This window comes from Staurois parvus, unplaced genomic scaffold (assembly GCF_062004578.1).
Source record: "Staurois parvus isolate SC_StPar_1 unplaced genomic scaffold, SC_StPar_1.0 ptg000877l, whole genome shotgun sequence".
NCBI classification, from domain to species: domain Eukaryota; kingdom Metazoa; phylum Chordata; class Amphibia; order Anura; family Ranidae; genus Staurois; species Staurois parvus.
In genome coordinates this window covers 384,889-512,698 of record NW_028318673.1, presented here as the reverse complement: position 1 = coordinate 512,698, position 127,810 = coordinate 384,889, and the positions used below count along the sequence as shown (strand labels likewise).

The window sequence follows — 127,810 nt, the reverse complement described above, 5'->3', positions numbered from 1 at the left end:
TTTACAGACCCCATGGTGCCGGGAAGCATCTATGTGCTCTTCCTAATTGGAAGACTCTCCCCACTGCTATGCTTTGGTGGAGACTCTTCCAGTCCTTGACCTTGTGTCTGGGTTATTTGGTGTTTTACTGTTTTATGCTGCATATTGTTGTTTTACCACTTGAACTGACGCTAGACATTTTCTGGGCTCGGTGTCTTTTGTCTCTCCCCTATTTCTTCCTTATTTCCCTCACTTTTTTAAATTGTTTTTCTTTGTGGGTCATTTCGGGAATTTTTATTTGGTCCTGGATTCTCGATCTCCCCTACAAGGGATGTGTGGGTCTCCCCATCACTGTCTTGCATTTTTCTATGTCCACCTTAAGACCTAATAGTGGCATTGTTCCCTTACTCTCCCATAATGTGCAGGTTTGGGATCCCCTCTAAGCGTCTCAAGTTTTTTTCTCGTTATAAGTCCCTGGGAGCTGATATAGTTGCTCTGCAGGAAACCCATTTTGTCTCCTCTTTCACACCACGGTATATTCATAGAGATTTCCCTGTGTGCTTTTTGCTAATGCATCTGAGAAAGAATGAGGGGTAGCGCTCTGTTTGGCCCGGCGGTTATCCTTTACTGAATCTAAAGTGATACGGGACAAGGAAGGGCGATATCTATTGGTTAAAGGCCACTTGGGGGGAAACTTAGTGACTTTCCTGATTTACTACGCCCCTAATGTGAATCAATTAGCCTTTTTTCGATCCCCGTTTAAATCTTTAGCTCTCGAACTTGAAGGTAATGTCATTTTAGTGGGGGATTCGAATTTGGCTTTAGATCAAAGGCTTGATAAATCACATGCAACCAAACTTGTGCCCCCTGAAACAAAGTCGCAAATTTGCTCAACCTTTATATGGCTATAATTTGGTGGATGCATGGAGAGAGGCCAATCCTACTTCTAGAGACTACTCTCATTTCTCTAGAGCTCACAACCATAAAGCTTCTATCAGAGGTTTTTGTATCCAACGAGCCTATAGACTATAGCAATCTCGTGAAGAGTTGATCTCTGCCAAAACTAAGGAAGACGAGGCTTTACTGGCCCAACGTAAAATGACTCCAACCCCCGACTTGTTACTTAAGGTACAACAGGCTCGTTTGGAGCTTAATCTTTGTCTCGCCACAAAAATGGAAAAACAGCTACGATGGAGGAATCATAAATTCTTCACATGGCGAGACAAACCAGAGTGTTGAGAGAGACTTGGAGTGCTGCCCAGGGGCGGACTGACCATTTGGAAACTTGGGCACTTCCCGAGGGCCCGGGGTCAGTAGGGGGCCCCATGAGATGCCCCTGGTACCTTTTTCATAGGCTTTTTTGAGTTTGGGCAAGGACACAGAGGCCCCATGATCGCCTATTGCCCGGGGACCACATGAGTTGTCAGTCCACCCCTGGTTCTGCCCATGTGCTGAGAGCTGCCAAGTAGCCAGAGATGAACTGGGCTAAACTTGGGGATGATGGAGTCATGAGATGTTTGCCTAAGGATTGGAACCCCGTCTGTAACATACTGGAGTGAGAGTCCAGGGAGTGACTACAACACTGGAGTGACAGTCCAGGGAGTGACTACAACACTGGAGTGAGAGTCCAGGGAGTGACTACAACACTGGAGTGACAGTCCAGGGAGTGACTACAACACTGGAGTGACAGTCCAGGGAGTGACTACAACACTGGAGTGAGAGTCCAGGGAGGGACTACAACACTGGAGTGACAGTCCGGGGAGTGACTACAACACTGGAGTGACAGTCCGGGGAGTGACTACAACACTGGAGTGACAGTCCGGGGAGTGACTACAACACTGGAGTGACAGTCCAGGGAGCGACTACAACACTGGAGTGACAGTCCAGGGAGCGACTACAACACTGGAGTGACAGTCCAGGGAGCGACTACAACACTGGAGTGACAGTCCGGGGAGCGACTACAACACTGGAGTGAGAGTCCGGGGAGCGACTACAACACTGGAGTGAGAGTCCAGGGAGCGACTACAACACTGGAGTGAGAGTCCGGGGAGTGACTACAACACTGGAGTGAGAGTCCAGGGAGCGACTACAACACTGGAGTGAGAGTCCAGGGAGCGACTACAACACTGGAGTGAGAGTCCAGGGAGTGGCTACAACACTGGAGTGACAGTCCAGGGAGCGACTACAACGCTGGAGTGACAGTCCAGGGAGCGACTACAACACTGGAGTGACAGTCCAGGGAGCGACTACAACGCTAGAGTGACAGTCTGGGGAGTGACTACAACACTGGAGTGACAGTCCAGGGAGCGACTACAACACTGGAGTGACAGTCCAGGGAGCGACTACAACACTGGAGTGACAGTCCGGGGAGCGACTACAACACTGGAGTGACAGTCCAGGGAGCGACTACAACGCTAAAGTGACAGTCTGGGGAGTGACTACAACACTGGAGTGACAGTCCAGGGAGCGACTACAACACTGGAGTGACAGTCCAGGGCGCGACTACAACACTGGAGTGACAGTCCGGGGAGCGACTACAACACTGGAGTGACAGTCCGGGGAGTGACTACAACACTGGAGTGACAGTCCAGGGAGTGACTACAACACTGGAGTGACAGTCCAGGGTGTACTCTTTAAAGGCTTGCTATTACTCTAATGAGGGTAATTGTATGCATTTCAGCTATTTAGAAGTGTTCACAATTTATATCATTTTATTTATTTATTTCCTTTATTTTATTTATTTATTTTAATTTTATTTATTTTTTTGTTTTATGAGTGTACACTGATTGTTCACATTTATATATATTTATAGTGTACACGGAGTGATTTCACGATTCACGTGTTGCTCACGATTTGAATCTTGTTTTTATTTTGCGCATATTTTGTTAAGTATATATTATTGTTGGTAAAGTATATACCAGATGATATTGAAGGTAATACACTATTTAGTTTTTCCGTTTTTTTCTAGGTACAGATCTTATCTGGATTTATGGGGATGTTGAAGTTGGACACGGAGGATTCATTTATTTGGACTATAATTTTGGATTTTAAACATTGACTGGCACAAATAAGATTTTTGTATAATGTCTGATAGTTACTAGATTTTGGATCCGCATGTTTAACCTTATGTACAGGGTGATGGGGGTTAATGTTGGTAGGGCCCCGGAAACGGCCCTCTTCCATAAATTTCCACTTACAGTACCAAAATAAGACCCTTAACCACTTGCCAACTGCATATAGGCAAATGATGGCTTCATTGTGGCCGGCTAGTTCTGGGAGTGTCATATGACGTCCTCCCAGAACACGCCCTCCCGCGTACCCCCGGAGGCATGCACTCTGTGATCTCCATGATCGCTGTGTCCTACGGACACAGCTGATCATGTGATGCGATAAAAGGCCAATCACAGCAACCTTTTACCACATGATCAGCTGTGTCCAATGACACAGCAGATCACCAGGAAATGCAGTTGCCAGTTACCGGCTGCACTTTCCTCACACTGTCACAGCATGAGGAATGTACTGCTGATAACCAGCAATTGTACCCTCCCCTCTCCTTTCCTTCCCTCCCCTCCCCTCTCCTCTCCTCTCTCCCCTGCGCTCCCCTCCTCTCCCCTCCCCTCTCCCTTCTCCTCTCCCCTTCCCTCTCCTCTTCCCTCTCCTCTCCACTTCCCTCTCCTCCTCCTCCCCCTCCTCTCTTCTCCTCTCCTCCTCCCCTCTTCTCTCCTCTCCTCCTCCCCTCTCCCTCTCCCCTGCCCTCCCCTCTCCTCTCCCCTCCCCTGTCCCTTCTCCTCCCCTCTCCTCCTCCTCTTCTCTCCTCTCATTACTGTTACCCTCTTTTCTTCCTTTCTGCTGTCTCTTTTATTTTCCCATGTTCTGGTGCTAGTGTAGTTCCATGTTGTATGTGTTGTGCACTATGTGTGGTGTGTATGATGAATGCTCTGTGTGATCCATATGTCTCCTATTATTGCTTCCCCTGTACAAGGTGGACTTAATGCTGGGAATGTTCTATGTGACGTCTCCAGTCATTATTGCACACATTTCCTGCTTCCCTGCGGGATGTCTGTTGTTTATTCATCCGCCTGTTTGTTGGGGATATTTCATACCTTATAACATGACACTTGTCTATTACATTTTCTGTAACTTGAAACATTTCAATAAAAATATTGGAAAATAAATAGTTGGTTGCATAAGAGCTAGATTTATTTTTTCTCAGTTTTGTTTAGTTATTTTTGATCTTTCATGGAAGCCACAGAAACGGTAATTTTAATGTTTCTCGGGGCTGCAGGTCCTCTGAACGCCACAAGGTGCTGATCTCACTTCTATCCAGAAAGGAAGTTATTATAGAGCACAGACAGGAAGTGATGTCAGGTACAGACAGGAAGTGATGTCAGGTACAGACAGGAAGTAATCTGCAATAAAGACAGGAAGTTCCATACCATAGGAAGCAGCGTGGAGACAGTGGTCAAAGTAGCAGCAGAGGAGGTAATAAGATGTTATTTTCTATTTACACCCAGTAACCCTCGTCATGTCCGTCCTCTTCCTCCATAGTCGTGTCCGTCCTCTTCCTCCATACTCACGTCCGTCCTCTTCCTCCATAGTCACGTCCGACCTCTTCCTCCATAGTCACGTCCGTCCTCTTCCTCCATAGTCACGTCCGTCCTCTTCCTCCATAGTCACGTCCGTCCTCTTCCTCCATAGTCACGTCCGTCCTCTTCCTCCATAGTCACTGTGACGTCTTTTATCTCCAGCAGATGATGATACACACATATATAGTGTGGGAACCCAGATGAACCCCTTCAGGGGCAGAACATTCCCCCACTTCCGGGCCGGAACATTCTCCTCATTGTGGAGATAAATTCTAGTAATATGGTCCTCTAAACAAACAGCACTGACAATAAATAGACAAGACAAGGACCATCCTGACCATACATGGCCTACAAAGGGCAATGATGACACTACACAGGCAGCCAATGGGCAATCATTACACTATGCAGCCAACACAATGATGGAGTGCCGGGGTCAGGAGTATGGAGCATAGAGCCCCTTACATTGCTGCTCAGGAGGAAGGAAACATTCCCCAGCCGGCCATGAAGAATATGTTCCATCATTGGTGTCAGAGGGAGGGAAATTCTGAGGGAAATAGAGGAGCTGAGGGGTCTCTCAGGGGTTACTGAGGATGAGGGACTTTAGGTCTCCTAAGGGGTAGTGGAGCTCAAGGGCTTTGAGGGGGGAGAGTAGCTGAAGGAATCTGGTAGGATAGGGTTGGCGGGGAGCAGGGCTCTGAGGGAAGAGAAGGTTGTAGAGCTCAGGGGAACTCTGAGGTAGGGAGGGGGGCTCTTGGTCTCTGATTGTCCTCTTACCTGCACTTACTTTCCAGACCTTCTTACAGAACTCCTACCAGGAAAGGAAGACAACCTTCACCTTCTTACCATCTCACTGGTCAAATAATATATTCCACGATACCAAGTGGAATGAAGGACAGTCCTTCACCCCTTGGTGGGAACTTATTCTTAGAGGAGGATTGTTGGTGTATTATCGACTAAAAGGTAGTCAGGGGTCAGTGCTGAACATCTTCTGGAGACATTCCAATTCCTTCCCATGACACAGGCTCTGGCAGTGCCCGGTGCTGGAATTCAGAGCCCCAGGAACCCACCACCACTCTGTACAATGTCCTGGATATTACAGTATACTTGGTAACCAAACCTGTCCCCCTCCTGTCCTCCTTCTACCCATACTAGGCTGTCATTGGAGGGAAGAGAACAGGCTCCTCCCCCACAGCTCTCTACTCCACCAGCACCATCCTCCTGCTATCCCATCCAAGCTCTTCTTTTACTGCAGAGAGTGACAGTGACATCACTCCTGTCAGTCAGCAGGCTGCCACAGATTGGAGCCTTGCAGCCGGAGTTCTGCCAATTATCCTGATTTTCCAGAAACTTAGGCCAAAAGTCAGTAAGTTCCCCTTCCTGGACATCATGATGAGCCGACATTGACCTCACAGCACTGCCTCAGAGCAAACAGGTCATAGGAAGGATCATATTTATCATTCCTTGTCTGCAGATCTAAAACTCATCAAAACCAGTTCAGAGACCATACAAACCCAACAGAGAAAAGGGGATTTCTGATCTGGCAGGACAAGAGGGTCCCGGGACCTCAAATATGCATCAAACACTAAACAGTCCAAACTAAATATCTTCCCATGGGGGGAGTAGTTCTTCACTGTCCAGCAACCCTCCTATTCCCCCCTCACATCCACATCCTATTATTGTGTGACCAATACCATCCAAATCATTCTTACTTTCATTTCCCAAAGTTATCCGTCTACAAGGAGACCTGTATAGATCACATGATGGCACCAATGAGGATGGAGGAGGACCGGAGTCACATGACTGAGAAGATACTAAACCTCACCCTGGAGATCATCTACCTGCTGACCGGAGAGGTGAGGAGGATTCTGGGAGGTCACATGAAATCACTCTTATCTCTATTAATAAAACACAGACCTGACCGGAGAGGTGAGGAGGATTCTGGGAGTCTAACATGATATTCCTATTGGTTCCACAATATAGAGAGTTCCTCTTCTGAAGTCAGGTGATCATATGACCATCACAGTGCCTCCATGTGACTCCCTAAACCCTGAGAGACACAACATGCAGAAGATTCTAGAAGTCACCAAGAAGATGATGGAGCTGCTGACAGGAGAGGTGAGCGGTGCCGGGAATTCTGGGACATTCTCCAGTAACAGACAAGGGATGTGTCTGGATGGTGACTGTATCATTGTGTGTGTCAGGTTCCTATAAGGTGTCAGGGTGTCACTGTCTATTTCTCCATGGAGGAGTGGGAGTATTTAGAAGGACACAAGGATCTCTACAAGGACGTCATGATGGACAATCAGCCGCCCCTCACATCACCGGGTAAGAGGAGACTTTATTGTAAAGGAGAGAGCAGTACGGAGGATCCACCTAGATCCCCCATCATCTGATAAACACATAGAAACAATGGATTCAGTCAGTGTGTGTGTTTCCTACAGATGGATCCAGTCATGGGAACCCACCAGAGAGATGTCCCCGTCCTCTGTATTCCCGGGATTCCACACAGGAAGGTCACACCATCCCTCACTATTACAAGGTTGGTGGGATGGAGCATCTAGAACATGGACTTGTGGAGACAATGTGTGGAGTTTTTTATGTGACCTTATATTTTACAGATGATATTTTCTCTCATTTCCTTGATTTAGAGTGGAGATCCAATCGATATAGAATTTGAGGTGAAAGCAGAAGAAGAAGAGGCGTATGTGAGGGATGATCAGCAGTCTATGGAGGAGGATGGAATAACGGGGACATTTATAGAGGAGGACACTCCTACAGAGATCAGCACAGGTGGGTCATGAACACTAAATCCATTCCTCCACCCATACTGCTCACTGATTGGTCCAGAGTAGGGCGGGGACTGGGTGATATCAGCCTGTAATCCCCTGGTCACTTTCCTGAGCTGTGTTTCCCATCCTGCCTGTTGTGGGCGGAGTCCTGGTTTGGGGGAACCAATCAGCTCCTGTCTAGTAATCCTTTTTGTATTTTAGTCCATGGCCGGGAGATGAGGAAAACCTCCGAGGATTGTCTCACTTTGTCTCCAGACTGGAAAGTAGAAGATGAGGACATCACACAGTATAGTCCAGGAGAAAACCCGGCTCCCTCCAATGTCCATCCGGCACCACCCAGTGTAGATGGACCATCGGATTCTTCGTATCCTGAGGAACCTCAGACTGTGCAGGACTGGGACAGCCTTCCAACAGGGAAGAGCTTCTCCTGTAATGAGTGCGGGAAAGGTTTCCATTATAAATACCATCTTAATGTGCATAAAAGATCTCACACGGGGGAGAAGCTGTTTTCCTGTCCTGAGTGCGGGAAATCTTTTTCTAATAAGTCATATCTTTACACACATCAAAGATGTCACATGGGGGAGAAGACATTTTCCTGTCCTGACTGTGGGAAATGTTTTCCTCAAAAGTCCAATCTTTACAGACATCAGAGATGTCACACAGGGGAGAAGCCGTATTCCTGTCCTGAGTGCGGGAAATATTTTTCACAGAAGTCTAATCTTTACACACATCAGACATCTCACACGGGGGAGAAGCTCTATTCTTGTCCTGAGTGTGGGAAATGTTTTTCACGGAAGTCCGATCTTTACATACATCAGACATCTCACACGGGGGAAAAGCCGTATTCCTGTCCTGAGTGCGGGAAATGTTTTTCACGGAAGTGCAATCTTTACACACATCAGAGATCTCACACGGGGGAGAAGCCGTATTCCTGTCCTGAGTGCGGGAAATGTTTTTCACAGAAGTCCGTTCTTTACACACATCAGAGATCTCACACGGGGGAGAAACCGTATTCCTGTCCCGAGTGCCGGAAATGTTTTTCACGGAAGTCCAATCTTTACACACACCAGAGATCTCACACACGGGAGAAGCCATATTCCTGTCCTGAGTGCGGGAAATGTTTTTCGCAGAAATCCCATCTTATTGCACATCAGAGATGCCACACGGGGGAGAAGCCGCATTCCTGTCCTGAGTGCGGGAAATGTTTTTCAACGAAGTCCAATCTTTACAGACATCAGCGATCTCACACAGGGAAGAAGCCACTTTCCTGTCCTGAGTGAGGGAAGTGTTCCTCACTGAAGTCCTGTCTTCCCATACACCAGGGGTCCCACACAACCCTGGAGGTGTATTAGTGCCTTGAGTGCGGGAAATGTCTTCTAGATGAATGTTGCTGGACATCCCAGGTCTCATGTGGGGAAGAAGCACCCCCTGATATACACCTCAGATATACTCCATGGCTGATCTTCATCATGGAAGAAACAGTTGATAAGGAGATGAGAGGCCCCCAAAGACATGGATGAAGTGCAGTAAATGTCGGGGTGCAGAGTGGTCAGTAGATCCTGGAAATGAAGGACACAACTGCAGCCCTTCTTGGGTGTCGGAGTTGCGTTTCCTGATAATGATATAGCGGGTTACAGAGCTAGAAGCCGGGAGAGCCCAGATCTCGTTATCGGGGAACTTTACACAGACAACAAGAACTTCTGAAGTTGATGTCCTTCATTTCAAGGCTCTACAGAACAGTGGTGACCCCGAAGTGTCTCTCTGTCTTCAGTCCATCCTTCTCCCATCCCCCAACAGGACGGAAGGAGAACTCCGCCCCAAACTAGGGGGGAACTTTCCTCTCATTATTTCCCTTGGCTTCTGTGTGGGTTTGGGTGGTTGGAGGAGTGCGGCACGAGAGGGAACACAGCTTGTTGTTCTATGTCTACCTATGGGGTCTGGGTAGAGGGGATCCACCAGAAAATATTTCTACTCTTTGATTTTGTGCAAATCGTTTCTGTTTTCACTTTGAAGGGGGATATTATGTGTGGTTTGTAAAAGGGATTGGCCCAATAGATACCACCCCACTTAGAGAATAGATGAAGTAATATGACCAGCATTAATTCAGCCATGTCACATGTTGGTCTTTTCATACAGTGATTTCCTATGATCATTGGCTCCATCTAGTGGCCATAATGCGGTATTGAACTGTTTTTCCTGACTGAGGTATTTTGGAAGTAATACATCATTATGGCCACTAGAGGGAGCTGACGATTATAGGAAATAGCTGAGTTTATTAAAATATGGCCAGAATTTGTCAAGGCTGGACACATGCTTGTCACACTCCCCAACATATTTTTTGCATAGACCCCTTAGTTTACTGTGTCAGGGGTGGTTTCAGTACAGTAGACATTGAAGACATAAATTACATAAAACCACAGAATTAAACTATCCATTGATTTTAAACCAAAAATACCTCAATTGGCCTTTAGATGACGCTAGTATCCTAGCAATTAGCACCATCTAGTGTCCAAATTGTCAGGGAACACCCGAACAATTGATTTAGTCAGCCAAATCAATCAAATCACAGTATCTCCAATACAAAAAAATGATTTATAAAAATAATTTAACTGACCTAATTATTCTGAAAAATTCTTTAAGAACTCAAAGATCTGTGTAGGTATAGACTGCAGAGTATGAAAATCAATATTTATTTACATACGTCACTTACAAACACCATAAACAATAGTCAGATTGTGATTTACACTGACACTAAGATGTTTCTGTAACAGCTCTAATATAGAGTGAATTAAATTCAATAATCAGTCTCCCTGTAAACATCATAACCAATAAAAACAGACAATAATCTGTCTCCTGCAGAAGGAATAAACTATGCAGAATAGTCCACCAGTATGGCCTAAGAACAGGAACATTTTTATAAATGACTTAACTTGAAGTGATGTTATCATGGGGAGAGTTATTAGGTTACAAAGGAATGTGGCAATTGACTTACTAGTCTAAGCAAGCAAAATCAACAGAAAATATGTAATTACCCTCCAAGTATCAGGTCATCTTTTACAGAACTGATGATCAGACTCAAAGATGGCTGCTGATTAATGGTTGGGGTTGAGCTTCCACAAAATGGTGTTTCTTCTTCAGTTGATGAGTGTCTTTAGATGATCTGAGTCTGAGATGATGTCTACCTTCCAGATGGCTGTGTAGATGGTCCTCCCTCTGTGAGTGTTCCTGCCGGTTTTATCTAGTTATGACTAATACACTCTTAAAATCTGAATAAACCTGGCCCAGAAGGTGGAACCTTCTCTGTGATTGGGAAATCTGATTCTCTAACCCACGTTTACTCAAGCATTACCTCCCATGGCCACTGGGTGTCATCCTTGGATAAGAATTGTCTGGTCTGAGTTTATTTCGGGATGGAAGTAACTAATCTGTGATCGGGAAAAATGAATATTTCACTATAACAAGTTGGCCCTTGTGAAATCTATAGAATGCCTTGGAGAGTAGATATTATTCCTCATTTACAATCATTACATTTTGGTGTAACAGTGATTAAATGGAGAATTGTAACTATCAGGAGGTTGGATTACATAAAGCGATTAGAATAATAGTTGTACACACAGAGGAGAGATAATAAAAGAATAATTTGTATACTGATCTACTGATTGATTACGGCTTTGGTAGCATGCATACAATATTCCTAACAATACCGATAAACTCCAACACACTAAATATATATCATGGGATTACAAATCCACAAACATACCATAATATACTTCCTACATTCTTATGAGACAATCTGGTATTTTATCCCCATCAGGTCTTTTTGTATAATCTGAAATATATGGAAATGGAGGTTCCTTTTTGTACCTTTTCACCAAAACGAAATGAGTCTCAGCAGTGTTACTGGAGTCACCTTGTTACATAGTTACAGAGTTCATCTGGATGGAAAAAAGACACCAATCCATCCAGTCCAACCAACATAAAAAACAAAACACACAAATAGAACATTACATGAGGAAATGTACATCTTACTGTAAAGGTCTCAGTAATCTATAAACAGAAGAATCCAGAAAAGAACTCTCACAGATCTGCAGCTTTGTAGAGTTAGCATTCATAATACACGGCTCAAAAAATGAAAGAAAGACTTATTAATCAAAGTCTAGCATCAAGTCAATGAGACTCCTGAGATATTGATCTGGTCAGTGAAGTCGCAGAGGGGGTTGTTCATCAGTTTCAGCTGCTTTGGTGTTAATGAAATTAACAACAGGTGCACTAGATGGGCAACAGTTAGTCAACCCTCAAAACAGGAATTTACAGGTGGAGGGCACTGACATTTTTTTCCCTGCTCATCTTTTCTGACTGTTCTTCACTAGTTTTTCTTTTGGCTAGGGTCAGTATCACTACTGGTAGCATGAGGTCATACCTGGACCCTACAGAGGTTGCACAGGCAGTCCAGCTCCTCCAGGATGACACATCAATACTTGCCATTGCCAGAAGGTTTGCTGTGTCTCCCAGCACAGTCTCAAGAGCATGGAGGAGATTCCAGGAGACAAGAGCATGGAGGTGATTCCAGGAGACAGGCAGTTACTCTAGGAGAGTTGGAAAGGGTCGTAGAAGTTCCTTAACCCACCAGCAGAACTGTATCTGCTCCTTTGTGCAAGGAGGAACTTCATGAGGGTGGCCTGAGGGCCCGACATCCTCTAGTGGGCCCTGTGCTCACTACCTGGCACCATAGAGCTGGATTGGCATTTGCCATTGAACACCAGAATTGGCAGGTCCAACACTGGTGCCCTGTGCTTTTCACAGATGAGGGCAGGTTCCCTCTGAGCACATGTGACAGACATGAAAGGACATAGCATCTGAAAGGACAGAGCAGCTTCTAGGCTAGAGGTGTCACCTGGATGCCAATACAATGTTGTCACCTATGTAGCCAGAGTTTGCCACCTTCTTGAACCTAGAAGAAGAATCCTAGTCATTTTGGCTACAAGAGTCAGCAGGAGACCGTGAGAAGGCTCCGAAGTGTCTGTCAACTTTGATTTAAATCCAGAAATCAAAGGAATGTATTTCATCTCTCATAAAAGCTAAAATATTTGTTGCAGAGAGATGAAACTACTTCCTTCTGATTGGACACACTGTAGGCTACATCTGCATGTAAAACTGTATTTGTAGCCCCTGTGGAATCCCAGAGAAACACAGGAAATGGTTCTATGGTGCCTGATTGCAACAGCTGAACAGCGATTGGTACTGTTGTGTTCGGACTAACACACTGATGTCGGAAATTCTATCCCTGACCAAGTGATCCAAACCATTCCTGGCCCATTCAGATCTGGGCACTTCAGAACCCAGAACATCCTATGGGCTGCTACAGAAACACCCCCCAGGGTTGATTGACCAAGGGCTAATGTGCAGCCCACATCCATATTTCAATAAATTAAGGACCCTGAGATATGGACAGGGTGATTCGTACGGAGCTGGTTCCATGTGACTGGCGAATCACGGACTTTCTCTGACTTGCTCCAGTCACAGGATAAATCTTGGTAAAAGTTTTATTTCTGTTTTTATTCCCTTTTATTTTATTGTGAATAGCCAATTGTGTGTCTTTTTGTATTTTCTGCAACTTTTTTTTCTTTGTACATATTTAATACATTGCCCACTTTCGGGATATTACATCATAAAATGAATAAGTGACTTCTGTGTACTAAGCTCGGGCTCATATCTCCGGAGAGATTGTTGTATTGTAGAGTCTATGTGCTCGGTCTACGTTCATCGCCAATCTGTATGCAATTGTACTGTGTGTTGGCAGATTGCCTGCAGATTGTAACATAGCAGATCTACCAGACCGAGATCTGTGTGTGTGTGGTGGCCCAGTAGACCAGTCTGTGGACAAACTGTTGGGTGGTGGCAAGCTACCGTGTGTTGTGTGTCTGGTGTGGGGGGTCTGTGGACAGTTGAAGAGTGATTAACACCGGGGTTCTAGCTCGTAGGATAGCTGGAGAAATCCTAGAAGGTTGTGCCAATTTCTAGACTGCTCCTCAATCCTTAGCGTGCACCAGATTGTATATAGGATTCATATCTGCCTGTGTGTGGTCAGCCAGCTGGATTGGAGTGGAGTCTCCCTCTAGTGGTGGCCAGAGGTAGTGCGGGCTGTGAAAGGGTATCCTGACCAGTCTTATATGCTCAAAGTCCCCCTCATTCCCTCTTTACCACAAGTCATGGGCGGACCACGCCTTGGTTAGCTAGTCACGGTGGGCGTGAATTTTATCCGTGACACAGTGTATAATCCATGATGTGGGACTTCTCTTGTCCTCATTACATTGGAGGACAGAAACTCTTCCATTGTGACATTTATTCCCGAGCTCTCCCAGAATCCCTCAGCTTGGAATAATGGCCGCTGTGTCTGCAGAAACGTAGAGAATACTTCCATATACCGCGTCTCTTCATCTTGTTCATCCTTCTCGTTGGCAGAACAATGACATCTCAGCTAGACTGGAGGATGTGGGGACCACCACGGGATTATTTGGTGTTTGTAATCACCTCCCCCTTGTTCCTGCACTGAGGGGTCCCGGCTTCCATTCCTTCTCTATACACAGAACTAAATACTTCAGTTGGGGAGAAGTGTGTCCCTTGCGGGACTTGAGACCTGAAAATGACCCTTGTCTATTATTTGGTATAATAACTCCCATGGTTCAACCCGGGAAAATGATGAAAATATGATCTTCCTCATAGAAATTCTAACAAAAGGCAACATTTTCCATTTTAAGTCAAAGTTTATTTTAAATGGTTTCCCATTTACACAGAAGGAATGTACATGCTTTGTCACTGAGCGCACTGCTAGACAAATGTTTTTATGAATAGACCCCTAAATGTCAGGAGATATAATATATTCTATTATATTGTATTATGTTATGTTAAATTATATAAAGACGGGAAGTAAGGAGCAGATAAATGAACAGACCTCCTAGTAATGTCATTACCAGGCTGCAGCTAGGGGGAGCTCTAATGTTTGAAGTGTTCCCACAGGAAAGTGATTCCTTCTAGCTCACATATACTTTTTGTATGTCTAGTAAAATTGGACTTTTGAGGTAGAAGATTATACATTGTAGCGCCCTCCTAGTTCAGCCAGGGGGATCTACACCCTAATGGTTGGTCAGAAGCTGCTTAGCAGCTGAGGTGTGATAGCCAGAGGGGTCAAAATGTGGTCAGGGCTGAGAGACTCTGCAAGCCAGCCCCTCTGGAATTTCCCCCTGCTCTAAGGCTTTTGGAAGAGGGCCTTGGAGGCAGTGGGTGGATCTGAGGAGTGGCTGACTGCACTCTTGAGGGACCTAAAACATACATAAATAGTGTTGTGCTAACTCATATAGATACAATAGTCCATAAACAGGTTCCAATGTGATAGTTCAATCAAAATATGAAATATAAATATACATATAAAGTGCTGGAATGGTGAAAATCTAATAAGGTGCTTGAATGGTGAAGAATCACTACAATGTGCTCAGAATAAATAAAGTCTATTTGATAAACACGGTGCTCCACCTTAACTCAATGTTCCTCCACCTAAAAAATGTATGGATGGCCGCTCTCCTCCTACCATGGACCTATGAATGAATACAGGTCAACCAAGCCTGGTAATTCCGATGCTCTAGATGTCAGCAGATGACAGGCACCACCTTCCATAACAGTGTAAAATGGAATTCTTCTCACATGATAGAAGCAGTAACATAGCGATTTGCATTTCAAAACTCCCGCAATGACGTCACTAGGCTCTGCCCCCACGTGTTACGCCACCAACCACGTGGCTTCGTCAGGGAAACCATCTAGGTAACCATGACTACTGTTCCTGCTCCCTTCTGTAGAGCCTGCAACATCGCTGGATGTCACATTTTGCATGGAACAAAACCTTTTATCATGATACACCAATAATCCGACCTACATTTATTCTACAACAATATTATTAAAATAAAAACTTTAAAAAGATCGGAAAAAAGTTTAAAAAAATCCTGTGATTTTTTTACAGCCCCATTTTGTGGTCAAAAAGAATAACATCACCCAAGTAAAAATTCATTATAAATCATACTTAACACTAATCATATTAATAAAAAGGAAAAATAAAATTATTAAAATAATTATTATATGGCCGATAAAAACAGATAAAACCCACATTAATAATTATTGATAAAACTATTTAGGCAAATTCTACATTATGTCCTGATGGATAAAACGTCTGCATTTCGTATATCCTATGTGCTCTTCCTAATTGGAAGACTCTCCCCACTGCTATGCTTTGGTGGAGACTCTTCCATTCCTTGACCTTGTGTCTGGGTTATTTGGTGTTTTACTGTTTTATGCTGCATATTGTTGTTTTACCACTTGAACTGACGATAGCCATTTTCTGGGTGTCTTTTGTCTCTCCCCTATTTCTTCCTTATTTTTTTATTGTTTTTTTTTGAGGGTCATCTCAGGAATTTTATTTGGTTATGGATTCTTGATCTCCCCTATGGGAGGATGTGTGGGTCTCCCCATCGCTGTCTTGCATTTTTCTATGTCCACCTTAAGACCTAATAGTGTTGTTGTTCCCTTACTCTCCCATAATGTGCAGGTTCGGGATTCCCCTCTAAGCGTCTCAAGTTTTTTTCTCGTTATAAGTCCCTGGGAGCTGATATAGATGCTCTGCAGGAAACCCATTTTGTCTCCTCTTTCACACCACGTTATATTCATAGAGATTTCCCTGTGTGCTTTTTTGCTAATGCATCTGGGAAAAAACGAGGGGTAGCGCTCTGTTTGGCCCAGCGGTTATCCTTTACTGAATCTAAAGTGATACGAGACAAGGAAGGGCGATATCTATTGGTTAAAGGCCACTTGGGGGAAACTTAGTGACTTTCCTGATTTACTACACCCATAATGTGAATCAATTAGCCTTTTTTCAATCCCTGTTTCAATCTTTAGCTCCAGAACTGGAAGGAGATGTAATTTTAGTGGGGGATTTGAATTTGGCTTTAGATCAAATGCTTGATAAATCACGTGCGACCAAACTTGCATCCCCCAAAACAAAGTCGCAAATTTGCTCAACTTTTATATCGCTATAATTTGGTGGATGCATGGAGAGAGGCCAATCCTACTTCTAGAGACTACTCTCATTTCTCTAGAGCTCACAACCGGTATTCACATATACACCACATCTTTCTCCCTATGGAGTTGCTGCCTAAGTTGTGTTCGGCTAAAATTGTATGGACACCCTGGTCAGATCATGACCCGGTGATGCTAACAATCTCCAATTTAACTGCCAATCTGGCCAAGTCACACTGGTGATTGAACGAGTCCCTTCTTAGCAATGAGTCAGCTCGCCTTGAAGTGGTGGAGCATTTGAACTCTTACTTTACCATTAGTACAGCGGAAGACACGACCCCGGCTATTAACTGGGGAGCTCATAAAGCTTCTATCAGAGGTTTTTTTTATCCAACAAGTCTCTAGACTAAAGTGATCTCGTGAAGAGTTGATTTCTGCCAAAACTAAGGAATACGAGGCTTTACTGGCCCAACATAAAATTACTCCAACCCCGGACTTGTTACTTAAGGTAGAACAGGCTCGTTTGGAGCTTAATCTTTGTCTCACCACAAAACTGGAAAACCAGCTATGATGGATGAATCATAACTTCTTCACATGGCGAGACAAACCGGATTCTAAACTTTCCCCTAAACATTCTAACTTACAGCTTCCTAAGCTTAGGCTTTCGGGAGGTCACATCTCACAGGATCCTCAGAAGATCCTTCAAGAATGTAATAAGTATTATTTTACCTTATATAGTCCACACCAGCCTGTTGAGCCTTCCGTGCTTTAAGATTTTTTAGGACCCTTGCAGCTTTCTTCACTTGCCGACGCCCACAGGGAACTTATGGAACAACCTATAACTAGTGAGGAACTTGGTAAAGTTATTAAAATGCTGATGTCACATAAGTCCCCGGGCCCCGATGGTTTACCAAATGTTTACTATAAAATCTTCTCTGATCATCTTCTCCCTCATATGGCTCTTTACTTCAGTTCCTTGAGAGAAGACGGGGTGATTCCTTTAGATGAAAATAAAGGATATATTAGCATTATTCCTAAACCTAATAAAGATGCGACTGATATCCTTAATTATCGGCCTTTTTCGCTACTAAATTGTGACCTGAAAATATTGACAAAACTTTTGTTCCTGAGTCTTAATTCCTTTTTGGTGCAGTATGTTCACAAAGACCAATCGGGTTTCATATCTGGTTGCCAAATGTTAGATCAGATTCGAAGGTCCATAGCTTTGATTTCTGCTGTTTACTCTAATTGGGATGCCCCTCTTTCTAGGGAATTGCTGCTTCTTTCTTTGGACCTCCATAAAGCTTTTGATAGCTTAACTTGAAAATATTTGTTTACTGTTTTGCAAGCTTTTGGATTTGGTCCTGCATTTCTTACACTTTTGCAGTCATTATACAACACCCCCTCAGCTCAAGTGTCCATTAGAGGTTACAGATCCCCGTGTTCCAAATTCGACGTGGCACTAGACAGGGTTGCCCACTCTCCCCACTGCTTTTTGCTTTGGCAATAGAACCCTTAGCTATGGCGATCCGCTCTCAAGCCGGAATCCACGGGGTCCCCTGTGGTCAACAGGAACATAAATGCTCTTTTTTTGCTGATGATGTTCCCATGTATGTTACATCCCCTCTAGTACTCTACCTAATCTATTATCTCTCTTGTGTCACTTCTCTGAACTTTCTGGACTGACTCTAAATTCTCATAAAATGATAGCCCTTAATGCTTCATTACCTTCTTCAATGGAGCAACGGCTTCAAACTCTATATGACTTTCAATGGGCTAGCAACTACTTATTGAGACCCTATTTTACCAAGCAAACTATCCCCCTCTTTTCAAATGACTTTGGGAAGATCTTCATCGTTGGGCTGCTTACTCTGTATCTTGGTTTGGAAGGATCAACTCTATTAAAATGACCTTTTTACCTCGACTATTATACATCTTTCGGACCTTACTGATACCAACTCTGAGACGCGAGCTGCGGCTCCTACAGGCAGAGGTGCTTTGTTTTGTGTGGAACAATAGAAGGCATCAGATGAACCAGAAGATATTATACACTTTAAAGTCGCAGGGTGGGGTTGGTCTTCATTATTATTATACAGGATTTATACGGTGCCAACAGTTTGAGCAACGCTTTACAATATAAGGGAGACAGTACAATTACAATACATTTCAGTACAGAAGGAATGTGAATATTATCTCTATGCTTACTTCCAAGCTGCTCAAATTGTGCAATTGGCCTATACTACAGCTAAGGGATCTACTCCCCTCTGGGTTTCTATTGAAGCTCTTTCCTGCCATCCTTTAGCGGTCGGTTCCTTGCCTTGGCTCCCTAATAGATCCCGCCCTCCTATCTTATGTCCTAATCTGTCTTTCTCATTGACAGTTTGGGACAGAGTACACCATCGCAAACCATTAGCCTCCCCACATGCTCCCTTAGCCCCAGTTTTTTGTAACCCTGAATCTGTACCGGGTCTGGTCCCGGCCCAATTCCAATGGTGGATCAACAAAGGGTTGCTGCGGATAGATTACCTCCAGGGTGTAAGGTTTTTATCCTCTTCAGTACTTTACAGAGAAACTACAGATGCCCCCCATGTAAATGTTCAGATATAATAAAGTTGCCTATTTTATCAGCTCAAAAATAGTTTTACTAGATGGAGCGCCCATTCTTACCAGTTTTGAACTTTCCTGTCAGTGTACAAATCTCTCTAGAGGCCGTATTTCTGTGGTGTACGCCCTTCTTGCTGATCCAAACTGTAACTCCCCTATATGGATCAATGGGAACGGGACCTGAATGTTAGTTATGATCTATCTGCTTGGCAAGACATAGCCCTGGAATTATCTAAAGATTCCATCATTACTACCTGAATTGAAGCAAACTATAAAACTATTGTGATGGTACCGGGTCCCTACTCGGATGGCGAGGACCATCCTTCTGCCTCACCAATGTGCTTTCAGTGTAGCGGCCAGATGGGTTCTATGTTCCACGTTTGGTGGCAATGTCTGATAGTTACTAGATTTTGGATCTGCATGTCTAACCTTATGTACAGGGTGATGGGGGTTAATGTTGGTAGGGCCCCGGAATTGGCCCTCTTCCATAAATTTCCACTTACAGTACCAAAAAATACCCTTAACCACTTGCCAACCGCATATAGCTAAATGACGGCTTCACTGCGGCCGGCCAGTTCTGGGAGGGCATCATATGACGTCCTCCCAGAACACGCCCTCTCACGTGCCCCCAGAGGCACGCACTCTGCAATCTCCATGATGGCTGTGTGCTATGGACGCAGCTGATCACATGATGTGGTAAAAGGCCAATCACAGCGGCCTTTTACCACGTGATCAGCCGTGTCCAATGACACAGCAGATCACCGGGAAATGAAGTAGCCAGTTATCAGCTGCACTTTCCTCACGCTGTCACGGTGTGAGGAAAGTACTGCCGATAACCAGCAATTGTCAGAGGAGGGATCGGCACCGATCATCAGGGCGCTAATGATCAGTGCCCAGCAGTGCCGCCCACTTGTGCCCACCATTGCCACCCACCAGTGCCTCCCAGCAGTGTCGTCACTCAGTAGTGCTGCCAGTCAGTTCCCAGCAGTGCCACCAGTCAGTGCTGCCTATCAGTGCTCACCAGTGTCTCCTATCAGTGCTGCCTATCAGTGCCCATCAGTGCTGCCTATCAGTGCCCAACATTGTTTCATATCAGTGCCCATCAGTGCTGCCTATCAGTGCCCAACATTGTTGCATATCAGTGCCCATCAGTGCTGCCTATCAGTGCCCAACATTGTTGTATATCAGTGCAGTATCATCAGTGCCGCTTCATCACTGCCACCTATCTGTGCCACCTCATCGGTGCCACCTATCTGTGCCCATCAGTGCCCATCAGTGCTACCTATCAGTGCCGCCTATCAGTGCCCATCAGTGCTACCTATCAGTGCCCATCAGTGCTACCTATCAGTGCCCATCAGTGCTGCCAATCAGTGCAGCCTCATCAACGCACATCAGTGAAGGAGAACAATTACCTGTTTGCAAAATTGTATAATAGAAACAAAGAAAAACCTTTTTTTCACATTTTTGCTGTTTTTTTGTTTAGAGCACAAAAAATAAAAACCCCCAGCGGGGAGTAAATACCACCAAAAGAAAGCTCTATTTGTGTGAAAAAAATAATAAAAATGTCATATGGGTACAATCTTGCATGACTGCGCAATTGTCATTTAAATTGCGACAGCGATGAAAGCTGAAAATTGGCCTGGGCAGGAAGGGGGTAGAACTGCCCGGTAGGGGAGGGGTTAAGTGTCTTACTTCTATGCTGTTAGCAGCGAGAATCACTATGGAGGGGGACGGCGAGGGGGACGGCTGGCATTCCGTGCGCAAAGTACGCATTACGGCGCTAAGTACATCGCACTTCCAACACGGCAACAATGGAACATCCCAACATCCTCTCATCATCTCTCCTCTGATCTCCAGGTAATCACTGCTTCCATCGCCCTCTGAAACTTCCTGCTCTAACCGCAACTGACAACTGCCTCCTGTTGCCCCCGGTGACCACTGCTTTCACTGCTCTCTCAATCGCTAAGCTACTTTGCATGCCTGAAATTATCTACATTGTTAGATTGTTTCTGTTTTCTTTGTAACTATTGTGTATACTTCCTGTATGACATGACCTGAGCCTCATAGAGCCACATAGAGCCTCATAGAGCCTCAGCTGAGATCAGACACCTTGCCTTACCTTGTGTCCATCCTGCCTGTATATTGTGAAGGGCAGAACCCCTCCCCCATGTGTCATTTATTAGTTCTTAATTGAACGATTGCGTAACCTCCCCCCCTCCATCCAAGTATAAATTCAGTACAGTCCGGGGGACAGCTGACAAGGGAGAGGCTGGCATTCCTTGCACAAAGTACGCATTACAGCACTAAGTACATCGCACTTTCAACGCGGCACTTTAACTAAAGCAAGTACAAACATTAGTGCTCCACCTCAAGTAGATTGCATGTGCTCTTCCCTCTCCTCCCTCTCTTCCCTCTACTCCCTCTCTTCCCTCTCTTCCATCTCCTCCCTCTCTTCCCTCTCCTCCCTCTCTTCCCTCTCCCCTCTCTCTTCCCTCTCTTCCCTCTCCACCCTCTCCTCCCTCTCTACCCTCTCTTCCTTCTCCTCCCTCTCTTCCCTCTCCTCCCTCTCTTCCCTCTCTTACCTCTTTTCCCTCTCTTCCCTCTCCTCCCTCTCCTCCCTCTCTTCCCTCTCCTCCCTCTCTTCCCTCTCTTCCCCCTCTTACCTGTCCTCCCTCTCTTACCTCTCTTCCCTCTCCTCCCTCTTCCCTCTCTTCCCTCTCCTCCCTTTCCTTCCCTCTCCTCCCTCTCTTCCCTCTCCTCCCTCTCTTCCCTCTTCCCGCCTGCCTTCGTTTGTTATCTCTCTTCTCTCCAGCATGCTCTCGCTAGCTCTCTCTGTTGCTATAATGCCCTCTCTTCTCAAACTCTCTCTTGTTTACCCCCCCACCCCCCACAACCTGTACATATCACCCTCACTCCTGCCCTCTCCATATCACTGCACTTATCTCCTGCCCTCTCCATATCACTGCACTTATCTCCTGCCCTCTCCATATCACTGCACTTATCTCCTGCCCTTTCCATATCACTGCACTTATCACCTGCTCTCTCTTGGTCCACATAATGTCACCGCTACAAAATCACTGCGACATCTGCCCTCATATAAATCTCACTCCCACCTCACCTCCCTCACCCTCCTATTACTACTAACTTCTGGAGACATTGCCCCAAACCCTGGCCCTCCACCATCAAACTCCAACCCACAGAAGCAGCAACCTCCCCTCTTCGGCCACAGCCGCAACCCTCAATCTCTCATCTCAATCCCCCTGCTTCCAAGCACCAACCCCTCCCTCCTATGTGCCCTCTGGAATGCCAGCTCAGCCTCTCTACTATCACTGACCTCTTCCTCTCCCACTCCCTCAACCTACTTGCTATTACTGAAACCTGGCTCCAGGATTCCGACTCTGTCTCCTCAGCTGCACTCTCCCATGGCGGCCTCCTCTGGACTCACACACCCAGACCCAGCGAATGAAAAGGGGGTGGAGTCTGACTTCTTCTTTCCCCACAAAGCATGTTCCAGGTTCTTCCTGCGCCTCCGTCTCTGTCCCTCCGCTCTTTTGAAATGCACTGTATTCGTCTCTTTTCTGCTGTTTGTCTGAGGATCGTAGTCATCTACTAGCCCCCGGGCCCAGTGTCACGCTTTCTCAATGACTTTTCAGCATGGCTTTCTCTCCTCTGAGGTGCCCGCCATCATCCTCGGTGACTTTAACATCCCAGTCAATGTTCACACCCCTGCCACCTCTCAACTACTCAACCTAACTTCCTCATTATACCTAACACAATGGTCACAATCCACCATCCACTCCAATTGCAACAACCTTGACCTTGTATTCACCCACCTCTGCACTGCCTGTAACCTCTCTAACACCCCTTTACTCTCTCTGATCACAACTTTATCAGCTTCACACTCTCCCTGCCTCCTACCTCCCTGCCTCCTACCTCCCATGCCTCCTACTTCCCATGCCTCCTACCTTCCATGCCTCCTACCTCCCTGCCTCCTACTTCCCATGCCTCCTACCTCCCATGTCTCCTACCCCCCATGCCTCCAACCCTCACATGCCTCCTACCTCCCATACCTTCAACCAGCAAACCATTACCTGTAGAAACCTCCATCACCTCAGCCCTGACCTTCTCCACTCTACTACTGAGCGCCTCTATGATAAAATTGCACCCCTGTCCTGCCCAGAGCTGGCCACATCTGCCTACAACAACTATCTATCATCCTCCCTGGATGCTCTTGCTCCTCTCTCTACACGCCGAACCCGGCCTCGCCTGTCACAACCCTGGCAAACAGATGACACCAGAAGTCTCAAGAGACGCAGCAGCACTCTTGAATGAGCATGGCGTAAAACTAAATTCCTGAAATTCCTGAAATCCGCTCTTCTCAAATACATCTCCAGCCTCCACGCTGCTAAGCCAACCTACTATAACACTCTCAAGACCCTCTCATCCAATCCTCATCAACTCTTCTCTACCCTTAATTCCATACTCCACCCTCCACTGCCTCCACCCACCAACTTACTGCACAGGAGATTGCCAGTCACTTCAAAAGAAGATCGACACAATTCATGATGAGATCTCCAGTGTCAAGCTTCCTCCTCTAACCAACATACCAGGCCCAACACCAAACTCTACACTCTCCTCCTTCGACCCTGTTACCACCAAGGAAGTTACCGAACTCCTTTCCAAGGCCCGCTTCACCACCTGTCCCCTGGATCCTGTCCCCTCACGACTGTTGCAGCCTCCTTCCTGCTCTATCCTAAGCTCTCTAACCCACATCTTCAACCTATCACTCTCCATGGGCACCTTTCCCTCCCCGAGCAAACATGCACTGGTTACCCCCATCCTCAAAAAACCCTCACTGGACCCCACCTGTTTGTATAACTTAAGACCCATCTCCCTGCTCCTGTTTGCCTCCAAGCTTCTCGAGCGCCTTGTTCACAAATGTATAAACTGCTACCTCACCAACAACAACCTTCTTGATCCCCGACAGTCTGGCTTCCGCCCACAACATTCCACAGAAACTGCCCTACTAAAACTCACTAATGACCTACTAACTGCTAAAACCAACGGCCATTACTCCATACTATTCCCAACCAATGGCCACTACTCCATACTCATCCCAACCAATGGTCACTACTCCATACTCATCCCAACCAATGGCCACTACTCCATACTCATCCCAACCAATGGCCACTACTCCATACTCATCCCAACCAATGGCCATTACTCCATACTAATCCCAACCAATGGTCACTACTCCATACTAATCCCAACCAATGGTCACTACTCCATACTCATCCCAACCAATGGCCATTACTCCATACTCATCCTAACCAATGGCCACTACTCCATACTCATACTCCTTGACCTTTCCACTGCCTTTGACACAGTCAACCACCCGCTCCTCCTCAGTAAACTCCACTCCATTGGCCTCCATGACTCTGTTCTCTCCTGGTTCTCCTCTTACCTTTCTCAGCGCACTTTCAGTGTCACATACAACTCCTCCTCCTCCGATCCTCTTCCTGTTGGGGTACCCCAAGGCTCTGTCCTTGGACCCCTCCTTTTCTCTCTCTATACCTCCTCCCTGGGCCAACTGATAACCTCCCATGGCTTCCAATACCACCTCTATTCTAATGACACCCAGATCTATCTCTCCACTCCCCAGCTCACCCCCTCAATCTCCTCACGTATCACAAATCTACTGAGCGACATATCAGCATGGATGTCACATCACTACCTTAGACTCAATCTTTCAAAAACTGAGCTGTAATATTACCTCCCCCCGATCCCCCACTCATGACTTTCCCATCAAGATCAACAGAACAACCATTGGTCCTTCCCCTCATGCCAGGGTGCTAGGTGTAATCCTAGACTAAGACCTCTCCTTTGGGCCCCACATCCACTCACTGGCTAAATCCTGCCACCTCAACCTCCGGAACATTTCCAATATCCGCCCCTTCCTGACCAATGACACCACAAAACAACTTATCCACGCCTTGGTTATATCCCGCCTCCATTACTGCAACTCCCTCCTCACTGGTCTTCCGTTACACAGGCTATCCCCCTTCAGTCTATTATGAATGCTGCTGCTAGACTCATACACCTTACCAACCGATCAGCGACTGCCGCTAGACTCATACACCTTACCAACCGATCAGTGACTGCCGCTAGACTCATACACCTTACCAACCGATCAGCGACTGCCGCTAGAGTCATACACCTTACCAACCGATCAGCGACTGCCGCTAGACTTATACACCTTGCCAACCGATCAGCGACTGCCGCTAGACTCATACGCGTTACCAACCGATCAGCGACTGCCGCTAGACTCATACGCCTTACCAACCGATCAGCGACTGCCGCTAGACTCATACACCTTACCAACCGATCAGCGACTGCCGCTAGACTCATACACCTTACCAACCGATCAGCGACTGCCGCTAGACTCATACACCTTACCAACCGATCAGCGACTGCCGCTAGACTCATACACCTTACCAACCGATCAGCGACTGCCGCTAGACTCATACACCTTACCAACCGATCAGCGACTGCTGCTAGACTCATACACCTTACCAACCGATCAGCGACTGCTGCTAGACTCATCCACCTTACCAACCGATCAGCGACTGCTGCTAGACTCATACACTTTACCAACTGATCAGCGACTGCTGCGCCTCTCTGCCAATCCCTCCACTGGCTTCCACTAACCCAACTTATAAAATTCAAAATACTAACCACAACTTACAAAGCCATCCACAATCCTGCCCCTAGCTACATTACCAATGTGATAAAACGTGGGATCCGTGGATTCCATACATCTCCATGCCCTAGTACTTCCTGATTTGGCTCCCCTCTCCTCCCCTCTCCTCTCCTCCTCCTTCTGCCCTCTCCTCCCCTCCCCTCCGCTCTCCTCTCCTCCCCTCTCCACTCCTCTCCTCTCCTCCCCTCCCGTCTCCTCAACTCCCCTCCCCTCTCCTTTCCTCCTCCTCCTGCCCTCTCCTCCCCTCTTCACTCTCCTCCCCCTCCCCTCTCCTCCTCTTCCCCTCTCCTCCTCCCCTACCCTCTCCTCTCTTCCCTCTTCCCCTCTTCCCCTCCCCTCTCCTCTCTCCTCTCCTCCTCCCCTCTCCTCTCTCCTCTTCTCTTCTCTTCTCTTCCTCCCTTCCTCCTCCCCTCTCCCCTCTCCTCCTCCTCCTCCCCTCTCCTCCTCTACTCTCCTCCCCTCCTACTCCTCCCCTCCTCTTCCTCCTCCTCCTCCCCTCCCCTCCTTTTCCTCCTCCTCTCATTACTGTTACCCTCTTTTCTTCCTTTCTGCTGTCTCTTTTATTTTCCCATGTTCTGGTGCTAGTGTAGTTCCATGTTGTATGTGTTGTGCACTATGTGTGGTGTGATGATGAATGCTCTGTGTGATCCATATGTCTCCTATTATTGCTTCCCCTGTACAAGGTGGACTTAATGCTGGGAATGTTCTATGTGACGTCTCCAGTCATTATTGCACACATTTCCTGCTTCCCTGCGGGATGTCTGTTGTTTATTCATCCGCCTGTTTGTTGGGGATATTTCATACCTTATTTTATAACATGACACTTGTCTATTACATTTTCTGTAACTTGAAAAATTTCAATAAAGATATTGGAAAATAAATAGTTGGTTGCATAAGAGCTAGATTTATTTTTTCTCAGTTTTTTTTTTAGTTATTTTTGATCTTTCGTGAAATCCACAGGAACGGTTATTTTAATGTTTCTCGGGGCTGCAGTTCCTCTGAGCTCCACAAGGTGGTGATCTCACTTCTATCCAGAAAGGAAGTTATTGTAGAACACAGACAGGAAGTGATGTCAGGTACACACAGGAAGTGATGTCAGGCACAGACAGGAAGTCATCTGGAATAAAGACAGAAAGTTCCATGTGGCACAAAGAAGAGGAGACATTAGTGGAAGTGGCAGCAGAGGAGGTAATAAGATGTTATGTTCTATTTACACCCAGTAACCCCCCCATCATGTCTGTCCTCTTCCTCCGTAGCCATGTCCGTCCTCTTCCTCCATAGTCACGTCCACCTTCTTCCTCCATAGTCACGTCCGTCGTCTTCCTCCATAGTCACGTCCGTCGTCTTCCTCCATAGTCACGTCCGTCGTCTTCCTCCATAGTCACGTCGGTCCTCTTCCTCCATAGTCACGTCGGTCCTCTTCCTCCACAGTCACGTCGGTCCTCTTCCTCCACAGTCACGTCGGTCCTCTTCCTCCACATTCACGTCGGTCCTCTTCCTCCACGGTCACGTCCGTCCTCTTCCTCCACGGTCACGTCCGTCCTCTTCCTCCACGGTCACGTCCGTCCTCTTCCTCCATAGTCACTGTGACGTCTTTTATCTCCAGCAGATGATGATACACACATATATAGTGTGGGAACCCAGATTAACCCCTTCAGGGGCAGAACATTCCCCCACTTCCGGGGCCGGAACATTCTCCTCATTGTGGAGATAAATTCTTGTAATATGGTCCTCTAAACAAACAGCACTGACAATAAATAGACAAGACAAGGACCATCCTGACCATACATGGCCTACAAAGGGCAATGATGACACTACACAGGCAGCCAATGGGCAATCATTACACTATGCAGCCAACACAATGATGGAGTGCCGGGGTCAGGAGTATGGAGCATAGAGCCCCTTACATTGCTGCTCAGGAGGAAGAAAACATTGCCCAGCCGGCCATGAAGAATATGTTCCATCATTGGTATCAGAGGGAGGGAAATACTGAGGGGTCTGAGGGAAGTAGAGGAGCTGAGGGGTCTCTCGGGTTACTGAGGATGGGAGACTTTGGGGCCCCTGAGGGGATAGTGAAGTTAAAGGGTTTTGAGGGGGTAGAGTAGCTGAAGGAATCTGGGTCTTTGATAGGGTTGGCGGGGAGCAGGGCTCTGAGGAAGGAAAAGTTTGTCAGGCTCAGGGGGGACTCTGAGGTAGGGAGGGGGGCTCTTGGTCTCCGGTTGTCCTCTTACCTGCACTTACTTTCCAGAGCTCCTTACAGAACTCCTACCAGGAAAGGAAGGCAACCTTCACCTTCTTACCATCTCACTGGTCAAATAATGTATTCCAAGATACCAAATGGAATGCAGAAGGACAATCCTTCACCCTTGGTGGGCACTTGTTCTTAGAGGAGGATTCTCGGTGCATTATTGACTAAAAGGTAGTCAGGGGATCAGTGCTATACATCTTCAGGAGACACTCCAATACCTCCCATGACACAGGCTCTGGTAGTGCCCGGTGCTGGAATTCACAGCCCCAGGAACCCACCACCACTCTGTACAATGTCCTGGATACTACAGTATACTTGGTAACCAAACCCCTCCCCCTCCTGTCCTCCTTCTACCCACACTGCGCTGTCATTGGAGGGAAGAGAATAGGCTCCTTCCTCACAGCTCTCTACTCCACCAGCACCATCCTCCTGCTATCCCATCCAATCCCTTCTCTTACTGCAGAGAGTGACAGTGACATCACTCCTGTCAGTCAGCAGGCTGCCGGAGATTGGAGCCTTGCAGCCGGAGTTCTGCCAATTGTCCTGATTAGCCAGCAACTATGGCCAAAAGTCATCAAGTTCCCCTTCTTGGACATCATGATGAGCCGACATTGACCTCACAGCACTGCCTCAGAGCAAACTAGTCATAGGAAGGATCATATTTATCATTCCTTGTCTGCAGATCTAATACTTATCAAAACCAGTTCAGAGACCAAACAAACCCAACAGAGAAAAGGGGATTTCTGATCTGACAGGACAAGAGGGTCCCGGGACCTCCAAAATGTATAAAACACTAAACAGTCCAAACAAAATGTCTTCCCATGGGGGGAGTAGTTCTTCAATGTCCAGCAACCCTCCTATTCCCCCCTCACATCCACATCCTATTATTGTGTGACCAATACCATCCAAATCATTCTTACTTTCATTTCCCAAAGTTATCCGTCTACAAGGAGACCTGTATAGATCACATGATGGCACCAATGAGGATGGAGGAGGACCGGAGTCACATGACTGAGAAGATACTAAACCTCACCCTGGAGATCATCTACCTGCTGACCGGAGAGGTGAGGAGGATTCTGGGAGGTCACATGACATCACTCTAATCTCTATTAATAAAACACATACCTGACAGGTGAGGAGGATTCTGGGAGGTCACATGACATCACTCTTATCTCTATTAATAAAACACAGACCTGACCGGTGAGGAGGATTCTGGGAGGTCACATGACATCACTCTTATCTCTATTAATAAAACACTGACCTGACCGGAGAGGTGAGGAGGATTCTGGGAGGTCACATGACATCACTCTCATCTCTATTAATAAAACACAGACCTGATCGGAGAGGTGAGGAGAATTCTGGGAGGTCACATGACAGCACTCTTATGTCTATTAATAATACACAGACCTGATCGGAGAGGTGAGGAGGATTCTGGGAGGTCACATGACAGCACTCTTATCTCTATTAATAATACACAGTGTGACGATTGCGATATGAAATCCCTGCCCCTCTCACCAGACTCGTGACCGAAGGACTAGCCAATCTAAAACTGCGATGTCACATGCGTAACAATGCCACACCCAGCTGCACCCCGCACAATGTTTTTGCAGCTCACTGGACTACAAATCGATGTACCAGCAGCCTGAGCGCAATTGTTACTGGGTCAGGTTAATTACGCAATTAACCCTTCACACTGCCACCACCTCCTTTTTCTACAGAGAGGAAACTCGGCAATATCAGCAATAACACTAGGATGGTTGAAATAATCGTCTGTATACCACTGTCACCGCAGGCAGGTTATACAGAGGGTTAAACACACACAGTAGCGCTCTTCAGCGGCAGGAATTCATAAGTTGCATTAAAGAGCTTTAGAAACAGTTCAGCACTTTCAGAAAGTAAGTTTTATTACTAAAAGGTCAAAAGGGTGCAATAAAAATATTTACAGAAAAAAGATGTAACCAATATATATAAATATACACAGAGCAATAACACAGCAAAGAGACAACAGAAAGAAGTTTAGGTAGATAAGTACTAGCCAAAAAGCCTTGGGTTAAGCAGCTTCAAGTCTCATGAGCTAAAAAGGATTTCTTATCTCTACTGCTAGTTTCGATGTTAAAAGCAGGAGACTCTTCTCTTCTCTCATCCACACTCCAAGCATAACAACCTTTTTCTAGCAAATCCCAGCAGGGTGTCTCTTTGGAGCAGTAACCAATGGTCTCTTTTTGGGGAGGGGTGTTGGGTGGAGACGTAAGTTACAACCAGAATCTCTCCTAGCTAATATTTTGGCTCATAACTTTTCCTAGGTACATTTGCCGGCCTGGTCACTAGTATATTAATACTCAGCCACATCTGCGGAATGGTTAGAGATGAAACATGAAATATGCACTTGAATGGTTCAAGAGATATACTTTTCTGCTTTTCTCTGTATGTCAGCTAAGGGGTGTCACATACCAGGAGAATGGCCTCAATCTGAGCCTTCCGAATATAGGCTCCATGTTTAGGTAGTTATGTCCTACGTGAAGATATCAACTTATATAAAAAGTGAGTTTTTAAAAGTAAGTCTGTGTTTACGACCCCTTGGAAGGTCTTTTGAAGTTCAGTGAGGGACTCGGTTTATACTTTTACTATGTTCCAGATTGCACAGTTAATAGACAGCTATGCACCCAGCTCATGAGGTTTTATAGCTCGGAGCTTCTTGCTGTGCTTTGGCCGCCTGTGACCCTTCTCATCACTCAGGCCACATGTCACCCCACAGCGAGGGAGGGGGATGAGAGATCTACAAGATGGAGGGGGTAGCCTGCTTTGGGAGTTAGAAATTGTATAACATAGAAAATTCTTAACAAAACGGAGGGCCGTGTCCGTCTCTGTGTGCACGATTCCTACAAACAGACCTGACCGGAGGGGTGAGGAGGATTCTGGGAGGTCACATGACATCACACAGACCTGACCGGAGAAGTGAGGAGGATTCTGGGATTCTAACATGATATTCCTATTGGTTCCTCAATACAGAGATTTCCTCTTCTGAAGTCAGGTGATCATATGACCATCACAGTGCCTCCATGTGACTCCCTAAACCCTGAGAGACACAACATGCAGAAGATTCTAGAAGTCACCAAGAAGATGATGGAGCTGCTGACAGGAGAGGTGAGCGGTGCCGGGAATTCTGGGACATTCTCCAGTAACAGACAAGGGATGTGTCTGGATGGTGACTGTATCATTGTGTGTGTCAGGTTCCTATAAGGTGTCAGGGTGTCACTGTCTATTTCTCCATGGAGGAGTGGGAGTATTTAGAAGGACACAAGGATCTCTACAAGGACGTCATGATGGACAATCAGCCGCCCCTCACATCACCGGGTAAGAGGAGACTTTATTGTAAAGGAGAGAGCAGTACGGAGGATCCACCTAGATCCCCCATCATCTGATAAACACATAGAAACAATGGATTCAGTCAGTGTGTGTGTTTCCTACAGATGGATCCAGTCATGGGAACCCACCAGAGAGATGTCCCCGTCCTCTGTATTCCCGGGATTCCACACAGGAAGGTCACACCATCCCTCACCATCATCAGGTAGATGATGACAATTATTGGTAGTTGTGATTTATACACAGCATGTTTGTTACAATGAATGTTTTATTATATCTTTCAGAGTGGAATCCTCGGGGATGATAATATTGATGTTAAAGAAGAGTATAAAGAGGAGGATGAGGAGTATGGAGTGATGGAGGAGTTTTCAGAAGGACACAAGGATATGATGGAGCCACCTAATACCAGGAACCCACCAGAGAGATGTCCCCGTCCTCTGTATTCCCGGGATTCCACACAGGAAGGTCACACCATCCCTCACTATTACAAGGTTGGTGGGATGGAGCATCTGATGGACTTGCAGAGACAATGTGTAGATTTTTTATGTGACCTTACATTTTACAGATGATATTTTCTCTCATTTCCTTGATTTAGAGTGGAGATCCAATCGATATAGAATTTGAGGTGAAAGCAGAAGAAGAAGAGGCGTATGTGAGGGATGATCAGCAGTCTATGGAGGAGGATGGAATAACGGGGACATTTATAGAGGAGGACACTCCTACAGAGATCAGCACAGGTGGGTCATGAACACTAAATCCATTCCTCCACCCATACTGCTCACTGATTGGTCCAGAGTAGGGCGGGGACTGGGTGATATCAGCCTGTAATCCCCTGGTCACTTTCCTGAGCTGTGTTCCCCGTCCTGTATTCCTGGATTTCTCTCGGATAATCTTCCTTCTCTGTGCTGCAGACACAATTTATGTATCTAGACTGGATTTATGGAGGTTCTGGGGTTCAGCTGGCAGAAAAATGTTCATTTTTACTCTAAGCATTGCATAATGTAGGCACCCAGGACATGTGACTGGGGTCTCCTGCCTTGTGCCTGACTCCTCCAGGGGACCTTCTCTGTTGTCTGCTGGCTGTGCCGGGTGGAGGGATATGTCTGTAGTGTCTCAGACCCAAGTCACTGAGTGCAGTCTCAGGAGATGGGAGGCAGCGGTGTGGGATCTCTGCAACTTGTCTACAGTAAACATTTAAAGTGGTTGTAAACCCTCCATATACCCAGTGCAATGACTGGCCTCAGGTGATGCACAGAGATAAAACAAATCCTCCTACATACGTTGTACCTGTTTATCTATAGCACTCATTTCTCTATATTTGTTCAAAGTCCAGAATTTATACAGGTTGTCTGAGCAGTCAGAAAAAAGGGGGCAGAGACCTGAAGTCACTCTCTTCACAGCTCAGTGAAGTGAGCTCTGAGAGATGATTGATGGGAAGGGACACACTTCCTTCACACAGGAACAGAGCTGAGGCTGTCAATCACAGGCTGTGTGCTGGAACTCCCTCCCTTGTCATCTTTTTTTCTCCTGGTGTCAGGAAGACTTGTCAGAAGGGACTCAACTGCTGATCGCAGAGGAAGGAGACAGCAGACAGAAATGACACTTAGTGCTCTGGACTGAGACAAGTACACACTGTAGAGGGATATTCTTTGTTCATATTCCATGTCTGAGGGTTACAACCACTGTAAGTGATCTCTGATTACTAAACACCAATTTGATGTGATCCTTACACTATTTATTAGTGTGGCCCCCTTGTCCTGAATAGAGGTACTATGTGGGTTTAGTTTGTGGCTGGGCTGTACTTGGCTCAGGCTGATTGTATAGTTCTTCACTTGGTTTCTCCCTAAGTTTAGGTTGTCTTGTGATGTCTCACTGTGGCCAGTAGATGTCACTGCTATCACTGGACATAGGATGAGATTTCACCAACCAAACTAAAGGGATATTAGACCACAAATGTCCCATATTGCAGCTTACCAATCATTGGGTGTGGCGGCTGCATTCCTTTTCTTTGGCTTTTTTCCCTGTTTTCACCTGGTGATCTGGCCAGTAACACACCTTCTGTATTAGAGCGCCCCAACTCTGGAGATTGCAGCATGGTCAGTCTGGGGGGAGGGGAGTGTTAGATGTACTAGCAGATATAAAAACAGTAACTAATTGAAGCCAAACTCCAGCTCACACTTCATAATCAGTTTCATCAAACAGTTTTTTCCTTTTGGGATAAAAGTTTGTCATGAATAAATAAAAGCTGATCATTGTAAGCCCCCTGTCAGTGGTAAATGGTCTTTATAAAACAGCAGATTTACTGGCTAGATCACCAGATAAATATAGAAGAAAACTAATACTGTATAGTCCTAACTTTTGTATTCCGTATGATAAGTTGTACATTACATTGGCCTTACTTCTTTTCCACCCATTTCCTCCCAGCTGGACATTTTATATCGGATGATGTGATTGGAGCACAGACTTTTACATGGTGATAATAATGTGATAACATCCTCCAACTTTGGACCCTTAAACAGAAAGTGATAATGAGGGAGGAGTCAATACCCCAATGATGGTGGTCTTCAGGATCAGTCCAGTCTTCATCTTGGTTGTTCTCCCCCCATCCTCACTCTCTGACCTCTGGTGGGGCTCAGCCCCGCTGTTCTTCATGACTAAATCATGGACTAAATAAGGAAGTGCAGTACTTCTTGTGTTGGGAAGATGGTGATGAGTGATAGAGGGGGTGGGGACCCTCATCCTATAATCCCCTCATCACTGGCCCTCCTATAAAAGACAGTTCTGGTTGTTTCCTCACTCTCTGACTAAGGTCCATGAATAAAGAAATGACCTGGTAGGAGATCAGAGGAGCCATTTCCTAGTTCCCTTGAGGGTGGAATTGTAAGCTCCTCAGAGACCAAGCTGCCTGATGTGGGCGGAGTCCTGGTTTGGGGGAACCAATCAGCTCCTGTCTAGTAATCCTCTTTGTCTTTGTATTTTAGTCCATGGCCGGGAGATGAGGAAAACCTCCGAGGATTGTCTCACTTTGTCTCCAGACTGGAAAGTAGAAGATGAGGACATCACACAGTATAGTCCAGGAGAAAACCCGGCTCCCTCCAATGTCCATCCGGCACCACCCAGTGTAGATGGACCATCGGATTCCTCGTATCCTGAGGAACCTCAGACTGTGCGGGACCGGACCGGCCTTCCAACAGGGAAGAGCTTCTCCTGTACTGAGTGCGGGAAGGGTTTCCATTCTAAATACAAAGTTAATGTCCATGAAAGATCTCACACGGGGAGAAGCCGTACTCTTGTTCTGAGTGCGGGAAATGTTTTGTAGAAAAATCAAAAGTTGTCAGACATCTAAGATCTCACACTGGGGAGAAGCCATATTTTTGTCCGGAGTGCGGAAAAAGTTTTTCACAGACGTTCAGTCTGCAGAAACATCAGAGATCTCACACGGGGGAGAAGCCATATTCCTGTGCTGCATGCGGGAAATGTTTTTCACAGAAGTCTAGTCTGCACAAACATCAGAGATCTCACACAGGGGAAAAGCCATACTCCTGTCCTGAGTGCGGGAAATGTTTTTCAGAGAAATACCGTCTTTCCAGTCATCAGAGATCTCACACAGGGGAGAAGCCGTATTCCTGTGCTGTGTGCAGGAAATGTTTTTCAGAGAAGTCCAATCTGCACAAACATCAGAGATCTCACACAGGGGAGAAGCCTTTTGCCTGTCCTGAGCGCGGGAAATGCTTTTCAAATAAGTCCACTCTTTACACACATCGAAGATCTCACACGGGGGAGAAGCCGTATTCCTGTTCTGAGTGCGGGAAATGTTTTTTAGTGAAGTCCCATCTTTCCACACATCTGAGATCTCACACGAGGAATAAGACACTTTCCTGTCCTGAGTGCGGGAATTGTTCCTCACTGAAGTCCTGTCTTCCTGTACATCAGGGGTCTCTCACAGCCCTGGAGGTGTATTAGTGCCTTGAGTGCGGGAAATGTCTTCTAGATGAATGTTGCTGGACATCCCAGCTCTCGTGGGGAAGAAGCACACCCTGATATACACCTCAGATATACTCCATGGCTGATCTTCATCATGGAAGAAACCGTTTATAGGTAGATCAGAGGTCCCCAAAGAAATGGATGAAGTGTGGGACCGGGTCCACCATTAATGGCAGGAGTAGAATAAAAATGGAGTCAATGTTCTAGCAGAAGCTCTCACAAACACTTGGAAGTCTGATGGAGGTGTGGAAGTGTGAAGTCCTGCCACTGTGACGATGACACAGGGTCCTCCTGGCTGCTTTTTGAGAATCTCCAACATGTATTTAGTGAGCAGAGAAAACTGTGTTCTAGGTTGTCAATGGATTTAGTAGGTCCGGGTCGGGACCTGGAGCTTGAAGGTTCCAGAGATTCTTAGTGGGGACAAGACCTTCAGTCAATATAACAATCTTCTAGATGATAATGATTATTAAAGATTAAATCTAGTAATAACTAATAATTTTAGAGTATTTCAGAGGTTATTTTCTCTCATTACGTGGCCATAGCAATGGAAGAAGATATTCCCTGATAAATTATACTCTAATTATTAATATTTAATAATTTATGAAATATGAAAAATTTGTAATATGACACCAACAATATCTAACAGTAATACGGAATCCCTCTATATATATAACCACCCAATACAGTTGTTATCACTCTAAGGTAATTCTTATTACTCTTCACAACAGAGAAAATATACAATGCAAAATTAAATGGACAGTCTCACCACACCCGGAATTCAGACTATGAAACTTCCCCAATGGATTCAGCTGGCAATGGTATGCCTTCAGGGATGACCACAGGGGGAAGTGAGATGTAGTTCAATAGTGTAGGAAAATGTAGGAAGTTAGAAGTACAGAGATTTAGAAATTTAGTAAAGTTTTTAGAAGTTTGAAAAGAGTTAATCAGTAGCTCTTCAGATGGATTTCAGCCTCGTCAGATTTCCTTCAGCTTGTCTCTCTTTGCTGTTTTTCAGTGAGGTTCTTCAGTGAGGTTTTTTTTCAATGAGGTTTTTTTTTTTTTTAAATCAGGTGCATGGGTTTTTATACCATCTAAACTATTGTTCTAAGAGACCCTCCCACGGAGGCTGGTTGAGAAATGTATGTATTTAAGCTATCTCTCACCTGTCCACTAAGTGGCAGTCAGGGCTCATAGAACAATTTGAGTATTGATGATGACTCATACCTCGGGTGGAACTCAAGGTGATTTCAGGTATTAAATATACGTCTTATCCAGATATATAAGTGATCATAGCTATAATGTTCTAAATAGGAACCATGGAATATCTGTGTATATTCAGTTATTCATCTCCTTGAGATACAAACTTGTGTGAAAGCATTTGTTTCCTGATAAGACATACAACTGATGCTAATTCACAATATATATTACTTTTCCTCATCTCAATACTCAAGTTAGTGATATACAATCCCCATTCTGCTGAATATTTTGTGGTGTGTGAAACATATTCTTTATAACATCCATTGATAATATGCTTTTTGGTAATATCTCTGTGGGTAGATATATCCAGTTCTTAGCCTTATATGTCCTGAATTTAACCTTTTTGTGTTAGAACCAGAATTCCCATGAGGAGAAAAGACCCTCTGTTTACCTGTCTATTGTGTTGGAGTCAGAGTAAACAACCATTTATACTTTCAACCTTAGTGGATAATAGCATATTGTGACAGTTCCAGAGGTTTGTTGGTTCATCACACCCTGCAAGGTTTTGGGTAAACTTTCAACCAGTTGAGTTCCCATCTCATTATTGTTCACTTGTTATGACTTAATGTTTGAAGGTCGAAGTCCTATTTGACTCTCTATTTAACTTTTGTAGACGTCTTCAACTCAACCCCAATATATAAACAGTATTTGTTGACATATCCACACTTTAGCTATTCTCATAGTCTCCAATTTAAACTTTTTATAATCCTAGTCTTAGACCACCTGTGGATAGTCAGTCTATTGTCTTGGAAAAAGCTCACTTCACCCATTATTTGCATGTCTTAGTTGGAGGGTCCTTTGAATTTTCAACCAAAAAGAGTTAACCCTTAACGGGCGGCTAGGTTGGGTTGTTGTTGAAATAAAGTCATGTTTTTGATACATAATTTCAAAAGTCACTACAAAATCCCCCTTTTTTGGGGTACAGGCACGTATAGATGGGTGTCTGTATTGCAAACCATGAGTGGGACTTTTGACTAGGGTGACCGTTCATCTTCTCATATGGGGTGAATGAAATAAAGAATTTTTTTTTTTTTTTTTTTAGAAAAAATGGCAGCGGTGATGCTGGTTTGGTCCTCAACTTGACTCGGCGTTCTCAGACGGACACTTCTGATGACGATCCTGGTTTTGCGATGAGGCCGGCCTGGCCTGGCACATCCACCTTGGGGCCCATGGGGTCCTCCGCACGACAGGTCTCTTAGACGGTCTCCTAGGCGGGTCTTATCCTCTAGACTGGCCTGGGACATCAGGTTATCGTCTCCGGATCGATCTCTGGCATCTGGTCTTTCCCACAGGACATTATAGCTTCCTTCTAGGGTCTGGTCATTGACACCTCCGATCACCGGTCTGGTCATCGTCTGGGCCTTCATTTCTAAATTATTAAAATAAACAGTTTAAGTATTGGATATATACAATTATGTTACTGGATCCTGTAAGGCAAAAGATGAATAATATGTTCAAAGGAAATTTAATAATGATCTCAATATCTCCAGATAGGAACTGGTGGGTTAGTCTTCCAACAACTGCGATTGAGACTTCGGATGGCAAGCACGTAATTGGTTGATGTGCACCCATCTATCACTGATTTCACCATACCGGGTAACCTGCAATTTATATGCGACCGGAGAGATTTTATCAATGATAGAGAACGGACCTTTCCAAGATGGAAGGAATTTCCGTTCCTTGATCTGGTCTCTTGCAAAGTTGTATAGGTAGGCCTTGTCACCAATCTCATATTCCTTCTTGGAGGTTTTGAGATCATAGTATGTCTTAGCACTAGTTGCAGCTCTTTCCAAATTTCGCTGGGCAAAAGCATATTGCAGATGTTTACGTAAATCCTCTATGTACTGGTGTGTGGTGGTGGCATTGATCAAATTTTGATCTGTAGTGCGATACAATAAGTGCTGGGGCAGTACCATCCGTCTACCTGTCATCAGTTCAAAGGATGACATTTTTGTGACTGTATTCGGAGTAGCCCTCAACGCCATCAGGACCAGTGGAAGTTTGACATCCCAATCTTTGCCTGTTTCCTTAACAAATTTCTTAAGGACGTTAACGATGGTCTGATTGTATCGTTCTACACCACCACTAGAGGCTGGCCGATAGGCGATATGCAATTTCCTTTTAACCCCCAAAATTTTCCACAATTTTGCCATCACTTCGCTAGTGAAGTGCGATCCTCTATCAGACTCTATCCTCTGTGGGAGACCAAAACGTGAAAATACATGATTTATTAGCAATGCAGCACATGTCTCGGAGCTATTATTTGGTGCTGGTATACACTCGACATACTTGGTGAATAAACATGTAACTCGTGAAGATTTTGTTACGGGCCCAATAAAATCCATTTGAAGGTCTGACCAAGGCATACATATCCCCCTTTTCTGGAGAGGTGCTCTGTGAGTTGGCTTGGTAGGTTGAAATTGGGGACATATTAGGCAACCTTGGCAGTACTCCTTCACATCACGTAACATATGAGGCCAGTAGGCATAATCCCGCAGGATCTCATACGTGATCTTCTCTCCACGATGCCCGGAAGTAGGAGCATCATGGGCATGCTGTAGCATCAAACCTCTAAATTTAAGTGGGACGACCCATTGTTGTACGCCACCCTTTGAGGTTCGTATCAACAATCCCTGGTATAAAGAGAATTGGGATTTGGATTTCATTAAGATACGTAAATCCTCCTTCCTACTACATACTTCCTTATTTATGGGATTTTGGTTGGGATCTTCTATATGACTATAAAACAAGCCAATTATTGGGTCTTCTTTTTGGGCAGTAATTAAATCATCACTAGGAGAATCGTGACTCTACTGTAATGCATTTGGATCACCAGCTGTTCTGGCCTGTTGCCTGGTGATGGCTTCAACCTGTACGGTACCTAAAAATTGATCAATGTCTAACAATTCACCGGTGATTGCCCCTTCCTTGGCTAAAGAATCGGCCAGATCGTTCCCTTCTTTTTCGGCACCTAGAACCTTGGAGTGGCCTTTGGTCTTCTTGAAGTGCAGGGTGATATCATTGGACCTTACCAGTTCATCGATGTGACAAAAGAGCTTACCATGTTTCACGGGTTTGTGATTACTCTTGTTCATGTTGTTTCGCTTCCACCTAGGGAAATACTCCACAAAACTATTCCTGACATAATTGGAATCGGTTATGATGGCACACTCTTTAATGTTGAACTCTATAGCCATCTCAACTGCTCTAAGAATTGCAGTAAGTTCAGCAACCTGACTGCTTTTTGGTCCAAGTTTGTATCCCACAGAAATTGGGGTGACACCTTGGGTCCAAACGATTCCAATACCTGCCACTAGTTGGAGCTGTTCCCCATCCTTGTGATGAAAAGCACAACCATCCACATATACACACGGCAGCTGTTTACAGTATTCTTCATCGTAAACCTTGTAGGGAGAGAACAGTTGTTCTTCCAGAAAGTCAGTGTCCGGGGCCTCCATAGCAGGCGTAGTTGCGGAACAATCATGGAGCTCGGCTAGGCCCTGGGCTACTGGACTTTCCTTGTTCTGTTTGTACCGAATTTCAAGAGGCCACCCTTGCAAAGACAAAGTCCAAGCAGTGATGCGGCTATTAGACACATTTCCTCCCCTGATACGTTCACTCTTTAAATACTGTAAAGGCTGGTGTGCCGTTTCAACAATGATTCTCTCTCCCTGAATGTAACTGCGGAAATTCTGTAATGCCCACACGGTGGACAATAGAGCTTTTTCACAGTCACTGAACTTTACTTCAACCGGGGACAAAGTTTTACTGGCATAGGCAATCACCTTACTGACATCATCACGTTTCTGGTAAAGAACGGAACTCATACTTACCTGCGTAAATCCTGTCTCTAGATAGAAGCTCTTACCCCCTTCAGGATATCCGAGACATGGGGCCTGTGTGAGATGTTCCTTCAACTCCTTCATGGCGTCTTCCTGCTTCTTACCCCACGACCATCCGACATCCTTCTTCAGTAGGTGAAGCAACGGCTTGCTTATCTCGGCGTAATTATCAATAAATTTACGCGAGTAGTTTACCATACCTAGGAATGATCTCAATTCTTTAAGGTTAGTAGGGACTTTACAGTTTAGAACCGCCTCTACCTTCTTCTTTTGTGGGTTCAAACCTTCAGCAGTAACTTCATGGCCTAGGAAGTTTCCCTTCGTGCGACACCACTGGGCTTTTTGTAAGGAAAGTTTAACTCCTGCTGTTTTCAATTGGCCCAAAACATGTCGAAGTTCTGTAATATGCTTGGCCATATCAGTACTTTTGATCAGGATATCGTCCACATATGCCAACGTCCCCCTTTCGAAGGCGTCTGGCATGGCCTTGTGCATGAACACAGCAAATTCATGTCTGGAATTTATGAATCCGAAAGGCATTCGCACCCAACAATACTGTCGATTCCCAAAACTGAAAGCCAGTTTGTATTGGTCTTCCTCACTCACCTTAATGGTCCAATACCCCTGTGTACAATCCAAGGCTGTAAAAACGTGGGATCCTTGGAGCTGAGCGAGACATTGGTCTATGTATGGGACAGGCCATCCTGACATGTACACACGCTTGTTTAGCTGACGGAGGTCAGCGCACAAACGCCATTGTCCATTGGGTTTTAAAATACCCAGGATCGGGTGGTTATAGGAGCTGTGGATGGGCCTAATTATACCCCTTTCATGTAACTTCCTGATAATCTCAGCTAGAGATTCATAGGAAGCTAATGGCAACCTATACTGTCTTACGAATACTGGTGGGGCATCTGGATCTGTTTGGATCCTAGCGATGTGTAGGTCAGTAGTCCCACAATCGTAAGAATCCTTGGCAAAGATCTCTTGGAATTCAAGGAGAAGCTCTCGGAGCAATTGTCGGTCAAGATCACTGGAACACGCATCGGCGAGGGCCACCATCTCTTCCACTAACTCCTTGAATCCAGGAAAGCTTTCCGGCTGACCTGTCTCGTATGCCTCTTCAAGTTTTGTGGTGAGGTCATTGGGTATGTGATGTGTGTGTGTGTTCTCCTGCCATCCAGGTTCTTTGGGGTACTCTTGTTCTTTGATTGGGTGATCAAAGACAATGGATGTCTCTTCAATTCTACAGGTACCATCTTTAGAATCGAACGGATAAATGGACTCTACGGTGAAAATACCCTCTGGTAATGAATGGAATGTTTGTTCAATTAATTGTTCCTCCGACAAATATTCATCGGGGATGAGTCCAATCACCTGGTTAGTGACCCCAAAGGTGTAATATTCAGTCTCTACCGCTAGACCAATAAGGGTCTCCTTGGGTAAGACGATGTCCTGATTGGACAGATTATGTATGTAAATGTACATCGGGAATTGATGTGTGTTGACTAGGGGCGTGTGTGTAATGTTCAGTCCCTCCCCCTGCATTTTATGGGAGAGGCATACTAATGCATCTGACCCCTTCAGTCTATGTCCCTTTTTAACTTGGATGGGGAGTATGAAATTATTTATGCCCTTAGGAATTGTAATCTTTTGGGCTACCTGGACTTCAACAGCATAAGGCATCTGTTGCTGGGATTTTAAAGCTAAGTCCAGATTTTGGTATTTCTCGGGGTCCCCCTTTAGTCGACTCCATAAACAGTCATTAATTAGGTCGACTTGCACTGCAAAGCGATGTAATACATCATTGCCAAAATAAATTTTAGTTTGGGGATTATCCAAGACTAGGAACACATGGGTGGCTGTTTTGTTTCCTACAGTGACATTTAAGAGACACCTAGCCATTGAATTGTGATCATCAGAGTCATCAAGGGAGTCTGAAATCCAATGACGCTGAGGTGTGGAGAAACGGATCATTTCCATTTCGGTCAGGTGTTTTATCAGCCCATGGCTTACAAAGCTGTGTTCCTGTCTCAAATCTAGTTTGGCATATTTTGACCTATTAAGACCATTTATCCGGATGGGGATAAACAAGTCGCTGTTAACCCTTTCAATACCTGTCAAGAATTGGGTGTGATCTCCCCCTTTTCTTGGTTTATCCTCCCGATGAAAAGATATCGTAAGGATGTCATCTTGGAGGGAAATATCTTTTATTTTATCTTGGGGAATTTTAAAAATGTGATCCTCATCTCTTCTGATAGGGTTATGGTCATCAGGTTGGATAACTGTGACTAGAGATGAGCGAATCGAACTTGGCGAAGTGGAATTCGTTTCGAATATTAGGAAAAATTTGATTCGCATCGAATCCGAATTTTAGCAAACTTCGGATGCACGAATCGAATTTTCCCCGATCAGCCGGCAAAAGTGTCACTGCAGAGAGCTCCGCTATTTCTGACAGTTCTCTGACAGTTCTGACAGTTCATTTACAGCGGTTGAAACATTGTATCTATTTGTTTCCATTTAGGATACAGATGTTTTTATTCGGAAATAAATAGATACAATGTTTCAACCGCTGTAAATGTGAAGGAACTGTCAGAGAACTGTCAGAAATAGCGGAGCTCTCTGCAGATACACTTTTTGCTGTACTGGAATTCTTCTTCTTTTCATTCTTCTTCTTTTCATTCTTCTTCTTCTTTTCATTCTTCTTCCTCTTCTTTTCATTCTTCTTCTTCTTTTCATTCTTCTTCTTTTTTTCATTCTTCTTCTTCTTTTCATTCTTCTTCTTTTCATTCTTATTCTTCTTTTCATTCTTCTTTTCATTCTTCTCATTCTTCTTTTAATTCTTCTTTTCATTCTTCTTCTCATTCTTCTTTTCATTCTTCTTCTTTTCATTCTTCTTTTCATTCTTCTTTTCATTCTTCTTCTTCTTTTCATTCTTCTTTTCATTCTTCTTCTTTTTATTATTCTTCTTTTCATTCTTCTTTTCATTCTTCTTCTTCTTCTTTTCATTCTTCTTCTTCTTCTTTTCATTCTTCTTTTCATTCTTCTTCTTCTTCTTTTCATTCTTCTTCTTCTTCTTTTCATTCTTCTTTTCATTCTTCTTCTTCTTTTCATTCTTCTTTTCATTCTTCTTCTTCTTCTTTTCATTCTTCTTCTTCTTCTTTTCATTCTTCTTTTCATTCTTCTCATTCTTCTTTTCATTCTTCTTCTCATTCATCTTTTCATTCTTCTTCTTTTCATTCTTCTTCTTCTTTTCATTCTTCTTCTTTTCATTCTTCTTTTCATTCTTCTTCTTCTTCTTTTCATTCTTCTTCCTCTTCTTTTCATTCTTCTTCCTCTTCTTTTCATTCTTCTTCTTCTTCTTTTCATTCTTCTTCTTCTTCTTTTCATTCTTCTTTTCATTCTTCTTCTTCTTTTCATTCTTCTTCTCCTTCTTTTCATTCTTCTTCTCCTTCTTTTCATTCTTCTTTTCATTCTTCTTCTTGTTTTCATTCTTCTTTTCATTCTTCTTCTTCTTTTCATTCTTCTTCTTCTTTTCATTCTTTTCCTTCTTCTTCTTCTTTTCATTCTTCTTCTTCTTTTCATTATTTTCATTCTTCTTTTCATTCTTCTTCCTCTTCTTTTCATTCTTCTTCCTCTTCTTTTCATTCTTCTTCTTCTTCTTTTCATTCTTCTTTTCATTCTTCTTCTTCTTCTTTTCATTCTTCTTCTTCTTCTTTTCATTCTTCTTTTCATTCTTCTTCTTTTCATTCTTCTTTTCATTCTTCTTCTCCTTCTTTTCATTCTTCTTCTTCTTCTTTTCATTCTTCTTTTCATTCTTCTTCTCATTCTTCTTTTCATTCTTCTTCTTCTTCTTTTCATTCTTCTTCTTCTTCTTCTTTTCATTCTTCTTCTTTTCATTCTTCTTCTTCTTTTCATTCTTCTTCTTCTTTTCATTCTTCTTTTCATTCTTCTTCTTCTTCTTTTCATTCTTCTTCTTCTTTTCATTCTTCTTCCTCTTCTTTTCATTCTTCTTCTTTTCATTCTTCTCATTCTTCTTTTCATTCTTCTTCTCATTCTTCTTCTTCTTCTTTTCATTCTTCTTCTCATTCTTCTTTTCATTCTTCTTCCTCTTCTTTTCATTCTTCTTCTTCTTTTCATTCTTCTTCTTCTTCTTTTCATTCTTCTTCTTCTTTTCATTCTTCTTCTTCTTCTTCTTCGTCGTGCCCCGTGACTGCCCAAATGAGTGAAGTGTGCGGTGATTCTAAGATCGACGGCACTCATCTGCATGTCATACTGACTGACAGTATTATTTCTCTTCCCCAGCAGACTCCAAGGGCATTTAAATTAAAGGTACAGTGTTCTGCACTAATATAAAGGCTCTCTGAAGCCTAGAAACCCTTTTAATAAGTTAAATTCGCGGCGAATAAATTCGCATCGAATCTAATTTCTCCCGCAAATTCGGCGAATCAGCCGAATCAAATTTTTGAATAATTCGCTCATCTCTAACTGTGACATCAGGAAGTTGCCTATTCCTGAAATGGATTTCCAAGGAACCAGGCCTTTCTTCCACCAGGTGGCAGTGTTGTCGGGAATGGGGAGTTTGAAGTTTCCCATATTTAATCGGGGTATTTACCTGTGACCACAGTACTTGGTTCACACAGTCAACTATTGTGTTCAGCCTTTTTAAAAAGTCCATCCCAATTATCATGTGGTGCTGGGAGATGCTGGCAATGATGATGGGGTGTCTCAGTTCCTTGTTACCCAGTTTAAGCTTTAGCCAGGCGGTGCCTGTGACTTGTAAAGGGTCTCCACCTACACCAATGAATGAGCTGTCAAAGCTTTTAAGTCTTGGCTTGGTGGGCATGACATTCGCCACTTTATTAAAATGTTCCTGTGACATAATGGTAGCCTGGGATCCAGTGTCTATTAGGCCGACAATAGAAAGATCACTGGCATCCTGCACCTGCACCGTGGCATAATATCTCCCATCAGATTCAGTCAGCTCACACATGAAATTGGTGTGGTTGAAGATCTGTGGGCCCTTCAATGACATATGACTGGCTCTTATCTCACCGCATGTGGTGGACGCATCACCCTTATCCTTCCTGGCGGGACTCTTGGAATGTTTCAAGACGGAAGCACAACTAGAAGTTGGCGTTCCGTCTGGCTTGTCAATCCCGACGACTTCCGACGCCGCGACTATATTAGGGAAAATAGATGGACACTGAAAAACAGGAGAGGAATTAATAACCAACAACTGGTCCCCCTTTGCCCGAGAACTAGATTCTCCATTAGTGGGCATGTCAGGGACGGGACACACATCTCCTGTCATTTTACTCAGTGTTCTCCCCTGTTGGTTTAAGGCTTGGTTGTTTATGAATTCTGTGACCCTTGGTTGGTCACAGAAGCTGCTCCTAAAAAAGGATTGGAAGAATGGTTAGTGACAAGCCTGTTCATTTGTTCAGCCATTTTGCTGATCTGCACCTCTATTTGCTCGATGCGCTTAGAGGAGGCATTCTGGTGATTCTCCCTTTTCCTGTACTTGCAGTTGTACTGCGGACGGGATTGGCTAGGAGACCCGGAGTCAGAATTGCTGCTCCGGTCCCGACGCCATGGCCTTGCTCCCTGAGGTTTCTGGTTCTCCCTGTAATTGAGGGGAATCTGGGGTACTGTATCCACCCTTTGAGCTTGAGGGTGTTCCTGGTGTTGAGGGAATCTTTGGAAGTCAGAGTTCCTATTAAAATTGGGGTTCCTATTGAAATTAGGGTTCCTATTAAAATTGTTGTTTCTATAAAAATTTCTCTGTTGGTTCTGGCGAGTATAGTAGAACCTCCGAGGATACCATTGACCCCTTTGGTTCTCATCACTATAGTGGGCATTTTCATACCTTTTTATTCTTTTCACTTCCACTACCATAGTTCCCTGGCTTTTGTCTATCCTTCCTCACCCACTGGGTTTGAGGGGCAAAGCTAGGGGCCTCCTTTACTTGCTGGGTTTGAGGTGCAAATCTAGGGGAACCATTGGGTTAACTCCCACGGACTACTTCCGCATACGATTTCTTCTCCGCCTGCAAATTTAGATTTGGAGGGGAAACGGTAGTGGCTGCCACTATCTTGGGACTATTCTTGTGCTCTCTTTTTATCCCGCCCTCACTGGACTGTTGGATTGAGAACAGATAGTCACTCTCTTTCACCAGCCAATCAAGAGAGCGTCCCTTTCTGTAATCCTGAGCAAGTCCCAATTTTATGTAAGCAGGTAATGCTTCATAAAATAGAGTCTTGAATTCTGGCTGGTCAGGATTGGGATCCTTCTCAGCCAGGATATATGCATTTATGAGGACGGCCAGAAATTCTGCAGGGCTTTGGTGAGGACCACACTTTAAATTGTAGGCCGCAGCCTTGGCAGAGGTAACAGTTCTATAAGGCCCAAATTCCATGTGGCACCTATGTTTTACCTCTCTCCAGGACTGATTGGAAAAGGCCTTCAAGGTATCAAAGAATTGCCGGTATTTTTCTTCAAACACCCATGGCAATAATTCAATTTTGGTGTGGTCATCCCTAATGCCTAGAATTTCTAACGCTTGTTCATATGTTTTCATATGTTCAGTAATTTCCAGGGACCCTTTCTTGGTGAAAATAGGAATGGTGTCTTTCAAAAATTGAATGACCTTTGGGGTGTCATATCTTCTGAATGACCCCCGGGACTTCCCTTCCTGCCTATATGAACCCTCATACTCTTCTTCTGCACACTCTGGGGTATATCTTTGGAGCCTAGGGGGCGACCTATATTCCGTCTCTGTCTCACTATCAGGTACTTCACTGTGATATGGGTATTCCCGTTCATCAGCCTCCTGCTTAACTGGGTAGGTCCGGTTCTGGACTCTAGAATTTATTTGGGCAGTTAACCTGACAATCTGCTCCTCCAGTGTTTTTTGCTCAGCCCTTACAAAAGCAACTTCTGATTGGTCATTCTTATCCCCTGGATGAACATTAATTTCAACAGGAGATATCCTTCCTGATCTAAAGAACTCTACTTCTTGTTTTAAATCCTGATATCTCTTTTTAAATTGTTTTAATTCCTGAAAACTTTCCTCATATAAGCCTTGAGCACATTGAATGTCTTTGACCAATCTAGCTTGATGCTCCTTGGATTCGTTGAGACGAACACATGTATGGTCAAGCTTCTCCCTCAAGGACTCAATTTCCTGATCTCTGTCTTTCAAAAGGTGGCGGGCTTCTGACAGGTCCTCCCTTAAAGCTGGCGTTTGCTGGGCAGCTTCACTGCTCATAAACCATAACATGGGCCAGGCTTCTAGAAGTCTGTCACGGCTTTTATTATTTTCTGCTTCAGCAAATGCAAAAAAAACCTGACAAACCGACCTTCTTCGTTAAACAGGTCCTCAGAGGTGCTCATAGCTTGCTTTTTCTCTTCTGCTACTAATTCCTCAATGTTATCCCCTAAATCTAATCCTAGATAATCTATTACCGTACATTCTGTATACCTTTGCAAAGCATCGCAGGATTTTCTAGCTCTCTTAGGAGTTTCCTCCTCAACATTCTGGACAGCTACCTTTTCCTTGCTATGCTTGGAAGAGGTGGATCCGTGGTTACTGGATGCCATTTTTATACAAAATATGTTTTTGACAATGGTATAATCACCAGTGCGTTTTGTATTATGGTACGATTTCTTTGGCTCTCAGCAGTGCCTCCAAATTTGTCCTGTGGTGATTTATGTAAGAATTTATTCTAAATACGTAGGGTGGTGTCCTCTCCCTTAAACAAAATATCGCAATGCCTCCAGCCGTTAAAATACGGCAAATATTTAATGAACCAATAATTTGGACACCTTAATAATTTGATCACCACTTAATAATATACCTTGAGTCCTTTTAGCCAGTATGATTTCGTACCATAGAAACAAAAATTGCCTTTTGATAAATACATTTATTTATGTACAAAATTTATATATATATATTAATACAAACGCAAAAGACTGGTGATAAATGTATACTTGTACATACAATAAAAATATGACAGGCTAATTCTATATGATCCATAGATAATAGTAAATAGAGGAAAAATCTAATTTAGGTATAAGTTGTAACCTTATAGTGCTTCAGCAATTATTTAAAATTTCTCGTGGCCATAGAGAAAAAAGAAAAGTATCTCTGATAAATTGCACTACAACAAAACTACCGATCAGTGAAATATGAAATATATACACTCAATACCAAACCAAATACTTTTTAGTGATAATTATGTATATAATCTTAATATTCCTAAACACACAATACAAATGCTATAAGTCTTTGGAAAATTGGAAATATCAAATAAAATACAATATCCTAGCAGTCTCACCACTCCTAGAACCTTGATTTTGAGGACTCCCCAGTGGGATGCAGTTGGGCCTTCAAATGGTCCTCAAGACAAAATGGCAGCTGGACTCCTTCAGCAAAATGGCCGCAGGTAGCAAGTAAGAGATAGTGCAGTCTTGATTGTAGTGTTTAGAGTAGAGTGTAGATATTATATAAGGAAAGTAGATCAGAAGAAGTAGCTCAGTATAGTCATAGACGTGTCGATAAAAGTCTAGATCAGAAGTATCATAGAAGAAGTTTAGAAGATTGTTTTCAGATTTTTAAGTGTGTCAGATTTTCAGCTTGAGTATGAGGTGTACGGCCTTTTTATACCATACAATCCTTTGTTTCAAGGGACCCTCCCAACTGGCTTGTTGATTGGCCGGTCGAGAAGTGTGCGTACCTAGAGATATTCCTCACCTGTCCACTGGGGACAGTCAGGCATCCAAGGAAATTTGTGTTTTAATGACTCATGCTTTGATTGAAACCAAAATGTCTTTAGGTATCAAATATATATGTCCTATTCAAGTATAGTTGATTTCAATACTAATTCTTGGATAAGGATCATAGAAAGATATATGTACATTCAGTTTCTCATTTCCCTGATATTTAAGCTGTTTTGAGATAGCTGATTTCTTTGGAAATGTACAATTGACACCAATTCATAAATCATCCTATTCTTTATCATTTCACACTTAATTGAGTGGTATGCAATACCCAACTTTGTTGAATATATTTTGGTGTGTGGAAACATACCCTTTATAAGATCCCATTGATATAAACCACATTTTTCTTTGTATCTTAGCTGACCCAGATTTTACCTTGGGCTGAATGTACAGTTCATGGGAATGTGACGGAGAACCTTATCCACTGTTGAGTAATTAAGGTAAATAGACTGGCCTGGAGTTAAAACCTCAGTTCAATAGCATATTGTCACATTTCACGGTTTGTTCATCACACTTTCCAAGGTTTTGTGTGAGCTTTCAGACAATCAGGTTTGGTTCCCCTATTGTCACTTCCAGACCTTGTATATGTTCACCTGCAGAAGTCCAAATAGTGGTGTTTGACTCTATAATTAAGTTCCCTGCAGGTGAAGTCTCCTGGCTTCCCATAGACAATGGTACTTGTTTAGATGACACTTTGCAAGGTCTTAGAAAAAGAATCAGATCCCACCATTGTCTTTTCTGGTACTCTTGTTTGATCACCTGTAGAAATTCAAATAGTAATATTGTGTCTTGAACAAGTCTCTTCCACTCATTGTGTGTGTGTGGTAACCTCTTGAAATATCCCTTGAAATTCACCCTAAAATGTTAACCCCTGACAGTCAGCTGGGATTCCCAATTTTGGGATAATATTATTTTTCTTAATAAACAGTCCCCCAAAAGTCACTACAATCCACATCTCCAGTATGTTCTTGGTAGGGCTTAAAGTCCATCCTGAAGATTCTTGTGGTTTCCCTTACCACAGGGACAGACACAAAGGTGGCTTCTCTGTTCTTTGTAGCCTCCCACTCTGTGTGTCTCTTTTGTGTCTTTTCAGTGACTGCAAGTTTCCTTTCTGTAGTGGCACCCTCCCCCAGAATGGCCATCTCTAGCACCAGATAACCCATGGGCTCTTACTGGATTTCCCAGGTAGCTCTGGTACATCCTCACCGGGTGGTGCCTGACCCATGTCAGTGCCCAACTCCTGTTGGCCAGCTTCCTCCAGTATTCGGACCAGCTGTTCTTTAGTAAGTCCCCTGTAGCTGAGACCCAACTCTCCAGCCTTTTCTTGTAGGCTGGGACGGTCAGAGACTGCAGACATACTACAGGAGATGGTCAGAGACTGCAGACATACTACAGGAGACGGTCAGAGACTGCAGACATAGTACAGGAGATGGTCAGAGACTGCAGACATACTACAGGAGACGGTCAGAGACTGCAGACATACTACAGGAGACGGTCAGAGACTGCATACATACTACAGGAGACTGTCAGAGACTGCATACATACTACAGGAGATGGTCAGCAATAACAGACATACTACATGAACATAGCTACAAATTTTCAGAATCATTTCCAGGGACACCTTTTCTGATGAACATCCAGCAAGCCATTAAAGGTAGAGAATGTATTTCCTATTAAATCTATTCTGGAGAATGCCGGTCACATCCGTTCAACATTGTTCTCCATAGACCTCCAAGTGTTTGTGAAATCTCCCACCACAAAATGTACTCAGCCAATCACAGGGCAGGACTCTATTTTTATTCTTCTCCTGCCATCAATGGCCAACCCGGTCCCACACTTCATCCATGTCTTTGGGGGCCTCTGATCTCCTTATGAACTGTTCCTTCCATGATGAAGATCAGCCATGAGTTATACAGGTGAAACTGGAAAAATGAGAATATGGTGCAAAAGTTCATTTATTTCAGTTCAGCAACTTAAAAGGTGAAACTAATATATGAGATAGACTCATTACATGCAAAGCAAGATAGTTCAAGCTGTGATTTGTCATCATTGTGTACCTGTATCTGAGATGTACATCAGGGTGTGCTTCTTCCCTACATGAGAGCTGGGATGTCCAGCAACATTCATCTAGCAGACATTTCCCGCACTCAAGGCACCAATACACCTCCAGGGTTGTGTGGGACCCCTGATGTACAGGAAGACAGGACTTCAATGATGAACATTTCCCTCACTCAGGACAGGAAAGTGGCTTCTCCCTCGTGTGAGATCTCTGATGTGTGTAAAGACTGGACTTCTGTGAAAAACATTTCCCACACTTAGGACAGGAATACGGCTTCTCCCCTGTGTGAGATCTTTGATGTGTGTAAAGATTGGACTTCACTGAAAAACATTTCCCACACTCAAGACAGGAATATGGCTTCTCCCCTGTGTGAGATCTCTGATGTGTGTAAAGACTGGACTTCACTGAAAAACATTTCCCGCACTCAGGACAAGAATGTGGCTTTTCTTCAGTGTGAGATCTCTGATGTGTGTAAAGACTGGACTTATCTAAAAAACATTTCCCACACTCAGGACAGGAATACGGCTTCTCCCCCGTGTGAGATCTCTGATGTTTATGAAGATTGGACTTCTCTAAAAAGCATTTTCCACACTCAGAACAGGAATACCGCTTCTCCCCCGTATGATATCTCTGATGTGTGTAAAGATTGGACTTCACTGAAAAACATTTCCCGCACTCAAGACAGGAATATGGCTTTTCCCCAGTGTGAGATCTCTGATGTGTGTAAAGACTGGACTTCACTGAAAAACATTTCCCACACTCAGGACAAGAATACGGCTTTTCTTCGGTGTGAGATCTCTGATGTCTGTAAAGACTAGACTTCACTGAAAAACATTTTCCACACTCAGAACAGGCATACGGCTTCTCCCCTGTGTGAGATCTCTGATGTTTATGAAGATTGGACTTCTCTGAAAAGCATTTTCCACACTCAGAACAGGAATACGGCTTCTCCCCCGTGTGATATCTCTGATGTGTGTAAAGATGGGACTTCTGTGAAAAACATTTCCTGCACTCAGGACAGTAATGTGGCTTCTCCCCTGTGTGAGATCTCTCATGTCTGTAAAGATGGGACTTCTGTGAAAAACATTTCCCACACTCAGGACAGGAATGTGGCTTTTCCCCCATGTGAGATATCTGATGTTTATGAAGATTGGACTTCTCTGAAAAACATTTCCCACACTCAGGACAGGAGAAGCTCTTCCCTGTTGGAAGGCCGGCCCGGTCCTGCACAGTCTGAGGTTCCTCAGGAAACGAGGAATCCGATGGTCCATCTACACTGGGTGGTGCCGGATGGACATTGGAGGGAGCCGGGTTTTCTCCTGGACTATACTGTGTGATGTCCTCATCTTCTACTTTCCAGTCTGGAGACAAAGTGAGACAATCCTCGGAGGTTTTCCTCATCTCCCGGCCATGGACTAAAATACAAAGACAAAGAGGATTACTAGACAGGAGCTGATTGGTTCCTCCAAACCAGGACTCCGCCCACATCAGGCAGCTTGGTCTCTGAGGAGCTTACAATTCCACCCTCAAGGGAACTAGGAAATGGCTCCTCTGATCTCCTACCAGGTCATTTCTTTATTCATGGACCTTAGTCAGAGAGTGAGGAAACAACCAGAACTGTCTTTTATAGGAGGGACAGTGATGAGGGGATTATAGGACGAGGGTCCCCACCCCCTCTATCACTCATCGCCATCTTCCCAACACAAGAAGTACTGCACTTCCTTATTTACTCCATGATTTAGTCATGAAGAACAGCGGGGCTGAGCCCCACCAGAGGTCAGGGAGTGAGGATGGGGGGAGAACAACCAAGATGAAGACTGGACTGATCCTGAAGACCACCATCATTGGGGTATTGACTCCTCCCTCATTATCACTTTCTGTTTAAGGGTCCAAAGTTGGAGGATGTTATCACATTATTATCACCATGTAAAAGTCTGTGCTCCAATCACATCATCCGATATAAAATGTACAGCTGGGAGGAAATGGGTGTAACAAAAGAGAATCCATATTATGTGTTTATATAGCAGTGGGGGGAGGGGGGAGAGCAGAAGTCAGGACTATGGAATGTACAACATAGAGTATATAGTGCAGGGGTCAGGGGTATGTAATGTACAACATAGAGTATATAGTGCAGGGGTCAGGAGTATGTAATGTACAACATAGAGTATATAGTGCAGAGGTCAGGAGTATGTAATGTAAAGCATAGAGTATATAGTGCAGGGGTCAGGAGGATGTAATGTACAACATAGAGTATATAGTGCAGGGGTCAGGACTATGTAATGTACAACATAGAGTATATAGTGCAGGGGTCAGGAGTATGTAATGTACAACATAGAGTATATAGTGCAGGGGTCAGGAGTATATAATGTACAACATAGAGTATATAGTGCAGGGGTCAGGAGTATGTAATGTACAACACAGAGTATATAGTGCAGGGGTCAGGAGTATATAATGTACAACATAGAGTATATAGTGCAGGGGTCAGGAGTATGTAATGTACAACATAGAGTATATAGTGCAGGGGTCAGGAGTATGTAATGTACAACATAGAATATATAGTGCAGGGGTCAGGAGTATGTAATGTACTACATACAGTGGATATAAAAAGTCTGCACACCCCTGTTAAAATGTCAGATTTCTGTAATGTAAAAAAATGAGACAAAAATAAATAATTTCAGAAGAGTTTTCCACCTTTTCCATCGGGCAATATTTGCCCGATCTTTCTTGTAAAAACGCTCCAAATCTGTCAGATTGCGTGTCATCTCCTGCGCACAGCCCTCTTCAGATCACCCCACAGATTGTCCATCGGATTCAGGTCTGGGCTCTGGCTGGGCCATTCCAAATCTTCCATCTTCTTCTGGTGAAGCCATTCCTTTGTGGATTTGGATGGATGCTTTGGGTGGTTGTCATGCTGAAAGGTGAAGCTCCTCTTTGTTCAGCTTTCTAGCAGAAGCCGGAAGGTTTTGTGCCGATATCTACTGGTATTTGGAACTGTTCATAATTCCCTCTACCTTGACTAAGGCCCCAGTTCCAGCTGAAGAAAAACATCCCCATAGCATGATGCTGCCACCACCATGCTTCACAGTGGGTATGGTGTTCTTCTGGTGATGTGCAGTGTTGTTTTTGTGCCAAACATATTTTTTTTGAATTAAGGCCAAAGAGTCCAACCTTGGTTTCATCAGACCAGAACACATCTCCCCACATGCTTCTGGGAGACTTCAGATGTGTTTTTGTAGAATGTAGCCGGGCTTGGATGGTTTTCTTCCTAAGAAAAGTCTTCCGTCTTCCACTCTACCCCATAGACCAGACATATGAAGAACACGGAGATTGTTGTCACATGGACCACACAGCCAGGACTTGCCACATATTCCTGCAGCTCCTTTCATGTTGCTGTAGGCCTCTTAGCCGCCTCCCAGACCAGTGTTCTTCTCATCTTTTCATCCATTTTGGAGGGACGTCCAGTTCTTGGTGAGGTCACTGTTGGTGATGTCACTGTTGGTGATGTCACTGTTGGCGATGACACTGTTGGTGATGTCACTGTCGGTGATGTCACTGCTGCACCATATTTTCTCCACTTGATGATGACTGTCTTCACTGTGTTCTATGGTACAGTTATGTTCAAAATAATAGCAGTGTGTTGAAAAAAGTGAATAAAGCTGAAAATCCTTCTAATCCTTTTATTTCCATCCACACAAATGCATTGGGAACACGACACATTCTATTCCAAATCACAACATGAAGAAAAATATATCAAATTTGTGTTGTTCCTCTAAAAAAATGGAAGAAAACTGAATATTAGACGGTTCAAAAAAAATGGCAGTGTTTGTATTCTTCTTTACAAACTCAAACATTCACTATATAAACTGAGAAATGTTTGAAGATTTTGCTTTCCTTTGAATGACTTCATGAATATTTGGTTGTAGTCGCACTGTTTCTGAGAACTGCTGTACATCTGTGTTGCATGGAGTCCCCCAACTTCTGGCCCCTGTGATCAGGTATTCCAGCCCAGGATGATTGGACCACATTCCACAGTTCTTCTCTATTTCTTGGTTTTGCCTCAGAAACGGCATTTTTGATGTCACCCCACAAGTTTTCTATTGGATGAAGATCCGGGGATTGGGCTGGCCACTCCATAACGTCCATCTTGTTGGTCTGGAACCAAGATGTTGCACGTTTACTGGTGTGTTTGAGGTCGTTGTCTTGTTGGAACACCCATTTCAAGGGCATTTCCTCTTCAGCATAAGGCAGCATGACCTCTTCAAGTATTCTGATGTATTCAAACTGATCCATGATCCCTGGTATGCGATAAATAGGCCCAACACCGTAGTATGAGAAACATTCCCATATCATGATGCTTGCACCACCATGCTTCACGGTCTTCACAGTGTACTGTGGCTTGAATTCAGTGTTTGGGGGTCGTCTGACAAACTGTCTCCGCCCACTAGACCCAAAAAGAACAATCTTACTTCCATCAATCCACAAAATGTTGCGTCATTTCTCTTTAGGCCGGTCAATGTGCTCTTTGGCAGATTGTAACCTCTTCAGCACGTCTTTTTCCCAACAGTGGGACTTTGCGGGGACTTCTTGCAGATAGCTTGGCTTCACATCGGCGTCTTCTAATTGTAACAGTCCTCACAGGGAACGTCACACCTTCTTTCATCTTCCTGGAGCTGATTGCTGGCTGAGTCCTCACAGGGAACGTCACACCTTCTTTCATCTTCCTGGAGCTGATTGTTGGCTGAGTCCGCCCCATTTTGGCTATTCTTCTATCCATTCCAATGGTAGTTTTTCGCTTTCTTCCACGTCTTTCAGGTTTTGGTTGCCATTTTAAAGCATTTGCCATCATTTTAGCTGAGCAGCCGATCATTTTCTGCACTTCTTTATATGTTTTCCCCTCTCCTATCAACTTTTTAATCAAGGTATGCTGTTCTTCTGAACAATGTCTGGAACGACCCATTTTCCTCAGAATTTCAGAGAGAAATGCACTGTAACCAGCATGTCCAACATTTGCTGCCTTCCTTCCTTAAATAAGGGCAATAATTGCCACCTGTTTTTCAAAGAATGAATGACCTCACTAATAGAACTCCACACGGCTATTATTTTGAACACGCCCCTTTCAATGACACAGAATCAGCAGCATGCATGTCATGACTGTTGGGTCTGTTGGATTTCTATGACTCTACTACACCTGCTAGGAAATTATTTGCCATGTAGAAGTATCATTTCCACCAAAAACAGTGATTGATCCGGTTAGTGATGTCTGACTGCTAGTATTTTGAACATAACTGTATATCTAATGCCTTGGAAGTTCTTTTGTACCCTTCTCCTGACTGATACCTTTTAACAATGAGATCCCTCTGTCAAGGTCCTACCTTTTCCCAGAGACTGTCCATCTTGGGTTTCTGCAGAGCATGGTGGGAGTCTTTTATGCCTTCAGTTCTCTGAGGTCCATCCCCCAGAGGGGTGTGGCTGAGCACATATAAGCCTGTGATCCGCACATGCTCTTTGCACTTGTGTCTTGTGTCTTTGTGTCGCTACAGCTCTGTGTATACTCTCGTGACTCTCCTGGAATCTGACTCGGCTTGTGACTAGACCATTCTCTGTGTTTTCCTTTGATCTGACCTTCCGTTGCTGAACCCGGCCCATGACCTGTGATTTTCATCTACTGTTCTGTACCGTTTTGTCCTGTTGTTGTCGACCCGGCCTGACTGACTACGCTATTGTCATTCCTACCAGCTACACGCCATTGGCGGTGGCCATTACCGCAGCCGGGGTATCTCGGGGGCTGCGACCTGGTTCCTGGCTGTGTCAAGTCCATCCCCACCATCAGGGGCCCCGGTGAAGGGCAGCCTGGGACTTAGACTCCACTCCCTGAGGGACTTCGGTCTGTTGGTGGTGGTTGTCATCAGTCAGTGCGTTACCCTGCCACTAGGCCTACCTATCCATTCCAAATCCCTGCCCTGACACCCTCTGATGCTTTGGAAGCTCTCTGCAGACCATGGCTTTTGCTGTAGGATGCGACTAAGAAAATGTCAGAAAAGACCGACTAGAACAGCTGAACTTTATTTAGGGTTAATCAGAGGCACTTTAAATGATGGCGGGTGTGTACTGACTCCTATTTAACATGATTGTGAATGTGATTGCTTCATTCTGAACACAGCTACATCCCCCAATTATAAGAGGGTGTGCACACTTATGCAACCACATTATTTTAGCATTTTTTGTTGACTTCCCCTTAAAAGATTTCAGTTTGTTTTTCAATTCAGTTGTACAGTTTATAGGTCACATTAAAGGTGGAAAAGTTTGGAAATGAGTTATCCTTGTCTCATTTTTTTACATCACAGAAACCTGACATTTTAACAGGGGTGTGTAGACTTTTTATATCCACTTTAGAGTATATAGTGCAGGGGTCAGGAGTATATAATGTACAACAGAGTATATAGTGCAGGGGTCAGGAGTATGTAATGTACAACATAGAGTATATAGTGCAGGGGTCAGGAGTATGTAATGTACAACATGGAGTATATAGTGCAGGGGTCAGGAGTATGTAATGTACAACATGGAGTATATAGTGCAGGGGTCAGGAGTATGTAATGTACAACATAGAGTATATAGTGCAGGGGTCAGGAGTATGGAATGTACAACATAGAGTATACAGTGCAGGGGTCAGGAGTATATAATGTACAACAGAGTATATAGTGCAGGGGTCAGGAATATGTAATGTACAACATAGAGTACATAGTGCAGAGGTCAGGAGGATGTAATGTACAACATAGAGTATATAGTGCAGGGGTCAGGAGTATGTAATGTACAACAGAGTACATAGTGCAGGGATCAGGAGTATGTAATGTACAACATAGAGTATATAGTGCAGGGGTCAGGAGTATGTAATGTACAACAAAGTATATAGTGCAGGGGTCAGGAGGATGTAATGTACAACAGAGTATATAGTGCAGGGGTCAGGAGTATGTAATGTACAACATGGAGTATATAGTGCAGGGGTCAGGAGTATGTAATGTACAACATAGCGTATATAGTGCAGGGGTCAGGAGTATGTAATGTACAACATAGAGCATATAGTGCAGGGGTCAGGAGTATGTAATGTACAAGAGTACATAGTGCAGGGGTCAGGAGTATGTAATGTACAATATAAATTATACAGTGTAATGGTCAGGACTCATAATATTGTTATTAAGTAATTAAAGGTCCTTAAAAGGTTGCTTCTCTCCCATCTCCTGAGACTGCACTCAGTGACTTGGGTCTGAGACACTACAGACATATCCCTCCACCCGGCACAGCCAGCAGACCACAGAGCAAGGAACCCTGGGAGAAATGTTCTGTTAGAGATCTTACTAGACCCGGACATGGGGAAGAATACCCAAATCACATGTCTCATGGGCCTAAGTAGAGCAATGTCTATGGTGAAAATGCACATTTTGCTGCCAGCTGAACCCCAGAACCTCCATAAATCCAGTCTAGATACATAAATTGTGTCTGCAGCACAGAGAAGGAAGATTATCCGAGAGAAATCCAGGAATACAGGACGGGGAACACAGCTCAGGAAAGTGACCAGGGGATTACAGGCTGATATCACCCAGTCCCCGCCCTACTCTGGACCAATCAGTGAGCAGTATGGGTGGAGGAATGGATTTAGTGTTCATGACCCACCTGTGCTGATCTCTGTAGGAGTGTCCTCCTCTATAAATGTCCCCGTTATTCCATCCTCCTCCATAGACTGCTGATCATCCCTCACATACGCCTCTTCTTCTTCTGCTTTCACCTCAAATTCTATATCGATTGGATCTCCACTCTAAATCAAGGAAATGAGAGAAAATATCATCTGTAAAATGTAAGGTCACATAAAAATCCACACATCATCTTTACAAGTCCATGTTCTAGATGCTCCATCCCACCAACCTTGTAATGGTGAGGGATGGTGTGACCTTCCTGTGTGGAATCCCGGGAATACAGAGGACGGGGACATCTCTCTGGTGGGTTCCCATGACTGGATCCATCTGTAGGAAACACACACACTGACTGAATCCATTGTTTCTATGTGTTTATCAGATGATGGGGGATCTAGGTGGATCCTCCGTACTGCTCTCTCCTTTACAATAAAGTCTCCTCTTACCCGGTGATGTGAGGGGCGGCTGATTGTCCATCATGACGTCCTTGTAGAGATCCTTGTGTCCTTCTAAATACTCCCACTCCTCCATGGAGAAATAGACAGTGACACCCTGACACCTTATAGGAACCTGACACACACAATGATACAGTCACCATCCAGACACATCCCTTGTCTGTTACTGGAGAATGTCCCAGAATTCCCGGCACCGCTCACCTCTCCTGTCAGCAGCTCAGTGATCTCTCTGGTGACTTCTAGAATCTTCTTCTTCTTTCTCTCTTCTATCAGGGAGGGAGGTGGAGGCAATGTGATGTCATATGATCTCCAGACTTCACAGGAGGAAAACTCTACATCTGAACACAAATAGTCACATCAAATGATATTCCCAGAATCCTCCTCACCTCTCCATTCAGGTCTCCATTTTATTAAAGCCCCACTTCAGGCTGAGGTATAATTCCCCCCACAGGACCCCCACACTACGCAGGGTATAGGCTTGTTGCAGCATTCTGATGTCATTACATACAACGCAGGACCAACAGTCCCACTTTACATGTGAGGATACCAAGGGGCCCCACATCCTAAGAGCAACAGAAAAATGCCAGATGGAGGGACATTGGGAGGAGGAGCTGTGAGGTCAGTGTGATGTCATAGGATTCCCTGACTGGATGGAGGGACATTGGGAGGAGGAGCTGTGAGGTCAGTGTGATGTCATAGGATTCTCTGACTCTGGATGGAGGGACATTGGGAGGAGGAGCTGTGAGGTCAGTGCGATGTCATAGGATTCTCTGACTCTGGATGGAGGGACATTGGGAGGAGGAGCTGTGAGGTCAGTGTGATGTCATAGGATTCTCTGACTCTGGTTGGAAGGACATTGGGAGGAGGAACTGCGAGGTCAGTGTGATGTCATAGGATTCTCCATTCCCCGCCACTTATAAAAGTGGTATAATCCGTTAGTATAGACTGATGAGGTGAGAAGGTGACACCTCTCCACAATGAGGAGAATGTTCCGGCCCCGGAAGGGGTTAATCTGGGTTCCCACACTATATATGTGTGTATTATCATCTGCTGGAGATAAAAGACGTCACAGTGACTATGGAGGACGGACATGACTATGGAGGAAGAGGCCAGACATGACTATGGAGGAAGAGGCCAGACGTGACTATGAAGGAAGAGGACGGACGTGACTATGAAGGAAGAGGATGGACGTGACTATGCAGGAAGAGGCCAGACATGACTATGGAGGAAGAGGACGGACATGACTATGGAGGAAGAGGATGGACATTATTATGGAGGAAGAGGACGGACATGATGGGGGGTTACTGGGTGTAAATAGGAAATAACATCTTATTACCTCCTCTGCTGCCACTTTCAGCAACGTCTCCTCTCTGCTTCCTCCCAACTCAGCTCTCACCCAGAACTTCCTGCCTGTACCTGACATCACTTCCTGCCTGTACCTGACATCACTTCTTGTCTGTACCTGACATCACTTCTTGTCTGTCTTCCATAGAGACTTCCTGTGTGGGTAGAAGTGAGATCCCCACCTTGTGGAGCTCAGAGGAACTGCAGCCCCGAGAAGCGTCTTGTAGTGTGGCCCCGGCCTTGTGCTGGGTGTGTATGGACTGTAGATCCTTGTGTAGGGAGGAAATGACTCCTATCTGTGACTGCTGTAACCTGCTGACTGGCATCTCCTGTGAAATCTGACACTGGCACTGGATACACACAAGGCAGTCAGGGATTTCAGCCCCTCCCTTCTCCTCTCAGACTGTAATACAGAGAGAGCCAATCAGAAGAGGTATTAAAGGAGCCAATGACAGGGACTTTCTCAAGCAGGAGGTGCAGCTGCAAAGCATTGTGGAATATGCAGTCCTGAACAGAAATGGCCTGATAGGCTGATATGAGGGATGGAACTACAGAGACCAGCATGCTTAGTGAGAGCAGAGTGAAGGACTCCATCTTGTTTTTCCTGAGGGGAGGCAGTCTGCATGTGGCAGGAGACAGTCTGGACCTGGCAGAGAAGTGCTCAGGGTCAGTTCACTCCATGTTTAGGTATTTGCATCAGTCAGGGAACATCCAACCTGAGAGATGTGGCCTACAGTACAGTGCCTACACCGACAGTGTGAAGGGCTCATCGTGAGGTGACCACAGGAGCCGGTCATTTCCAGGACCATGGTTTGGGCCTTAGTCCCAGGATCTGGTGAGAGGGATTTTGCCCCCTGGCAGATGACAGGAACACGGCACACAGAGACATGACACTTCTCCCATACTCACCAGGCACTGGGTTGTGTAGATGGTCCTGCTATACAGACACAGTGTTTGCTTTGCTATACAAATCCTGCCAGGGGATTACAATGATACTTTACCATAGGAGTGTAAGTGCACCAATGAAAGTGTCTCGCTGAAGACCCCAACATTCATCCTGTTACCAAGAGACTGAAGTTATTCAGGCCTCTATATTGCATGGTGTGGGAGGGAATAGCTCTACCTTGGAAAGTAGCTATGAAGCATCAGTTGGGCGCAGTGTTTGCCTATTGGGCTTGTGGTGTCGGCGGTTAGAAGGGAGAAGTCTGACACAACAGAGTCATCCTTCTGCTCTCCTCCAGGCACACCTAGGATCGGCACAGGGGATGATGCCAGTTAGAGGGGTGGGAGATTAGTGAACATTCTCTCCTGGATCTCCCCTTCTTTCATTGAACATTTACTCCTGGATTTCCACTTCCCATGGTGAACGTTCACTCCTGGATTTCTCCCTCCTGGAGTGAGCATTCGCTCCAGGATCTCCCCTTCCTTTAGTGAATGTTCGCTCCTGGATCCCTCTTCCTTCAGTGAACATTGACTGGTGGATATCAGAGGATGGGGAGATGTCAGAAGTCCATCAGCTTCATCAGATGACAGGAGAGACATCAGAAGTCCATCAGCTTCATCTGAGAACAGGGGAGACATCAAAATGTCCATCAGCTTCATTGTAGAACAAGGGAGACATCAGAGGTTCATCAGCTTTATCAGAGGGCAGGGGAGTTATCAGAGGTCCATCAGCTTCATCAGAGGATAGGCAGACATCAGAGGTCCATCAGCCTCATTGGAGACAGGGGAGACATCAGAGGTCCATTAGCTTCATCAGAGGACAGAGGAGAAATCAAAGGTCTATCAGCTTCATCAGAGGACAGGGGAGACATCAGAGGTCCATCAGCTTCATCGTAGGACAAGGGAGACATCAGAGTTCCATCAGCTTTATTGGAGGACAGGGGAGTCATCAGAGGTCCCTCAACTCTATCAGAGGACAGGGGAGACATCAGAGGTCCATCAGCTTCATCGTAGGACAAGGAAGACATCAGAGGTCCATCATCTGTATTGGATGACAGAGGAGTCATCAGAGGCTGTCACAGATCCCACCCACATGCACACGCCCACAGCGACTAGCTAACCGAGGCGTGCATGTCTGGCCGTGACTTGGTGTAAAGAGGGAATGAGGGGGACTTATTTTGTCACAGCCCGCACTACCTCTCCTCTCATATTAGGACCCATGCAGTTTAAGTTGTCTATATGGAGGAGGTGTAGGGTTAGATTCATCCTAGGCTCTAAGTGTTCCCTCTTGACCAACATCATTTTTAATCCAAGTCTCCCAGATAGTCTGGCCATTGGTCGAGTCCATCCTTGGGCTGAGGTTTATCTATTCCAATTGAAACATTTGGTCAATCCCGTAATTCACAACCTTAAATCCTTCCGACATTCAAAAAGCTGCTCGCATTCCACCCCATCAGTATTTTATCTACAGATACAACACATTTTTGCCCCCAAAGCCTCTTCTCTGACTCTTGAATGACCTACCCCTTTAGAGCATATCTGCATCCAAGGCCCACACCACCGGGACATCATTTCCGCTACGTATACATTGCTTGTAGATGTCGCCCTTTTTCTATTGGTTCTCCCCTTTATATGTGTAAATGGTCCCGTTTCCTTCAATGTGATATTGGGTTGGATCAATGGAGTAGGATTTGGGAGGCCTCTTCTAAATCTTCTGTGTGTGTAATGTATACAGAAAATCCTTCTAAGACCCCCATGTTTTGGTATTGGACCCCTGAGGTTCTCCATGATAGTAACCCGAATGTTTCTTCTGTTTGCTGGTGTTGTGTGACGGAAACTGACACTCTTTTCCACATTTTTTGGGATTGCCGGTCCATTGCGCCCTTTTGGAGGAGGTCCTTACCCCATTGTGGTTACTTTTCCTGGCTCCTGTCCCTTTTGAGCCCATTTACTTTCTGTTGGGTCTACCTTTTCGGGTCTCTCTAAATGTGCGAGGAAACTTTCCACCTCCATTCTGAGGGCAGCCAGGAGAACCATTCCCATGCATTGGCTGTCTTCTATGTCCCCCATGTTACCGGCACTGATGAAGGTCAGAGCAGAAATGAGAAAGTTGGAGTACCTACCTGCTTTACACCCTGCTACTGTCCCTGCGCTGGAGGCAGTTCAGGACCCACGGGACACCTATGACACCGATCTGTCTGCTCCGATCGTTTGTGATTGATGGCCATGTCACTGTTTTGTATTGACATTGTATGTTCTTATGTACCTCTCATCGATGAGCTGCTTTATCAGCCTTCTCTCCCTCTCTGCTTTTATTTTACATTTACCTTTGTGGCTGCTTGTTGTAATATGTGACATAGAGAGGGAAATGGGTGCTAATAGGCTGCAGGAGATCCGCCGAGACATAGAGAGGGAAATGGGCGCTAATAGGCTGCAGGAGATCCGCTGAGACATAGATAGGGAAATGGGAGCTAATAGGCTGCAGGAGATCCGCTGAGACATAGATAGGGAAATGGGAGCTAATAGGCTGCAGGAGATCTGCTGAGACATAGAGAGGGAAATGGGTGCTAATAGGCTGCAGGAGATCTGCTGAGACAATGAAATGTGTATGAAATGGACGGATCTTCAGACACTCCCAGAAGATGATGTCATTATGAGTGGATTGATATATATTTTTGCATTGTCCCCCCCAGAAGGATCAGGTTTGGCGGGATCGCTCTCATTAGCTATACATTTGTATTTTGTGTTCTGTGTTTGTAAGACTTTTCTATATGTAATAAGAGATGTTTGTTGAACAGTTGGTTACATAAGAGTTACATTTATTTCTTCTTCCTTTATTCAGTAATGTTTCATCTCCCGTAGTATCCCTGTAAGGTACATATTATACAGGAAGGGGGATTATGGGATGGATCTCGGGGCTGCAGTTCCTCTGAACTCCACAAGGTGCTGATCTCACCTATACTCACACAGGAAGTCTCTATGGAATGCAGACAGGAAGTGATGTCAGGTACAGACAGGAAGTGATGTCAGGCACAGACAGGAAGCATATCAGAGACGTTGCTGGACGTGACAGCAGAGGAGGTAATAAGATGTTTTTTTCCTATTTAACCTCCGTCACGTCGGTCCTCTTCCTCCACAGTCACGTCGGTCCTCTTCCTCCACAGTCACGTCGGTCCTCTTCCTCCACAGTCACGTCGGTCCTCTTCCTCCACAGTCACGTCCATCCTCTTCCTCCACAGACACGTCCGTCCTCTTCCTCCACAGTCACGTCCGTCCTCTTCCTCCACAGTCACGTCCGTCCTTTTCCTCCACCGTCACGCCCGTCCTCTTCCTCCACAGTCACGCCCGTCCTCTTCCTCCACAGTCACGCCCGTCCTCTTCCTCCACAGTCACGCCCGTCCTCTTCCTCCACAGTCACGCCCGTCCTCTTCCTCCACACTCACGCCCGTCCTCTTCCTCCACACTCACGTCCGTCCTCTTCCTCCACAGTCACGTCCGTCCTCTTCCTCCACAGTCACGTCTGTCCTCTTCCTCCATAGTCACTGTGACGTCTTTTATCTCCAGCAGATGATGATACACACATATATAGTGTGGGAACCCAGATGAACCCCTTCAGGGGCAGAACATTCCCCCACTTCTGGGGCCGGAACATTCTCCTCATTGTGGAGATAAATTCTAGTAATATGGTCCTCTAAACAAACAGCACTGACAATAAATAGACAAGACAAGGACCATCCTGACCATACATGGCCTACAAAGGGCAATGATGACACTACACAGGCAGCCAATGGGCAATCATTACACTATGCAGCCAACACAATGATGGAGTGCCGGGGTCAGGAGTATGGAGCATAGAGCCCCTTACATTGCTGCTCAGGAGGAAGGAAACATTCCTTTGTAACAGAAAATGTATATAAATCTGAGGCTCTTTTAGGAATGTCCGGGGGGGTTAAAGAATGAAAGGGGCTTTGGTGTCTCCAGACCAATCAGGTTTTATCCCGGACAGATTTATCAGTGACAACATTCTCCTTACATTACACATTAGTCAGGACCCCAATTTGCACTCCAGAGAAGTTTTGTTACTGAGTTTGGACACTAATAAGGCCTTCGTTGGTGTCCTTTGGCCTTGTTTTCCTGGGTGCAGAGAATGGGTGTCAGTGATGAGTGTTTATCTGGTATACTCGCCCTCTATGACTCTCCCATAACAAGGATCAGACTTCCCGGCTGTAACTCTGACTTTGTTACATTGGGTAGAGGTACCCGTCATGGTTGTCCTCTGTCATCCCTATTGTGTGCACTGGTGTTGGGACCTTTGGTGATTGCAATCAGATCACATTCGGACATCTCTGGTTACCCTTTATTGGTTTCACCTTTCAGAATCTGTATGTATGCTGATGATGTCATGCTTTTCCTCACCAACCCGTTAGTATCATTGCCTAATCTATGCCGGTATTGAACGACTTTGCTGTAGTGTCAGGTCTGTTCATGTCATTAAATCAGTGGTTATGCCATCAATGTTCCTGATTCCCTGAGTGCCTCTCTCTGTAGCTCTTTTCCATTTCGTTGGGCCACGGATCGGATTTCCTATTTAGGTATCAACCTCACTCCCAGATACTCAGATATGTTTGCTGCTAATTACCCCCCATGTGTGGCCTCTCTACTCTACTGAAGGTTTGCCATGGGTACCCCATCTCCTTCCTGGGTAGAGTCACGGCAGTCACAATGAATATTCTGCCTAAAGTACTTTATCTATTTACATCACTTCCAGTCTCCGTCTCGGAAATGTTTCTGGATCGCTTTCAGCGGCTGATTAACAATTTATTTGGTGTAATAAACGTCCACGTTTTACCTCATCGGTTTTGTACCGGTCACAACGGACGGGGGGCCTCGGTCTTCCCAATTTTTGGCTCTATTACCTTTCAGTGTGTTTTTCACAATTATCACAATGGGCGACTGTTAACTCCCAGATCCCGGGGGTTAGATTTGAATCTCAATCTATACGCCCATTTTATTTACCGGGTATTTTATGATCCAAAATCCTCCCTCAATCGTTCACTTTTTCTAACTCTGTTGTGGCCATTCATTGACACTTTGGTCTCGATGGAAACTTCAATGAAATCTGGTCTCTTCTGTTTCCCGGGTGTATCGTTTTTTGGTGACCCTAACTTTAGTACAGCATTTTCTTCTCCTCGGGCATTTCGTTGGTGGTACGATAGATCCTTTATTAGGTTGTCTGACTGTCAAAGTGGAGGATCTTATATTCCCTTTGATATGATGTGCGGACTTTCTGATGTTCCGCTTCGTGAATATCATCGTTATCGACAGATTAAACATTTTTTTAACTCACATTTTGGCCTTACACCTTCATCTCCGATTTCTGAACGTATCAGCCGTGACTCTCCCAGGGGCAAAGGTCTTATCTCTGATCTGTATCACCAATTCCTGGTCAGTCTCTCTCCCTCACCTCCTTTATAGAGACACAAATGGGAGGAGGATAGTGGTATCACCTTTTCGGATGAGGATTGGGATTCCATGGTGGATAACATATGTAAGAGCTCTCCATCTCTTTCTGTCCATGAGACGGCCCTCAAGGTATTAACCAGATGGTATTATACCCGTCAAGGCTACACATTTTGTACCCACAAACGTCCCCGTTATGTTTCCGGGGCTGCGGCCTCACCGGTACTTTGGTACATATGTTGTGGGCTTGCCCAACTTTATCCTTGGTGTGGCGCAGGATATCTGAGTTGGTGACTTCACTGGTGGGTGTTCCAGTACGTCTGACTATACAGTCTTCCTATTGGGAGCTCGTATCCCGGGGGTTCCTGATAATGTTATGACATTGATACATACTATTTGTATTTCTACTTTGTGGGCTATCGCCCTACATTGGGAATCTATCACGGTACCATTGGCCTCTGTGTTACATAGAGTAGATGCTGTGATCTCATGGAGAGAATTCATTATAACTTACTGGACAAGATGCACTTGTCTGATAGAAAATGGGAATCATGGAAGGTTCAGAGACATTTACTACATGAATAGTGGCATTCCATTTGAAGGTTGATTGACGTGTCCTGTTCACACATATCATTCAGTCTACTTTTCCTTTATATTTCTCATGTACTTAGGATCTATTCTCCTTTCCTTTCTCTTCTTTTTTACCCTTTCTATATGATGTGCCTTTCTGAATTGTACGATTCAAGTGTGCCTTGTTAATACTGTACACATTGTTTGACGCTGTACTGTTATTTTCAGTCTACTCTCTGAAAAATAAAATCGTTTGTAAACAAAAAAATGAAAGGGGCTTTATAGCAACTTAAATGTGTAATATGTGTAACATTGCGCTGTTTATCTCCTCCTCCCCTCCCCCGCCTGTCTCCAGCACCGCACCGGGACTAGCAGGGAGGGGAGAGACCTTGCAGTGTAATGAGAACCGATTGGCTGATCCTCAGGAAAGGGGAGTGTCCGGCTTATCCTTTCTCCCTTTCACTCCGAGCTGTTTTTGCATTTTTTGCACATTTAAAAAATAATTTTAGCCCTAAAGATGACACAAAACCCCCAAAATATTGATTTTCTGAAAGTAGAGACTTTAGAGAAAATAGCGGCAGTTCTATTTTTTTATGTCACAAAATATCACAAAGTCTAGGAAATGCCAAATTTCAGCAAGAAAAACACCCAAGTTAATTTCAGGGCACAAAAAAGCAATAAATGACCCATTTATGTGTAAAAATATAAAAGCCGAGGTTGCAGCGAGTAAATAGATATCCAACATGTCAAACCTTAAGTTGTGTGTGCTGAAATGGTGACAACCTTTAGTCCCCGGTATTATCTATAGGTGACACATTTATAGCCCCTTCTAGGTCATCAGTATAGAGTACGGAGGAGGTTTGCTCCTAGAATTATCCTCTCATTCTGGTGTGACCGGCGATATGTAACGTGTATCACAATCAATGTTATCACGTGTAGGCGCTCCAGCGTGTGCTCTTATGTTTGGGTGTGCATATATGTGGGGGTGGGGAGCCTCAACATTTTTTAAGGGGAGGAGTTATGTACTTGGGTGTAACTTTAATTGTTTACAATAAAAAAAAAAAATTTTTACTTAAGGGGACAAAGTCCTCTATGAGATGATTTTTGATGAGAGGTTCTCTTTATTGAGACATCCAGGGTCTAAAAGACCCCCAATGTCTCCCCTGTACTCCATTGGATGTAATGTAGAGCACATCGCACCGCATTACATTCTTTGCCGGCCTCGATGGTCGGGAAATCTGTCATAACATCACTTCTGGGTCAGGAGAAGAAGGGAGTGAACTTGTCTGCTCTCCTCCGCCCCCTCTACCCTCCGTCATCACTGACCCGGGCCCACAGATGGGCAAGCAGAGCCGGGGAAGCATAGTAGGTACAGGAGAGGTTCACACACACAGGGTGGCAGAGGCTGGCATCTGAAAGGAGAGCCCTGCGGCTTGCCCTCAGCAGGGATAAAGATTAAACACAATACTTGCCCGGCCCCCAGAACTACATGTCCCGGGCGTCGGGTGATGTAAAGTGACCATCCCTGCATGATGAGCCGACATTGACCTCACAGCACTGCCTCAGAGCAAACTAGTCATAGGAAGGATCAGATTTATCATTCCTTGTCTGCAGATCTAATACTCATCAAAACCAGTTCAGAGACCAAACAAACCCAACAGAGAAAAGGGGCCCCGGACCTCAAAATTGTAGTAAACACTAAACAGTCCAAACAAAATGTCTTCCCATGGGGGGAGTAGTTCTTCAATGTCCAGCAACCCTCCTATTCCCCCCTCACATCCACATCCTATTATTGTGTGACCAATACCATCCAAATCATTCTTACTTTCATTTCCCAAAGTTATCCGTCTACAAGGAGACCTGTATAGATCACATGATGGCACCAATGAGGATGGAGGAGGACCGGAGTCACATGACTGAGAAGATACTAAACCTCACCCTGGAGATCATCTACCTGCTGACCGGAGAGGTGAGGAGGATTCTGGGAGGTCACATGACATCACTCTCATCTCTATAATACACGGACCTGACCGGAGAGGTGAGGAGGATTCTGGGAGGTCACATGACATCACTCTCATCTCTATAATACACGGACCTGACCAGAGAGGTGAGGAGGATTCTGGGAGGTCACATGACATCACTCTCATCTCTATTAATAAAACACAGACCTGACCGGAGAGGTGAGGAGGATTCTGGGAGGTCACATGACATCACTTATATTTCTATTAATAAAACACAGACCTGACCGGAGAGGTGAGGAGGATTCTGGGAGGTCACATGACCACTCTCATCTCTATTAATAAAACACAGACCTGACCGGAGAGGTGAGGAGGATTCTGGGAGGTCACATGACATCACTCTTGTCTATTCTGGTCAATAGACCATTTTATTTTTGCACACATTTAGATGATGTCAGGTGGTTGATATTGTTTTATTTTTCTCCTGATCTGTAGGATTATGTTGTAAAGAAGAAGTCTAGTGGGGAGCCAATCTCAGGAGGATGGAGCAGAACCCAGAGCCTCACCATGGTGCCTCCATCTCATTCTCTGATACCTGAGAGGGAGAAAGAGCAGAAGATTCTGGAACTGACCACCATGATGGTCCATCAGCTGACAGGAGAGGTGAGCGGTGCCGGGAATTCTGGGACATTCTCCAGTAACAGACAAGGGATGTGTCTGGATGGTGACTGTATCATTGTGTGTGTCAGGTTCCTATAAGGTGTCAGGGTGTCACTGTCTATTTCTCCATGGAGGAGTGGGAGTATTTAGAAGGACACAAGGATCTCTACAAGGACGTCATGATGGACAATCAGCCGCCCCTCACATCACCGGGTAAGAGGAGACTTTATTGTAAAGGAGAGAGCAGTACGGAGGATCCACCTAGATCCCCCATCATCTGATAAACACATAGAAACAATGGATTCAGTCAGTGTGTGTGTTTCCTACAGATGGATCCAGTCATGGGAACCCACCAGAGAGATGTCCCCGTCCTCTGTATTCCCGGGATTCCACACAGGAAGGTCACACCATCCCTCACCATCATCAGGTAGATGAGGAACAATCACTGATAGTATCATTAGGATCTGTACATTATCTGCATTGTTACCATTGATGGCATTTTTATTATATATTCAGAGTGGAAACCTGAGAGATCCTAAAGTTGAAGTTAAAGAAGAGATAAAAGAGGAGGAGGATGAGGATGGGGTGATGGAGGAGTCAGAGCTTCTAAAAGAACACAAAGATCTATACCAGGACACCATGGTGGAGTCATCCAGCTACAGGAACCCACCAGAGAGATGTCGCCGTCCTCTGTATTCCCGGGATTCCACACAGGAAGGTCACACCATCCCTCCCCATTGCAAGGTTGGTGGGATGGAGCATCTAGAACATGGATTCATAGAGACAATGTGTGGATATTTTATGTGACCTTATATTTTACAGATGATATTTTCTCTCATTTCCTTGATTTAGAGTGGAGATCCAATCGATATAGAATTTGAGGTGAAAGCAGAAGAAGAAGAGGCGTATGTGAGGGATGATCAGCAGTCTATGGAGCAGGATGGAATAACGGGGACATTTATAGAGGAGGACACTCCTACAGAGATCAGCACAGGTGGGTCATGAACACTAAATCCATTCCTCCACCCATACTGCTCACTGATTGGTCCAGAGTAGGGCGGGGACTGGGTGATATCAGCCTGTAATCCCCTGGTCACTTTCCTGAGCTGTGTTCCCCGTCCTGTATTCCTGGATTTCTCTTCCAGGGGACCTTCTCTGTTATCTGCTGGCTGTGCCGGGTGGAGGGATATGTCTGTAGTGTCTCAGACCCAAGTCACTGAGTGCAGTCTCAGGAGATGGGAGGCAGCGGTGTGGGACCTACATAGTTACATAGTTAGTCTGGCTGAAAAAAGACATCCATCTAGTTGTACCATTAAAAATAAAAGTTATAATCCAACACCCACAGCTGATCCACCAGAAGGAAAAAACCCAGCAAAGCACGATGTAATCTGCTCCTGCAGGGGAAAAAATTCCTTCCTGATCCCCCGAGAGGCAATCGGATATTCCCTGGATCAACTTTCCCTATAAATGTTATATCCAGTTATATTCTGTGTATCCAAGAAAGAATCCAGGACTTTCCTACAGCAATCCCCCCCTTATGTATTATACATGGAGATCATATCCCCCCCTTATGTATTATACACGGAGATCATATCCCCCCTTATGTATTATACATGGAGATCATATCCCCCCCTTATGTATTATACATGGTGATCACATCCCCCCTTATATATTATACATGGAGATCATATCCCCCCCTTATGTATTATACATGGAGATCATATCCCCCCTTATGTATTATACATGGAGATCATATCCCCCCCCTTATGTATTATACATGGAGATCATATCCCCCCTTATGTATTATACATGGAGATCATATCCCCCCCCTTATGTATTATACATGGAGATCATATCCCTCCTTATGTATTATACATGGAGATCATATCCCCCCCCTTATGTATTATACATGGAGATCATATCCCTCCTTATGTATTATACATGGAGATCATATCCCCCTTATGTATTATACATGGAGATCATATCGCCCTTATGTATTATACATGGAGATCATATCGCCCCTTATGTATTATACATGGAGATCATATCCCCCCCCTTATGTATTATACAGGGAGATCATATCCCTCCTTATGTATTATACATGGAGATCATATCCCCCTTATGTATTATACATGGAGATCATATCGCCCCTTATGTATTATACATGGAGATCATATCCCCCTTATGTATTATACATGGTGATCATATCCCCCCCTTATGTATTATACATGGAGATCATATCCCCCCTTATGTATTATACATGGTGATCATATCCCCCCTTATGTATTATACATGGAGATCATATCCCCCCTTATGTATTATACATGTAGATCATATCCCCCCTTATGTATTATACATGGAGATCATATCCCCCTTATGTATTATACATGGAGATCATATCCCCCCTTATGTATTATACATGGAGATCATATCCCCCCTTATGTATTATACATGGAGGTCATATCCCCCCTTATGTATTATACATGGAGATCATATCCCCCCTTATGTATTCTACATGGAGATCATATCCCCCCTTATGTATTATACATGGAGATCATATCCCCCCTTATGTATTATACATGGAGATCATATCCCCCCTTATGTATTATACATGGAGATCATATCCCCCTTATGTATTATACATGGAGATCATATCTCCCCCTTATGTATTACACATGGAGATCATATCCCCCCTTATGTATTACACATGGAGATCATATCCCCCCTTATGTATTACACATGGAGATCATATCCCCCCCTTATGTATTATACATGGAGATCATATCCCCCCCTTATGTATTATACATGGAGATCATATCCCCCCTTATGTATTATACATGGTGATCATATCCCCCTTATGTATTATACATGGAGATCATATCCCCCCCTTATGTATTATACATGGAGATCATATCCCCCCTTATGTATTATACATGGAGATCATATCCCCCCTTATGTATTATACATGGAGATCATATCCCCCCTTATGTATTATACATGGAGATCATATCCCCCCTTATGTATTATACATGGAGATCATATCCCCCTTATGTATTATATATGGAGGTCATATCCCCCTTATGTATTATACATGGAGATCATATCACCCCTTATGTATTATACATGGAGATCATATCCCCCCTTATGTATTATACATGGTGATCATATCCCCCCCTTATGTATTATACATGGAGATCATATCCCCCCCTTATGTATTATACATGGAGATCATATCCCCCCTTATGTATTATACATGGTGATCATATCCCCCTTATGTATTATACATGGAGATCATATCCCCCCTTATGTATTATACATGGAGATCATATCCCCCTTATGTATTATATATGGAGGTCATATCCCCCTTATGTATTATACATGGAGATCATATCACCCCTTATGTATTATACATGGAGATCATATCCCCCCTTATGTATTATACATGGTGATCATATCCCCCTTATGTATTATACATGGAGATCATATCCCCCCTTATGTATTATACATGGAGATCATATCCCCCCCTTATGTATTATACATGGAGATCATATTCCCCTTATGTATTATACATGGAGATCATATTCCCCCTTATGTATTATACATGGAGATCATATTCCCCTTATGTATTATACATGGAGATCATATCACCCCTTATGTATTATACATGGAGATCATATCCCCCCTTATGTATTATACATGGAGATCATATCCCCCCCTTATGTATTATATATGGAGGTCATATCCCCCTTATGTATTATACATGGAGATCATATCACCCCTTATGTATTATACATGGAGATCATATCCCCCCTTATGTATTATACATGGTGATCATATCCCCCTTATGTATCATACATGGAGATCATATCCCCCCTTATGTATTATACATGGAGATCATATCCCCCCCTTATGTATTATACATGGAGATCATATTCCCCTTATGTATTATACATGGAGATCATATCCCCCCTTATGTATTATACATGGAGATCATATCCCCCTTATGTATTATACATGGAGATCATATCCCCCTTATGTATTACACATGGAGATCATATCCCCCTTATGTATTATACATGGAGATCATATCCCCCTTATGTATTATACATGGAGATCATATCCCCCCTTATGTATTATACATGGAGATCATATCCCCCCTTATGTATTATACATGGAGATCATATTCCCCTTATGTATTATACATGGAGATCATATCCCCCTTATGTATTATACATGGAGATCATATCCCCCCTTATGTATTATACATGGAGATTATATCCCCCCCTTATGTATTATACATGGAGATCATATCCCCCTTATGTATTATACATGGAGATCATATCCCCCCTTATGTATTATACATGGAGATCATATCCCCCTTATGTATTATACATGGAGATCATACTGAACTGCATGTTGAAGATGAGGTCTTACTAATGATTTGTACCGGGGGGTAGGGGTGGAGGGGAGGTGATATCTCTCTCTCTGGAGTCTATACCTCTCCTAATACAGAGAGGATTTTGCTCGCTTTGGAATCCGCAGCTTTGCATTGCTGCCATTATTAAGCTTGTGATCTACTAGAACCTTCTCCACCATTGACCCCCCCAGATCCTTCTTCTCCATTGACCCCCCCAGATCCTTCTTCTCCATTGATCCCCCCAGATCCTTCTCCACCACTGACCCCTCCAGATTCTTCTCCATTATTGACCCCCCCAGATCTTTCTCCACCATTGACTATATATAGATAAACAAAGCCTCTTGTTACAATCAAACAGACCGTTTTTGAGAACAGCTCTTCTCCGGCTTTTTTTTTCTTCTGAACTTGCTGCTTCTTGGAGTTCCTTGAGGTAGCTTCTATCCACAGATAAGGTCTGTAAGATGAATATTGGTTCCCACTCTCCGGTCACCTCTCCTTCTATTTCTGGTGGTTTCATGGCCGCTCGTTTTGCCGCCAAATCTGCCAGATTATTGTCTTTGGCTTCTTGGGAGTTTAGATTCCCATGAGCTTTTACCTTCAGAATAGCCACTTGAGTGGGTAGAAGGAGTGCTTCTAGCAGTCGTCCAATGGCTTTTTTATGTCTTATGGATGTACCTGCCGCAGTCATATATCCTCTTGCCTTCCATATAGATCCGAAATCATGGGCCACCCTGAAGGCGTGTCTAGAATCTGTGTAGATATTGGACCTTTTTTTTTTCCCTTCCACCATCCGGCATGCTGTTGTGAGTGCTTGAAGTTTAGCTCCCTGTGCAGATATTGCTGGCGATAGGGCTCTTGCCTGTAGGACTGTGCCTGCAGTAGTGACCGCAAATCCTGTATAATATTTGCCTCCATCATCTGCATATCTGGAACCATCAACAAAGAAAGTGAAGTCTGGATCCTGCAGAGGTGTTTCCATTTTCATCACTTCAAGATAGTTATGAGGCTCAGTGGCTCCATTATCCTCTCCACTTTCTGCATTACCTTCATTACCCCCCTCAGCAATTGGGAGGAGAGTGGCCGGATTCAGGGTTTGGCAACGTAGGAGAGTGACGTTATCAGGAAGTTGGAGGGAACACTGTAGTCTAAGATGCCTCGCTGTGGACAAATGTTTAGGTTGGACTTGGTTTAAAATGGCAGCAATGTCATACGGCTCCAGGAGGACAAGTTCATGTCCCAGAACGATATCAGAGGTCTTATCCAGCAGAGCTTGAGCAGTGAAAACTGCACGCAGACACGAGGGTGCTCCTCTAGCCATTGGGTCTAAACGGCATGAGTAGTAGCCTACGGGTCGTAGGCAGTCACCATGGGACTGGGCCAATACTCCTGTGCCAGGGCCTTGGCGTTCAGACACGAACAGTTTGAAAGGTTTCTCGTAGTCTGGTAGACCTAGGGCTGGGGCTGAAGAAAGTAAGCGTTTTAGAGCCAAAAAGTTGGAGGCGGCCTCTTTGGACAGATGGAAGGGCTCAGACTTGAGAGCATTGTAGAGTGGTTGCATAAACCAAGAAGCATCAGGAGTCCATGACCTACAGTAGGATATGAGGCCAAGAAAGGCATGGAATGGCTTTTGGCCTAGCGGCAGTGGCAGGTTCTGGATGGCCTTAACTCTTTCCTCCGTAAGATGCCTTGTTCCATGTGAGAGGCAGTGGCCAAGAACATGACTGTTGTAGAGCACCATTACAACTTCGGTTTAGAGGCCTTACAGCCTTGGTGTGCCAAGTAACATAGTAAACTCTCCGAGGCTTCTTCAGCCGTGGGCAGGTCATCAGCACAGAGGAGAAAGTCATCCACAAATTGAAGAAGGACCACTGCCGAATGTTCCTTTTGCCACGTGTCCAGTATGGGGGTTATGGCTTTGGCAAACTGGCTTGGAGAATTTTGCGCCCCTTGTGGCATAAACTGCCCAGGTGTATTGCTGTCCCTCATGGGTAAAAATGAAGTATCTGCAGGAAGGATACAAGGGAACGCTGAAGAATGCATTTGCCAGGTCCACCACGTTGAAGTATTTTGCTGTTGGAGGTACCCCTGTGAGTAAAGTGTGGGGATTTGGGGCGATAAATGTCTCTAAGACAGTGGCTTCATTCACTGCTCGGAGGTCCTGTACCATCCTGTACTTCTCTGATTCTCCTTTGGGTGTCTTCTTTTTTTTTTACCGGGAACAAAGGTGTGTTGCATGGAGAGGTACAAGGTATGAGTGCACCATTTGCCAAAAGGGACTTGACCTGCTTTGAAATGGCCTTAGATTGCGCTGGTTTCAGTGGGTACTGTGGTTTCCTGGGTAGGGGAGCTCCAGGCTTCAGTTCCACCATAATTGGGGGTACCTTTTAAACGTCCAATATCTTCGGGTCCTGTGGACTATAGACAACTTGGGATTCTGCTCAGCACATCCGGCGGTACGTAGAATGTACCATTGACTTGTAAGACCGGACACACTGGGTAGAGGTGGCTCACTCGAGGCGTTGGCCTTCCAGTTGTCTAATTTGGTGTACCAATATGGCCGTCTCCAGGAAGTGTACTGGGCAGGGCACGAAGTGACAATGCAGGTGCAGCAAGATGGCTGCCATCAGGAAATGCACTGGGCTGGGCAGGAAGTGACAATGCAGGTGCAGCAAGATGGCTGCCGTCAGGAAGTGCACTGGGCTGGGCAGGAAGTGACAATGCAGGTGCAGCAAGATGGCTGCCGTCAGGAAGTGCACTGGGCTGGGAAGGAACTGGAAGGGCAGGGAAAAGGGTGGTGGGTGTTCCTTTTCAATATTTAACACATTAATGGTACACATAAAGTTTTTTTTTTTTTCCCTGTTGCAATACCTGTTCTGTCCACTGCTCTTTGTGGATAACTTTGGCTACATTTTACCAAACTTCTTGCTGTCTTCAGCAAATTTTTGTCAACTAAGACATCTTTCTTCTCTTTTTTTTTCCTGCCATTCCTCTGACTGTAGCCTAAACCTCCTTATCTTTAATTCCACATACTTTTCCTCTTCTCTCTGTGCAACCAGGTCACATGGTAACATTCCTTTCTAGGGGTCTTATCAGCGTCTGACCCATCTCCTCCCCCCTTGTCTGTCCTTTTTAACAGAAATCCAAAACACTTCACAGGCTGATGTCCAGACTTTCCTTAACCCTTAACAAACCCCAACCTTCTGTTATGAATGGCAAACATTAACTCAAAGACACACATTTAGGACATGACATAGCAGTCTATCTTGGTGGGCTATGAGTACAGATCACTGAGTAACTCTTCCTAGCCCCAAACATGGCTAAGGCACCCCGCTGCCACACTACCGTGACGTGTACACGACACCTCCTCTTGTGGTCAACACACAAGGTTACCACACCCAAGAGAAATTATGTGTCAAAACCCTCAGTAGGTCCACTCCTCTTCCACCTCAAGACTGACACATAAAAACAAACACAAACAACATAAACCAGACAGCAGATAATCAATGCAGGTAAAGTTCAAATAATCTCCGGGCAATCAATGTTACCTGCCTTTAATGACCTTAAGCAGCCGTATTAGGCACAGGAATGAATCAACAAGGACAGGATAAGCACTGGTAAGATAGCAAAATATATCTTACCATGCTCCGAGAGTTGATCAGGCTCTCCCAGTCCTGTGAGTGATTCCTCACGCCCTGTCAGGTCGGCTGTTCGCGGGTTCATGTCCCGGGCTTCTCGGCACCAGCTGATTTAGATAAAGACCAAAAGTGTCCGTTGATTATCTGCTCCTCTCCTAATTAATCTTTGCTAGCTAGCTTTGGAATGTGCGCACACTGGAAGAGTCTCACACTGACACACAAGTTCAGTCTATGAACACTTCTAGTTTATTATAATGAGAAAGTGAACTTATATATGTAAAATGATGTGAGAGTCATGTGACAACAGCATAAGCATTATATTAGTCTTTGATTGGTCATTTCCACACGAAAACAATCTCCGTCATGGTATAGGTGTGATCTTCTTCCAGGCCTTATCTTATAGAAAGAAAACATTCCTTTGTCTCAAGTTGGCACGATGGTAGGGGGGAGGGGGGATCGGTGCCTGTGAGCAGACATTTCTTAAGCAAGAATTTCTTAAAGTACCACAAAACCCAGCAGGCAGAAAATATTCACACAACATATGTATTCATACTAAACATTTATAAATATGAAGAAAGAAATAGTATTAAAGTATAAAAGTAAATATGTATAAAAAATATATATATTCAATAGGAAACGAAATAGGCATTTTACCAAATCCATCACACAAGTATACCACGTCCACCACCACCCCTCTGTCCAAGTATACCACGTCCACCGCCACCTCTCTGTCCAAGTATACCACATCCACCGCCACCCCTCTGTCCAAGTATACCACGTCCACCACCACCCCTCTGTCCAAGTATACCACGTCCACCGCAACCCCTCTGTCCAAGTATACCACGTCCACCCCTCTCTCCAAGGATTTGCTCACCTCCAATCTAACCTGTTTCTTGATGGTTTAATCCCAGATCACCTCTACATGTTGTCTACAGTAAACAGTTAAACTTCCACTGATTACAGAATACTAATACTGTGAGTCCTGATCCTTATATTATATAACTTGTACATTACATACTCCTGACCCCTGCACTATATACTCTATGTTGTACATTACATACTCCTGACCCCTGCACTATATACTCTATGTTGTACATTACATACTCCTGACCCCTGCACTATATACTCTGTGTTGTACATTACATACTCCTGACCCCTGCACTATATACTCTGTGTTGTACATTACATACTCCTGACCCCTGCACTATATACTCTATATTGTACATTACATACTCCTGACCCCTGCACTATATACTCTGTGTTGTACATTACATACTCCTGACCCCTGCACTATATACTCTGTGTTGTACATTACATACTCCTGACCCCTGCACTATATACTCTATGTTGTACATTACATACTCCTGACTTCTGCTCTCCCCCTCCCCCCACTGCTATATATACACATAATATGGATTCTCTTTTGTTCCCCCCATTTCCTACCAGCTGGACATTTTGTATCGGATGATGTGATTGGAGCACAGACTTTTACATGGTGATAATAATGTGATAACATCCTCCAACTGTGGACCCTTAAACAGAAAGTGATAATGAGGGAGGAGTCAATACCCCAATGATGGTGGTCTTCAGGATCAGTCCAGTCTTCATCTTGGTTGTTCTCCCCCCATCCTCACTCTCTGACCTCTGGTGGGGCTCAGCCCCGCTGTTCTTCATGACTAAATCATGGACTAAATAAGGAAGTGCAGTACTTCTTGTGTTGGGAAGATGGCGATGAGTGATAGAGGGGGTGGGGACCCTCGTCCTATAATCCCCTCATCACTGTCCCTCCTATAAAAGACAGTTCTGGTTGTTTCCTCACTCTCTGACTAAGGTCCATGAATAAAGAAATGACCTGGTAGGAGATCAGAGGAGCCATTTCCTAGTTCCCTTGAGGGTGGAATTGTAAGCTCCTCAGAGACCAAGCTGCCTGATGTGGGCGGAGTCCTGGTTTGGGGGAACCAATCAGCTCCTGTCTAGTAATCCTCTTTGTCTTTGTATTTTAGTCCATGGCCGGGAAATGAGGAAAACCTCCGAGGATTGTCTCACTTTGTCTCCAGACTGGAAAGTAGAAGATGAGGACATCAAAGAGTATAATCCAGGAGAAAACCCGGCTCCCTCCAATGTCCATCCGGCACCACCCAGTGTAGATGGACCATCGGATTCCTCGTATCCTGAGGAACCTCAGACTGTGCGGGACCGGGCCGGCCTTCCAACAGGGAAGAGATTCTCCTGTACTGAGTGTGGGAAGAGGTTCAGTTCTACATACCATCTTAATAGGCATAAAAGATCTCACACGGGGGAGAAGCCGTATCCTTGTCCTGAGTGCGGGAAATGTTTTTCAGTTAAGTCCAATCTTTACATACATCAGAGATCTCACACAGGGGAAAAGCCATATTCCTGTCCTGAGTGCGGAAAATATTTTTCACAGAAGTCCAATCTTTACACACATCAGAGATCTCACACGGGGGAGAAGCCGTATTCCTGTCCTGAGTGCGGGAAATGTTTTTTGGTGAAGTCCAAATTTCAAAGTCATAAGAGACGTCATACGGGAGAGAAGCCGTATTCTTGCCCTGAGTGCGGGAAATGTTATTTAGATGAGTCCAGTATTTACAGACATCAGAGATCTCACACGGGGGAGAAGCCGTATTCCTGCCCTGAGTGTGGGAAATGTTTTTCAGTGAAGTCCCATCTTTACATACATCAGAGATCTCACACAGGGGAGAAGCCGTATTCCTGCCCTGAGTGTGGGAAATGTTTTTCAGACAAGTCCAGTCTTAACACACATCAGAGATCTCACACAGGAGAGAAGCCGTATTCCTGTCCTGAGTGTGGGAAATGTTTTTCAGTGAAGTTCCATCTTTACATACATCAGAGATCTCACACAGGGGAGAAGCCGTATTCCTGCCCTGAGTGTGGGAAATGTTTTTCAGTGAAGTCCAGTCTTAACAAACATCAGAGATCTCACACAGGGGAGAAGCCGTATTCCTGTCCTGACTGCGGGAAATGTTTTTCACAAAAGTCCCATCTTTCCAGACATCAGAGACTGCACATGAAGGAGAAGCCACTTTCCTGTCCTGAGTGAGGGAAATGTTCCTCACTGAAGTCCTGTCTTCCTGTACTTCAGGGGTCCCACACAACCCTGGAGGTGTATTAGAGCCTTGAGTGCGGGAAATGTATTCTAGATGAATGTTGCTGGACATCCCAGCTCTCATGTGGGGAAGAAGCACACCCTGATATACACCTCAGATATACTCCATGGCTGATCTTCATCATGGAAGAAACAGTTCATGAGGAGATCAGAGGTCCCCAAAGACATGGATGAAGTGTGGGACCGGGTTGGCCATTGATGGCAGGAGAAGAATAAAAATGGAGTCCTGACCTAGAGCACTGGGCTGACTCTCATTGGGGTGCAGCCTATATACTAGAGATGGTTTGCACCTACATGGATGGGGGTCTGCTGTGCTGGGGGAGGGATTTATGGGAAGGCTGGAGGAGTATATAAACTAGGATGGAGAGGGGAGAATTCAGTTATAACGGGGTAGACAGATCAGACCGGGGTCAGTACTTATTGGGGGGTAAAAAGAAAAACTAAAAATCCTCGTTTGCTGATACGGAAATCCCCTAACCAATAGCGGCCAACACCCAATGATAATACCAATCAGATCAAGAAAACAATTGAAAAAGAATGGTGCAGCGCTAACTACAAAAGTGAATAAAAATAAATGTGTAACCAAACACTCATAAAGTGCTAATAAATCAACAAACCAAAATATACATAACAATATAGTGCTAATCAGAACCGTGGTAACAACGTGGACAATACTAGTGTATGGGTCACCTTAGTGACCTAAAAATGGTGATAAACACATAATAAAATAGACTGGTGTTAAGTGTCCTTGATAGCAATCAAAAAACCTTTTATAACAAGTACTAATAAGTCCATAAAGTAACAAGTGGTGATAAAACGTGATAAAACACCAGGCAATGTGTTAAACGTGAACACTTCATGCAAGTGCCGGCACACTTTAAATCCACTGCAGCTGCAGTGCCTCCTCACCTCCTTCCTGTGACCCAAAAGGACCCAACAGGTATTCAGGATCACTCTGGATCCTTTATATCTCCGGCTAATACCTCTCCAGAAAGCCAAGGATCATAAATGGTCTCCTGTTCAGCCTCCAAATGCTTCCTCCTCTGCCTTTTATAAGGATACTCTGTAGGGTATATTACTCACAATCCCAGTGAGTGATAAAAAGATCCTCCATAGTGTAGTATTATTAATAATGCAGTCTTTATTTAAACATAGGAAGTACACTCACATGAACCTGCAGTCCCTTCCTCCTGCTATATGTGGGTATGCTGCATCCATGTGGTACTTCCTGGGTGTACTAAGATGGCGTCCTCCACCGGACGTGCGTCACTCATACCGGAAGCTGCATATCGGTGTTACCTACGCGTTACGTCACGTAGTCTCGTGACTTCCTCGGGGTATCGCCAAGTAGACACAGCTGCTCCTTTTATATTGGCATTGGCGCATATCCCGCCTCCCAAGCTGATAACAGACACGTGGCCATTTTCTAGAGGCCTAAAAATGTAGATATGGCGCATACCTGGCCTCCCAGGCTAATAATTAGCCGTGACCATTGGATGGAAGCCAAAACAGTATTATATATATATATATGTTCATAATAAACCAACCTCCATACCCAGGAAAAAGACATTAGATCCAGCTAAAAACCCCAACACAGTCAGGATCCAAAATGATCACTAAAAAAACCTTTATTATTGAAACAACTCTAAATAAATTCTACTAATATTAACTATTTAAAAAAGGGGAATAAACCAGGTGGAAATAAATGTATTCTAACATATACACTCCCCAGAAAGATGAAGTGTATATAAGAATAAAAATAAATAACTATATACGTAAAAATATAAGTATACCCATGTCGATGTAAAAAACTCTCAGAACACCTTTTGAAGACAAAAAATGATAAATAAAAAATAAGTATATAAATAAAATAAAAATGACCACATGTGTATGCAATATACCCACACATGAACATAGATTGATACCTAAATAAATAACATAATTCCATAAATACAATTACAATAAAAAATAAAATATATATGGAATATATAATAAAATGTATAAAAAATATATAGACAGCCAACGATCTAAAAACTAAAATATTTATTAAAAATCACTGATAAAACAATTGAGATCAAACTCAACATTCAACCCTCTAGGGACCATAGTTTTCATATAATAAATCCAACGTGACTCGGCTTGGCTGAGGGATCTAATTGTATTACTGCCTCTCCAGTGTCTCTTACATTTTTCTATCCCCCAGAATTTGATATTACTGGGATCCTTGTTGTGATGTGTGGTACATTGCCTAGAGACATTGTGCTTAGGGAACCCTTCCTAATGTTTTGAACGTACTCCCTGAGTCTCTTCCATAGCGCTCTTTTAGTTCTGCCAATATATTGTAATCCACATTCACATTCTAAGCAGTATACTACCCCTCTGTTGTGCATGAAATGAAGTCTTTAATGATGAACTCTTGTCCAGTAGTCTTAGCAATACAGTTCTTACGTCTGGTATTTGATCTTCTAGTGGCTATACAGGCGTAGCAATTTCTGCATGGGTAAAAACGTGACTTTATTCTGACTGGGAGGATCTAATACACTCTTAACCACCTTTGATTTCACCGTGGGTGCTTTTCTATACACAAATTTGGGAACAGCTGGTAAAACACCTCTTAAAATGGGGTCTGCCCTTAAAATACCCCAATGTTTGCTAAAAATTCTATTTTTTTGTAATGGATATTAAAATCTAAGATTATTGATAGGTTGTTCTCTGTATTCTCTTCTTTCTTATTATTTTGTAAGAATATACTTCTATCCCTATTTCCCACTTCTACTATACTCTGGGTGATCATATCCTTAGGATACCCTTTATCCACAAATCTAGATCCCAACTTCTAAATAATCACTAACTAGGGTACAGTTCCTCCTGACTCTCACAAACTGACCCTTTGGGATATTAAACAACCAAGGGGGGAAATGACAACTCCCCATTGGTATATATCCATTACGATCCACACTTTTAAAATATGTTTTAGTTAAAAATTTTCCATTTATAATTTTAATATTTAAATCTAAAAACTGTATTTCTTCCTTGCTATGTTCCCATGTAAATCTGATATTCTTATTATTTTCATTCAATTTGTTTAAAAACTTCAATAAGGTGTTTTCCTCTCCTTCCTAAATAATAATCACGTCATCTATATATCTTTTATACACTTTTAACTCCTTCGGATACTCTTGATATACCTCCGTTTCTTCCCTGTGTGCCATAAATATATTGGCTACACTTGGTGCAAAGCGGGCACCCATTGCTACGCCCCTATTTTGTTCATAGTTGGTGTGCTCATGCCAGAAGTAATTGTGACTCAAACCAAATTCAAGACATTCCAATAAAAACTTTCTTTGAGTCCAAGGCAGATGGCTGTACTTCCCGAGCCCCCATCCAACTGCCTCTATTGCATCCTCATGCCCTATGATTGTATACAAGGAAGATACGTCCGCACTTGCTAAATAAATATTTCTTCCTCCTTTGAATTCCTCCAGCACCTGAATCAGATGTTTAGTATCATGTAAATATGCTGTAGTACTTTTTACCACTGGTTGCAAAAATTCATCTATGTAATGTCCCAATCTAGCCCCCACTGACTGTATGCCGTTTACTATGGGTCTGCCCGGTGGTTTTGTGGCATTTTTATGTATCTTCGGGACCGTATATTTTCAATTTTTTCCATGAGAAAGGGCTAGAATTGGTCATGTTCCTACTCAAAAGGAAACAAAAAAAGTTGAGGAAATTAGAAGCACAAATTGGTGAAATGAAGGAAAAGATTGTACCATTTAAGGAAACAACAGAGCACCAGCGGCCTAGTACATCCTGGTCTTTCACATACCAGCACTGCAGTATCACTTGGTGATGTGGCAAGTCCCACAGGTGCAGTACAAGCTGGTGCAGTGGCTAGCACAAGTATTGTCCCACAGCCACCAAAAAGTTGCACACAGGCCTGTAGAACCCATGGTGTCCTTCCGGATGTGCTTGCAAATCCCGATTAGCAGCCCACAAATTCTGCAGCACTCGTACTTCTCCCATTCACTGCCCAACTAGGAATTCAGGTGGAAACAACAAATGTAACTACTCCTATCACGTACCTGGTGATGGAGGCCAATGGAGAGAGGGCTTCCCTTGCGGCTAAGTTCCAGACTCCCCTGAAAGTGGGACAGCAGCAGTCAGGCCCAAAGTGGCACAGGTCGCCTGTAGGAGTGCTGGTTGGTGGTCCACTCAGAAGCACAGCTGGTGCACGGAGATAGGTCTGCAGACAGGAGGCAGCTGTGCGTGGTATGCAAGCCCTTCCGGGATTTGGATGTTTACGGAATAGTCGGTTCAAGCCAAGGTCAGGTACGAGCTGGGAATCAGAGCGGACGTAGTCAGATGGGAAAGCCGAGGTCATTCACAGAGGAGTGAGAAAGAGAGTATCCGTAAGCCGAGGTCAGGTCAGGGGTAAATCAGAGTAGACAGGTCAAGGAGCAAGCTGAATTGGTAACAGGAGATCACAAGTCAGAAACACAGGAACAGGGCATGGGGAGCTAGAGATCATCCAGCAACCAGAGAAAGGGATGAGCCTCCTTATAAAGGCCATCAGGCACCAGACTGAGGCTGATGTATCCTTCTGCGGCCATGTAGAGTATTGGCAGAAATGCCAGATCTTCCAGAACTCCTTCCGTGGACAGGACCCTGACAACTCCCCTTGATTTTTGGAGCTGTTTTTCACAGAAGATCTGTATGCATTGATTGTGGATCAAAACAATTTATATGCAGAACAATTTATCACTGCCAACCCAAATTCAAACCTTGCCAGACCATTCGCATGGAAACTCAATACGGTTTCCGAATTAAAACATTTTTTGGGCCTAACCCTCAACATGGGCATTACTAAAGAAAAATGAATTGCGGTTGTATTGGTCCAGAGACTTGATTCATCATATACCGTGTTCTCTGCTGCCATGGCCAGGCATAGATATGAGAGTATAATGTGTTTTATGCATTTCAATGACAATACACTCTGTCATCCTCGGGGTGACCCTGAATTTGACCGGCTCCACAAAATTCAGCCCCTCGCAAATCACCTTAACCAAAAATTTGCAGATGTCTATACTCCCCAGCAAAACATCTGCGTTGATGAGTCCCTCATTAATTTTTCTGGCCGACTTGCATTCAAACAATCTCTCCCCAGCAAGCGTGCCAGATATGGGGTCACGATGTAGAAGACCTGTGAGAGGACACCAGGCTATACTTATAAGTTTTGGATTTATGAGGGAAATGATAGTCACGTGGAGCCCCCTGGATGCCCAGACTACATGGGGAGCAGTGGAAAGATAGTTTGGGACTCGGTGTCATCCTTTTTCCATATGGGGTACCACTTATACGTGGACAATGTTTATTCAAGCGTGCCACTATTTAGACATTTGTACAATCTTGGAATTGGGGCATATGGCACCGTGTGACCTAGTGTGTGCCCACCATTAGAAGTGGGTGGATGCAGGGCAGTATATTCCAATGGTGATCATACCACACACTTTTTCTGGCAGAGATTTCTTCTCTTTTTTCATTCAGTCCACAGACTGCATACAAAGAAAAAAAAAAGAACATAGCATATATACCCAAAAAGGACCAGCGACGTACTGGTACATCCCTAGACTTTGAATGGTTATACCAGGATGAGGCCTACAGGTGCAGGCATCATCCTGGTATCAATTTTTTCAGCCGGCGATCGGTTTTCATGTAAAAGCAATCCTAGTGGCTAATTAGCTACAGGATTACTTTTACAACTATGCCCCCCCGCTGCCTTCCACGGCCTTCTCGGGCAGTCCCGTGCCATCGGGGGAACCTGAGAATGCAGCCAGTGTTTCTGCCAGCTGACCATAGAGCTGATTGGAGACCAGAGTGGTGCCAATCATCTCTATAGTCTAAGAATTCGGAATCTACGAGCATTTCATCACTTCAGTTTCGTAGGATATAAACAGCGCCATTTGTAAATTGGGAAAGCATCTGATCACCGATCTTGGTTTGATTGGATAATGTAAGGGCAGAGGAGATATCCAGAGTCTGATAGGCCCCAGATTTCTCAAAAAATAATATATGACAATGCCCATTGAAGTTATAGGGGATATTTGCAATTTCTGTGATAGCATTAAAAGTGATAAAAAAAAAATGAAAGAGACAGTGTAAAAATAATAAAAAAAATCAAAATAACTTACAAAAAAGTATCCTCACCTCCCCCCCCCCCGCACCTGCGTTTGTGAGCGATGACCCTGTGCCAGTATGTAAACAGCGGTTGCACCATGCATGTGAGGTATCACCACGAACGTCAGATCAAGGGCAGTAATTCTAACATTAGACCTCCTCTGTAAACCTAAAATGGTAGCTTGTAAAGGTTTTTAAAGCATTGCCTATGGATATTAAAAATGTATGCAGTTTGTCACCATTGCACGGGGCATGCACAGTTTTAAAGCATGTCATGTTTGGTATCTATTTACTTGGCATACCATCATATTTTATATTTTACCAAATAATTGGACAATATATTGTGTTTTTATGCATTAAAAGTAAAAAAACTGTATTTAAAAAAAAAATTGTGTTTGAAAAATTGCTGCACGAGTACAATGTGACATAAAAAAATTCAGTACTATGTGACATCCACCATTTTATTCACTAGGGTGATGGACAAACAAACTTTTTTTACACAAAATTGTCACTTAAATAATTTATTGCTCACACATGACATGGGTATATGTGGAATTACTCCCCAAAATGTATTTTGCTACTTCTCCCGAGTATGGGGATACCACATGTGAGAGACGTTTTGGCAGTCTTCCATGGACTCAATATGCCTCTCAGCAGACAGCTTAGGGTGTCTACTTTCCGAAAAGGGGTCATTTGGGGGTGTTTGTACTATCCTGGTATTTTAGCACCTCAGGAAATGTGATGGGCAGTCAGAAAGTATAAGTTGTGTAAATTCCATTATCTATCCCATAGATTGTAGACGCTATAACTATCACACAAAGCAATCAATATACACTTATTGGGATTATTTTTAACCAAAAACATGGAGCAGAATATTTTAGTATTTTTTAATATTTTTATGACAGAAATGAGAAAATGTCATTTTTTTAAAAACCTTTTTTTGCAAAACTTTTTTCGTTTATAGCACCAAAAATAAAAATTGCATAAGTGATCAAATATCACTGAATTTCTATTTGTGTGAAAAAAAAGGACATAAATTTCATTTATTTACTGTATTGCATGACCGCGCAATTGTCCGTTAAACTAGTGCAGCGCTGTATAGCAAAGAAATGGTGTAAATTCCATTATCTATCCCATAGTTTGTAGACGCTATAACTATCACACAAACAATCAATATACACTTATTGGGATTATTTTCACTAAAAACATGAAGCAGAATGCAGGACTTAAATTTTATTTGGGTGCAGCATTGCATGACCGCGCAATTATCAGTTGAATTAGTGCAGCACCGAGTAGCAAAAAGAGGCGTGGTCATTAAGGGGGGTAAATCCTCTGGAGGGCAAGGGGTTAAACATGTCCAGCAAAAAGAAAATAAAAATCAAATTTTGTCATAAATTTTGGCCAAAATGTATTCTGCTCCGTGTCTTCGCTAAAATAAAATCCCAATCCGTGTAAATGAATCTGTTTATGTGAAAGTTATAACATCTACAAATGGCGGGATAGATACTGGAATTGTATTTTTGTTACTAGTGTGATAGATATTTTGGGCCTACAATAATTTTTACCATCATTGTGAACTTTTGTATTTCAATAGTTTTTATTAGTTTTAAGCAGTATAAAACAGAGGCGACAAAACATGCCCCCACAGGGGCTATCAATTGCACCGATAAGATAAAAAACATAATAACAAAAGAAAAACAGTGCTCTAACTTCAACAAGGCAGAAGGTACGCCCACGCAGGGGCTATCAATGGCACATAGGTTACAATGACGGTAATGAAATTCTAACTGCAATTAAAGGCAACTGTCAACTATCACCCAAAAAAACTAACAGAAATGGAAAGAAAGAAAGAGAAGAGAAATAAGAGGAGAGAAAAAGAAAAAAAAGAGAAGAGGGGGCAGAGATCCAGGAGCGCCACCATCAAACGCCAGTGCCTAACGTCAGTACATCCCCATACTAGCCAAAGGAAGCGTGGGAAAGGCATATTGCAACCATGGTTCCCATATTTTCGAGAATTTACATTGGGAGTCGTTGCATATGCTCGACATCTGCTCATTAAGCATCATATTGGTCATACGATCCCGCACCCCCTGAAAAGGGACAAACGGACTCTTCCAGGCCTGAGCAATTGTTCTGGTGGCCGACAGAAACAAATAGGACGCCAGCTTCTGCTGATGAGCAAAGAGACCCGGTATGGGGCAATGAAGCAAGGCATACCGAGCATCCCGGCGTATGGATAGATGAAACAACGTGAAAAGGAGGCCAAATACACGAGACCAAAAACGGACCAGTCTCGGGCATGACCACCAGATATGCAAGACATCGCCACGATGGCCACAACCCCGGAAACATCGATCACTACAAGCGGGATTAGCCTGGGCCAAACGAGCCGGAACCCAATACCAACGAAACAATACCTTATAGGCTGCCTCCAGCGTGGTGGTATTGAATGAGCATTTAGCTATGAGTGACCAGGCCCTATTCCAGTCCTCCGGATCCACATCCACCCCCAGGTCACGCTCCCACTGAACAACATATGAAAGAGAAGTATGCGACGGGCGTCTGTTCAAGGCTGCATAAAGAAGGGAGATAAGGCCCGGGGCACCCGGGCGCTGCTGACAAAGCTGTTCAAAGGCCGATTTCTGGTATGGAAAAGAAGAAGTGCCCCGCAGCGAGAGTAGCCAGTGCCGCAATTGAAGGTATCGAAAAAATTCCGCCGGGGGAACATCCCGGGACTCCCGAAGAAGATCCCAGGTAGGGAAGGACCGAGAAACCAAAAAGTGTCGTACCTGCGAAAACCCATGAGCCACCCACCAAGAGAACGCCCTTGGGTGATCTAAACCCGGTGGGAAAAGAGGGTTGTTAACAATTGGAAGCAAAGGCAGAAAGGGTGACATCAGGCCACTGGAATAACGTACCGAGTCCCAGATTCGTAAGCCATGGAGCAACATCGGGCTCAGCGATATAGGGCGCAGGGCAGGGGGAAGCCATAGAAGCGCCGACGGTTGGATAGGGGCACAGTTAGGTAGCTCCAGCAAGACCCAGAAAGGGACGTCAGAGGAAGCGTGCAACATAGACAGCGGGGCAATCTGGCTCGCCTGGTAATACTTAGTTACATTGGGCACCCCAAGGCCACCCTGAAGTCTATGAGCAAAGAGCGTATTTCTAGATACTCTGGGGTGCTTATTGGCCCAGATGAAACGCATAAGCTTCGCCTGAAGCAACCGAAGGAAATGAGGGGGAACCCGCACCGGGAGAGTACGAAAATAATATAACAATTTCGGCAGGACGGTCATTTTCACCGAATGAACCCGCCCTATCCAAGACAGGTGGGGAAATTGCCAGGAATGCAAAAGAGAAGATAAAGAACTAAGCAATGGGTAATAATTCGCAGCAAAGAGGGAGTCATAGGTGGGGGTCAAGCGGATGCCCAAATATTCAAGAGAGGAGGAAGCCCATTTATAAGGGAAGTAGGATTGAAGGCGTGAAACCAAATCGGAATCCAAAGTAATATTAAGAGCGACAGTCTTATCCAAGTTAATACGGAGACCCGAAATCAAAGAGAAGCGCTCAAGAACCTGTTGCAGATTAGGAAGCGTCGTCAGAGGCTTAGTAAGAGTCAAGAGGGCATCGTCTGCAAAAAGATTCAGCTTAAACTCCTGTCCCGCGTATGAAACCCCCGATATATTGCAATCGGTCCGGAGCGCTAAAGCCAGCGGCTCAAGCGCCAGTATAAAAAGCGCCGGGGACAAAGGGCAGCCCTGTCTCGTCCCTCGCCCAATAGGAAAGGGGTTCGAGAAATACCCAGCATATTTAACGGAGGCCGAAGGAGACGAATACAAGGCTTGAATCCAAGAAAGGATAGAATCCCCGAAACCCCAACGAGACAGCACAAACCGCAGATATTCCCAGGATAGAGAGTCAAAGGCTTTATATATGTCTAAGGACAGTAAGAATCCCGGGATTTTCCGCTGTTGCAGAAGATATATAAGATGGACCACCTTACGAACGTTATCACCCGCCTGCCTCCCAGGGATAAACCCCACTTGGTCCCTGTGGACCAGGCTACGCAAATAGTTATTGATGCGAGAGCTAAGAATCTTGCCCAATATCTTCAGGTCTTCATTAAGAAGAGAAATGGGCCGAAAGGCTTTCGGTTCCTGTACATCCTCGTTCGTCTTAGGAATCATGGCTATATGTGCTCTAAGTGCGTCCGGGGAGGGCAAGGAGCCCTGTCGTAACTCATTGAAATAGTCAGCCAAGAAGGGCGCCAACAGGACCGAGAATTTCTTATAATAGAGACCGGAGTAGCCATCAGGACCTGGGGCCGCGGTGGACCTCAAAGATTTGATGGCTTGGAGCACTTCCGGTACGGTAACACAGGCATTGAGGGCCACCTGTGCTGCCTCGGATAATCCCGGAAGACGAAGATCTTGAAAAAATGCCTCTGCCTGAGCCACAGGGAAGGGATCAGGCGCAGTGTAAAGGCGCGAAAGGAAGTCCGAAAATCGGGAAACAATCTGCCGAGGATTAGAAGTACATCCACCTGTGGGAAGTCGCAGTCGAATTGGTTTATGGGGTTTCCCCACGGAATTGAGCTTCCTAGCCAGCATCGGGCCCGGTTTATTAGCACAGGAATAAAATTTGTGTTTGGTCCAACGCAGAGCCCGTTCCGCCTCCGAAGAGGCAAGTAAGTCTAATTCGGTCGCCAGAGCGTCCCGAGCGCGTTTATGGGCTGCGGATGGAGACGACTTCCAGCGCGCATCCGCAGAAGCCAGGAGAGAATGAAGCTCCAAAAGTCGGCGCTCCCGCTCCCGCTTCCGGACCGCCGCCAGCTGTATAACATGACCCCGCACCGTGGCCTTATGCGCCTCCCATAGGGGCACTGCCGAGGAGACCGATCCCGAGTTTTCCGCGAAGTATGTACGTAAGAAAAATTCTATTTGTTGGCAGGTAGCCTGAGTGGTCAATAAAGAATCGTTGATGCGCCAATGAAAAGGGCGCCGTTCTGACCCAGAGAGGGCAAGGAGAAGTACCAAGGGATCGTGATCCGACCAAGGTGAGGAGGGAATAGTTATCCGCCTGACCAAGGGAAGCTGCTGAACCGGCATAAATATATGATCAATTCTACAAAAACCATCATGAGGACTGGAATAAAATGTAAATTCGCGTTCAGTCGGGTGAAGCTCCCTCCAGACGTCCGCTAGCCCCGCTGTCCGCAAAAGAGAGCGCATACGTTCCTCCAGCACCAAATCATGGGAAGGGGCCGCCCCCCGTGCACAGCGCCTATCCAACGTGGAATCCAAAGTAACATTTGAATCCCCCAAAACAAGAATGAGACCCTTGGAGTGTCGGGAAACAATGGTGCAAAGATGCGAAAAGAATTTATCCTGAAAACGATTGGGTGCGTAGTAAGAGACAAAAGTGACCTCCTGGTCCCAGAGAGTGCCCTGCAAAAGCAAATACCTGCCCGTGGGGTCCGCTATATTCCGAGCACAGACAAAGGGAAGATTGCGTTTAAAAGCTATCAGTACACCCCGACGCTTCTCAGGAGCCGAGGCCGTGTAAAAGGTGGGATAGTGAGGTGAAAGATAACGCGGAGCGGAGGACTGCGAAAACCTGGTCTCTTGTAAACATACCACGTCAATTTGTTGCGATTTAAGGTGATGAAAGACTTTAGCCCGCTTCTGAGGCGAATTGAAGCCTTGAACATTCTGCGAGTGTATTTTCAAAAGGGGCGAGGCCATGGCGATATCAACGCAACACGCTCGGCAGAAAAACCCATAAAGCAGCTAGCAATTTCCGCTTCCAATGGCGAGCGGACCGTGGCGTCCTGGAACCCTGCAGAAAACAAGAACAAAAAAAAAACCAAGGAGAAAAAAGACAAAGAAAGAAAAAAGGAAAAAGACATAAAAAGTATATACAATAGTGCAATTGTGTCACGCCAATGGTGACGCGCATCCTACAAAAGGAAGGATACCAGTTAGGGGTGGCTCTACCACCGGACACATGGCTGCAAATGAAAACATCAGAAACTAAAGCCCCCAGGGGGCAAAAGGGCAATAAGGCAACAAACATAATCGAACGGGGTCCGAAGCTATAAAACTAAGGGTCCCAGGAGCGAGGCCTCCATGATGACCTCCCATAAAAACCCAAAGAACCTTGGGGCCAACCCCCTCCCACCCAGCCGGGCCCGCCAGATCAACCTCCCACCCCGAAGCCCGAGGGAACCCTCACCCCATGCTACCAACGGAAACCAAAATACCCTCACCCAGGCCCAAGATAGGTTGCGGCAGCGGAAAGTCATAAGTCCTGAGTCCGCGAGGGGACCCCCTCCCACCCAACCAGGGAAGGAACCCAAGGGGGTAAACCAGATCAGTCCCAACCCGGAATGCTGACAAACCGGGGGAGCCCCAAGGGCCAAACTCACGGTCCCGCCAGAGAAGTCCATCGCTGAGATGACACACGGGAAGTCCAAGACACATCCTCAGCCCGGAGAAGAACAAGAAGGACTTGATCGCGAAGGGGTCTGGGGAGAGCCCTCTTCCTATCGGACGACCGCTCCCAGATGCGGCCCGGAGGAAGCGGCCGTGTCGGAGATCCTGATGAATGAGCCGGGCTCCGATCCGCAGAATCAGGCGAAAGAAGGCGCAAGGACTCCAGCAGAGAATGGGCCTCCTCCGGCGTAGCCACAGAGTGACTGCGGCCCTGGTAGGTGAAGGTGAGGCGAAACGGGAAGCCCCAGGCGTATTTAATACGGTGTTTCACCAGGACCGAAGTGAAGGGCTTCAACTGGCGGCGCTTCTGAAGAGTGGTCTGGGAGAGGTCCGCAAAGAGCTGGTAGCGATGCCCCTGGAAGCTGAGGTCAGGGTTGTTCCTAGCCGCCAAGAGGATAGTTTCCTTAGTGCGGTAATACGTAAACTTGATGATAATGTCCCTGGGGGGCCCCTCCGGTCGTCTGGGGCCCAATGCACGATGTATGCGGTCAAATTCAAGCCGGTCTATGGGGATAGCGGGTGTCAGCTCCTGGAACAGAGCAGTAGCAGTAGAAGTAAGATCTGCGACCGTTTCCGGGATACCCCTTAACCGCAGATTGCCACGGCGGGAACGGTTTTCGAAATCCTCAAGCCGTAGTAGCGTGTCCGCCAATTCTTTCTTGAGGTCGCACAGATCCTGTTCGTGATTTTCCATGACCGTGACTGCCGCGTCCATCTTATCTTCAAGGTCGTTCGTCCGATTGCCCAACTCCCGAATTTCCCGTGAAAGACGATCGGCCAGCTTGGAGGTAGCGGAGGACAACTCGGACTGCAACATGCACTTAAAGCGGCGTAGGAGCTCAGCATCCCGCAGGGATGGGATCGGAGACTGCAAGGATGGCTCTGGTGCCAGGTCCTCCCCACTGCCAGGGTCCGACCCACCCAGGGATGGTGACAGCGAGGAACCCAAAATTGCGTCTGGGGCTCTATCTGAGGTCCCCGGCGGGAGCCGCGAATCCGCGGCCGGGGTCTTGGAAGTGTCTGGCGGCCGGCCAAAAATCGAGGCCGCGGCTTCAGCCGCGATCTCCGGCGGGTAGGCCGCAAACTCCGGAGCGGCCCGCCGGGAGCTGGAGGCACGGGCGGCCGGCGTTTTTTTGCCCATCAGGGCACCAGGGAGACAGGGGGCCAGAGAGGAGACAGGGGGACCCCCCCTGGAGGGCGAAGATCGGCCGATGTGTCCGGCGGCCGAGGTGGGATTTTAAAAAGCAGCCATCCTGGTTGCTGCTCACGAGCGCCCCCCATTGTGAACTTTTGATAGAAGTCTCAGCCTCAGTTCCTGCAACTTCCCGAAACTGCACTTTCTAAGTGGACATTGACTATATGTAAGATTTCCCATGTGTTTTATCACCCCAACACCCCCCCATGAAGGTTTCCTGTAGAGGTTTATGGCAGTATGGTCACCTAGCTGATGTAAGGAATAAGCCCCGGACCCGTCATTCCTAACACCTCCTAGGGAGTATTGTCATCCATCTTCCTGCAGGAACTGAATTCAGAGGAGGTACGATCAGCGACTGTCATCCATCTTCCTGCAGGAACTGAATTCAGAGGAGGTACGATCAGCGACAGTCATCCATCTTCCTGCAGGAACTGAATTCAGAGGAGGTATGATCAGCGACTGTCATCCATCTTCCTGCGGGAACTGAATTCAGAGGAGGTACGATCAGCGATTGTCATCCATCTTCCCACGGGAACTGAATTCAGAGGAGGTATGATCAGCGACAGTCATCCATCTTCCCACGGGAACTGAATTCAGAGGAGGTATGATCAGCGACAGTCATCCATCTTCCTGCGGGAACTGAATTCAGAGGAGGTATGATCAGCGACTGTCATCCATCTTCCCGCGGGAACTGAATTCAGAGCAGGTACGATCAGCGACAGTCATCCATCTTCCCGCGGGAACTGAATTCAGAGGAGGGACGATCAGCGATTGCATCTATCCTGCGGGAACTGAATTCAGAGGAGGAATGATCAGCGATTGTCATCCATCTTCCTGCGGGAACTGAATTCAGAGGAGGTATGATCAGCGATTGTCATCCATCTTCCTGCGGGAACTGAATTCAGAGGAGGTATGATCGGCGAATGTCGTAGAAAGGATGGCGCTCTACTTCCTGCTCTCTGTGCTTTTCATCCCCCATCAACCAATCACAATGTGTCCACAATCACCAATGATCAGTGACTGTCATCCATCTTCCTGCGGGAACTGAATTCAGAGGAAGCATGATCAGCGATTGTCATCCATCTTCCTGCGGGAACTGAATTCAGAGGAGGTATGATCAGCGACTGTCATCCATCTTCCTGCGGGAACTGAATTCAGAGGAGGTACGATCAGCGATTGTCATCCATCTTCCTGCGGGAAATGAATTCAGAGGAGGTATGATCAGCGACTGTCATCCATCTTCCTGTGGGAACTGAATTCAGAGGAGGTATGCTCAGCGACAGTCATCCATCTTCCTGCGGGAACTGAATTCAGAGGCGGTACGATCAGCGATTGCCATCCATCTTCCTGCTGGAACTGAATTCAGAGGAGGTATGATCAGCGATCGTCATCCATCTTCCTGCAGGAACTGAATTTAGAGGAGGAATGATCAGCGATTGTCATCCATCTTCCTGCTGGAACTGAATTCAGAGGAGGTATGATCAGCGATCGTCATCCATCTTCCTGCGGGAACTGAATTCAGAGGAGGAATGATCAGCGATTGTCATCCATCTTCCTGGGGGAACTGAATTCAGAGGAAGCATGATCAGCGATTGTCATCCATCTTCCTGCGGGAACTGAATTCAGAGGAGGTATGATCAGCGACTGTCATCCATCTTCCTGGGGGAACTGAATTCAGAGGAGGTATGATCAGCGATTGTCATCCATCTTCCTGCGGGAACTGAATTCAGAGGAGGTATGATCAGCGACTGTCATCCATCTTCCTGCGGGAACTGAATTCAGAGGAGGTACGATCAGCGATTGTCATCCATCTTCCTGCGGGAAATGAATTCAGAGGAGGTATGATCAGCAACTGTCATCCATCTTCCTGTGGGAACTGAATTCAGAGGAGGTATGCTCAGCGACAGTCATCCATCTTCCTGCAGGAACTGAATTCAGAGGAGGTAAGCTCAGCGATTGTCATCCATCTTCCTGCGGGAACTGAATTCAGAGGAGGTATGATTAGCAATTGTCATCCATCTTCCTGCGGGAACTGAATTCAGAGGAGGTACGATCAGCGACTGTCATCCATCTTCCTGCGGGAACTGAATTCAGAGGAGGTACGATCAGCGATTGCCATCTATCATCCTGCGGGAACTGAATTCCGAGGAGGTACGATCAGCGAATGTCGTAGAAAGGATGGCACTCTACTTCCTGCTCTCTGTGCTTTCCATCCCCCATCAACCAATCACAATGTGTCCACAATCACCATGGAAATGATCAGATCAATGAAACGTTTGTCATAGACAGACCATCATGTGCCGATCATATACACAGACATTTGTATCACGGGAAACAAACAAGAAGAAACATGTATGGAGAAAGACATGGGAAAGTCCCAAAATGTGCATTCACCAATCACTCCTTCATTCCCGGTATACACACAATTCCATTGCTTCCATGTGTACACCATCAGTCACTCTTCTAGAATTGGGACATTTTATTACCACCCACCTCTTCAGTGATCCCCCACCATGAAAGTATTGTCCTCACCTCCAACTGTGGGCCTAATGAGTGCTTGGAACATTTGTCCACAAAGTATTAATAATAGACCTCCAAGTGTTTGTGAAATCTCCCACCACAAATGTACTCAGCCAATCACAGGGCAGGACTCCATTGTTATTCTTCTCCTGATATCAATGACCAACCCAGTCCCACACTTCATCCATGTCTTTGGGGACCTCTCATCTCCTTATGGACTGTTTCTTCCATGATGAAGATCAGCCATGGAGTATATCTGAGGTGTATATCTTCTCCACATGAGAGCTGGGATGTCCAGCAACATTCATCTAGAAGACATTTCCCGCACTCAAGGCACTAATACACCTCCAGGGTTGTGTGGGACCCCTGATGTACAGGAAGACAGGACTTCAGTGCGGAACATTTCCCTCACTAAGGAGTGGAAAGTAGCTTCTCCCTCGTGTGCAAACTCTGATGTTTGTAAAGATGGGACTTCTGTGAAAAACATTTCCCACACTCAGGACAGGAATACGGCTTCTCCCCTGTATGAGATCGCTGATGTGTATAAAGACTGTATTTCACTGAAAAAAATTTCCCGCACTCAGAACAGGAATACGGCTTCTCCCCTGTGTGAGATCTCTGATGTCTGTAAAGATGAAACTTTTGTGAAAAACATTTCCCGCACTCAGAACAGGAATACGGTTTCTCCCCTGTGTGAGATCTCTGATGTTTGTCAAGATCAGACTTCTCTGAAAAACATTTCCCACACTCAGGACAGGAGTACGGCTTCTCCCCTGTGTGCAATCTCTGATGAGTGTAAAGACTGGATCTATCTGAAAAAAATTTCCCACACTCAACGCAGGAATATGGTTTCTCCCCCGTGTGAGATCTCTGATGTGTGTAAAGACTAGACATGTCTGCAAAACATTTCCTGCACTCAAGACAGGAATATGGCTTTTCCCCCGTGTGAGACCTTTGATGTCTGTAAAAATGTGACTTTTCTGAAAAACATTTCCCACACTCAGGACAGAAATATGGCTTCTCTCCCGTGTGAGATCTCTGATGTCTGTAAAGACTGGACTTCACAGAAAAACATTTCCCGCACTCAGTACAGGAATACGGCTTCTCCCCCGTGTGAGATCTTTTATGCACATTAAGACCAGATTTACAATGGAAACTCTTCCCGCACTCAGGACAGGAGAATCTCTTCCCTGTTGGAGGGCCGGCCTGGTCCCGCACAGTCTGAGGTTCCTCAGGATATGAGGAATCCGATGGTCCATCTACACTGGGTGGTGCCGGATGGACATTGGAGGGAGCCGGGTTTTCTCCTGGACTATACTGTGTGATGTCCTCATCTTCTACTTTCCAGTCTGGAGACAAAGTGAGACAATCCTCGGAGGTTTTCCTCATCTCCCGGCCATGGACTAAAATACAAAAGACAAAGAGGATTACTAGACAGGAGCTGATTGGTTCCCCCAAACCAGGACTCCGCCCACATCAGGCAGCTTGGTCTCTGAGAAGCTTACAATTCCACCCTCAAGGTGTCACGGTCACCCCCTCTCCTGCTGTCCCTTCCTCCCCTCAGTTCAGGTGGTCTGCAGCAGCTCCCCCCTCGCTCTCCTTTGATCCTCCTCCCTCCATTCCCCTTGCAGCTTCCTCACATCCTGCACAAGGAGCGGTAAGCACCTCTCCTCAGTGAAGCTGCCGAGGAGTCAGGTACCCCGCTGGACCCGCATAGCACGGGCCTCCGGGGTGTCTCTGCACCCCCCCGGCAGGCGCAACGTGGGAACGAGGCTTCCCATGCTCTGCGCCTGCCAGAAACAAAGGGCGCGCTCCCTGAGCGTGGCCAGAGTGAGGGGGGCGTGCCTCGTTGCCCCGGCAACCCGACACTGGACCGGCCATTGCCAGGGCAACCAGGAAGCATCCTGCTCCGGCATAAGAGGTCCAGAGTGGGACACGGGAGGTTGTTTGTTCCCTTGCACATCACCGTGAGTAGCTTTTGGGAGGTCTGAGCTTAGGCCAGACCCCCACAGCCAGACCCTGCTGAGTACTTTGCTGATCCCTGGGGGCTAGAGGTGCCTGCTGTCTGCTGTGTACCAAAGAATACTCCTGCCTGCTATCCATTGTGTGCCAACGAGTACTCCTGCCTGCTATCCGCTGTGTGCCAACGAGTACTCCTACCTGCTATCCGCTGTGTGCCAACGAGTACTCCTGCCTTCTATCCGCTGTGTGCCAACGAGTACTCCTACCTGCTATCCGCTGTGTGCCAAAGAGTACTCCTACCTGCTATCCGCTGTGTGCCAAAGAGTACTCCTGCCTGCTATCCATTGTGTGCCAACGAGTACTCCTGCCTGCTATCCGTTGTGTGCCAACGAGTACTCCTGCCTGCTATCCATTGTGTGCCAACGAGTACTCCTGCCTGCTATCCGTTGTGTGCCAACGAGTACTCCTGCCTGCTATCTTCTGTGTGCCAATGAGTATTCCTGCCTGCTATCCATTGTGTGCCAATGAGTATTCCTGCCTGCTATCCGCTGTGTGCTAACGAGTACTCCTACCTGCTATCCGCTGTGTGCTAACGAGTACTCCTGCCTGCTATCCGCTGTGTGCTAACGAGTACTCCTGCCTGCTATTCGCTGTAGGCCAATGACTACTCCTGCCTGCTATCCGCTGCGTGCCAACGAGTACTCCTGCCTGCTATCCATTGTGTGCCAAAGAGTACTCCTGCCTGCTATCAGCTGTGTGCCAATGAGTACTCCTGCCTGCTATCAGCTGTGTGCCAACGAGTACTCCTGCCTGCTATCCGCTGTGTGCCAACGAGTACTCCTGCCTGCTATCCGCTGTGTGCCAACGAGTACTCCTGCCTGCTATCCGCTGTGTGCCAACGAGTACTCCTGCCTGCTATCCGCTGTGTGCCAACGAGTACTCCTGCCTGCTATCCGCTGTGTGCCAACGAGTACTCCTGCCTGCTATCCGCTGTGTGCCAACGAGTACTCCTGCCTGCTATCCATTGTGTGCCAATGAGTACTCCTGCCTGCTATCCACTGTGTGCCAGAGTACTCCTGCCTGCTATCCATTGTGTGCTAACGAGTACTCCTGCCTGCTATCCGCTGTGTGCCAGAGGTTACTCCTGCCTGATGTTCGCTGTGTGCCAGAGGTTACTCCTGCCTGCTATCCACTGTGTGCCAGAGGTTACTCCTGCCTGCTATCCACTGTGTGCCCGAGGTGACTGCTGCCTAAACTGTGAGTGCTCATATCCTCCTGTCTGAACTACCCCCCATGGGTCTCCCTATTTTCCCTGCCTGGACTGTCCATGAAGCCCCCTATTACCTTGCCTGGACTGGCCCCATTGAATGCCCCTATGTTCCCTGCTTGGACTGCCGTTGAATTTCCCTCTTGTCCTGTCTGGTCTGCCCCATTGAACACTCATACCTTTCCTACCTGGATTGCTCCATTGAACCTCCCTATGACCTTTGCCGGAACTGCCTGCTTGGATTAATACTTGCTCAGGCCATTGATACCCAATTGCCCTATCATGGGCCGGATTACAATTGTTTTGGGCTCCTCCCCTCTCTTCCCCTTTTGGGTACCCAGACGCTACCTTCCTATACTGACTGAGTGCCTCCCATAGTTCAATACAGCTTTGTGTGTTTATCATCCTCCGTGTGTGTTGTGTCCTGCCTACGCTTCCATCACACAAGGGAACTAGGAAATGGCTCCTCTGATCTCCTACCAGGTCATTTCTTTATTCATGGACCTTAGTCAGAGAGTGAGGAAACAACCAGAACTGTCTTTTATAGGAGGGACAGTGATGAGGGGATTATAGGACGAGGGTCCCCACCCCCTCTATCACTCATCGCCATCTTCCCAACACAAGAAGTACTGCACTTCCTTATTTAGTCCATGATTTAGTCATGAAGAACAGCGGGGCTGAGCCCCACCAGAGGTCAGAGAGTGAGGATGGGGGGAGAACAACCAAGATGAAGACTGGACTGATCCTGAAGACCACCATCATTGGGGTATTGACTCCTCCCTCATTATCACTTTCTGTTTAAGGGTCCAAAGTTGGAGGATGTTATCACATTATTATCACCATGTAAAAGTCTGTGCTCCAATCACATCATCTGATATATAATGTGCAGCTGGGAGGAAATGGGTGTAACAAAAGAGAATCCATATTATGTGTATATATAGCAGTGGGGGGAGGGGGGAGAGCAGAAGTCAGGAGTATGGAATGTACAATATAGAGTATATAGTGCAGGGGTCAGGAGTATGTAATGTACAACATAGAGTATATAGTGCAGGGGTCAGGAATATGTAATGTACAACAGAGTATATAGTGCAGGGGTCAGGAGTATGTAATGTACAACATGGAGTATATAGTGCAGGGGTCAGGAGTATGTAATGTACAACATAGAGTATATAGTGCAGGGGTCAGGAGTATGTAATGTACAACACAGAGTATATAGTGCAGGAGTCAGGAGTATGTAATGTACAACAAAGAGTATATAGTGCAGGGGTCAGGAGTATGTAATGTACAACATAGAGTATATAGTGCAGGGGTCAGGAGGATGTAATGTACAATATAAATTATACAGTATAAGGGTCAGGACTCATAATATTGGTATCCAGTAATCAGTGGAAGATTAAATGTTTACTGTAGACAAGTTGCAGAGATCCCACACCGCTGCCTCCCATCTCCTGAGACTGCACTCAGTGACTTGGGGCTGAGACACTACAGACATATCCCTCAGCTCCCAGCAAGGAACCCTGGGAGAATTGTTCTGTCAGAGATCCTACTAGACCTGGGCAAGGGGCAGGAGGCCCAAATTACATGCCCCAAGTAATGCTGATTCATGAGCATGTCTAGTAATGCTCATAAATCAACATTTTGCTGCCGGCTGAACCCCAGAACCTCCATAAATCCAGTCTAGATACATAAATTGTGTCTGCAGCACAGAGAAGGAAGATTATCCGAGAGAAATCCAGGAATACAGGATGGGGAACACAGCTCAGGAAAGTGACCAGGGGATTACAGGCTGATATCACCCAGTCCCCGCCCTACTCTGGACCAATCAGTGAGCAGTATGGGTGGAGGAATGGATTTAGTGTTCATGACCCACCTGTGCTGATCTCTGTAGGAGTGTCCTCCTCTATAAATGTCCCCGTTATTCCATCCTCCTCCATAGACTGCTGATCATCCCTCACATACGCCTCTTCTTCTGCTTTAACTTCAACTTTTATATCTATCAGATCTTCAACCTAAAACAAAATAATAATAGAAGAGCTCATCTGTAAAACATAAACTCCAATGTTGTGGCATCAAATTAAAAAAAACACTTCTATGAGTCCTTTTTCTGAATGCTCCATCCCACCAACCTTGTAATGGTGAGGGATGGTGTGACCTTCCTGTGTGGAATCCTGGGAATACAGAGGACGGGGACATCTCTCTGGTGGGTTCCTGGTATTAGGTGGCTCCATCATCTCCTTGTGTCCTTCTGAAAACTGCTCCATCACTCCATCCTCCTCTTTATTCTCTTCTTTAACATCAATATTATCATCCCCGAGGATTCCACTCTGAAAGATATAATAAAACATTCATTGTAACAAACATGCTGTGTATAAATCACAACTACCAATAATTGTCATCATCTACCTCATGATGGTGAGGGATGGTGTGACCTTCCTGTGTGGAATCCCGGGAATACAGAGGACGGGGACATCTCTCTGGTGGGTTCCTGTAGCTGGATGACTCCACCATGGTGTCCTGGTACAGATCTTTGTGTTCTTTTAGAAGCTCTGACTCTTCCATCCCCCCATCCTCATCCTCCTCCTCTTTTATCTCTTCTTTAACCTCAACTTTAGGATCTCTCAGGTTTCCACTCTGAATATATAATAAAATGCCATCAATGGTAACAATGCAGATAATGTACAGATCCTAATGATACTATCAGTGATTGTTCCTCATCTACCTGATGATGGTGAGGGATGGTGTGACCTTCCTGTGTGGAATCCCGGGAATACAGAGGACGGGGACATCTCTCTGGTGGGTTCCCATGACTGGATCCATCTGTAGGAAACACACACACTGACTGAATCCATTGTTTCTATGTGTTTATCAGATGATGGGGGATCTAGGTGGATCCTCCGTACTGCTCTCTCCTTTACAATAAAGTCTCCTCTTACCCGGTGATGTGAGGGGCGGCTGATTGTCCATCATGACGTCCTTGTAGAGATCCTTGTGTCCTTCTAAATACTCCCACTCCTCCATGGAGAAATAGACAGTGACACCCTGACACCTTATAGGAACCTGACACACACAATGATACAGTCACCATCCAGACACATCCCTTGTCTGTTACTGGAGAATGTCCCAGAATTCCCGGCACCGCTCACCTCTCCTGTCAGCAGCTCAGTGATCTCTCTGGTGACTTCTAGAATCTTCTTCTTTCTCTCTTCTATCAGGGAGGGAGGTGGAGGCAATGTGATGTCATATGATCTCCAGACTTCACAGGAGGAAAACTCTACATCTGAACACAAATAGTCACATCAAATGATATTCCCAGAATCCTCCTCACCTCTCCATTCAGGTCTCCATTTTATTAAAGCCCCACTTCAGGCTGAGGTATAATTCCCCCCCACAGGACCCCCACACTACGCAGGGTATAGGCTTGTTGCAGCATTCTGATGTCATTACATACAACGCAGGACCAACAGTCCCACTTTACATGTGAGGATACCAAGGGGCCCCACATCCTAACACCATAGAATAAAAAGAAAGGAGCCAAATGGAGGGACATTGGGAGGAGGAGCTGTGAGGTCAGTGTGATGTCATAGGATTCTCTGACTCTGGTTGGAAGGACATTGGGAGGGGGAGCTGTGAGGTCAGTGTGATGTCATAGGATTCTCTGACTCTGGATAGAGGGACATTGGGAGGAGGAGCTGTGAGGTCAGTGTGATGTCATAGGATTCTCTGACTCTGGTTGGAAGGACATTCGGAGGGGCAGCTGTGAGGTCAGTGTGATGTCATAGGATTCTCTGACTCTGGATGGAAGGACATTGGGAGGAGGAGCTGTGAGGTCAGTGTGATGTCATAGGATTCCCTGACTCTGGATGGAGGGACATTGGGAGGAGGAGCTGTGAGGTCAGTGTGATGTCATAGGATTCTCTGACTCTGGTTGGAAGGACATTGGGGGAGGAGCTGCGAGGTCAGTGTGATGTCATAGGATTCTCCATTCCCCGCCACTTATAAAAGTGGTATAATCCTTTGGTATAGACTGATGAGGTGAGAAGGGGACACCTCTCCACAATGAGGAGAATGTTCTGCCCCTGAAGGGGTTATTCTGGGTTCCCACACTATATATGTGTGTATCATCATCTGCTGGAGATAAAAGATGTCACAGTGACTATGGAGGACGGACATGACTATGGAGGAAGAGGACGGACATGACTATGGAGGAAGAGGACGGACATGACTATGGAGGAAGAGGACGGACATGATGGGGGGTTACTGGGTGTAAATAGTAAATAACATCTTATTACCTCCTCTGTTGCCACTTCCAGCAACGTCTCCTCTCTGCTTTCTCCCAACTCAGCTCTCACCCGGAACTTCCTGTCTGTACCTGACATCACTTCCTGTCTGTGCCTGGCATCACTGCCTGTCTTCCATAGAGACTTCCTGTCTGGGTAGAAGTGAGATCCCCACCTTGTGGAGCTCAGAGGAACTGCAGCCCCGAGAAGCGTCTGGTAGTGTGGCCCCGGCCTTGTGCTGGGTGTGTATGGACTGTAGATCCTTGTGTAGGGAGGAAATGACTCCTATCTGTGACTGCTGTAACCTGCTGACTGGCATCTCCTGTGAAATCTGACACTTGCACTGGATACACACAAGGCAGTCAGGGATTTCAGCCCCTCCCTTCTCCTCTCAGACTGTAATATAGAGAGAGCCAATCAGAAGAGGTATTAAAGGAGCCAATGACAGGCACTTTCTCAAGCAGGAGGTGCAGCTGCAAAGCATTGTGGGATATGCAGTCCTGAACAGAAATGGCCTGATAGGCTGATATGAGGGATGGAACTACAGAGACCAGCATGCTTAGTGAGAGCAGAGTGAAGGACTCCATCTTGTTTTTCCTGAGGGGAGGCAGTCTGCATGTGGCAGGAGACAGTCTGGACCTGGCAGAGAAGTGCTCAGGGTCAGTTCACTCCATGTTTAGGTATCTGCATCAGTCAGGGAACATCCAACCTGAGAGATGTGGCCTACAGTACAGTGCCTACACCGACAGTGTGAAGGGCTCATCCTGAGGTGACCACAGGAGCCGGTCATTTCCAGGACCATGGTTTGGGCCTTAGTCCCAGGATCTGGTGAGAGGGATTTTGCCCCCTGGCAGATGACAGGAACACGGCACACAGAGACATGACACTTCTCCCATACTCACCAGGCACTGGGTTGTGTAGATGGTCCTGCTATACAGACACAGTGTTTGCTTTGCTATACAAATCCTGCCACGGGATTACAATGATACTTTACCATAGGAGTGTAAGTGCACCAATGAAAGTGTCTCGCTGAAGACCCCAACATTCATCCTGTTACCAAGAGACTGAAGTTACTGGTGCCATACGGGCACGCGCATGCGTATTCAGGCCTCTATATTGCATGGTGTGGGAGGGAATAGCTCTACCTTGGAAAGTAGCTATGAAGCATCAGTTGGGCGCAGTGTTTGCCTATTGGGCTTGTGGTGTCGGGGGTTAGAAGGGAGAAGTCTGACACCACAGAGAGTCATCCTTCTGCTCTCCTCCAGGCACACCTAGGATCGGCACAGGGGGTGATGCCAGTTAGAGGGGTGGGAGATTAGTGAACATTCTCTCCTGGATCTCCCCTTCTTTCATTGAACATTTACTCCTGAATTTCCACTTCCCATGGTGAACGTTCACTCCTGGATTTCTCCCTCCTGGAGTGAGCATTCGCTCCTGGATCTCCCCTTCCTTTAGTGAATGTTCACTCCTGGATCCCCCTTCCTTCAGTGAACATTGACTGGTGGATATCAGAGGATGGGGAGAAGTCAGAGGTCCATCAGCTTCATCAGATGACAGGAGAGACATTAGAGGTCTATCAGCTTCATCTGAGAACAGGGGAGACATCAAAATGTCCATCAGCTTCATTGTAGAACAAGGGAGACATCAGAGGTCCATCAGCTTCATCAGAGGGCAGGGGAGTCATCAGAGGTCCATCAGCTTCATCAGAGGATAGGCAGACATCAGAGGTCCATCAGCCTCATTGGAGACAGGGGAGACATCAGAGGTCCATTAGCTTCATCAGGGGACAGAGGAGAAATCAGAGGTCTATCAGCTTCATCAGAGGACAGGGGAGAAATCAAAGGTCCATCAGCTTCATCGTAGGACAAGGGAGACATCAGAGTTCCATCAGCTTTATTGGAGGACAGGGGAGTCATCAGAGGTCCATCAGCTTCATCGTAGGACATGGGAGTCATCAGAGGTCCATCAACTTCATCAGAGGACAGGGGAGACATCAGAGGTCCATCAGCTTCATCGTAGGACAAGGAAGACATCAGAGGTCCATCAGCTTTATTGGATGACAGAGGAGTCATCAGAGGCTGTCACAGATCCCACCCACATGCACACGCCCACAGCGACTAGCTAACCGAGGCGTGCATGTCTGGCCATGACTTGGTGTAAAGAGGGAATGAGGGGGACTTATTTTGTCACAGCCCGCACTACCTCTCCTCTCATATTAGGACCCATGCAGTTTATGTTGTCTATATGGAGGAGGTGTAGGGTTAGATTCATCCTAGGCTCTAAGTGTTCCCCTTTGACCAACATCATTTTTAATCCAAGTATCCCAGATGGTCTGGCCATTGGTCGAGTCCCTCCTTGGGCTGAGGTTTATCTATTCCAATTGCAACATTTGGTCAATCCCGGAATTCACAACCTTAAATCCTTCCCTGACATTCAAAAAGCTGCTCGTATTCCACCCCATCAGTATTTTGTTTATCTACAGATACAACACATTTTTGCCTCCAAAGCCTCTTCTCTGACTCTTGAACAACCTACCCCTTTAGAGCATATCTGCCTCCAAGGCCCACACCACCGGGACATCATTTCCGCTATGTATACATTGCTTGTAGATGTCGCCCTTTTTCTATTGGTTCTCCCCTTTATATGTGTAAATGGTCCCGTTTCCTTCAATGTGATATTGGGTTGGATCAATGGAGTAGGATTTGGGAGGCCTCTTCTAAATCTTCTGTGTGTGTAATGTATACAGAAAATCCTTCTAAGACCCCCATGTTTTGGTATCGGACCCCTGAGGTTCTCCATGATAGTAACCTGAATGTTTCTTCTGTTTGCTGGTGTTGTGGGACGGGTACTGACACTCTTTTCCACATTTTTTGGGATTACCGGTCCATTGCACCCTTTTGGAGGAGGTCCTTACCCCATTGTGGTTACTGTTCCTGGCTCCTGTCCCTTTTGAGCCCATTTACTTTCTGTTGGGTCTACCTTTTCGGGTCTCTCTAAATGTGCGAGGAAACTTTCCACCTACATTCTGAGGGCAGCCAGGAGAACCATTCCCATGCATTGGCTGTCTTCTATGTCCCCCATGTTACCGGCACTGATGAAGGTCAGAGCAGAAATGAGAAAGTTGGAGTACCTACCTGCTTTACACCCTGCTACTGTCCCTGTGCTGGAGGCAGTTCAGGACCCACGGGACACCTATGACACCGATCTGTCTGCTCCGATCGTTTGTGATTGATGGCCATGTCACTGTTTTGTATTGACATTGTATGTTCTTATGTACCTCTCATCGATGAGCTGCTTTATCAGCCTTCTCTCCCTCTCTGCTTTTATTTTACATTTACCTTTGTGACTGCTTGTTGTAATATGTGATATAGAGAGGGAAATGGGTGCTAATAGGCTGCAGGAGATCTGCTGAGACATAGAGATGGAAATGGGTGCTAATAGGCTGCAGGAGATCTGCTGAGACATAGAGAGGGAAATGGGAGCTAATAGGCTGCAGGAGATCCGCTGATACATAGAGAGGGAAATGGGTGCTAATAGGCTGCGGGAGATCCGCTGAGACATAGAGAGGGAAATGGGAGCTAATAGGCTGCAGGAGATCTGCTGAGACATAGAGAGGGAAATGGGTGCTAATAGGCTGCAGGAGATCCGCTGAGACATAGAGAGGGAAATGGGTGCTAATAGGCTGCAGGAGATCTGCTGAGACATAGAGAGGGAAATGGGCACTAATAGGCTGCAGGAGATCCGCTGAGACTGTGAAATGGATGGATGTGCAGACACTCCCAGAAGATGATGTCATTATGAGTGGATTGATATATATTTTTGCATTGTCCCCCCCAGAAGGATCAGGTTTGGCGGGATCGCTCTCATTAGCTATACATTTGTATTTTGTGTTCTGTGTTTGTAAGACTTTTCTATATGTAATAAGAGATGTTTGTTGAACAGTTGGTTACATAAGAGTTACATTTATTTCTTCTTCCTTTATTCAGTAATGTTTCATCTCCCGTAGTATCCCTGTAAGGTACATATTATACAGGAAGGGGGATTATGGGATGGATCTCGGGGCTGCAGTTCCTCTGAACTCCACAAGGTGCTGATCTCACCTATACTCACACAGGAAGTCTCTATGGAATGCAGACAGGAAGTGATGTCAGGTACAGACAGGAAGCATATCAGAGACGTTGCTGGATGTGACAGCAGAGGGGGTAATAAGATGTTTTTTTCCTATTTAACCCCCGTCATGTCCACAGTCACGTCGGTCCTCTTCCTCCACAGTCACGTCGGTCCTCTTCCTCCACAGTCACGTCGGTCCTCTTCCTCCACAGTCACGGCCGTCCTCTTCCTCCACAGTCACGGCCGTCCTCTTCCTCCATAGTCACGTCCGTCCTCTTCCTCCATAGTCACGTCCGTCCTCTTCCTCCATTAACCCAGATTAACCCCTTCAGGGGCAGAACATTCCCCCACTTCCGGGGCTGAAACATTCTCCTCATTGTGGAGATAAATTCTAGTAATATGGTCCTCTAAACAAACAGCACTGACAATAAATAGACAAGACAAGGACCATCCTGACCATACATGGCCTACAAAGGACAATGATGACACTACACAGGCAGCCAATGGGCAATCATTACACTATGCAGCCAACACAATGATGGAGTGCCGGGGTCAGGAGTATGGAGCATAGGGCCCCTTACATTGCTGCTCAGGAGGAAGGAAACATTCCTTTGTAACAGAAAATGTATATAAATCTGATGCTCTTTTAGGAATGTCGGGGAGTTAAGGAATGAAAGGGGCTTTGGTGTCTCCAGACCAATCAGGTTTTATCCCGGACAGATTTATCAGTGACAACATTCTCCTTACATTACACATTAGTCAGGAGCCAATTTGCACTCCAGAGAAGTTTTGTTACTGAGTTTGGACACTAATGAGGCCTTCGTTGGTGTCCTTTGGCCTTGTTTTCCTGGGTGCAGAGAATGGGTGTCAGTGATGAGTGTTTATCTGGTATACTCGCCCTCTATGACTCTCCCATAACAAGGATCAGACTTCCCGGCTGTAACTCTGACTTTGTTACATTGGGTAGAGGTACCCGTCATGGTTGTCCTCTGTCATCCCTATTGTTTGCACTGGTGTTGGGACCTTTGGTGATTGCAATCAGATCACATTCAGACATCTCTGGTTACCCTTTATTGGTTTCACCTTTCAGAATCTGTATGTATGCTGATGATGTAATGCTTTTCCTCACCATCCCGTTAGTATCATTGCCTAATCTATGCCGGTATTGAACGACTTTGCTGTAGTGTCAGGTCTGTTCATGTCACTAAATCAGTGGTTATGCCATCAATGTTCCTGATTCCCTGAGTGCCTCTCTCCGTAGCTCTTTTCCATTTCATTGGGCCACGGATCGGATTTCCTATTTAGGTATCAACCTCACTGCCAGATACTCAGATATGTTTGCTGCTAATTACCCCCCATGTGTGTGGCGCCTCTCTACTCTACTGAAGGTTTGCCGTGGGTACCCCATCTCCTTCCTGGGTAGAGTCACGGCAGTCACAATGAATATTCTGCCTAAACTACTTTATCTATTTACATCATTTCCAGTCTCCGTCTCGGAAATGTTTCTGGATTGCTTTCAGCGGCTGATTAACAATTTATTTGGTGTAATAAACGTCCACGTTTTACCTCATCGGTTTTGTACCGGTCACAACGGACGGGGGGCCTCGGTCTTCCCAATTTTTGGCTCTATTACCTTTCAGCGTGTTTTGCACAATTATCACAATGGCCGACTGTTAACTCCCGGATCCGGGGGGTTAGATTTGAATCTCAATCTATACGCCCATTTTATTTACCGGGTATTTTATGATCCAAAATCCTCCCTCGATCGTTAACTTTTTCTAACTCTGTTGTGGCCATTCATTGACACTTTGGTCTCAATGGAAACTTCAATGAAATCTGGTCTCTTCTGTTTCCCCGGGTGTATCGTTTTTTGGTGGCCCTAACTTTAGTACAGCATTTTCTTCTCCTCAGGCGTTTCGTTGGTGGTACGATAGATCCTTTATTAGGTTGTCTGACTGTCAAAGTGGAGGATCTTATATTCCCTTTGATATGATGTGCGGACTTTGTGATGTTCTGCTTCGTGAATATCATCGTTATCGACAGATTAGACATTTTTTAACTCACATTTTGGCCTTACACCTTCATCTCCGATTTCTGAACGTATTAGCCGTGACTCTCCCAGGGGCAAAGATCTTATGTCTGATCTGTATCACCAATTCCTGGTCAGTCTCTCTCCCACACCTCCTTTATAGAGACACAAATGGGAGGAGGATAGTGGTATCACCTTTTCGGATGAGGATTGGGATTCCATGGTGGATAACATATGTAAGAGCTCTCCATCTCTTTCTGTCCGTGAGACGGCCCTCAAGGTATTAACCAGATGGTATTATACCCCGCCAAGGCTACACGTTTTGTACCCACAAACGTCCCCGTTATGTTTCCGGGGCTGCGGCCTCACCGGTACTTTGGTACACACGTTGTGGGCTTGCCCAACTTTATCCTTGGTGTGGGGCAGGATATCTGAGTTGGTGACTTCACTGGTGGGTGTTCCGGTACGTCTGACTATACAGTCTTCCTATTGGGAGCTCGTATCCCGGGGGTTCCTGATAATGTTATGACATTGATACATACTATTTGTATTTCTACTTTGTGGGCTATCGCCCTACATTGGGAATCTATCACGGTACCATTGGCCTCTGTATTACATAGAGTAGATGCTGTGATGATCATGGAGAGAATTCATTATAACTTACTGGACAAGATGCACTTGTCTGATAGAAAATGGGAATCATGGAAGGTTCAGAGACATTTACTACATGAATAGTGGCATTCCATGTGAAGGTTGATTGACGTGTCCTGTTCACACATATATCATTCAGTCTACTTTCCCTTTATATTTCTCATGTACTTAGGATCTATTCTCCTTTCCTTTCTCTTCTTTTTTACCCTTTCTATATGATGTGCCTTTCTGAATTGTACGATTCAAGTGTGCCTTGTTAATACTGTACACATTGTTTTTCTGAAAGTACAGACTTTAGAGAAAATAGTGGCAGGTCTAATTTTTTATGTCACAAAATATCACAAAGTCTAGGAAATGCCAAAGGGATCAAAAAAGCAATAAATGACCCATTTATGTGTAAAAATATAAAAGCCGAGGTTGCAGCGAGTAAATAGATATCCAACATGTCAAACCTTAAGTTGTGTGTGCTGAAATGGTGACAACCTTTAGTCCCCGGTATTATCTATAGGGGACACATTTATAGCCCCTTCTAGGTCATCAGTATAGAGTACGGAGGAGGTCTGCTCCTAGAATTATCCTCTCATTCTGGTGTGACCGGCGATATGTAACGTGTATCACAATCAATGTTATCACGTGTAGGCGCTCCAGCGTGTGCTCTTATGTTTGGGTGTGCATATATGTGGGGTGGGGAGCCTCAACATGTTTTAAGGGGAGGAGTTATGTACTTGGTTGTAACTTTAATTGTTTACAATTAAAAAAACATTTTTACTTAAGGGGACAAAGTCCTCTATGAGATGACTTTTGATGACAGGTTCTCTTTATTGAGACATCCAGGGTCTAAAAGACCCCCAATGTCTCCCCTGTACTCCATTGGATGTAATGTAGTGCACATCGTACCGCATTACATTCTTTGCCGGCCTCGATGGTCGGGAAATCTGTCATAACGTCGGTTCTGGGTCAGGACAAGAAGGGAGTGAATATGTCCGCTCTCCTCCATCCCCTCTACCCTCCGACACCCGCTGACCCGGGCCCACAGATGGGCAAGCAGAGCCGGGGAAGCAAAGTAGGTATAGCAAAGGTTCACACACACGGGGTGGCAGAGGCTGGCACCTGAAAGGAGAGCCCTGCGGCTTGCCCTCAGCAGGGATAAAGATTAAAAACAATACTTGCCCGGCCCCCAGAACTACATGTCCCGGGCGTCGGGTGATGTAAAGTGACCATCCCTGCATGATGAGCCGACATTGACCTCACAGCACTGCCTCAGAGCAAACTAGTCATAGGAAGGGTCAGATTTATCATTCCTTGTCTGCAGATCTAAAACTCATCAAAACCAGTTCAGAGACCAAACAAACCCAACAGAGAAAAGGGGCCCCGGACCTCAAAATTGTAGTAAACACTAAGCAGTTCAAACAAAATGTCTTCCCATGGGGGGAGTAGTCCTTCAATGTCCAGCAACCCTCCTATTCCCCCCTCACATCCACATCCTATTATTGTGTGACCAATACCATCCAAATCATTCTTACTTTCATTTCCCAAAGTTATCCGTCTACAAGGAGACCTGTATAGATCACATGATGGCACCAATGAGGATGGAGGAGGACCGGAGTCACATGACTGAGAAGATACTAAACCTCACCCTGGAGATCATCTACCTGCTGACCGGAGAGGTGAGGAGGATTCTGGGAGGTCACATGACATCACTCTTATCTCTATTAATAATACACAGACCTGACCGGAGAGGTGATGAGGATTCTGGGAGGTCACATGACATCACTCTCATCTCTATTAATAATACACAGACCTGACCGGAGAGGTGATGAGGATTCTGGGAGGTCACATGACATCACTCTCATCTCTATTAATAAAACACAGACCTGACCGGAGAGGTGAGGAGGATTCTGGGAGGTCACATGACATTGCTGTTATCTCTATTAATAAAACACAGACCTGACCTGAGAGGTGAGGAGGATTCTGGGATTCTAACATGATATTCCTATTGGTTCCTCAGAGATTTCCTCTTCTGATGTCAGGTGATCATATGACCATCACAGTGCCTCCATGTGACTCCCTAAACCCTGAGAGACACAACATGCAGAAGATTCTAGAAGTCACCAAGAAGATGATGGAGCTGCTGACAGGAGAGGTGAGCGGTGCCGGGAATTCTGGGACATTCTCCAGTAACAGACAAGGGATGTGTCTGGATGGTGACTGTATCATTGTGTGTGTCAGGTTCCTATAAGGTGTCAGGGTGTCACTGTCTATTTCTCCATGGAGGAGTGGGAGTATTTAGAAGGACACAAGGATCTCTACAAGGACGTCATGATGGACAATCAGCCGCCCCTCACATCACCGGGTAAGAGGAGACTTTATTGTAAAGGAGAGAGCAGTACGGAGGATCCACCTAGATCCCCCATCATCTGATAAACACATAGAAACAATGGATTCAGTCAGTGTGTGTGTTTCCTACAGATGGATCCAGTCATGGGAACCCACCAGAGAGATGTCCCCGTCCTCTGTATTCCCGGGATTCCACACAGGAAGATCACAACTATGCAGAACATCATCAGGTAGATGTGTATAAATCATAACTATTAGTGATTGTTCCTCAAGGGTGTTTGCTACATTGAATTTCTTTTTGAATGTTTAGAGTGGAATCCTCGGGGATGATAATATTGATGTTAAAGAAGAGTATAAAGAGGAGGATGAGGAGTATGGAGTGATGGAGGAGTTTTCAGAAGGACACAAGGATATGATGGAGCCACCTAATACCAGGAACCCATCAGAGAGATGTCCCCGTCCTCTGTATTCCCGGGATTCCACACAGGAAGGTCACACCATCCCTCACTGTTACAAGGTTGGTGGGATGGAGCATCTAGAACATGAACTCATAGAGACAATGTGTGGATATTTTATGTGACCTTATATTTTACAGATGATATTTTCTCTCATTTCCTTGATTTAGAGTGGAGATCCAATCGATATAGAATTTGAGGTGAAAGCAGAAGAAGAAGAAGCGTATGTGAGGGATGATCAGCAGTCTATGGAGGAGGATGGAATAACGGGGACATTTATAGAGGAGGACACTCCTACAGAGATCAGCACAGGTGGGTCATGAACACTAAATCCATTCCTCCACCCATACTGCTCACTGATTGGTCCAGAGTAGGGCGGGGACTGGGTGATATCAGCCTGTAATCCCCTGGTCACTTTCCTGAGCTGTGTTCCCCGTCCTGTATTCCTGGATTTCTCTCGGATAATCTTCCTTCTCTGTGCTGCAGACACAATTTATGTATCTAGACTGGATTTATGGAGGTTCTGGGGTTCAGCTGTCAGCAAAATGTTCATTTTCACCATAAGTGCTACTAGACCTAGGCACCTGGGACAAGTGATTTTTTTCTTCTTCCCCATGCCCGGGTATAGTAAGATGTCTGACAGAACATTTCTCCCAGGGTTCCTTGCTCTGTGGTCTGCTGGCTGTGCCGGGTGGAGGGATATGTCTGTAGTGTCTCAGACCCAAGTCACTGAGTGCAGTCTCAGGAGATGGGAGGCAGCGGTGTGGGATCTCTGCAACTTGTCTACAGTAAACATTTAATCTTCCACTGATTACTGAATACGAATATTATGAGTCCTGACCCTTACACTGTATAATTTATATTGTACATTACATACTCCTGACCCCTGCACTATATACTCTATGTTGTACATTACATACTCCTGACCCCTGCACTATATACTCTGTGTTGTACATTACATACTCCTGACCCCTGCACTATATACTCTGTTGTACATTACATACTCCTGACCCCTGCACTATATACTCTGTGTTGTACATTACATACTCCTGACCCCTGCACTATATACTCTGTTGTACATTACATACTCCTGACCCCTGCACTATATACTCTGTGTTGTACATTACATACTCCTGACCCCTGCACTATATACTCTGTGTTGTACATTACATACTCCTGACCCCTGCACTATATACTCTGTGTTGTACATTACATACTCCTGACCCCTGCACTATATACTCTGTGTTGTACATTACATACTCCTGACCCCTGCACTATATACTCTATGTTGTACATTACATACTCCTGACCCCTGCACTATATACTCTATGTTGTACATTACATCCTCCTGACCCCTGCACTATATACTCTATGTTGTACATTACATACTCCTGACCCCTGCACTATATACCCTATGTTGTACATTACATACTCCTGACCCCTGCACTATATACCCTATGTTGTACATTCCATAGCCCTGACTTCTGCTCTCCCCCTCCCCCCACTGCTATATATACACATAATATGGATTCTCTTTTGTTACACCCATTTCCTCCCAGCTGGACATTTTATATCGGATGATGTGATTGGAGCACAGACTTTTACATGGTGATAATAATGTGATAACATCCTCCAACTTTGGACCCTTAAACAGAAAGTGATAATGAGGGAGGAGTCAATACCCCAATGATGGTGGTCTTCAGGGTCAGTCCAGTCTTCATCTTGGTTGTTCTCCCCCCATCCTCACTCTCTGACCTCTGGTGGGGCTCAGCCCCGCTGTTCTTCATGACTAAATCATGGACTAAATAAGGAAGTGCAGTACTTCTTGTGTTGGGAAGATGGCGATGAGTGATAGAGGGGGTGGGGACCCTCGTCCTATAATCCCCTCATCACTGTCCCTCCTATAAAAGACAGTTCTGGTTGTTTCCTCACTCTCTGACTAAGGTCCATGAATAAAGAAATGACCTGGTAGGAGATCAGAGGAGCCATTTCCTAGTTCCCTTGGGGGTGGAATTGTAAGCTCCTCAGAGACCAAGCTGCCTGTTGTGGGTGGAGTCCTGGTTTGGGGGAACCAATCAGCTCCTGTCTAGTAATCCTCTTTGTCTTTGTATTTTAGTCCATGGGCGGGAGATGAGGAGAACCTCCGAGGATTGTCTCACTTTGTCTCCAGACTGGAAAGTAGAAGATGAGGACATCACACAGTATAGTCCAGGAGAAAACCCGGCTCCCTCCAATGTCCATCCGGCACCACCCAGTGTAGATGGACCATCGGATTCCTCGTATCCTGAGGAACCTCAGACTGTGCGGGACCGGGCCTGTTTTCCAACAAGGAAGAGCTTCTCCTGTACTGAGTGCGGGAAGAGGTTCCATTCTACATACCATCTTAATGTGCATAAAAGATCTCACACGGGGGAGAAGCCATATTCCTGTCCTGAGTGCGGGAAATGTTTCAGTTCTAAATCCCATCTTAATGTGCATAAAAGATCTCACATGGAGGAGAAGCCGTATTCCTGTTCTGAGTGCGGGAAATGTTTTTCAGTGAAGTCCAGTCTTTACAAACATCAGAGATCTCACACAGGGGAAAAGCCATATTCCTGTCTAGAGTGCGGGAAATGTTTTTCAGAGAAGTCCAGTCTTTACACACATCAGAGATCTCACACAGGGGAGAAGCCGTATTCCTGTCTAGAGTGCGGGAAATGTTTTTCAGACACGTCCAATCTTTACGCACATCAGAGATCTCACACAGGGGAGAAGCCATATTCCTGTCCTGAGTGCGGGAAATGTTTTACAAGGAAGTCTAATCTTTATAAACATCAGAGATCTCACACGGGGCAGAATCCGCTTTCCTGTCCTGAGTGAGGGAAATGTTCCTCACTGAAGTCCTGTCTTCCTGTACATCAGGGGTCCCACACAACCCTGGAGGTGTATTAGTGCCTTGAGTGTGGGAAATGTCTTCTAGATGAATGTTTCTGGACATCCCAGCTCTCGTGGGGAAGAAGCACACCCTGATATACACCTCAGATATACTCCATGGCTGATCTCCATCATGGAAGAAACAGTTGATAAGGAGATGAGAGGCCCCCAAAGACATGGATGAAGTGCAGTAAATGTCGGGGTGCAGAGTGGTCAGTAGATCCTGGAAATGAAGGACACAACTTCAGCCCTTCTTGGGTGTCGGAGTTGCGTTTCCTGATAATGATATAGCGGGTTACAGAGCTAGAAGCCGGGAGAGCCCAGATCTCGTTATCGGGGAACTTTACACAGGCAACAAGAACTTCTGAAGTTGATGTCCTTCATTTCAAGGCTCTACAGAACAGTGGTGACCCCGAAGCGTCTCTCTGTCTTCAGTCCATCCTTCTCCCATCCCCCAACAGGAGGGAAGGAGAACTCCGCCCCAAACTAGGGGGGAACATTCCTCTCATTATTTCCCTTGGCTTCTGTGTGGGTTTGGGTGGTTGGAGGAGTGCGGCACGAGAGGGAACACAGCTTGTTGTTCTATGTCTACATATGGGGTCTGGGTAGAGGGGATCCACCGGAAAATATTTCTACTCTTTGATTTTGTGCAAATCGTTTCTGTTTTTACTTTGAAGGGTGATATTATGTGTGGTTTGTAAAAGGGATTGGCCCAATAGATACCACCCCACTTAGAGAATAGATGGACTAATATGACCAGCATTCATTCAGCCATGTCACATGTTGGGATCTTTTCTACAATACTTTGTTATAATAATGGAACACGTTGTGTATTGTATTGTACACCAATAATAATGACTCCGCCCCCACATTCCACACAAGGGATCTTCCTGACCAATCAGATTCCTTCCTTTGTCATTTCCTGATTCTATGATTACAATCTTGTTAGAAGTAAAACTATAATAAAGAATTTATTGAGTGAAAAGAATTGTGTGTGTCGGGGCCACGATGGGGATCTTTGGGGCCCAAACATTTCTCACAGGACACACTTTACAAGCCTTTATAGGTCATCCAGTTTCTGGTTCACCATGAATAATGGCCCAGAGTGCAGGGGTCAGGAGACTAATTCATACAGCCCTGCAAACAACGTGCAGTGGTCAGGAGTTACATCCCAGAGTATAGAGTGCAGTGGTCAGGAGTATGTGATTTACATCCCAGAGTACAGAGTGTAGTGGTCAGGAGTATGTGATTTCCATCCCAGAGTACAGAGTGTAGTGGTCAGGAGTAGAGATGAGCGGATCGAACATGGCGAAGTGGAATTCGTTTCGAAGATTGGGAAATATTCGATTCGCGACGAATCCGAAGATTAGCCAACTTCGGATGCACGAATCAAATTTTCCAAAAAATGGCGGCGACATGTGTGGCGACGGAGCGGGGATCTCTGGGAAGGCGCGCAGACAAGGCGCGCTGACCCATAATGCTTTCATTCATGACATGTGATCGCATTAGCCAATCAGCAGCCAGCCAGCCAGCACTGTGTAATGGTGGAGCTATAAATCGCGGCCATCTTAGAATTCTCCATTAGCCTTCATTCAAGAGAGACAGACCTGTCTGTATGAAGGGACAGAGTTAGGGCCACAGAGACTTTAGGGCCACAGAATCGTTACTCAGGGACACAGAATCGTTTCTCAGGGACACAGAATCGTTACTCAGGGACACAGAATTGTTACTCAGGGACACAGAATCATTACTCAGGGACAGACACAGAATTGTTACTCAGGGACACAGAATCGTTACTCAGGGACACAGAATCGTTACTCAGGGACAGACACAGAATTGTTACTCAGGGACACAGAATTGTTACTCAGGGACACAGAATTGTTACTGAGGGACACAGAATCGTTACTCAGGGACACAGAATCGTTACTCAGGGACACAGAATCGTTACTGAGGGACACAGAATCGTTACTCAGGGACACAGAATCGTTACTCAGGGACACAGAATCGTTACTCAGGGACACAGAATCGTTACTCCGGGACACAGAATCGTTACTCAGGGACACAGAATTGTTACTCAGGGACACAGAATTGTTACTCAGGGACACAGAATCGTTACGTTATTTTTGGGGTGCTTATAGAATTAAAGAGTATGTCAGACAACACGCAGAGGAGTGGCAGAGGAGGCAATGTTTCAGGAGCGAGGAGACGTGGCAGCAGAGGAAGGGGTCGAGGCAGCACTATTCGCAGCCAGAGGCCAGTGCTCCCGGTGTCATCCAGCGGTCGTGTCTCCACCTACAACCCTGCCGTCATCGATTGGTTGGCTTGGTCGTCTTCCTCATCCCAGGTCACCTCTGACACCTACAGCCAACGGTCGGTGGGTACGTCAGACACAACCGTTAGTTGGCATGGCCCGGGAGCAAGCCCACTGAAATCACGTGTCCTCTACCTGCCCCTGTCCTTTGGTGTTCCCTCACCAAGCGAAGTATCGCATGCTGTGGGCTCAGCCCCACTGTACAGTGAGGAAGAGCTAACAGAGGGCGGTCAGGAACAGGGGGAGACATCCGCCTCTTCAGCAGCCAGGCGAAGAAGTACTGGCGAGGAGAGTGGCTCGGTAGCCGGTCTAGAGACAGGTCTGTCTCCTGACCCAGACGCAGCCGAGGGGGCTAGTAGTGAGGCGGAGACCCTAATTGATGATGATGAGGCTGATCACACTTGGCAGCCTCGTCATCATCAGGCTATTGCTTCCGCATCATCAGGAGAAGAGGGTGCCAGCTTGGCAGCGAGCAAAACAGTCGGTGGGTTGCCCAGGAGGCAGCAGGGTCGCAGCAGTGTCAGTGGAGGCAAACGGCCACGGAGTAGAGCACCAGCTCCACTGTAGCCTACCACCACGGCCAGTAGTGGTGCCGGTGTGCACGGAGGAAGTAGCAGTCAGCCAGTGAGGAGTATCGGGGGTGTGGCAATTTTTCGTCAAGCCGCCCGAGGAAGTAAACGTAGCCGTATGTCGACTATGTGGCCAGAAAGTCAAGCGTGGCCAGGGGGCCCATGTTGGGACTACAGCGTTGCTGCGTCGCCATTTGGTGGCCTCGGAAAACCGTGATAAAGATACGGCGGTTCTGCCTGCCCCAGCCCCCCGCTCCATCACCCGCTCCGTTACTTGCTCCGTCAATCGCCCTCTATCAGCCAGTCAAGGCTCCAACACCTCTGCTGAGGGGAGTTGTCGCTCGTTGGCATCTTCCGCTCGTTCAGATGCTCCTTCTCCTGCTACTCCTCTTCACGGATTCCGTCAGCAGTCTTTCTTGGAATCCGTTTCCAAGAGACAACAGTTTGCGAGCACGCACCCGACGGTGCAAAAGCTGAACGTCCTCCTGTCCAAGTTGCTGGTGCTGCAGTCCCTCCCTTTCCAAGTGGTGGACTCAGCACCTTTCCGAGAAATGATGGCTTGTGCTGAGCCGCGGTGGAGAGTGCCAAGCCGGCATTTCTTCGCCAAAAAGGCAGTGCCAGCCCTGCATTCACATGTAGAAGAGATGGTGGGCCAGTCTTTGAGCATGTCGGTCTCTGCCAAAGTGCACGGCAGCGCCGACGTGTGGAGCTGTAACTACGGTCAGGGACAGTACATGTCATTTACGGCCCACTGGGTGAACGTGGTGCCGGCACAGCCGCATCAGCAACTTGGACAGGTCACGCCGCTTTTGCCTCCACGTTTGCACGTCCTTGGTCCAGCAAAGATGTCCGCCTCTACCACCTCTTCTTCCGCCGTGTCCTCAGCCGCCACCCCCGTGCCAAGTCCCATTACCCGACCGGCATATCACATGTGCAGGGCGCAACGGTGTCACGCTGTGCTGCACCTGCACACTGCTGGTGGGTTCCATTTTGTCATAGTGTGCTGTATGGCCTCCCATTGCTGCTGCCAGGCCCGTAATCTGTCATGGGCCCCTGTACCGCCTCCTCATGCTGCTGCCAGGTCCAGAGTGTGTCATGGGTCCCTGTACGGCCTCCCATTGCTGCTGTCTCCATCGCCACACTCTGCCATGTGCCACTTTCAGGTCTCCGCACACTGCTGGTGGGTTCCATTTTGTCATAGGGTGCTGTATGGCCTCCCATTGCTGCTGCCAGGCCCGTAATCTGTCATGGGCCCCTGTACCGCCTCCTCATGCTGCTGCCAGGTCCAGAGTGTGTCATGGGTCCCTGTACGGCCTCCCATTGCTCCTGTCTCCATCGCCACACTCTGCCATGTGCCACTTTCAGGTCTCCGCACACTGCTGGTGGGTTCCATTTTGTCATAGGGTGCTGTATGGCCTCCCATTGCTGCTGCCAGGTCCGTAATCTGTCATGGGCCCCTGTACTGCCTCCTCATGCTGCTGCCAGGTCCAGAGTGTGTCATGGGTCCCTGTACGGCCTCCCATTGCTGCTGTCTCCATCGCCACACTCTGCCATGTGCCACTTTCAGGTCTCCTCACACTGCTGGTGGGTTCCATTTTGTCATAGGGTGCTGTATGGCCTCCCATTGCTGCTGCCAGGCCCGTAATCTGCCATGGGCCCCCGTACCGACTCCTCATGCTGCTGCCAGGCCCGTAATCTGTCATGGGCCCCTGTACCGCCTCCTCATGCTGCTGCCAGGTCCAGAGTGTGTCATGGGTCCCTGTACGGCCTCCCATTGCTGCTGTCTCCATCGCCACACTCTGCCATGTGCCACTTTCAGGTCTCCTCACACTGCTGGTGGGTTCCATTTTGTCATAGGGTGCTGTATGGCCTCCCATTGCTGCTGCTAGGCCCATAATCTGCCATGGGCCCCCGTACTGACTCCTCATGCTGCTGCCAGGCCCGTAATCTGTCATGGGCCCCTGTACCGCCTCCTCATGCTGCTGCCAGGTCCAGAGTGTGTCATGGGTCCCTGTACGGCCTCCCATTGCTGCTGTCTCCATCGCCACACTCTGCCATGTGCCACTTTCAGGTCTTCGCACACTGCTGGTGGGTTCCATTTTGTCATAGGGTGCTGTATGGCCTCCCATTGCTGCTGCCAGGCCCGTAATCTGTCATGGGCCCCTGTACCGCCTCCTCATGCTGCTGCCAGGTCCAGAGTGTGTCATGGGTCCCTGTACGGCCTCCCACTGCTGCTGTCTCCATCGCCACACTCTGCCATGTGCCACTTTCAGGTCTCCTCACACTGCTGGTGATTCCATTTTGTCATAGGGTGCTGTATGGCCTCCCATTGCTGCTGCCAGGCCCGTAATCTGCCATGGGCCCCCGTACCGACTCCTCATGCTGCTGCCAGGCCCGTAATCTGTCATGGGCCCCTGTACCGCCTCCTCATGCTGCTGCCAGGTCCGGAGTGTGTCATGGGTCCCTGTACGGCCTCCCACTGCTGCTGTCTCCATCGCCACACTCTGCCATGTGCCACTTTCAGGTCTCCTCACACTGCTGGTGGGTTCCATTTTGTCATAGGGTGCTGTATGGCCTCCCATTGCTGCTGCTAGGCCCGTAATCTGCCATGGGCCCCCGTACCGACTCCTCATGCTGCTGCCAGGCCCGTAATCTGTCATGGGCCCCTGTACCGCCTCCTCATGCTGCTGCCAGGTCCAGAGTGTGTCATGGGTCCCTGTACGGCCTCCCATTGCTGCTGTCTCCATCGCCACACTCTGCCATGTGCCACTTTAAAGTCTCCTCACACTGCTGGTGGGTTCCATTTTGTCATAGGGTGCTGTATGGCCTCCCATTGCTGCTGCCAGGCCCGTAATCTGCCATGGGCCCCCGTACCAACTCCTCATGCTGCTGCCAGGCCCGTAATCTGTCATGGGCCCCTGTACCGCCTCCTCATGCTGCTGCCAGGTCCAGAGTGTGTCATGGGTCCCTGTACGGCCTCCCATTGCTGCTGTCTCCATCGCCACACTCTGCCATGTGCCACTTTCAGGTCTCCGCACACTGCTGGTGGGTTCCATTTTGTCATAGGGTGCTGTATGGCCTCCCATTGCTGCTGCCTCCACCGCCACACTGTGGCTCCACACTCTGGTTTTGGCCCCGTGACTGCCCAAATGAGTGAAGTGTGCGGTGATTCTAAGATCGACGGCACTCATCTGCATGTCATACTGACTGACAGTATTATTTCTCTTCCCCAGCAGACTCCAAGGGCATTTAAATTAAAGGTACAGTGTTCTGCACTAATATAAAGGCTCTCTGAAGCCTAGAAACACCCTTTTTATAAGTTAAATTCGCAGCGAATATATTCGCCTCGAATCAAATTTATTCCGCGAATTCGGCGAATCAGCCGAATCGAATTTTTGAATACTTCGCTCATCTCTAGTTAGGAGTATGTGATTTCCATACCAGAGTACAGAGTGTAGTGGTCAGGAGTATGTGATTTACATCCCAGAGTAGAGTGTAGTGGTCAGGAGTATGTGATTTACATCCCAGAGTACAGAGTGTAGTGGTCAGGAGTATGTGATTTACATCCCAGAGTACAGAGTGCAGTGGTCAGGAGTATGTGATTTACATCCCAGAGTACAGAGTGTAGTGGTCAGGAGTATGTGATTTACATCCCAGAGTACAGAGTGTAGTGGTCAGGAGTATGTGATTTACATCCCAGAGTACAAAGTGTAGTGGTCAGGAGTATGTGATTTACATCCCAGAGTACAGAATGTAGTGGTCAGGAGTATGTGATTTACATCCCAGAGTACAGAGTGTAGTGGTCAGGAGTATGTGATTTACATCCCAGAGTACAGAGTGTAGTGGTCAGGAGTATGTGATTTCCATCCCAGAGTACAGAATGTAGTGGGCAGGTGTATGTGATTTACATCCCAGAGTACAGAGTGTAGTGGTCAGGAGTATGTGATTTACATCCCAGAGTAGAGTGTAGTGGTCAGGAGTATGTGATTTACATCCCAGAGTACAGAGTGTAGTGGTCAGGAGTATGTGATTTACATCCCAGAGTACAGAGTGCAGTGGTCAGGAGTATGTGATTTACATCCCAGAGTACAGAGTGTAGTGGTCAGGAGTATGTGATTTACATCCCAGAGTACAGAGTGTAGTGGTCAGGAGTATGTGATTTACATCCCAGAGTACAAAGTGTAGTGGTCAGGAGTATGTGATTTACATCCCAGAGTACAGAATGTAGTGGTCAGGAGTATGTGATTTACATCCCAGAGTACAGAGTGTAGTGGTCAGGAGTATGTGATTTACATCCCAGAGTACAGAGTGTAGTGGTCAGGAGTATGTGATTTCCATCCCAGAGTACAGAATGTAGTGGGCAGGTGTATGTGATTTACATCCCAGAGTACAGAGTGTAGTGGTCAGGAGTATGTGATTTACATCCCAGAGTACAGAGTGTAGTGGTCAGGAGTATGTGATTTCCATCCCAGAGTACAGAATGTAGTGGGCAGGTGTATGTGATTTACATCCCAGAGTGCAGAGTGCAGTGGTCAGGAGTATGTGATTTACATCCCAGAGTACAGAATGTAGTGGTCAGGAGTATGTGATTTCCATCCCAGAGTACAGAGTGTAGTGGTCAGGAGTATGTGATTTACATTCCAGAGTGTAGTGGTCAGGAGTATATGATATACCATCCTCATACAGAGTGAAGTAGTTAGATGTAGTATGTCAGTACAGCACACAGTGGGTAAGTTCATGTCTTATACTGCCTCAGCAAAAAGAGTGCAGTGGTTAGGAACATGTCACATACAGCCCATCAGACTGCAGTGATCAGGAGCATATCATATACAGCTCTATGAACAGAGTGCTGTGGTCAGGAGTATATCTTAGGCCTGTGTACAGAGCACACTGGTCAGGATTATATTTTAGGCCTGTGTACAGAGTGCAGTGGTCAGGAATATATCTTACACCTGTGTACAGAGTGCAGTGGTCAGGAGTATATAATATACAGCCTTGTGTACAGAGTGCAGTGGTCAGGATTATATCTTAGGCCCGTGTACAGAGCGCACTGGTCAGGATTATATCTTAGGCCTGTGTACAGAGCGCAGTGGTCAGGAGTATATATTAGGCCTGTGTACAGAGTGCAGTGGTCAGGATTATATCTTAGGCATGTGTACAGAGTGCAGTGGTCAGGAGCATATCATATACAGCTCTGTGAACAGAGTGCTGTGGTCAGGATTATATCTTAGGCCCGTGTACAGAGCGCACTGGTCAGGATTATATCTTAGGCCTGTGTACAGAGTGCAGTGGTCAGGAGTATATCTTAGGCCTGTGTACAAAGTGCAGTGGTCAGGATTATATCTTAGGCCTGTGTACAGAGTGCAGTGGTCAGGAGTATATCATATACAGCCCTGTGTACAGAGCGCAGTGGTCAGGAGTACATCTTAGGCCTGTGTACAGAGCGCAGTGGTCAGGATTATATCTTATTCCTGTGTACAGAGCGCAGTGGTCAGGAGGATGTCATATACAGCTTGTGTACAGAGCGCAGTGGTCAGGAGTATGTCATATACTGCCCAGCATGCATAGTACAATGGTCAGGGTTTGTGGTATACAGCCCGGTATACAGAGTACACTGGTGAGGAATATAAACCCTTGTAAGGAATGCAGGTATCCAGCGACAGCAGGGATGACCAGATCGGTGGGCTATGCCTATGAAATGTGGAATAAGATGGAGTAGGAGGAGTGTGATTACAGGGGGTGTAAAGTCAGGAGGTTTGTTACCTCCATACATTCTATATATGAAGGTAAATACCCTTCTCTGTACAGCAGCTCCCCAATACTCACCTGAGCCCCATCCTGATCCAGCAATGTGCACAAGATCCTCAGCAGTCTGGGGACTCTCACTCCTTATTGGCTGAGACAGGAGCAGGGGCCATTGGCTCCTGCTGCTGTCAATCCCCGCCAGTGAGCCAATGAGGAGGGAGAGGGGGCTCTGTGGACACACAGAGCAGCGGCTTGCTCCTGAGCCTGCTTGCATGCCCCATAATGAGCTGCTTGCTGTGGGGGCACTCAGCAGGAGGGAGGGGCCAGGAGCACCTGCGAGGGACCTGAGAAGAGGAGGATCCGGGCTGCTCTGTGCAAACCATCACACACAGCAGTAAGTATGACATGTTTGTTTTAAAAGAAAAAAAAAATTGCCTTTACAGTCAATTTAAGTGGAGTTTACTAATGGACACGACACCCTCCGACACCCACAGATCATAAATAGAGATGAGCGAATCGAACCAGGCGAAGTGGAATTCGATACGAATTTCAGGAAAAATTTGATTCGCGTCGAATCCGAATATTAGCCTACTTCGGGTGTGCGAATCGGATTTTTCCCGATCAGCCGGCAAAAGTGTCCCTGCAGAGAGCTCCGCTATTTCTGACAGTTCTGTGACATTCCCTCCATACAGCGGTTGAAACATTGTATCTATTTGTTTCCATAAATGGAGTTTCAACCGCTGTATGGAGGGAATGTCACAGAACTGTCAGAAATAGCCTATTTCTGACAGTTCTCTGACATTCACTCCATACAGCGGTTGAAACATAGCCTATGTTTCAACCGCTGTATCTATCTGCAGAGCTCCGCTAAGTGTATCTGCAGAGCTCCGCTATTTCTGACAGTTCTGTGACATTCCCTCCATACAGCGGTTGAAACTCCATTTATGGAAACAAATAGATACAATGTTTCAACCGCTGTATGGAGGGAATGTCAGAGAACTGTCAGAAATAGCGGAGCTCTGCAGATACACTTAGCGGAGCTCTGCAGATACACTTTTTGCCGGCTTGGAATTCTTCTTATTTTCATCCTACTTCTTCTTCTTCTTCTTCATCCTCATCCTCTTCTTCTTCTTCTGAGGATGAGGATGAAGAAGAAGAAGAAGAAGAAGAAGTAGGATGAAAATAAGAAGAATTCCAAGCCGGCAAAAA

The 127,810-nt window shown here is 45.7% G+C and overlaps 2 protein-coding genes across 2 annotated transcripts; both read left to right on the top strand.

Moving 5' to 3' along the window:
* Positions 1-7,569: 7,569 nt before the first annotated feature.
* Positions 7,570-71,193, top strand: LOC149443080 (uncharacterized). Its single transcript, XM_089655934.1, has 4 exons — positions 7,570-8,610; positions 34,696-35,287; positions 70,716-70,813; positions 70,903-71,193. Exons 1-4 carry the CDS (start codon positions 7,570-7,572, stop codon positions 71,191-71,193), a joined length of 2,022 nt encoding a protein of 673 aa, XP_089512060.1.
* Positions 71,194-80,398: 9,205 nt separating this feature from the next.
* LOC149443079 (uncharacterized) lies at positions 80,399-118,895 on the top strand. The gene is made up of 3 exons (XM_089655933.1): positions 80,399-81,517; positions 85,263-85,392; positions 117,180-118,895. Exons 1-3 carry the CDS (start codon positions 80,456-80,458, stop codon positions 117,920-117,922), a joined length of 1,935 nt encoding a protein of 644 aa, XP_089512059.1. The 5' UTR covers positions 80,399-80,455; the 3' UTR covers positions 117,923-118,895.
* Positions 118,896-127,810: the final 8,915 nt, after the last annotated feature.

Excerpts from the sequence above, each read along its gene's own strand:
- LOC149443080 (XM_089655934.1), top strand. The coding sequence starts at position 7,570 with ATGAGGAAAACCTCCGAGGATTGTCTCACTTTGTCTCCAGACTGGAAA. Across the intron at positions 8,611-34,695 it reads AGCGATCTCACACAGGGAAG|AAATGTTTTGTAGAAAAATC; the intron begins AAGCCACTTTCC and ends TCTGAGTGCGGG. Across the intron at positions 70,814-70,902 it reads CCATCCCTCACCATCATCAG|AGTGGAAACCTGAGAGATCC; the intron begins GTAGATGAGGAA and ends TTATATATTCAG.
- LOC149443079 (XM_089655933.1), top strand. The coding sequence starts at position 80,456 with ATGAGGAAAACCTCCGAGGATTGTCTCACTTTGTCTCCAGACTGGAAA. Across the intron at positions 81,518-85,262 it reads AGCCACTTTCCTGTCCTGAG|AAAGGGCTAGAATTGGTCAT; the intron begins TGAGGGAAATGT and ends TTTTTCCATGAG. Across the intron at positions 85,393-117,179 it reads AACAGAGCACCAGCGGCCTA|TCCATGGGCGGGAGATGAGG; the intron begins GTACATCCTGGT and ends TTTGTATTTTAG.